The 144,179-nt window shown below is 44.0% G+C and overlaps 3 protein-coding genes and 1 non-coding gene across 8 annotated transcripts; 3 read left to right on the top strand and 1 right to left on the bottom strand.

Moving 5' to 3' along the window:
• Positions 1-24,890: 24,890 nt before the first annotated feature.
• Positions 24,891-72,378, bottom strand: PIG-O (phosphatidylinositol glycan anchor biosynthesis class O). Its single transcript, XM_075670886.1, has 11 exons — positions 71,509-72,378; positions 68,605-68,780; positions 60,158-60,326; positions 58,657-58,839; positions 55,181-55,357; positions 52,378-52,578; positions 51,730-51,854; positions 47,822-48,116; positions 35,837-36,053; positions 32,044-32,339; positions 24,891-25,602 (listed from the first exon to the last, which is right to left on the bottom strand). Exons 1-11 carry the CDS (start codon positions 72,094-72,096, stop codon positions 25,423-25,425), a joined length of 2,607 nt encoding a protein of 868 aa, XP_075527001.1. The 5' UTR covers positions 72,097-72,378; the 3' UTR covers positions 24,891-25,422.
• A 258-nt stretch (positions 72,379-72,636) lies between these two features.
• Positions 72,637-77,854, top strand: LOC142559269 (cyclin-dependent kinase 2-like). 3 transcript variants are annotated; one of them, XM_075670895.1, is made up of 2 exons: positions 72,637-73,685; positions 77,683-77,854. In XM_075670895.1, the coding sequence occupies exon 1, from the start codon at positions 72,719-72,721 to the stop codon at positions 73,631-73,633; it is 915 nt and encodes a 304-aa protein (XP_075527010.1). In that variant the 5' UTR covers positions 72,637-72,718; the 3' UTR covers positions 73,634-73,685; positions 77,683-77,854. The 3 variants fall into 3 exon arrangements, 1 of the variants encoding a protein (XP_075527010.1); XR_012823105.1 differs by lacking the exon at positions 72,637-73,685 and adding an exon at positions 75,968-76,250; XR_012823104.1 differs by lacking the exon at positions 72,637-73,685 and adding an exon at positions 75,968-76,254.
• Positions 77,855-83,658: 5,804 nt separating this feature from the next.
• Positions 83,659-83,842, top strand: LOC142567700 (U2 spliceosomal RNA). The gene has a single exon (XR_012825220.1). It is a non-coding gene; the product is annotated as a U2 spliceosomal RNA (small nuclear RNA).
• Positions 83,843-87,190: 3,348 nt separating this feature from the next.
• LOC142559235 (palmitoyltransferase ZDHHC3) lies at positions 87,191-118,626 on the top strand. Of its 3 annotated transcripts, none has more exons than XM_075670873.1 (6): positions 87,191-87,423; positions 93,365-93,677; positions 96,816-97,037; positions 100,551-100,632; positions 102,069-102,199; positions 110,901-118,626. In XM_075670873.1, the coding sequence occupies exons 1-6, from the start codon at positions 87,404-87,406 to the stop codon at positions 111,057-111,059; spliced, it is 927 nt and encodes a 308-aa protein (XP_075526988.1). In that variant the 5' UTR covers positions 87,191-87,403; the 3' UTR covers positions 111,060-118,626. The 3 variants fall into 3 exon arrangements, with proteins under 3 accessions (XP_075526988.1, XP_075526980.1, XP_075526994.1); XM_075670865.1 differs by having other exon boundaries at positions 102,042-102,199; XM_075670879.1 differs by lacking the exon at positions 110,901-118,626 and adding an exon at positions 104,291-104,489 and having other exon boundaries at positions 102,042-102,199.
• Positions 118,627-144,179: the final 25,553 nt, after the last annotated feature.

The raw sequence follows: 144,179 nt of genomic DNA, 5'->3' as shown, positions 1-144,179 counted from the left end.
AAGCGACCTTAGGCGGTTGATGTTCTCCGGTTACCATTTGTGCCAGTCACTTCCTCCTGTCCACTGTGGATTTGAGCAGTCGTGTTCCGGTCACGTTCTTCTTTTTCTTTTCTTGCGACTGGTGTTAATGTTGGGTTCACAGCTATCGTGGCTATGGAAAAACTGGTAGAAATTATTATTATTATTATTATTATTATTATTATTATTATTATTATTATTATTATTATTATTATTATTATTATTATTAATAAATCATTATTAAGGCGTGGCAGTGACTACCAGGGATTCCCGTTCTAGCTACGTTAATAATTTTACCTCGCAAATTTGCTGTTCGACGTCTGTTCTTCCTTCCGGCAAGCTTGTTTCTCTGCAAAGCTAGAGTGCACTAAGGCGAATCCAAACCCTGCTCAAAATTTATCACGGTTATTACAATACTGGAAAATTCTTTTTTTCAAATGAAGTTTTCAAAAAAATATATTCAGGGAAAAACGAGATTAAGTTGTGTGATCATATCAATGGAGACCACGTCGAAATGATCGAGGCCTAGCAGAAACCGAGCAAGCCCAGGCGCAGAGCACAACAGTCGCACTTTCTGGACGGACCGCGCAGCCGACCGCACGCAACATCTCCCGTCACGGACGCACGAGAGAGCGCGGCACCGATTCGAACTTCCCGTCGTCGCCCAGCGGGACACGGCATATCAGTCGGGCGTTGCGCGCAGACTGTTCCATCCACCACATGGAAAGCATTTCTATACGCGCGGGAGGAACGAGAGACAAAGAGGTGGTAACGACAAAAGTGAAACAAATTTCGGTTATTTTTGATCTAGCTTTGAAACAGCGTGTTTCGCGTATGTACTCACATAGAAAAGTGAGTCGCATGCAGCCTGCTTCGGACGATAAGTTCAGTGACGCCCGAGTTCATATATACTCAAAGAGAATTGCACGAGTAATGGTGGAGATGCGGGTCCGGCAGAGGCGGCAGGCTGTTTTTTCGTCCACTTTCCCTTTTCCTTATAATTTCTATATTTCACTTAACAAGAAATTTCCCCCGTGATTTCCTTGGGTTAATTGTCTCCTGTAGTTATTATGGTTGTCACTAACAAAAGATCGGGGCCCTCGGTTGCCCTTCTTCTCGCTCTTTTTATTCGAAACTCTTTTTTTTCGTGGAGAGAGAGAGAGACTGACACATCTAGGTCCCTGCCATTTTTCCTGATAGGCTACCTGGCTAGACAGACATTGGTGGCACGAAAAATAGCAACGATATTGGCACTAATTAACTACATTATGCTAATAACCTTTCTAATTACTACCTTTAGGGCACATGTAATTGAGAAATTGAAGCCAATGAGCAGTGAAGCCATGCATGCTTAGCAGAAAATCTGTAACCTGCGCCACATTCAAGATATGAGACCTTCGAATTTGCTACGAAACACACGGGCATTCCAATGAACAGTTTCAGAAAAGCTTGCCTCTGGCAATTCCGGACTATCCTAACTGGAAAGCCAAGCCCCCCCTCCCCCCCCCCTCTTTTTTTTAAAGCGGATGTATGTATATTGAATCAGCGGTTATGCCGTTCAAAAGAAGTTCAGTGGGCCGCACTTTCAAACAATGTCTCGTTGTCAATTCTTTTCCGCCTGCTTCATCGGAGAGGTCGAATGCCCGCTGCCATTATCCTCGGAATCGGCCTCTCTCTCTGCGCGAGAAATGAAACAAAAAGAAAGGAAGAATGGAAAACTAAAGGGACTATAAAGATAAAAATACGCCCTAGAAACACGTCATCTTTGCCTTTATCAACGCTTACTTCAGTTTCGATTGACGCTGGAGTTATTTATAGTATTCATTCAAATGCAGATAATTTCTGAATTAAAAAAAAAAAAAGGTTGCGACGTCGGTAAATTTCTGCAAACATATAAATTGCGTGAAACAGTCATACGGACGACTAGAATTGACTGAAGGTGCCACAGGAACCCGTTGGTCTGATCCATTTGCGCAGCGCGAAACTCCGGCATATTTGAGGTCGTGCGCGCTTTGATTTGATTTGGAACAGCCTGCAAACAAACTTCGTCCGCGGCGGGTATCGGCAAATATATTCGCAGAGCTGTTTGCATCGCAAAGGCTGGATAAATACTCTTTTGTTCCATCCTTGCGCTTGAAATATATCGCTGCATATACGTGCAACCAACTCTCCCTGCAGCAAGTTCTTGCTAATACATCCAACCGCGCGAGAAACAGACACACACCAAATTACGGCAAGATGTGCGCAAGCTGTACATGTATCCGCACCGAGGTTTTGTTCGGAATACTTATTCCTTCCGTCTGCGGCATATGCGGTACAGGTGAACAGCTCAAAGCAAGGAGTTTCCTGAAAAAAAAAATGGTAGAGGGGCTTTAGTGCTATAGCGTCTTTAAAAGTTGCCAGCATAGCTGTTCGGCCAGCATGAGGATGACGGTTAGTACGTTGATTTGGCTAAACTTTGTTCTAGCTTCGGACGGCTTAGTCACTTTGCAAGTTGATCATTTCTTGACAAAACTATCGAGTTATAAACGTAACAATTCGCAATGATTGCTGCATATCTGTGCAGAGTCTTACTTTTCGTATTGAGAAAAAACACGACTGCTTCGAAATTTAGCCCAGTGTAAGACAGGTAAATCGTGGTAAACAAAGCCACAATAACGTCTGAAGCCACCAGCACGAATAACAGACAAGTCCACGTACTGACCATCAAACCCGTGGAAGCTCAACGATGGCGGCGCCAACGTTGCCTTTATAAATTTACTAGGGAAACCCCGTGGCTAAAAGTAAGCCCCCGCGAGCACCGGGCGCGCCCGTCGCGGGAGCCGCTCGTGCCTGCGGCTGCGCGCGCATACTACAAGTAGCGCCACGCAATCAATTGGCAGCGCAAGCGTGCTTGGCGGCCGCTGCTTCGTTAGCGCAAAAAAAGGCCCTCTTTTGTCCCCCGGCCGTCGCAATGCACTCGGCGCGCGCGACCACGCAAAGATGCCCCGGCGCCGATAAGCGCACTGCATCTTTTGTTCCATCATAATGCCGCCTGTGTTCGGAGAGACAATCGCGCGCTCCTCCCCACCAGAGAGCGCGTGCCGCGCGACTTCCTCTTCTTTACGCTTTCAGGGAGAGGGCGCTGGCCAAGGTAAGCGCATTTGGGACTGCGTACGAACCTTCGTGGGCTCGCGGCGGAGACGATCGCCTCCTTGCTTATCGTTAGACGGTCGAGGCGGTGCTTCAACTACAAAAAGGCTTTCTTTTTTTCTTTCGCGCGTTCGCAGTTTTCTATAGGTACCTGTTTTACACATCTTCAGAAGGGAAAAAGAAAAAAAAAACAGACAGATAGAAACACAAAACAGCTTTCAACAAACACCAAGAAATTCGCCGCTTTATCGCAAAATATTTTTCGGGTACCTATGCAACGGGTTTTCATACCAGTTTTGTGTGACAGGTTTTCTCTCGTCGTCGCTGCTGCGGCGGCTGCTGCTGTTCGATATCAAAGTTTTATTGTGATACTACTCTTACGGACACTCCAGGCGCGTTTCCGCTGTCTCCGTCGGCGGTGGCGTCGCCGTGATGTTTCGTATAAAGTCTAAGAGCGATGACACTTAGGGTTCTACTCAGGCGGCGGCTGCGTATATGGCGCGGTTGAAAGCGGTGGCGCGAGCCTTATCTTGTAAGCGATCTGCTATGAGTAGAGTCAGCCGCGCGAGTGCTATCTTGAAAGTGACTTGCGAGTCTAGGTGCGCCGAGGGCTCGTAGCTTCGTTTGCGCTGTGTCCTCGCCGCTTGGTTCGCGTTGAAGCGAGAGGCAGCGCGAAGGTCAATTCACTCGCTGCCGCTGCCGCTCTTCCTCCGACCAGCGCTCTGACAGCGAGTGCGTGCACGCTCATCGAGTGAGGTGTGTTTACGTTTGCAAGCGCATGCGTGACACCGTGCTTGTTAATTTAGTTAGTAAGCGAATTCTTACGAGTCTATACAGCCGATCAAACTGCTACGTTACTTCGTCTACTAATTTGCTACCGCAATCGATGCCTCGGCTTTCGGGCGAGACTGCTTTTTTTTTTTCGTAGACGTTAAAATTTCGCGTTCACATTACTGTTCGACGAGTACTGCTATTTGCCACCAAATGCGCCCTTCTATAGAGCTTGCGAGGATTGACTGACGGGCTAGTTGGTTCATTATCACAGAAAGAAGAGCGCTTCAAGACGCGCATTGTGTGTGTGGTAGCTCCTCTGTGTCGCGTCTTGAAGCGCTGTTCTGTCTGCGACCCCTCTACAGGTCTCCTATTCTCGCCGTTCTACTCGTGAGATCTGCAAGGCCAAACGACTATGGTGTCCATGCTTCGCGCATTGGCACAACTATTCAGCGCATGCTTTCGTTAAGGCATGAAAAAATATGTTAACTCAAACAAGGTGAAAAATGCGGGTTATACGCAATTGCGTGACGTTCGTATACTTGTAAAAAGTATAAGAGAAATAAAAAAAGTTCTATGTTTTGATGCTTTTATGCCATATACACAACTCTGTAAATATAAATTCAATTGTCTGCACAAGTTCAAACGCAAAAAAAAATGCCAAACTTCTATTTAAGCAGATGGTTCAAAAATCGATATTGTTCTAATGTGCCTTGTAATACCGAGTATCTCTTCGGAACTTTCAACACATACTTCGCTGGTGATTGCACGCGCAGAAAAGTATATTTAGTCTCTATTACTTACCGTTACCTTTAATTTTTGCGGCAAATTTCGAAAAATTGTAAAATATATATAATGTGGCAGTTATTGATTATAAGGAAACGAAAGAGTATTGGAATTAATAGGACTATTGTCTCTTGGATTAAATTATATCGTAAAATAGAACACAGTATGTAGAAATCAACAGCGCGAAATCAAGCATTCTTAGTGTCTTATCAGGTGTTCCCCAGGGCTCCGTGCTCGGTCCCGTTTTATTCCTGAGTTACATCAATGGTATTGCACACACAGTTTCCTCGGGTGTTAAGGTTCGGTAATTCGCAGACGATTGCCTAATTTACTCCCACATAACATCCAAAGAAAATCAAGTTACGTTAAACACGGCGTTATGTAGCGTTCATAATCGGTGCACAAAGTGGAAAATGAAAATAAATCATAGCAAAACGTCATTTATAAGAATAACAAACAAAATTAAAGATATTCTTCTGTTTGACCACGAAATTGAAGGACATAAACTAAAGAAAGTAAGCCACTTCAAGTATCTAGGCGTAACGACAAGTAAAAAACCTAAATTGGGATAGGCACATTTATAGCTTGTGTAGTGCAGCCGAGATAAAATTGTGGACTTTACGCCGAAAACTAAAACAAGCAACCACTGCAGTGAAACTAACCGCCTGTTTAACACTTGTAAGACCAACCTTGGAATACGGCTGTATCGTGTGGGACCCCTTCACGAAAAAAGCAAATAGTAAGGATTGAAAAACTACAAAGAAGGGCGGCTAGATTTATTCTGTCTAGACCACGGATTCAGCTTCGGGGATGTTATAAGAACTTCCCTTACTTCAACTGCTAGAGCGGAGAAGAGTTGCTATCTCCGTTATCTATTGCGGGGTAAGTTTTTTAGCGTGGATTGGACATAAAGCAGTGCTCGGCCCGAACATTGAGGAACAGTCACAATCAACAACTTACCCCTTTCCAAGCTCGGATCGACACATTCAAATACTCATTCCTCCCACGAAAAATTGAAGAATGGAACTCGCTGCCACAACGCATCACGCAAACAGACAGTCAGTTCATTTGAAGAATCTATACATCTTTGCCTTGACCTACCATATTAACCACGACAGTTCTTTCTCGGCCGCTCGATGCTTTTGCATCGAGCGGCCGTGGTATTTCTGCACTGTAACAAATATTTACCACCCTGTAACGGCCTAAAAATGGGCTAACAGAATTAAATAAACGAAATGAAATAAAATATGAACAAAGAAAAAAATATGGATAATGTAAAAAATAAAAAAAAATATCTTTTCCCCCTCTTTTGACTGTCTGTGTATACGTATGAAGCCCGCATTGCCCGCGATGAAGAAAAAAACGCAGATTGTTGGAATAATGAAAACCGTATAGTGTGCTGACTACCTCGCTTTGGCTAATACGCTAGCGGACTGAAAAACACTTACAGGCAGTGTCTTTTCGCATGCGGGCGTGCCTTGTCAGCTAAGCAGACAAAGAAAGTGAGAACAGTGTCGACAGCCGCTATCGTGAACTTCGGCAGAATGCGCCAAAGTCACGAGGACACGGGGCACACCGCTCGCCGAAGTGCATAGAGACGCTTGCGACAGCCGATCAAGGACAGCATGTTTTTCTTTTTTTTCGTTTTTTTTTTTTACAAAACGTGTTCATTTTTCTCACATGACACCCATAGTTTGCGATAAGTCGCAAGCGGCTCTATTATGGAACGCTTCGTCATACGCATCACCGCTCCTTACCATTACCGCCCCTGTAGGTGTCACCTGCGCATGCGCGGCATGTTCTAAGTGGTGCGGACACAACTCACTCTCGAGTGGCAACGGTATGCGAAACCGTTCCAAGGAGGAGGAGGAGGAGCAATAAACGTTTATTGTGAAAAACAGCGAGAAAGTGTTCTTTCTTCGCCCTAGGTGGGCGGCTCTCTTAGTCCAGAAAGCCGTTGGCTAATGCCGCAGCCCGGGCACGGTCCACCAGACTTCGCTGATCTTCCAGGCTCTGTGCATTTAACACTGCCTCCCACGTTTCTTCGATCGCTTGTAGCGGTTTTGAGACATCATTCTGACTGTTTTTCTCGTGGTGTGGGCACACCAACACCATGTGTTGGAGGGTGTCTGGTACATCACAATATCGTCATAGGCATGAGAATTTAGTGGGGTGCATCCGGTGCATGATAATTCCATGGACATATGTATTCGTTTGTAGTCTGCGGAGGGCGGTGGCTTCTTCCTTGCTTAATTTTGGATGTGGTAGAGGATATGCCCTTCTTTCCAGTCGGCAATATTGCAATATTACGGCGTAGTTGATGGGAATGTCTTCAAACCTCGTCGCTTTCCGCAGACCGTGCGACAGGAAATCCCGGCTCGTATATGCTCTCGGGCGACAGCATGTGCTGCTTCGTTTCCTGCCAGCTGTTCGTGGCCTGAAAAGTGCATGCGACATAGGTTTCGGGTAGTTCTTGGCGTTTTGTTATTTCTTTTAGAATATTCACTGCTGCGGCAGAAATTCGGCCTTTTCGTAGGTTTCTACGTGCCGCTTGCGAGCCGCTCAAGATGATTGCTGTGTCTTTGCATGTGGCGATGCCGAGGACGATGGCTACTTCCTCCGCCGTTTCTGGATTTCTGGCCGGTATTGTGGCAGCGACTAGCTCATTCCCTTGGTTGTTGGTCACGGTAATTGTGTATGCTCTTCTACCTGGGTATTTTGCCGCATCTGTATATCTCGTGTTGGGGTTCTTTGAGTATTTCTTTTTGAGCGCTCTCTACAGCCCACGCGCTTCATTTCCGGGCGTCACCTCTATCCCCCGTCGACGAGGTCCCTCAATTCAAACCGGCAATCACCTTTAAAGAAATCACACAGCTGTATCAGCTTAGTCACGGCCGATACTTCACCCCTTTCAAAGGCATCAAAAAGACGGTGGAGCGCTGTCTTCTCCGTCTCTATACACGAATACTGTACTGTGCCCGGCGGTGCTGAAGCACTTCAACCCGGCATTTTTGGGCGAGTGCCCGCACTGTGGGGAGGTGTTTGCGGACACATACCACATGGTGTGGGCATGCCCCTCCAGCCCTGCGTTCCCCCCTAACCCCTACCCTACCCGAGAGGACTGGGAGGCCGCCCTGCTCGGCTGCCCAACCCTCCAGGACCAAGGTGGCCTGGTGGCCCGAGCCAAAGCCGGTGCAGAAGTCACGGGGGTCCCGGACTAGCCCCCCCCCCCCCTAGACTTTGTAAGGGCTGGGCCCTTAGGGCTCAGCTCACACCTCTTCTGTAAATAGCAGAAATAACGTTTATCACCACCACCAACAACAACTCTTGCTTGTCTTCTGTCTTTGTGGTATGTTGCATGCATGTTGCGAGGTATTGGAGCGACTGAGATAGAGTCACGAAGAAGTGGCAGCCATCGGGCTTTCGCGTCTGAGTGCGCTATGAAGTTTTCGCTGTATGCGAGTTTGCGAAGTACTGCCTGTTTGAGTCAGCTTAAGGCGTTCCAGCTGGCTGGCTCTCTGCGCTTCACTCATTTCTACCCAGGTGTTATGGAGGCCAAGTTTGAGGAGTGTCGTGGTTGAGGTCGTACTGGGAAGTCCTAGTGCGCTCTTGATTGCTTTCCTGATGATGATGTTGAGTTTTTCAATTTCAGTTTTCTTAAGGAGTAGATACGGGGTGCCATATGTGATCCGGCTTATAAGGAGTGCTTGGATTAATTGGACGGTTTCTTGCTCTTTAAGTCCTCTTCTTTGGGTGGTTATACGCCGAATGAGACATGTTACTTCTGTTAGGGTCTTCTGAACATTCGAAAGTGTAGCCTGCGCAAAAAAAAAAAAAGGCGCAAGCGAAAAGAGCGTCTTTGCACTTCGCTACGCGGTGTACGCGGTAAGTGTCGATGATACACGGGATTGTACCAAGACCACAAGTCTCAAGTTCGTTTGTTTATTTATTTATTTATTTATTTATTTATTTATTTATTTATTTATTTAGATATCCAAGGACGCAGAGCAAAATTATATAGAGAAAATTTTGAAGAAAGACATCAAGGAACATTATAAGAAACAACATGTGTGCGAGTACAACCACACAAATTCTAAACTTGGTGCACATAAAAAAACAATGTAAACAAAATACATGCGTACACTCAACAGTGGTCGAACAAAGAATGTCCCAGGCTGCATTCTTCATCGACCACTGTTGATCACTTCCTCCATCCTGTGAACCTGGGTCTTGGACGATTGGACTAAGGTGTTTATCCAGGATCCTGAATTAAAGTAGGGTTGGGGTTAGCTATATACTCTCAGCATACCTTGGTCCGAAGTTCATGCAGAATAATGTCTATAGCTGGCCAATCCATGCAGCGTTTATATTTATTGGTAGCGCACACCTAACTTATCCGGAAATGTATGTGAACGTTGCAAATAATCTCGCTTATTTGTTGCAGCCATAAAACCCAGGGGCGGAATTCACTAAGCCAACGAACAAATTTTGGCACAAAAAAAATCATATGAACAAATTCACAGACGAATACGATACTCCTTAATGCTAAATTTGAGCTTGGCTTTATACGTGTTTTCATTTCGCGATATGTTTGTACCTTTGTTCAATATTCTGGGTCACCTCTGTGTCGTGCGCTAAACAGTTTCGCTGGTCATCCACTTTCACAGAATGGGATGGCTCATGAATTTTTCTTTTTTTTTTGCAAGAATGTAGGCTCCCTAAATATAAACAGTGTGTGAGCTGCCTGCTCTCGTCGAAGAGGCCACGCGCACGCGCACACACACACACACACACACACACACACACACACACACACACACACACACACACACACACACACACACACACACACACACACACACACACACACACACACACACACACACACACACACACACACACACACACACACACACACACACACACACACACACACACACACACACACACACACACACACACACACACACACACACACACACACACACACACACACACACACACACACACACACACACACACACACACACACACACACACACACACACACACACACACACACACACACACACACACACACACACACACACACACACACACACACACACACACACACACACACACACACACACACACACACACACACACACACACACACACACACACACACACACACACACACACACACACACACACACACACACACACACACACACACACACACACACACACACACACACACACACACACACACACACACACACACACACACACACACACACACACACACACACACACACACACACACACACACACACACACACACACACACACACACACACACACACACACACACACACACACACACACACACACACACACACACACACACACACACACACACACACACACACACACACACACACACACACACACACACACACACACACACACACACACACACACACACACACACACACACACACACACACACACACACACACACACACACACACACACACACACACACACACACACACACACACACACACACACACACACACACACACACACACACACACACACACACACACACACACACACACACACACACACACACACACACACACACACACACACACACACACACACACACACACACACACACGCACGCACGCACGCACGCACGCACGCACGCACGCACGCACGCACGCACGCACGCACGCACGCACGCACGCACGCACGCAGACATATATCAGGCACGTACGCAGGATTTTTTTTCGGGGGGGAGCCGAAACCAAGGTAACATTTCTATGCAAATGAGGGGCAGGGTACCTTTACTAGCACAAATGTGAATAATGCCCACCATTCGCCATAAAGACGCGTATACCCGCAAAAGAGAATTGAAATAACGGGTACCTCACAGTATCAATTGTATAACGTGTACACATGTGAGGTACACCTTTCCTTTACTTGGCACACAAAGAACCACATCAAATGGACTCGCGCATGAAAGATGCGCAGGAAGAACCTTGCAAGAACAAGTTAATAAGCGAAAGTGCCAAATAAAGATTTCTAGTAGCGTTTTTCGAATTAGCTCTGGAAGAATTATAAAGAAATGCATATTTACGGAACTAATCACAGTTCTTTTGCATCCCTCGTTTACTGCTCTACCAAGTGCCAAAACCGATTCGTGTTGTTATTTGGGAAGTTGCGTAACGATTCGTGGTCCCATGTCCCGTACAACCGCGTAGAGCGCAGGACGCTGTGGGGTTCTAGACGTACTGAGGCCACCGCGGAAGGTTAGAAAAACACGCCCATTAGCACAGCGGGGAAGTGGATACGTCAAGCGGCTCGATTCATAACTGTAGAAGCGTCCTTCAACACACGGAATTATTCTCAACTTCCGGTGGTGTTTTCTCTACTTCCTTTTTAAATAAAAAGATATAGATCGATAAATATTTTCACGAACAATTTTCGCTTTTCCTCCCTGTTTGGCTGTTGCCGTGGCTTTCTCCCTTAGTAGATCGCTTAATTTTTCATCTCCTTGCGACTTTTGTTTACAGTTGCTAATTTTGCACGAAACGTGCTGTACAATTCGGGAAAAACCAGACGAGGTAACGGGTGGCAGTCATATTGCTTATGAGTTTAGCGGTTATTGCAGGGTCTGATGATGGACGCTGTTTCGCAATACATATCTAATTTTCCACCTTATGTAACCCTTATCACGGATATATGGTTCCGAAGATCTGCCAGCGTCGCGGCGAGCCGTCACTCGAGGAAATAATAAAGCAAAAGGAAAAGTTAAACGCAACTGACAGTTTCTCCGGCAACAACTCGTTCCACGAGCATACAGACCAGCTACGAACCGAGTCCATTTCCTGGCTCCTGGATCAGTCTAAATAAGGAAGGTTGAACTAACGAAGCAACAGCGATGCGCGTCATCGTTGAATAGATGGTCAGATAAAAATTTTGTTAGGCATTATAAAGAAAATAAACTATTATAATTACAACAATAAACTATGCCCTGCCTGCTGCAACAGATGGTGACAACTGAATTCATCTTGAGTTAGTAGCGCGAGCACCTAATCGATGAGAAAACTGGTCTCCACACCCCAGTAGATGCCGATAACTACCGCCATCTAAAAGGAGTGGAAAAATTGACAACCATTCCACTCTGTGAAGATGGAATGGCAGCGAAAGCTGACAACAGTCAAAGCTCTCAAACGAAAAGCAAAGTGTTTTCGGCCTGAAGATAATGCAATATCCGGCCGACCCGCGGCGGAAGTGAAGCAGGCGTTAAGCACCCCGCATAAGTGGGCCGATCCCGAAGATAGTGAAACACCGGGCCGACCCCCGGCGGCGGTGAAGCAGGCATGAAAAACTCCCCATACGTAGGCCATTCCAAAGATATTGCAATACCAGGCCCACACGCGACGGAGGTGAAGCAGGCGTTAAGCGCTCGCCATACGTGGGTCGGTCCCGAAGGTAGTACAATGCCGGGCTCCGGCATTGCACTCCCGAAGATCCCGAAGACTCCGAAGGGTGCGTTGTAGGTTCCCGAGTCCAAAAGGTTATGTGCCATTGATCTTGGACCCTTTCTTCACTATGACCAGGATCGGCCCACATGATTTTTTCAGTTAACGGACGCCGAAAAAAACTACAGAAGTTAATCATACACTGCTTTCGCTGTAAAAGGCGGCAAAATGTTGACCGCCAAGTAGATTGTTTTGTCGGCGCTTTAGGAATGTGTGTGAGGAGTGGTGGCGTGGGTTGATAAGGGCGGGGGGGGGGGTGCCGCTTAATATGGGAGGGCTATATATATATATATATATATATATATATATATATATATATATATATATATATATATATTGACACGTGTACTTATCTTTATCTAGCGACCACGTTTCGCCGCCTAACAAATGTTATCGCACAGCGCAGGACGCGCCTGCATGTAAAAGAAGTTTCTGGAATGTTATCGATGGTTCCGTCCACTGTCTTACACCGCAACTTGTGTAATCTGATTGCATGTAAGCGCGACGCGAATAGTGTAGAACTTTGTGGAAGACACGCGGGTCCCAGCGGTTAATCTGGAACATTCGATGACTGATCTATAAAAGCCGACGCGCTTGACCCGCTGAACAGATTTTCGACGATCGCCGACCGTGTTCGCCGCTATCGTTGTGTTATATTCTTCAACGTCACCACCACGTGACAGTATTATTCGCGGCATTAAGTCCGTGCTAGCGCCGCCGTAGGGCAGATATATATGATCATATCAAAGCCAACAAACAATGATGCCAGCATCGGGGAAAGTAACCACGGTTGAAATTGAAATGTATAAAATAATGAAGAAAACATAACAACACCAGTCGGCTTCCACTGGAGGCATGTTATCTTTCTAATATATATATATATATATATATATATATATATATATATATATATATATATATATATATATATATATATATATATATATATATGTGTGTGTGTGTGTGTGTGTGTGTGTGTGTGTGTGTGTGTGTGTGTTAAGTAGCATTCAAAGATCCCAGACTTATCACGGTTCCCGGCAACCGCAGCGTATGTAGCCTCAACATTTACTGGGAAATTAATGCTGGCAGCGAACGCTATGCACGAAGGCGAATTTTGTGGTAGAAAGGCGGCCTCTCGCGTGGGCCGATCCCGGGGTTGTGCCGATTATATCGTTTTCAGGCTTCTGTTATCGCTACGCACTTTTAATATTTCAGTCTGAGAAGACTTAACATAATAGGCATGCGATGTCGGTGTTTTGGTGTAGCGCGGCAGCAGCAGCGAGCACGGAGCGGCAGCGAGCGAAGTTACCTCCGTGCTGTGTATCGCTTCAATGCAAACTGGGCGGAGGGAACGCAGCACACTCAAAGGTAGGAGCAGCGGTCGCATCTAGACTCCACGCAGATCGCTTTCAAGATCGGGCGTGTGCGGCCGCGCAAGCCGCAGCTGCTGCCAGATTACAATGCACCCTCCCACGACGGAAGACAGCGCGTTTCCTCCCCGCTTTCTTCCCCCCTTGCGCGCTCGAGATTGAGCCGCCGATCGTCGGCTTCCCTCACGCGCTTTCACTCGCCCCTACTGCATGCGGCGCGCGGCGACGGTGTTATCGATAGTTCTTGGACTTTATACGGAACACCGTGGCGACGGCAAAAATGCGTCTAGATCGAGTGTCCATATAATTGCTATCGCAATAAAAAGCAAAAACGAGCCTTTTAATTTCGACGTTTCAAGCGCGGCCCGGCCTTCGTCAACAGTGCGGCTAGCAAGAGACATGTTTCACGATTGCCGACATGTTTGGCGCACCAATGAATAATTTACCTGTCTGTTTTATGCATTTCCTGTGGGCTATATATGGTATATAATATAGGATGTTTAGGGAAAACACGGGAAGGCGGGAGATGGGGGGACATTCAAGACGATGAACAAAATGAGAACAAGGTGAAAGCAGGAGCCAACGTTTCGACAAGTGGACTTGTCTTCTTCAAGGCGACATATGCTTTCCTCGCCGCAGTATTCTTCTAAAGGGGAGAGGGCGTAAGGAGGGTGGGTGCGGCAACGACCGAAGGTGCTGTGCGCAAGGCCAGGGACACGGCCGTTTGTCAATCACGTGTCAACGCCCGAGTGTCAGCCGGCGTGTCAACGACGTGCACAGCAGCCCTCTGTTGCCTGTTTCGCTGGTGGTCGTGGGCTATCGTGTCTCTGGCAGAGATAATAGAAGGAGCGGTAGAAACAGGTGCTCGTGAAAAAAAAAAAGGAAATACTGAAATTGAATAAATAAAGGAAAAAAACGGAAACAAGAAGGAGAAGAAATAAAAAAGGCTAAGAAACCAAACGAAGGGTTGTTCCATGCAATTTGTAGCTTGTAATTTAGCATAGCGAATAGATTCTAAAGCTCCCTTTGAAACATTTATGCCTATTGTTTGCAATGTCTTGAACTTATGGATAAGGTATGATTCTTTGTATTTTCCTTCTCGTTCAGAACGGAAATTCGACTGTAAGATGTAGAGTTTAAGTTCATCAAGGTTATGACCTGGTTGGTTGAAATGCTCGGCGACGGCTTTGGCAAGCTATTTAGCTGTGTCCGCGTGATGTCCGTTTAACCTGACGTTCAATGATTGTCCCGTTTCACCTATATATTGTTTCTTACAGAAGGAACATTCAAGCATATAAACCCCACCCGAACTTGTGCATGAAGCTAGATTTGACTTCGTGTGTGTAACTATTTGCGGTGCTTTGAATTTTAATGTCACCTCGAAGGTGCCTGCAGGTTTTGCGCCTGGGGCGTCAACATGCTCTTATTACAGGAGAATGATGTTGGCTGACTCTGCATGCACTAACATGTCTTTAAAGTTCCTGGGTGATGACTGTCGTAGTCTAAATATTGCTGGCTATCCGTAGGCTCCCGGTAAAGTGTCGTTCTCAGTTTTCCGTTTTCTATGTAGACCGTCGTGTCAAGGAAGTTGATCTGATAGGAGAGTGGTGAGTAGTAAATTAAATACTCGGGTGCATGCGATTGAAATTGCTAATTAAGTCGCTTAACACGCCTGTTCCGTGCTCCCATATTATAAATATATCGTCAATGCAACGAAGATAGGTGTGGGGTTTTAGAAGGTGGGATTTCAACAGGTCTGCTTCAAGCTGTGCCATGAAAACGTTCGCATATGTGGGCGCGAATGGTGTTCCCATGCTAGTGCCGAAAGTTTGCAGGTAGTGAATAGAATAGAATTCGAAATAGTTGAGCATGAGAACTAACCTAAGGAGCGACAGGCAAACTTCAGGAGCGTGCGCTTGGGGATCCATTGCGAGGGATTGCGAGGGCGAGGAAAGCATATATGTCGCCTTGAAGAAGACAAGTCCACTTGTCTAAACATTGGCTCCTGATTTCATCTTGTTCTCGTTTTGCTCATCATATAGGGTGTTTAGGAAAATATGTATCTTTACGCATATTAGAGAGTCTTCTCGCCCTTCACTGCAGTTACGTTGATGCTTATATATTCACTTTGTCATATAATTTTTCGTTCATCTCTTATTTTTCATACACGCATAGACTTTGTATTACAGACAGTTTGCCTGCAAACACAAAACATACTACCGTTGTCTCGCAAAAGCTGCAGTAGTAGTAGTGGTTTAATGTATAGGAAATGATGCTTATTTTTGCAGCCCAATAGGGAGAACGGTACAGCGTGAGGGGAAGGGGAAGTGGAAATAAAGTTGAGAGGAAGGGAAGTAGAAGCCCCAGGACTCTCGTCAAAGAACAGTAGAAACACTGTTCTGGCAGTCGCGACCTCTCACACGCTCAAGCTCTATGCGTGCGTGTGTGCGTGTGTGCGTGGGGGGGGGGGAGTGCCATGACCAGTTTATCCTGATGCATCATTTCTAACCCGCAACAATTTTTTCTGCTTGTGCGCTGCAGGCTGAAGTTGGACCAGGCGCTGTGCGGAAGACTACCTTGGTGCGCATGCTGTACATCACAACGTATACGGCAAAGACGCTCTGAAGATATATAGTGCCTATTAAGGTTTCATCGCGGAGGTAACGACAGCGCACAAAGTGGTTCAGCATGAAACATATACCAACCTTCTTAATAAGCCTGCCGAAGGTTGGTGCTTCAAGCACCTATGCGGGCAACTCTCCGCACACTCTCGAGCTTCGGATCGCCAGCAGTCCTGCTCGATTCACGCCACAGGGCCCAGTGTCAGCTGCTGACGGACGGGTTCTCTCCCTCTATTTCTTTTGCTCCCCTTCACCTACTCCACGCGTAGAGTAGCAAACTGGACAGTCTAGTTACCCTCCATTCCTTCTCTCTCTCTGGTGACAATTAAGGAGTTGGCTCAATAAATAAATAAATGACATAAAAAAGAAAATGCAAAGTAAACATTTATCCAAGTAAACAGGTATCCTTGTCTGCAAGTGATATCGGCCATTTTTTCTATTGTACGCAGTGATCCTGTACAAACTGCATGCTTTGGTAATAACAGTGCACAAAATATGATGGGTAACCAAAGACACAGTGCGGGTGCTAACGTCTTCCGCCGTCCTTTGTGCGCGATATATACAGTTTACCAAAATGCGCCACTCCTCTTCAAATCTGTACGCTGTTTCCATGCACTGAATTGTGCGCCCCTCTGTGCACCTGGTACAGACGCATGGCATTTCGCCCAAGAAAGTTTATTCACACCTGGTTTGGCATTTCATCTATTGACCATTTTTACCGACTAGTTCGTTCACTATAAACGAGATTCCGCTTCTGCCGCGCCTAGCCAGTTTAAGCTGCGCTTAAACCAAAGGTCGGTGGGCCGACTGCACGCTTGTACACATTAAAAGAAGAAAGCAAACAAATAAATTCTAATTCATCATCACCATCAGCCTATTTTGTTTATGTCCACTACAGGACGAAGGCCTCTCCCTGCGATCTCAAATTACCTCTGTCCTGCGCCAACCGATTTGAACTTGTGCCTACAAACTTTCTAACTTCATTAATCCACCTATAGTTTTCTGCCGTCCTCGACTGCGCTTCCCTTTCCTTGGTACCCATTCTGTAACTGTAAGGGTCCACTGGTTATCCATCCTATGCATTACACGGCCTGCCCAGCTCAATTATTTTTTCTCTTAATGTCAATTAAAATATCTACTATCCCCGTTTGCTCTCCGATCCATCCCGCTTTCTTCTTGTCTCTTAACGTTATGCCTACCATTTTTCGTTCCATCGGTTTTTGTGCGGTCCTTAAGTTGTTCTCGAGCTTTTCTGTCAACCTCCAAGTTTCTGCCCCATATGTTAGCACCGGTAAAATGCACTGATTGTACACCTTCCTTTTCAATGATAATGGTAAGCTTCCAGTCGGGATCTGACAATGTCTGCCGTATGCGCTCTAACCCACTTTCATTCTTCTGTAAATTTCCTTCTCATGATCAGAGTCCCCTGTGAGTAACTGACCTATATAAACATACTCGTACACAGACTCTAGACGCTGACTGGCGATCCTGAACTCTTCTTCCCTTGCCAGACTGTTGAACATCATCTTTAGCGTTTGCATATAATTCTTCGACCCCACTCTTACACTTTGTCGGCTAAGGTCCTCAACCATTTACTGTAATTCGTCCACAGTGCTGCTGAACAATTAGTTACTTCATTCAGAAATGTAATTGATTATGGTTACTAATTACTGCCAGACAAAAATAATTAAGGAATTACTCAAAAATAATTGATTACCTTTACGCTACTTTCGTTCGAACCTTTTCACAACATTGCACAGATACGGTAATAAGAACGAGCTGGCCTGGCACATTAAGTGCGTCCTCTGCAGTTCTCCCTACATTGCTTACCTTTACTAAGAATGGCTTTTCAAAATTTTAATGGGTTATCTTCTGTCATTTTTGTCGTGAATACATCAGCAGCGACAATGAAAACTTGCTCGATGTACGATGCGCTGGGGGGTAGGGAGGTGCTGTAGCGTACGGACATCTTGCGATCGAGATTGTTGTTACTCGACCAGCATCTGGGTCCTCTGAAGCGCAGCACTTCGTTGTTTCAATGTTGCTGGGGCTTGAAGAAGACGCCCCTGGTTAGGCCAATGCAAAACTGTACGAATGGTCTGTAGGTGGTTTTGTGGCATTGACGTCCCAAGTGGTCTTTGCTATCGATACATACCAGCCCCGGTTCAATTTGTTGGCCAACATCTGGTAGAGCGTTAACCTGAGGAAACAAATGTTGAGCTCCCGGGTCCGACTGTCTGAACATGCGCATCCGCGAGGCTGCTGCGTGGCACCATCTCAGGCATTCTATTGCAGTAGTTCACCAATATCAGGCTCATAAAGCTGCGTCAACCAGTTACGGCTTGTCTCGTCAGTAAAGTAACTATGTGCAATTGGTTACTCAAAAACAGTAACTGAATTACAGCGAGTATTACCGAGTAAAAATGTAGTCGTTAAGTTACAGAGCTGTCTCAAAGATATCAGATTACAAGTAATTAGTTGCATGTAATTCGTTACGCAGAAGTCTGGCTGACTGGCATTGGGGACTCACAGTAAAACCAGAAATGAGGAAGTGCAAGGTGACTAGGATGGGCCTCTGTTGCAGTAAAAGAAGCGCAGAGCAAAATTAATTTTCGAGAAAGACTCAGGAACACGAATGCAAAGAAATGGGCGGCCAAATTGTGCACCAATCGCTGTATGGGCTCCCTTTGATGGTCAGACGGCGCAGCGATCTGCTCAGCCGTCAGCGCCACTGTGTCAGTTGCGCGAAACACCGAGGTGGCCACTGCTACGCAGGCATGCTTTTGTGGCGCTAGTTTGAAACCTGTCGGTCGTTCCAAATTGCGGTTTTAAGGCAATCGAAAACATCGAGGCCCATTTTGCACCACCGACGCTTGAGAAAGGACATCAAATTTACGACTACAACCATGTATATTGTGTCAAAGAAGTAAACAGCATGTACATCACAGCGAGGTGCTTAAATTAAATTATGGTGTTTCACGTGCCAAAACCACGATCTGATTAGGAGGCACGCCGGGGTGGGGGACTCCGGAATAATTTGGACCACCTGGGGTTCTTTAACGTGGACCTACATCTAATTACACGGGTGTTTTGGTATTTCGACCCCATCGAAATTTAGTTGCCGTGGCCGGGATTTGATCCCTCGACCTCGTGCTTAGCAGCCCAACACCATAGCCGCTAAGCAATCACCGCAGGTCACGAAGTATTTGTCACAACAAAGCAAGCATACTTACGACGTCGAACTCAAAGTGAGTTAACAAATCATTATTTTATGCCACTTAAGTGAGCAAATACGGCCGTGGATGTCTTTCAACTGTCATTTGTCGCTTCATTACTTGGAGCGTGCCTTGCACCTCACAACTGTAGAAATGGAGAAAGAGGTCAAAAAGGTTGGCAACCAAGTACAGGGTAATGTAAAGCGTAAACAGACAAACAGGAGTCATCAGAAAGAAAGTGAAAGAAAGAGAGGCGGTAAATTGGATGCAAGTAATGGAAACAAACAAAAGGTCCATGGAGATCTACAGGATGGAAAATAAATCAGGAAGGAAAATCTGTACGCTAACACAAAGGGCAATGCCTTGCTATTTGTAGCCCGAGCTGGCTTCCCAAGGACAAAAACATACAGCAGCAAATATGCGCCACAGGGTGAGACATTTGTCTGCTGCAGAAAAAGTCAGAGAACGACTCAGCACAACATAATGGAATGGCAAAATATTCACCCAGCAAGACTTATTGTAGGAAATGTCCACCTTCTAGAAGCGCTGTAGGATTTAAAGAGGATATGGAGGCAGTAACCGGTCAGCAGTCGAGATAAGCAAGAGACGTTTAGAGTATTGCGGGGGAATAAAGCAGGCAAAAATGTTGATAGAGTAGAAGCCATTACAGAAATAGAAGTAACTGTACAATACAGAATCAAAAGGAAAAAACAAGAAGGTCAAGGAGAGGGAGGCAAAAGGTAGACTGCAATAGGAGTATATAATACTTGATTAACTCAAGTAGGCTAGGTGACTATTTGTCACCACCCCGTTTTGAAGAAGATGCTAATAGAAATCACCTTCACCAGCCATTTCTTGCCTCAACACGTTGCCTCCGCGACGGCTCGATTCCCGATTGCGACGGCCACGTTCTGACAGGGGTGGAATGCAAAAAGCGCTCTTGTACGAGTTAGGTGCATGTTAATGAACACAAAATGGGCGAAATGAAACTAGAACCCCCATGCTAAAGTCTATTTCACAACACAATCATTCCAATGTACCGTTTTAGAACCCTCCTCAACATCTTTTTTTATGTGCGAAACGTACTGTACGCGTACCTACTTGAGTAAGGCTGCTTTCTGATTTGTTGATTTACAGCAGTGGGATGTTCTTATGCCTTATGGAACATGCTCGCAATATCAGGTATGGGCGAGGGGCAACACTTGCTGATCACATCCTCTCTTGCGAGTCAGAAACGTGCAAGCCGTTCCTTGATAAATGTGTTGTCGTAGGAAAGAGCAAACACAGGGTAACTCGAGAAATCATTGAAGCTGAAAAGATAAACAGTGCAGGACGCGCATGTGTGAGCATACCTTCCATTTTCCTCTGCAATGAAGAGCTAGCATTTCAGATAAATTGATACCGGTTGTATAAGCTGTATGTTCTTCTTCGGGTGTATAAAAGTGATGTATGTGAAAAATAAAATTTGTTGGAAGTTAGCGCTCGTACTGTTCGTGTGTGTCTGAATTTTACTAATATTCTGAATAGTGTAGATATAGAGCAATCTCTGTGCAAAATAATTACGTTTCAAGTATGAGTGGTTGCATCATGAAAATCTAGCAATAAGCATTTGTGACACCTAAACTGAAAATTTATATATATATATATATATATATATATATATATAATAGAACTATATATAAACTAGAAGCTATACAGAAAAAAGCTGTGCGATTTATATGTCATCGTTACGATCGCGACTTTTCGCTCTCTTCAACACTTTCTTCCTTGAACCTAAACACGCTCTCTTCTCGTGGCCATGTCGAATCATTAAAATTCTTGCATTGCATTGTCAATTCTTTAGTTAGGCTCTCAAATGATAATTACATTCACTTCGCGCCGGGATCATCAACGAGAAGACATCATGACCTAAACTTGATACTGTACTACTCATGTACTAACATGTTCAAATTCAGCTTTTTTCCCCGCTCAATCGAAGACTGAAATTCATTACCTGGGTCCATTCGCTCATGCTCATCCGAAATTTTTGCAACCGCCATCCCAGATGCATAATCGTGCTCACCCATGTCTGACAGCATTTGTATAACTTCTTGTTTATTTTTCTTTCATCAGTGCTGTTTAAAAATGTTCACTTGTGTCTACCGCTGTATACACCAATGTATTTTCTGTACCTTTTCTTAACCCACTCCTGCTATAGCGCAACTTGCGCTGCAGTATGTATGTATAAATAAATAAATAAATAAATATATATATATATATATATATATATATATATATATATATATATATATATATATATATATAAACACCACCATGCACTGCCACTCGCTGAAAGTGACGCATGACGCAGAACATGTGGCTTCGCGACATGACCACCGAGACCGGCTGTCTCCTGCACCTGGTATTTAGCAGACAAAGCAAAAAATATACAATAACCAGCCCTGCAGATTTGCCAAAGTATCTTCAACAACATATACTACACAGTTATAACTTATTTAAGCCAAAATGAAATTTCGTTGCAGTTGGCCTTTAGGGGAAAAAACAAATGGAAAGTAATACTGTATCCTTGACTGGCCTTAAAACCAATGAAATTAACCCCTAGCTGAGAAAGCTCATGTACAACATGTAACGGTTTCCTTGTAAGTGCAACTACAGGGCTTTTGAGCTTTCTTGACCTTTCACGGCATTGTGCATACAATCTTACATCCAAAGATAACACCTCAGTATCACAAATGCTAAGAAAAATAATGGTGTTTAAAACACGATGTAAAAAAGAAAGCACAATGCAACAAGAACACTTGTACTTGTGCTGCGGAACTGGTTAAGACTGTACAAAGCATTAGCCAATCTGTGCCGGAAGTTAGGGGTCAGGGGTGTTGCAGGAAGTACCAGTATGTGGACAAGTAGTATATTCTCTTCTTGAAGAAAACGGAGAGAGCCAAAAAGAAAGGAAAGACGAGCGATACACTTACAACTGTTTATTCCAAAAACAGGGCATCCTATATATACAAACATGCACATGTTCAAGTGCATAGAACACACAAAGAACGCCAGTCAGCCGAAGGCATTGTTATTTTTTTAATGCTTAGCAATCTCAATTCTGAATCATAAAGGGGAACAGTTGTTTGACTCACGCAGGCTAGACCAGTGGTTTGGATATGATTGGCCTCTAACAGTTAGCGTGCGGTTTTGTTCTTGCTACTGCCTAGGATTAAAACATTAAAAAACAGTGGTTCACAGTCGCGACAAAACCTGCAGTGCGCAGACAAGTGCACAGTCATAAACTTCTTTAAAATATTTGCGTGCTCTCTCATTTGGTTATTGATGCAGCGCCCAGTTTGCCCAATGTAGCACTTGCCACAGCTGAGAGGAATCAGATAAACCACTCCAGTGGAGCAATTGAAATTGAGATAGCTGAGCATTAATATTTTTAAATTAAAAAAGTGATAACAATGCCTTTGGCTGACTGGCATTCTTTGAGTGTTATATGCATTTGGGCATGTGTATGTTTGTGTATACAGGGTGTTTCAGCTAACTTTAGCCAGTTTAAAAACATGCTGATGCACTCTAAGACAACGCAACCAAATGCATGTTGCTCACTTTTGTATGTAGTGTGTCACGCTATTTTTGTATTCTGCTTAATTAGATAATTAGTCAAGATTATTTAACCTACTTCAAAAGCAACAAAGTTATGAAAAAAATTCCAATTAGAAAGTTGTAGAGCGCTTTCCAAAACATTTGATTAGACAGTTTTGAACTTTCTATCTGTTAAGTATTAGTGTTTTTCGGCTTACTATGGATGCCCGCGAAATACAAAAAAATATGTGACATACCCGCTTGCGCGCCGTGATTGCAGCGCTCCCAAACTGTCTGCGTACCATGTTAAATAAACACCAACTCACCCAAGAAGTCATCCTCTGATAATAATAATGGCCCCACTATCAAGACATTTGCTGGGCGAGCTGGCATTGCATCCTTGATTTAGGCAGTGCGAAATAACAGACGGAGGGAAAGAAAACACAGACACAGCGCAGATTTATTGCTGCACTCGACAAATCTTTCGCAGTGCTTCGTTGTGCAACCACTATCAAAAAAAATTCTGAAATGGCTGGGTGTTCTTTAATTACACTGCATGTGAAAAAGTCAAATTTGTTTCCACATCTGGACTAGCTTTCAGAATTTGTGATCACAGTGAAACTGAATAAAAAATTCGAAGGCTTTCCATCTACTCTGGTGCTGTCTGTTTTTAATAACGCGTAAGATCAAAGAAAGGTGGAAAATCTAAATTTTCAGCAAGTACAATTCATTTTTGTCTGAAGGTGTAAATTACATGTCCAAATGTATGTGCTATACATAAGAAAATAAGAAAAAGAGTAGCACATGCAACTACACATGTGGATGCTAAAAAGGAATACAGTACAAGCATTTTGACATGTAAGAAGATGTATTTGTACAACAAGTAAATGACACCAAATGACCAGCATGAAGTGCAAGAGAAGCGCTGCGCTGCAATGGTTGACTGCACTGTGTGGCAGTATGTCGAGATGCTGCTGCAGTATGGATCATTCAATTCGTTGTAATCGAAATTAACAGGGCACTGGATTGTTATAAGTGGACCGCTCTCCCATAGAGTCCTAGCAAAACATTTTGGCTGTTGAGAAACTTCGCAGTAGCCAAAAGTGTGCTGTAAGTTGGATTGTTATACGTGGGCTTGACTCCATCAGAAAAGAAAAAGCACACATGGCAGTGTAGTATGTTGACATTCCAGTGGAGCCTGACAGTCACTGTATAACAATCGGCAACCATACTTAGATGCTACTAGAAACCAGCTTTACTCTTTTAACATGAAAAAAAAGAAGGTATTCAGAGTTTCAAAAGAACGACAGAGACCTGGGGAGGTATTCTGCAAGAGTCCACCTAGTGGGCATGTCCATTTCGTCTGCTGATAAAGTGCTGATTGGCTGTGGCGCCTCGCTGCCGTGGATGCGCAGCCCAGCCCGGCCAATCAGAGCTTCAACAGCAGACGAAATGGACATTTCCACTAGGTGGACTCTTATAGAATACCTCCCCAGACCTCCAAGATTTCTTTGTGAGATTTAAATACTAATGAACCTGCTTAGACATAACAAGATGAGCCACAGATTTGTGTTTGACAATCAATATTAATTTATGTTTTAAAGGGAAGTAATGAGAGGAGCCTAACGCAACAACATTGTGGCAGGGAGGTTTGCACTACAAGTCAAAAGAAAAATATGAGTAATAAAAGAATAAAACGTAAGTCTGTACAATGTTTCAAGACAAGGCAAAAACAAGCATGTAATGATATTTTACAGCTTAATATTTTAGACTACCTTCAGCAATACTGTGGCTGATCTTCGAAATTCATGTCCACACAGACAGCTTCAGCACTCAACAAAGTGCATATAAATGTCAGTCAACTTCTTTTATAAGCACTAATGTATATTAATAAAAAGTGAACCCTACAAATCACACAATGCCTGATCCGAAACATCATATGTCCAATGCCACAGATGCTGCCTCAAAGGTTTTTGTCCCCAGCAGACCAAAATATTGCTACAATATTGGGCACTCTACACTGACAGTAAACTCCCGCCACTGACTAGTTAGAAGCATGAAGGCAGTGAAGAAAACTGAGCCGAGTAAACGGCCACTAAATACGGGCAGTATTACTACTCTCATCGGAATGTGTACAAGAAGTATTTGTACAGGCAGTGAAGTGTTGCCTCAAAGATGAGGTTTCTCAGAGTGATGTGACCTGGAGAAACCATGCAATCTAAGCAACTCATGCAACTTTCCATTCCTGTCCACAGGCACTGACTTCCCAACACTGTGACACAGATAGCTGATTTTCAATTTTTCAAATCTATGCCTTCTTTGTGAAGACAAGAGTCTACTGTTGAGTTAACCTAGAATATTTTAAGACCTATCAGAGTACTGCTAATGACACAAATCAGTCTATATGAAAAATTTGTGTCCTTGACAATATTCTGCGTGACGTCACCCAACCAATGAAGACTGCCACAATGCTGAAAAATGCTGACAACACTTGAAAAACAAGTCGTGGTGCGAATATAGTCCACACCATTAGGTGACGGCGCAGCAGCAAGCATGACGCCATTGTGCTGCAGACCTGAAATGCAAGCAGAAAACAAGAACTTTATTTGATGCTTCATGCAACTAAAACTAAGTACAATGACCATTTGTTGCAGCAATGAAGAAAACAAACAGGTTCAACAACCTTGGTAATTTTATACATGTGCAGTTCCTTAAAGCTCTTTTCCTCTGTTTGTACTATATCCTATTCAGAGTGGAAAATCTGCATGTAAATACGGTCACAAGGCTTATTTTTCCGAAGCAATTTGCAAATTTGCATGTGGATGTCGACATGATCTCCCCAGAAGCACATGCCCATTAAATATTTTAATTCCCACAGTATAAAAGCAGACTGGGGCCCATGAATTCTGCACAGTCACAAGGCTTTGTGCATGCTCTCGCCAAAGTTGTAGTGGGCTACACTTTTTCATAACAAACAATACAAGTGAAAGACAATCAACTGAAAGCATTCAAAATGTCTTCAAATAGTGCTGAGCGAGAAGTTGACTGCTTTGAAGATTACATGCTATGCGACGCTTGCAGTCGAAAGAACACTCCACATCTACTGCCATGGCAATGATTTGCTATCATTCCTGTAGCAAGGCTGAATAAGTGCAACGACATGCTTATATGTATGAACTGCGCATGACCCACCGTGGCACTACTTTGTATATATATCCCGTTCATTCTTCCAATAAAGTTGTTCATTGCCTGACCCCGACTCACCCACATGGTGGCAGTGATTCACTATCGCTACGTCGGCCCCGTCAACGCTGCTTCGCCCACCGAAACCACTGGACCCATCAGTAGACGCATGGCTTGGATGGAAAACTTGGAAATGTGAGTTCACATTGTTCTAGACGGCTACCCAGTTAAGTAAGTAGCCCAAAGACATCCAAGCAGCAACGTTACTTGTAACAGTTGGAGAGGAGGGCAGGAAAGCTTACAGTGCCTTCAAATTTGAAAATGAAGCGGATAGGAACAACGTCGACATTTTGCTTCAGAAATTTGAAGAATTCTACAAAACAGTGACAAACTTGATGTTTAATGAATTTCATTGTGGGCATCATTAAGGAGTGTGCAATGGAAGTCGGTGGTAACTCCGTTAGGCAGAATACCAGCAAACTATCGCAGGAGACGAAAGATCTGATCAAGAAACGCCAATGTATGAAAGCATCTAACCCTACAGCTAGAATAGAACTGGCAGAACTTTCGAAGTTAATCAACAAGCGTAAGACAGCTGACATAAGGAAGTATAATATGGATAGAATTGAACATGCTCTCAGGAGCGGAGGAAGCCTAAAAACAGTGAAGAAGAAACTAGGAGTTGGCAAGAATCAGATGTATGCGTTAAGAGACAAAGCCGGCAATATCATTACTAATATGGATGAGATAGTTCAAGTGGCTGAGGAGTTCTATAGAGATTTATACAGTACCAGTGGCACCCACGACGATAATGGAAGAGAAAATAGTCTAGAGGAATTCGAAATCCCGAAGGTAACGCCGGAAGAAGTAAAGAAAGCCTTAGGAGATATGCAAAGGGGGAAGGCAGCTGGGGAGGATCAGGTAACAGCAGATTTGTTGAAGGATGGTGGACAGATTGTTCTAGAGAAACTGGCCACCCTGTATACGCAATGCCTCATGACCTTGAGCGTACCAGAATCTTGGAAGAACGCTAACATAATCCTAATCCATAAGAAAGGGGACGCCAAAGACTTGAAAAATTATAGACCGATCAGCTTACTGTCCGTTGCCTACAAAGTATTTACTAAGGTAATTGCAAATAGAATCAGGAACACCTTAGACTTCTGTCAACCAAAGGACCAGGCAGGATTCCGTAAAGGCTACTCAACAATAGACCATATTCACACTATCAATCAAGTGATAGAGAAATGTGCAGAATATAACCAACCCTTATATATAGCTTTCATTGATTACGAGAAAGCGTTTGATTCAGTCGAAACCTCAGCAGTCATGGAGGCATTACGGAATCAGGGTGTAGATGAGCCATATATAAAAATACTGGAAGATATCTATAGCGGCTCCACAGCCACCGTAGTCCTCCATAAAGCAAGCAACAAAATCTCAATAAAGAAAGGCGTCAGGCAGGGAGATACGATATCTCCAATGCTATTCACAACGTGTTTACAGGAGGTATTCAGAGACCTGGATTGGGAAGAATTGGGGATAAAAGTTAATGGAGAATGCCTTAGTAACTTGCGATTCGCTGATGATATTGCCTTGCTTAGTAACTCAGGGGACCAATTGCAATGCATGCTCACTGACCTGGAGAGGCAAAGCAGAAGAGTGGGTCTAAAAATTAATATGCAGAAAACTAAAGTAATGCTTAACAGTCTCGGGAGAGAACAGCAATTTACAATAGGCAGCGAGGCACTGGAAGTCGTAAGGGAATACATCTACTTAGGGCAGGTAGTGACGGCGGATCCGGATCATGAGACGGAAATAATCAGAAGAATAAGAATGGGCTGGAGTGCGTTTGGAAGGCATTCCTAAATCATGAACAGCAGGTTGCCGTTATCCCTCAAGAGAAAAGTATATAATAGCTGTGTCTTACCAGTACTCACCTACGGGGCAGAAACCTGGAGGCTTACGAAAAGGGTTCTACTCAAATTGAGGACGACACAACGAGCTATGGAAAGAAGAATGATAGGTGTAACGTTAAGGGATAAGAAAAGAGCAGATTGGGTGAGGGAACAAACGCGAGTTAATGACATCTTAGTTGAAATCAAGAAAAAGAAATGGGCATGGGCAGGACATGTAATGAGGAGGGAAGATAACCGATGGTCATTAAGGGTTACGGACTGGATCCCAAGGGAAGGGAAGCGTAGCAGGGGGCGGCAGAAAGTTAGGTGGGCGGATGAGATTAAGAAGTTTGCAGGGACGGCATGGCCACAATTAGTACATGACCGGGGTTGTTGGAGAAGTATGGGAGAGGCCTTTGCCCTGCAGTGGGCGTAACCAGGCTGATGATGATGATGATGATGAATTTCATCTCGGATCAAGAGACCAAAAGCAAGGGGAGTGTTTCAATGACTGGCTCACAGACCTCAGGCTTTTAGCAAAGAACTGCGAGTTCGGGGACCTAGAAGACCGTTTGCTCCGTAGCTGAATCATTCTGGGACTGCGAAACAAAAGCTTGCAGGAAAGGCTTATTTCCGAGAACCCATCATACAGTAAGACCATTGAAATTTGCCGGGTCCAGGAACTAGGAAAGAGCAACTTAAAGAAGTAAGTGAAGGTGCAGAAGTAGCACGTGCCACAGTAATTCAAGCAGTCACCACAGAAAGGAAACCGTGTAGTCATTGTGGCTATACCCCTCACCGTGGCGAAATATGCCTGGCTGAAGGAAAAACATCCAAAAAGTATGGTGGGCGTAATCACTTTGCTCAAGCATGTAGATCGTCGGTGCGACGACAAACCAGAGGCGTTAAAAACGTGCTGCGCGAGGTACAAGCAGAAGAAGACGATTTCTTTTTACAAGCCCTGACTGTCAGTGCAGTTGAAGTGGCAGATCATTGGAGTGCAACAGTTGACATTGAAGGCCGCAAGTTCACATGCAAGCTAGACACAGGTGTTAACTGCTGCGTCATTTCAAGCAAGGATGCTAAACTGCTGCCGAACAAGCCCCAGCAAACCTGCCACACCACATTGACTGCTTTTTTCGGTCATAAGACTACTGCGAGAGGAAAAATTTGGCTGCGACTGTCAGCAGACAGCAGAGTGCATGAAGAGTCATTTTTCGTGGTCGAACAAAATGTGCCCATGACTCTAAGTGGATCAGTGGCAGAACACCTCAGGTTTCTTTGTCGCATGCAAAATGTTCACGTCGAAGAGTTATACCCGGCAGCACAACCTTTCGCAGAAGTTTTCAGTGGACTGGAACAGCTGAAAGGCGTGGAGTATACAATGAAGCTAAAGCCAGGAGTGCTTAGTACACATACAAACTTAGTACACATACACAAATACGCAAGGCATTAAATGGGGGGATGGCTGTTGTTGTAGCTCCTGTAGGTAGAGTATCGCGCATATTATGTGGAAGGGTGTGGGTTTGATTCTTATTTGGTGGTGTCGTTTCTTTTTTTTCCACTTTCATTTAACTTTGCCTCATTAATTCCACACCTAAATTTTTAAAAATGCAGTTAGTTCCTCTTATGCTTTCCTTGGCTTTACATTCCAATGGCTTCATCATCTGGCTATCAAATTATGCTGAATTTTACATCAACACAGTACTATGTGCCATACACTGCAAAGGACAAATTATAGCTATCTGCGAAAGTTTCTGCATCAGAAAGTTTTTGTTTGCAAATTAAAAATATCGCTCAATTTTCTTTTAGAATAAAAGCTAGGCTAACTTTAACTCTTCCGTTACCGCACCTATAGAAATTGATAAATTTGAAATAAAACTTCGACTGGAGGTATCGTCGAAACTACTCTCCAGTGCTCCTAGTCAATCAATAAAAAGATGAAAAAATTTGCATTTTGGTTGACTCGGCAACACGATTTTTTTAAATGACAGCAAAAGTGAAGACACTGAAACTTCCCTCAGGTTATCATTTTTCCAATACGACATACAAGCTATTTTAAAAATGTCTCAAGCAACAGTAAATGTTCATGAGTGCTTGGCATTCCGTTCAACTAATATCAAGGACAAGTTCATTCCCCCCCCCCCCCCTTCACAATGGGCTTCTTTTATCAGTCGAAAATTTCACAGGGTGTGTACAAATTATTACGAGCAATCTTTCCCGTCATGTGGGGTTTTCACTCACACAGGAGTGCACAGTCGAGTTCGGACTGATCTTCAACTGAAGCTTGACTAGCTGTCTAATGAATTACACTTTAAACATTGCCTATGAAAGTGCCCTTACTGGTCAAGACGTATTTTTGGGCTAGTTGGTTCATATCCGCAGTAAAACAGCGCCACAGGACACAAGGGACCAGACCAAGAAGAACAACACGTATACAGGGCCCTTATTCATTACTGTACAATATTGTGCAATACTCCGCATAAATGCACAGCATTGTTCAGGAACTGAACAGAGCATGTGGAAGCTCCAGTACCAGATGAACCGACACTAAACTATCTTGCTTCCACAGAAAAGCAGGCTGAACGCAATAATCAAGTATGAGGAGGCTTCTGCATGCTCCCTGACCTGACAACTACTGCTTTGCAAGCCTAATTAATGCAGTAAGAAATTAACCACGTTCCTGCTGTAATGAGTAGAGACAAATGCTCCTTGTATAATAGAACTTACCCATTTTCATATATGCAAAGCTACTGCTTTCACGCATAGCATGGGCATCAATATGGCTAGTATTGACAAACAAATCATAATTTTTTAGTGATCTGATTTGCAAAAGGTGGTAACTACGAATCAGGGGCATATTTTATATAGTTCAGATTTTTTTAACCTTCAGTACATATATTCAAAGCAGCTAATTATTACTTTCACTTGCGTTCCTTCAGGTGTTTCTTTGAAGTTTCCAACAAGAATGCTCAAAAATTTTCTGAGCAATTATTATTGCTAAACATCCATTCAAAACACCAGTGATCAGGCTATAATTTTATGTATAGCAGTATATGTTCTGAAATGTCCTAAAATAAAATGCTAAAACATAAAAGCATTGAAAATGAGCACATTTTTAGTAGTAACGAAAGAGTTATGGGAACCCTGTACAGGCTTTGACATTGCAAGTTTTCAACCTACACTTTCTTTGAGGCAGTAATGGGAAACTGTCTGACTTATTACCCACCAGCATCACGAGGCAGCTAACATTACGTGTGCAAATACTCTCATTGATTTAAGGAACCCTACGCAAGCTGGTGCATGCAACCACTTAGCAAAAGGAAGCACAGAACCCCCAAAAAACTGCTGCTGTAATGTAGGGTTTTTAATACTATGCATCTCCATAAAGACCTGCAGAGGCTAGGTGGGGCAGGTGTTGGTGCTTAGGGAAGTCAGCATGTGAGGGCACACACCATTTCTCTGCCCAGGACTGGGTAACAGAAATGCCAGCCACTCTTCTGAACGCTTGCCTGCTCACCACATGTGGTGCAAGCCTGTTTATGGCACCTTAAAAGGTGTACACCGGTTTCCATGCCCTTTCATGCTCTGAAGATTCGTGCAGATGGGTAGAAAAAAAACCATCCTGGTTTGTGCAGAATGTTATTTCCAGCAGTACGATTTGTGATTACACCATGCACACTGCTGTGCCAAGAAGCCCCTAAAAACATCACCACCATTTTCAGGCGAATGGAATAAAGTTTGCTCCACAGCAGGACATTAAACAAATAACAAAAACAAGGAAATCTTTTTGTTCCCTCTTTGTCATCTGCCTAATATCTCACTTCAGGCACTGTTTGTTTACCGAGTATGCACAAGCTAGCTCAAAATTAGAACTATGTTGGCTTTCAGGTGGTTTACATGACAATATACTACATGAAGAAGGTGCATCTTACCTGCAGCAGAAGCAGTGTACAGTAAGCAACAAATGGCACGACTTGCTTCATGGTAGAAGACATGCCTTGTGTACAAAATGTGCCTCGCATGACGGGAAGGCTGGCACCTGCCACTAATGGGCCAGCAAAGGTGTTCAGCAGCACTTTTACTGCACCCAGAGTCATGGGTGGCTGATCTATGGGTGCACCCACAAATGCCACTTTCCAATGGATTGTCGAGAAGCTCGTCTGATGGCCTGTGCTAAAGAAGCCCAGCTGGCCCATGAGCAACCAGCACAGCAATGGTCCCCACACATCTAAAGAAAAAGAGAAGCGAATGCTCGGTGCTTGCACGCCACATAAAGACTGGCTTCCACAGACTACAAAGTTAAGAGGAAGCTTTAGCTCGAGGCATACTGCGATTTCCCTATTAAAATATATGTAAAATGTATGAATGCTTTTATTGAACAACTACTACACCGATTTTGACTTAGGGCCTGAAATTTCTTACAAAAATTCCCAAAGGCTGAAGGCTGGCAAGTTTAAGAAAAATTGAAGCACTAAGTTTACAAGTCCATAACTCTGCACCAAAAACAGACGTATCACAGTTCTATAAGCTACGTATGCTTGAGCATCTCAAGCAGATAAATTTGGTATATGAATTTACAGCTTATGTAAAACTGTTATAATGTTTACGGGGATTTTGCAAAAGTTCTACTTATAGATTAGTGGTATAAGAGCAGTGTATAATACACAAATTTTGTACACTTTAGGTGTATTATGAGATGTAGCGTACAGAATTGTTATATTGTTTATATTGCTGAGTTAAAGAGCTGTAGATTTGATACATCATTTTTTTTTTTCAATTTAGCAATTTTCAACATATTTTGTAAAAAAAATTGGCCTAACTCAATATTTTGCTTCCTATGGTCACTAGATTTACCAGATATTCCTGTTGAACCAGGAAGAAAATGTAGAAAACATGAAACTTAGTATGTCGATCAATAACACCATTACTGCTTCAGTTTGTGTGCAGCATGAATCAACAAAGAAAAGTCCAGTCTTCAACACGAATTTCATCCAGTAATGATAATCTTTTCCCAGAAAACAAACATGACAGTCACAGAAATCTAATCTACTACACCACTTTTATAGCATGTGTTTCAGGAATGACTTTAAGTGAGTATTAAATGCAATGCAGCAGAGAATAACTTTTTTCTCATTAGAGGAAACGTACTCATTTTCTTTAATGTTTAAATTTAGTTATACTTCTAAAATATACTTCACCACAGGCACCCTTATACAATTAACAAGTTTAATGACTGGTGGCTTGAATGGAAGCCAAGAATTATTAAAAAGCTAAAGGCTATTAAAAATATTAGTGAAACTTCAATGAAGTATACCGAGAAAAAAAAAAGCGTGAACCAAAAGAATATGTAATTTTACTGAAGTCAGCAGTCAAAAAAAGTTTTTTTGAAATGTCAGAAAACCTGAATATACAGTACATTTCCATTAAGATGTACTAGCTAGAACTGTGAATCTGGTAATCTTTTCCAAAGTTTGCCTTAATAAAAGAATGTACTATTCCTGTGCACCCAAATATCTACAACACTAAATAATAAATGAAACAGCACTAAAACCAAAAGGCAGACATAAAAAGTGGCATTTATTGGATTTGCATGATAAAAAGTGTTTCTTTATGCACTCTTAGTTAAGTTATTGAGCACCTAATTGTTGCTTGCTGGCACTGTGCAAATCTTTGCACTGTCACAAAAGCTGACATTTGGCTTACCTTAATTAAAATCTTTTCAGTGCCCTCATGTTGATGAAAAAAAAATGGACCAAATAATTCAGGGCTTTATCAGCTGCAACAAGCATTAACAACATTGGTTCTTGTACCTCCTGGGAAATGTCTTCACCACAAGTGTGAGCCTGCAGACAACTAAGTTAAACCTCGATATAACGAAGTCGGTAAAATCGGCAATTTGCTTCGTTATAAGAAATTTCGTTCTATTGAAATTCGACCTTTCATGCAAATAAGTACAGTCGCCGATCGATTTTTCTTACACGGAACGGAGCCGCAGAATTTCCCGAATTATCGGTCAACCGAAAAAAGCAAATTTTATTGAGAAAACAATTCATTTTGATAAATTTGGAAGTCGGCAACAAATGATACGGTTTCATGCCACGTACGTCGACGCTATCTTCTCGCCGGAACAAATTAAGTGAAGCCAGCCACGCTTTCGTGTGCACCCCGCCCCCGCCGTTGATAGCGTCGCCCGCACTGGGACGACGTCATCAGGAAAAGCGCCGGCAGCGGGGAGCGAACGCTTCGTCTGCCTATCGCTTCAACGGGTCGCCGAAGCTGGACATTACGCAACCTGCAATACTAAACGCGCGGTAATACAGCTTCATGGTGCCACGCCGCCTCGGCTCGCCCACTCTTTGGTATACACTGCAGATTACCCCTAAAGCAAGGTGGGCGGCTGGGTATGCGCTCAGCCGCGCTTACAGCTATGCGTAGCCACGGCCGAGTCGCGCGCCAGAAATCGAGCCGCGCGCCAACTTACCCCCGCGCCCGCTTGACCGCGTTACCGCGGGCTCGCTCCCCCCACCCCCCTCTTTCATTTTGCTCGCGCGGGAAGGCGGCACTCGTGAAGCCACCATCTTTCGTGTTTCACCCTCGCACACTTGCACTCGCACCTAACGCACACAGTGCGCGGGGCGTGTCAGGATATTGTCGCACTTGGATTGTATACGGAACATGATGCGGCTCTACTTCGGCGGATGCTCTTGTCGCACGGCGTGCGATTTGAGAGGTGCCTTTGCAAGCAGCCACTTGTATAAATCAATAATTTGGCCATCTGCGTCCGCGGAAGTTTCCATTTAGTGTCCAGGCATTCCTTTGCGAAGCAGTGAAATTTCGTTATACTGAAATCGCGTACAAACACACTTCGTGTGAGCATGCGGCCATTAGTTCGAGCTTAGCTTATCTGTACACACACCCCTGTGCTATTCCCTTGATTTGAGTAGATTTGAGTGCAGTGTTTCTAGTTAAGATAACAAATGTAGTAGTGGCAAGAGCAAGGTGCCCAGCAAAACCCTGCATTCCATTTCATCTTCATGAATATTGCCTGCAGAGAACACCAAGTCAAATTTTAAAAAATTTTACTTAAAGCAGGTGGGAGGCAGGACAGGTCAAAGGTCAAATGTGCAGAATCCACTCAGTGATGGACTAAAGAAAAACTAAGAATAAAAAGCAAGAGAAGTAATGGCAGTTGGAAGCACAGATTATCTAGATTCTGCAAGGGTGCCGTTGCCCAGAGTAATTTTTTGTGGCACCTCTTTTAAAGATAGTCTGAACAGCAACAATGAAGCAACACTCTGCGGTCTTATGCAAGCACTGATATTACTTGCACCATGAGCAGAAGCATGCTCAACACTGATGAGCGCGAGATCTGCAGGGGTTTTTAAGCAAATATTCAATGTGCAGAAGGAGCTTGACTTTATGCAGCAAAGTGCCGCAATAGTGTTGTTTATATACAGAAGGCCAATGCCAAAGGCACAATTAAATGCATCAGCACACAATGTAACAAGCTATCCTAGGTCGCATATGGTGATTGAAGGTCACGGATTACTCTGGGAAATAAAGTGATGGCAAGTTCCAACATTTCAGAGGAGTGCTCGTCCTGTCTTGTCTTTCTTCTCCTGTTATCCATGCACTGTTTTTTGCCATGAATTGGTACCAATTCCCCAGTTTTACCCCATTTTTGTGCACTCATTGTACCCAAACGCATCTGTAAGCTACATTTACCTGTTGGAGGCAGTGAAGACCACAGGTTTGAAAGTCCCCAAAGGGCAGCAACCATCAGGCAAAGTGGTAGTGCATAGCTTTCACCAGCCAGAGTCAAAAGGAACAGCAAGGCAGATGCAGGCAGCAGGCTCACATTCCCCGTGGGTGAGTGGGGCACAGCCCAGCCAAGCAGTGCCAAAGCTATGCTGATCACCATAGCTGTGTTTGGAAGAAGCTCCTGAGAAAGGAGACAAAAGAGCTTGTGACATTCACTGATATCATTAGAAGTGTTCAAAGACAAAATTTTTCCAATCAAATTGGACACAATATATTTGCAAAAAGATTACCTGTGAATATTGAATATAATAAGAAATATTTTCCTATACCTGCACAATCTAAACAGAAAGGCTACGTGAGGTTCATTTAGTAAAATAAAAATGCTAGTTTGCATTATTTGATACATGTTGCGCCGTTCGTGATATACATGTAATGTAATGCCATAAATGTTTAAGGTGATTCTGAAGCATACAGTGTAATTTCGTTAGGTAGCCCCCCAGCTACAGGCACTACCTGCTGTATATACGTCAACATTTTAGGACTCAGTGAGGAGGATTGGAGGAACCAAAGGGCGCAAGTTTTAGCAACAACTATGCGAAGCCAACAGACAATGAACTCAAGAAAAGCATGAAAGAAGCCAACTCCTCCTTTAATTTTTTATGATTTTTTATGTGCAGAATTATTTATAGATGGAGGTCAAAATTACAAAACCATTGACATTGCTACACGCGTGTGATATTTCATTGTTTGAACGAAGCACATGGGTGCCATCACTCGAGAAAAGAGGAGGAAGAACGAACTGGGCTCGCGCTGTGAATCTAACCGGTCAGCACTGCAACCGCTGTTGTAAATATAACCTGTAAATAGTTGCTCGTCTTACTGACTCATCCATTGCGTAACACTGTGGTGGAGGGTGCCATGCCCCGTCCTCACCACGGAGCTCCGCAGCGGCAGCACTGTCCTGCTTTCCGCCATGGCGCCCGGTGATGACACGTCTCCTTCTACTCCTGCGACCCCGACAACAACGTACGTTATGGTTACCAATCCCCGCGACCCTTGCATATTCTCCGGCCAAGATAATGTCGACGCTGAGGATTGGCTCAATCTGTACGAGTTTGTTAGCCAAAACAACCACTGGGACCCTACCATTATGCTAGCCAATGTCCTATTCTACTTGGGCGGAACTCCTCGTGTCCGGTTCCCGACACACGAGGACGAGATCTCTAGCTGGGATGCTTTCAAGGAGAAGCTCGTCGACCTCTTTGGAAATCCCATCGGTTGGCAGCTGGCTGCTAGAAAAGAGCTTGCTAGCCGAGTACAGTCTTATACTGAATCATATGTCTCGTACATACAAGATTTGCTCGCTCTTTGCCGGAAAGTCAATGAGAACATGGCTGAGGTTGACAAAGTCGGCCACATACTTAAAGGGATCGCGGACGATGCCTTCAACTTGTTGGCCTTCAACAATGTGTCCACCATCAACGTTGTTGTCATGGAATGCCGCTGCTTTGAGCTCGCCAAAAGCCACAGCATCATTCCACAGTTCTCCTGGCTCCCCAACGACGTCGTCTTGCGTTTACCTTACCGCTTCACCACCTTTTAATGAGCACGTCACATGTATTGTTCGCCGCGAACTTGAGGCTACAAGTCCTGCGCCATTCCATTTTCGCCCACTTGAACCCACCATTGACCAACCAGCCCCAGCGATCTCCCTCATTCAGGCAGCTGTACGGCAAGAATTTGCAAACCTAGGTTTTCCTGCTGCCTGCTCCATCTCCCGACCTGGCGCCTGACCGATGCTGACTGCTGCGCCTCACGGCTATCTGTATTCCCATCTCCGATACCGCAACCCTGCCGAGTGGAGAACTCTGGAAGAGACGCCCATTAGCTTCCGTTGCCACCGCATTGGCCACGTCACTCGCCAGTGCCGCCCCTCCTGGATTTCGCCGTATTCGAGCTCCTTTTCCCCAGCTTCTTGCCCATATGCCGACCCGTGCCGTTACTCGCCTCGCCATATGCCTTCTACCTCTGACGTATCCATCGATGTCAGTTGTCCTGCTTGCTTGCCGCCACCTCAGTGCCGTCGGTACCCATCGCCCCAGCCACGCCGCTATTCGTCGCTGACCAATTATGGACCATCCTGGACGGAAAACTAGGCCATGCAGCTCTTGGAGGTAGTGCTGCGTCGCATTCGTCCTGTCCAAATCCTCCATTGACGCTCCTCATCAACACGAACCTAATTGAAGTAGACGCAAATGGTGTTCCAATGAAGGCATGAAGTGATACTGGAGCCCAAGTGTCCATAATGAGTGCTAACCTATGTCGTCACCTCAAAAATGTTCTTACGCCTGCCATTACTCGAGGCGTATGCATCGCCAATGGCGCCACTGTTGCCGTCAGGGGTATGTGCACTGCTCGCCTAGGAATTGCTGGCCGCCAAGTTCCAGTCCTGTCCACCGTGCTGATCAGTTGCCCTCATAACCTAATCTTCGGGCTCGACTTTCTGACGACGCATTCTGTCCTTATCGACTGTTCTATTAGTATGCTGTACCTCGAGCGTCCTCTTCTTTCAGACGTTCGCTCCAAACAACCGAACACCCTCTGCACTACAGCGTTTGTTCGCTTACCTCCAAAAACCCTAACCTTCGTCGAATTGGTATCAACGGCAACTGTGCCTGATGGCAACTATGTCGTCGCACCTATTAGTTATGTCTTCCTGGCGCGTGACATTTCTGCGCCACACTCCGTCATAACCCTTGCCGCTAATCGCATGTGTCTCCCCGTTATCAATTTTGGCTTGACGAAGCAAGTGTTACCTGAAGGCATAGCGGTGGCTTTGCTCCGGTCAGTGACAGCCGACCACGTCAATGCTTTTGCAGCCGACACGTCTCCAGATTCTCCTGATTACCTGCACGATGCCTTGAACCTTGATGGCCCATTACGTCCCATGGTCGCTCCGGACCTCGCACTTCACCAAGCAGCTGCACTATATCACCTTTTGCTTTCCTACTGCGACATCTTTGACACTGACAATCGACCACTTGGTCAGACATTCCTTGTTAAGCATCGGATAAACACTGGTGATGCAGTTCCCATTCACCGCCGACCATACTGCGTGTCCACAGTAGAGCGGCAAGTTATTCAGCAGGAAGTAAACAAGATGCTCGCCAGAGGTATTGTTGAGCCCTCTTCGAGTCCTTGGTCGTCGACGGTCGTGCTCGTCAAAAAGAAAGCTGGCTCATGGCATTTGTGCGTTGATTACCACCACCTCAACTGAATTACTAAAAAGGATGTTTACCCTTTACCACAAATCGACGAAGCTCTTGATTGTCTTCACGGTGCCAAATACTTTTCGACCTTCGATCTCGTTATTGGCAGATTTCCGTTGATGGGCAAGACCAAGAAAAGACTGCTTTCATCACTGCAGATGGCCTCTACCAATTCAAGGTTATGCTGTTCGGTTTATGCAATGCCCCCGCTATGTTCGAACGGATGACGGACTCTCTGCTTCAATGTTTAAAATAGTCAACTTGCCTTTGTTACATCGATGACGTCCTTGTGTTTTCTCATACATCTGAGACGCACCTTGAGCGCGTTGCAGCTATCCTTGATGTCTTTCGCAAGACTGGGCTCCAATTAAACTCATCGCAGTGCTACTTCAGGCGCCGAGAGATTACAGTGCTAGGCCATCTCATTGATGCTTCCGGAGTACAACCCGACCCAGAGAAGGTTCGAGCAGTAACAGCTTTTCCTGTACCTCAGTCTGGCAAAGACGTCCGGAGCTTTATGGGGCTCTGTTCTTATGTCCGACGGTTCGTGAAAGATTTCGCAGCAATCGCTCGACCACTCACTGAACTTCTGAAGAAAGACGTGCCTTTTACGTGGGGTTCCCCTCAGGCTGCCGCATTTTCATGCCTTATCTTGATTCTCACCAATCGACTGGTCTTGGGCCACTTTGACCCATCCGCATCTACAGAGGTCCGAACCGATGCCAGTGGTTATGGGATTGGCGCCGTCTTATTGCAATGCCAACACGGATACGACCGTGTTATAGCCTACACTAGCCGGCTCCCGACAACTGCAGAGTGCAACTATTCGATTACCGAGCGTGAATGTCTTGCTCTCGTCTGGGCTGTTTCAAAGTTCCGCCCATACTTATATGGCAAGCCCTTCTCAGTAATCACAGACCATCATGCGCTTGTTATATTTCGTCACTCAAGGATCCTACTGGACGGCTCGGTTGTTGGGCCCTCCGACTACAAGAATATCCCTACACAGTGACTTACAAGTCGAGACACCAACACCAGGACGCAGATTGTCTCTCTCGCTACCCAGTCGAAGATGCGACCTCTACGTCTGATACTGACACCGACGCCTGTGTTCTCTCTGTTTTTCCATTGCTCCATGTCACTGACGAGCAGTGCCGTGACCCGTCCTTGCGTATCATCATTGACCGCGACAACTACTGCGACAACGTTCATTCCGACGGCCCTGCATTACTCCTTGTGATCCCTAAACACCTTCACTCGGCTGTTCTCCACGAACTTCACGACCACCTCACTGCCGGTCACCTGGGTGTGTCACATACCTACAACTGGATCCGCCGACGCTTCTTTTGGCCAGGGCTTGCTTGCTCAGTTCGAAGATACGTAGCTGCATGTGAGAAATTCCAGCGACGCAAGACACCATCGACGCTCCCTGCTGGGTAGCTTCAACCACTCGACGTTCCCCCGGAACCATTCTTTCAGGTTGGTTTGGACTTACTTGGCCCTTTTCCTCTTTCTACTTCTGGGAACAGGTGGATCGCTGTGGCCATGGATTACGCCATGCGCTATGCTATCACCTGAGCGCTTCCTACAAGCTGCACCATAGATGTCGCCGATTTTGTTGTACGTGACGTGATTTTATTACATGGTGCTCCGAGACAACTTCTCACAGACTGTGGCTGGATATTCCTATCAAAAGTTATGGCGGACATCCTGCAGTCCTGTGCCACGAGGCACAAGCTATCCACGTCATACCGTCCGCAAACAAATGGCCTCACGGAAGGTCTCAATCGCGCTCTCAGAGACATGCTCACGAAATATGTCTCTTCAGACCACTCTGATTGGGACCTCGCTCTACTGTTTGTCACATTTGCTTATAATTCCTCGCACCACGACACCGCCAGTTATTATCCATTGTTCTTTCTGTTTGCCGAGAACCAGCACTGCCCCTCGACACAACCCTCCCTGTTCACGCGGCCCCGACCAGTGAGTATGCACTTGACGCCATCGCTCGCTGTACCCACGCAAGGGAAATTGCCCGTAACCACCTTCTGAAATCCCAAGAGAGTCAAAGGCATTTGTACGACCGGCAACACCGAGACGCACTTCCCACCTGGTTCCTTGGTGCTTCTATGGTCTCTGTCGTGTCAGGTCGGCCTGTCGGAAAAACTGCTGTCTTGTTACACAGGCCCATACCGAGTGCTTCGTGCCGTGACTCCCATCACCTACGAGATCGCCCCTGACGCCCCATCTGCTTCCCAGTTCAGTAATATTGTGCCCGTTACACGACTGAAGCAGTATCACCCTCCCAGTGATTACATTTAGACGCTCCGGGACGTCGCTTCTGCCACAGGGGGGTTATGCTACACGTGTGTGACATTTGATTGTTTGAACGAGGCGCGTGGGCACCATCACTCGAGAAAAGAGGAGGAAGAACGAACCGGGCTTGCGCTGCGAATCTAGCCGGTCAGCGCTGCAACCGCTGTTGTAAATATAACCTGTAAATAGTTGCTTGTCTTACTGACTCGTAGTTTGCGTAACAATATTCTTAGCCATTGTACTCAGCTTACTTCTGTATTGGTTCTGAGTGACCAGTGCCCTCTGGCAGCAGTTAGGACTCGGAAGAAGCAGTGCCTGCCTTGAATGTAGCACTTACAAAAGGCTGGGCAACGCTGCATTCGCCACTGTAATTTCATTCATATATCATATACCATGTTTGCACAATTCTAACACGCACCTTTTTTAAATAAAAAGTGCGTTCAAATAAAGAACGAAACCAATTCTCCCTGAAAAAAGAAAAGCTCAATGCAAGGTAGCTAGCCACAGTGCCATCAGACATTTTTTTTTTTTTCTGTCTTGGTTTGCGGTCGTCATTTTCCAGTTTATTTATTTATTTATTCATACCTCAAATGCCCCATTTGAGGTTTTACATGAGGGATGGGAATATTTAGATCATGTTTTCAATGAATGCCTTGAATGGTGAATGACTGGAGTGGTGCACCGCTTCAGCAGGTAGATGATTCCAGTCTTTCGCTGTTTCAACGAAGAGTTAAGATGAGCGGTGGTGCGAGCTGGAGGGGGATAAACAGCTTTGGAATGGCTATGACGGGATGAAGTGCGATGCGCAGGCATGATGTCAGTCTGGTGAAGCAGCAAGTGATATAATTTGTAAAAGAGGAACAGTCTTGCTGTTTTGCGGTGGTGCTTGAGGGTTGGAAGGTTCAGAGATGACTTAAGTTTTCTAACCCATTTACCAAACCTATTGCAATGAGCATCTTCACCTATTTATTTTACAGTGTGTGTTGCATAGTGCCCTTGATAGCATACTGCACACTTTTAGCAGGCAACAATAATCCAAACGGGCCACCGTTCCCTGCTGCAGGCGACGCGATGAGGGCATCGCGTTTTGCTTTGGCGGCATCCAGCGTCACTCACCAGCTCGAGTTCGTTTCGGTTTCCTGTCACCCTCTTAAAACACCACGCAATAGAAAAACAACAAAACATGTCTCGGGCCACCGGATCACGACCCGCACGAAGCTTCGCATTGTGTAGATGACAAGAGTAGTCGAGTCTGTCAAATTCTTCTGTCACTTCGGATCGTACGTTTCCCCAGTTAGAATGTTTTTCTCTGGGTTTTTTCCAAAACATATGAGCGAGGTTATATTGTATTGAAATTTCCAGCGGTGATGGTAGGCACACATTACTGAGCCCAACAAGGGGCCGCTACATGGTTGCAAGAACACCTACAGAACTGCAAGAACATATAATATAATATACCCAAGGTTGGATAACTACACCAGGTTAAACCTTGCCACCCAGAAATTTGTAAGTGAGAAGAAGCGAAAACTGAAAAAAAGAAAGAGCAGGAGAGAAAGGAAAAGATTGAAGAGGAGGACAGGAAAAGGCAACCGCCAATTTCCTCCAGGTGGGTCAGTCTGGAGGTGTTGTCTATGTGAAGCAGAGGCCGGAGAGTTGAGTTGCCTCCTCTGGGGGGCCTTTAAAGGGCCCCTCACCAGGTCTGGCCATTTAGAGCTGACAAGCACAGAACATGCAATGCGCGCTAGCGATCGTGTTTGCAAAGAATTACATCGCTACGCGCCGAGGAAAGGTCTGACATTTCAATCCCTCACGGCGACCACACTCCAAGCCGGACAGTGACGTACTCGTGTCCACAGTGTGACGTCGCTCGTGGTCACACATTACTTCGAGAATTATTCAAAGCAACATCTGTTATTTGTGTGATCTGTTGCTTGAATTGACGAATTCAAGTTTAGAGAAATAATAAAACATACAAACGGAATGTCTGCGTGTTTTTTGTTTTACTTAGCACCGAAGCAAGAGAGATGTACTTCCACTTCGTCTGCTTGTTCCCACGGTTGTGCAATCACGTGCGCAGGTACTGAAACTATGCCATTTTCTACCATGTTCTAGCGCGTGATCATGCTCTATGATCCGCTTGTTCTGCCTCAGTATTCGTGTAGCACTGAATTATACTACTTGTCATGTGTCCTGATGCACAGCGTGCAAAATCGTGCGCTGCACGAAACCAGACAATCAGAACAGCTCGCACGCATCACCGTCATTGAAAGTGCACAGCACCGGGAAAAACTCAAAAAAGTTGAGGAGAAAAAAAAAACAATGGCGGGGCCTGTGACATATGTGTCATGCGATCGTCAAGGTCCTATATGGGAGAACGCAGGGTAGCAATTTCGCTTGTGGAGGCTAGACGAAGCGAGTGGAGAGTGTCTTGCTTGCCAGTGGAGCTCGCCTCTTGGAATCATGGGTTCGGGGCACTGAGATATTTCTATCTCGGCTATTAATGAGCCGATTTGAAAAATTTTTGCGGCAGAACGCTCTCTAGAGGACACATAGCAACTTCCAGCGTATAACCAAAATTTGCTATGGGGCCTGGTGAGGGACCCTTTAAAAAGGTCCGAACATCCAGCATAGACTCAACCTCCAAGATCCCCCTTTCCCCAGACATGTCTAAGCCACGCATGGCTACACAAAGGAGGGTCCAACGCTCATGTACTTGGGTACGTGGTGTCACAACATACTAAGCACCTGCTGACGCAGATGCCCCTGAGAGAATTAGATGGAACTGAAGATTACTTTCTGTGGTTGGTAGACAGCGAAAAGGAGGTGTCGTTGGACTCGAATAGTGACTAGCCGCTAAGATTCAGCTGTGCGAGTGTCTGTGTGGCTTTGTATGTTTCATAAAATTGCTTCAACATGGTATGCATCGAGTGAGGTTTCGCTACCTGTTGCAACCAGTAGAATCAGCCCTAAGTTATTAAAGCGAAGCTTTCTTTGCCTCTTCCTTTGACTTTCCAACTGCTACTGCTGCTGCTGCTGCTGTGGCTACTTCTGTCTGGCACACTGCATTGAGGGTTGGTTCAGAGCGTGTGTATACATGACAGGAGTGAGGCAGAGAGGACAGGCGATGCTAGAAAGTCATTTGAGCCCCACCGCACTGAATGTGCACAATGCCTTCTGGAGCTCCCTGGGCGTTGCCACATTAGCCTCTTGAGAGCTGTAATTATCTGTGACCCCTCTCAAAAGCACTGCAGAAACTGCAGCACTTCCCGTTCTACTAAGGTGCGAGTCCAGAAGACACGTAGACAGAACTGTAGAAAGGAAGCAAAAGAAGAGAAAGTTCCCACACAAAGGGAGGGGGGGGGGAGGTGACGTGAGAAGGCAAGGAAACCCTACCACTAGAGATGCGACAGCAGTTGCGGCGAAACTTGATACTTATGTTTAAGGTACAAGACAGTACGTTTCTGCTATTTCTGAAAAACAAACACCAAGCAAATATGTCAAGCAGACAAATTACGCAGGGGGTGCTGAAGCAGAGCAGCATTAATTAAAGCGCACTGCAGGGTCCAGGTGACACTATGGAAGCGGGCGCACAATCAATACTTCTGTGCACACTGCGGTAGCTTTGCGGCTATGGCATTGCTCGAGGTAGCGGATTTTATCCCGACTGCGGCAGCTGCATTTCGTTGGAGGCAAAATAGAAAATGCACGTGCACTTACATTGTTGGACACGTTAAAGAACATCACGGGGTCAAAATTAATCCAGAGTCCGCCACTACGGTGTGCCTCATAATCCGATTGTGGTTTTGGCATGTACAGCCCCATAATCCAATTCAAGTTTAACACTTCTGCCCTGATGCGATGTGCCATGAGAGGCAATGACAATGCTCAGCCCTCTCGGAGGTTATGAAGGTTATGAAATATGGTGCAGAACAACGCCTCAAGCAAACACCTCTCCCTGTGTGTTCTGTGTACTATGCAGACAAACAGCAGTGGTGCATGCAAGGTAACATTTAACATCAACTCACTGCTCTCGTGTTAGACTAAACGTTGAAGAAATTAAGTGTTCACTGTCGACATCACCGCTAATTATCGTCAATCAAAGCAACCAGCACAGAAAGCTTCTCTTACATCGATTCCCACAGTGCATGGATTCTGCATAATTTTTTTTATATATTTAGGCAGTAATATTACTGCATGTTACAATCGGGGTCATGGTAAAATCATGCAGATATGGTACATGTAACTCCATCTGTCTGTCTGTTTACATGCACATTATATGCGTCCATTTATTTACTGATTGCTTATTTACTCATTTATATTACTTGTTCCTCCTGTACTTCTTTTAGTATACATAGTTATGTTCCTTACGTTTCCTTTCTTATTTACTCCCTTATGCCCAATTTTCATTGCATCTTTTTTTATTAATTTTAATTTGCAAAACGAAAGTTCATAAAAATATTAACTTTCATTTTTCTCAATTCCTTCACTCTCTATTTCTTCCATGTCAGTGATAGAGCATGGGTGTCCACTGTTCTACAATAGCAGGTTCTCTCTAGCTGCACGTTCATGCTTTTACTCCTTCCACTACTATAGACTGCAAACATCGAGAAGCGATTTTCTATGCTACAGCTGACCAGTCAAAACAAGCACACTTGGATCAGTGATGCCAACTTTGTCAAATACGCATGCGTTTTTAGAACAAGATGTAATGCCTGCTGTAAGACATGGCAGTGCACTTAAATGAATGTGCTTTGGCTTGGCTTATATTCTAACAATTTTTCATTGTTAAATGTGGTTTTGGTATTCCTGATGCTCTTCTGTATGGGCACTATTCTCCTGTATGACATCCAATGCAATAATGCAACAAAATTAAACACCAAATTTCAAATAATTCGAAAGTCAGAAAAATGTGAACTCAAAAACTAAATTTTTGTCAGAAAACGAACACCAAAGAATGTTAGTTGAATGTCAGAAAGCAAACACCAAAAACATGGTACCCTATCTATAGTACTACATGCATGCACATGAGTATGTAACAATGCATGTGCTACATGTCTACATTGTGAAACGATGTGCTGCACACAATTCTGCATGCTAACATGACATGGCATGCTGTGTCATTCATAATAAGTATCGGTCATGAGCAGCCCCACCTTTCTATGCATTTATGTATTACTACAAACAAAAGTAGCTTATAGATATGGAAACACTGACCATGGAACAAGAGAATACAGGAGGAGAGATAAATTTCTTCCTATGATGTTACCAGATATCACAACCAAGGATCACAACCAAGCATCAGAACCAACTACATGCTGGTGTCATCTGAAGGTGGTGGAACCTATTATCTTGTAATAACAGCAATGCGTTTACTGCCACGCTTAAAGGGACACTAAAGGCAGATAGTAAGTCAACGTGGACTGTTAAAGTACCATTCTAGAAATCTCGCAGCGCTCGTTTCGTGCCAATAAAAGCCTTAATTTAGGAGGAAATCGCACCTGAAGGGTCTGCATACATTTAGTGCAATTCAAATCGACCATTCCCGAACAAGGGAGTAGCGACATTCCATACACCATCACCACCCTTTACTGCCATCGGTGAGTAAAACAGTGCCCGACAGACGACGCTACATTTGTTTTTTTGTGCAAAACACAAATGCGCAGCCATGGAGAAACTAAGCCAAGTGGAATTCGGCGCTGCAGCTGCTTTCGGTCAAGTGATGTGGACTGTTCAGACATCGTGCGTCATCCCATGGACATGCAATTCTCTGCTACTTGCAGTTTGTGTGAGTTCCGTGAGCCAGCAAAACCAGTGCAGCACTATGTGATAACAAAACTACTGAAATGTGAAAGCGCGGGCAGCACAGAGTCAAGCAAAAATGAAAACCTTAGGCCACTCGTGTCATTGCTTAAGGTAACGTCAATGAGTTCTTTTTTCTAAGCATCGAATAGAACTGAACAAGTAGCATTTTCTTCTGACTTATAATGCAATCCACTGGATCTTTTTATTACGAAAGGTTGAGTATTAGTGACAGAATTATAATGAAGAGTGCCTACATCATCAGGCCAGTACTTGAAAGTCCGTACGAGTCACAAATCGTGTCCTGCACTTACCTCAACTTCTCCATTACTAAAGCTCTGTTTGCAATAATGTTAATGCCATAGACGTTCGTGAGCATTAATCTATCACATTGGTGTGGCCTAATATTTGCTGCAGGCTTCTAATCAATGCTGCCCCTCTATGCCTCCTCTCTGCACCTCTCTACACATGGCATTAATAGGTTGCCCGTATGTACTGGTGACAATGTAGAGCTTGTCCAACTGTACTGTCCTCCCCGTGGCCATGGTTGAAGAGTGAAGTGTACCTGGTGAGAGCCAAGCACATTCTGGATGGTGGCAGGTGGCTTGAGCTGGACAAACCAGTGTGCCAGTAAGGCACCAGTAGCAGTCATCAGGCCCACCCTTGCCAAGGCACCAGCGAGGCCAGCAGAAGCTCGTGGTGGCCATGAACACCAAGTCAGCAGTATGGTGCCGCCACTTGCCGCCAGCACTCGCTCTAGGCCCCATGACTGAGGCTCCGAGGGGTTCTTCTGCAGAAGGCTCTCTTCACATGGCTGACCTAGGTGCTCTTCCCGACAGCGCCAGAACAGCGCTGACAGCCTGCACACAGAGGTCCATTCAACAAGAGTTGAAAGCTCTGTTCATGCTGCTTTATAGGAAACTCGAGTACCTTCAGTAGAAAAATAAAGACGACAGTAATTGTAGTGCCTTCACTGGATTCTGAGGTTGTTAGGGTTAGTTGTACTCCTATGGAATCACTGCCTACCTGCTTTGATAAAAGGCTCCTCTCCTGATGATTAAAATAATATACACAGCTAAAGAATGTGTGGCACCATTTGTTCTGCCAAAATATGGGTGATGATGATTATTATGATGATATGACAATGTGAGATTTTATGGCGCAAGGGGCCAATACGGCCAAAGAGTGTGAAAGATAGGTGCATTTCCTCTGAAGCAATAACAGAAAAATAAAAGCAGCTACTGCGACTCTGTCATATCCTAAGAAACCATACAACACAGTACAATGGCACACTGCATTGATTTTTTTCGTATCCTCAGCGTAGAATTAGACAAAGTGCTTTTAGCTACAAGTGGCAATTTAGAAACCCTCATAGTGGGAGAATTTGAACATACATATGCAGCTAAGTGATTATTTCTTTTAACCAAATGGTGCTTGACAAATAAGCCAGACTAACTTACAGAATGGTAGTACACGAGATTTTTCAAAAGCCTAGTCATTTGAGTACTGGCTGTCATCAGTAGTGGTAAAAAGCACACTCTTTCTCATTATCTTCAGGCCTCTTACTGCAGTCTACAATGTTTTTGTTTTCATAGCCCAAGAAATTACAGAGGTAGAAATACAAAACCTTAGTGCTTTTGGTGGGGTGCAAACAAGGATTGATGGAGGAGCTGATGTGTTTGATAATTATGATTTTCCATATTATGTGTAGTTTGACCCATTACATTTCAAAAAAAGTATATTAACAAACCGCGACCCTACAGATGATCACCAGGTGATTCAATAATTTCTTAAGTGCTTTTTTTACAGTATACAATGCATCCCCATTAACACAGCCCAAAACTAGGACAGTGGCTATGAAAGCAACAGGTGAGAAAGATAATCTAGCGAGATTAGAAAAGATGGAATATATTAGCATTTGTCTCATGCGAGTTATGAGGATTCAAACAGACAGCCTTGATTTCAGAAAAAAAGGAGCTATTTGGGTTTTTGACAACAGGCCAGAAAGCATAATCTAAAGTCTATTCATGCCAATGCTTTCAAAGCATGAGGAAGGCAAGCCTGCTAGCCAAAAAAGTATTGTGAACCATGAAAAATAATCTTTGAAACCATGAAAAATAATCTTTGAAACCATGAAATGTGAAACTCATAACTTGAAGCTAACTTTACATTGGTGGCACAGTTAAAGAAAAAGGCAGGGCAGGTGGGGGGGGGGGTATTTTTTTGTGCCAGTCAGCTTGAGGAACAATGCCACTTCCTTTCAATTCAAGAATACTGCGGCTTCTATTTCATTCTAGGAGAGGTGCATGGTAACATTGGTTCTGGATCAAAGGAGGCTGCAGCCCATTTGGCCTCATTTTATCCCAAATCCCTCATTTTCAATAACTGTAGAGAATTGTAATGGAACAACCTGCATAATGTGAAAAAAAAAAAAAAAACTGAAGCTATTTCCGCACCATTATCTTCACTTTACACAAACCAAAAGAAGCATTATTTGCAACTTTCTGAATTTGCTTCAGCTTTCCTTTAAACTTTCTCAGTGCTGAGGATAGGCATTACTTGTACAAATAATTTTTTTTTCAGAGAACAGCACACATTCACCATCTGTTGTGGCTGTGCCCAGGAATGAGAGCTACAAAAGATTCTCAGAACTGCCAAGCTATGAACTGACAAGAAAAACAGTTACACATGTTGGCTCATAGACAATAAGTTCTTAATAAAGGGAAAATGAGACATCCACCCAATCGTTGCAACTGCTACAAAGGAAACCCATACAGGTTTCTCGAAAGCAGAACCTCACAGTTGAAGAAAAATTTGTCCTGGTCCGAGACTCTAACCCGGGACTGCCACCTTTCCAGGGCAGCCACTCCACAATCTGAGCTAACCAGGTGGCTAGCAGATGGCAGGGCGAAGTCAAACTTATCAACAACTAAAAGCAAAGACAAGAGTTTGACGTAATACTTCTAAGGAAGCCCTCAAGGTGGAGAGAAGTAATTAATAAAGAGAAAATGAGACATCCACCCAATTGTAGCAATTGCTACAAAGAAAATGGCTGCCCCGGAAAGGCGATGGTTCCAGGTTTGAGTCCCCGACCAGGACGAATTTTTTTTCAACTGCGAGGCTTTTTTTTTCAAGGAACCTGTATGGGTTTCCTTTGTAGCAATTGCTACGATTGGCTGGATGTCTAATTTTCCCTTTATTAATTACTTCTCTCCACCTTGCAGGTTTCTGCAGAACTATTACGTCAAATTCTTGTCTTTGCTTCGAGTTATTGATAAGTTCGATTTCGCCCTGCCATCTGCTAGCCGCCTGGTTAAGCTCAGATGGTAGAGCGGCTGCCCCAGAAGGGCAGTGGTCCCATGTTCAAGTCCCAGACCAGGAAGAATTTTTCTTCAACTGCGAGGTTTTTATTAAGAGGAACCCATATAGTTTTCCTTTGTAGCAATTGCTACGATTGGGATGGATGTCTCATTTTTTCTTTATTAATTAGTTCTCTCCACCTTACGGGTTTCTGCAGAACTATTACGTCAAACAATAAGCTCTATAGGCCACCACTTAAATTCTTACCTGAGGTGGGCCCCCATGCTTTTAAGTACCCACATATGCTTCAGTGCACAATATTTCAATTAAAACAACAGAAAGAGAAAAAGTCAAGGGCATTGTAGGATGGCAATGCGAGGCAGGGGTGTTGAAGCCAGTTAAGCTCTAGGGTCGATAACAATTGCTGCCTCTTGTCTACTCGACCAAGGGTTGTTGGGCAGCTTCCATAAATTTGACACAGCGGAGGACACCTTCAGAATGCAGCGTGGTCATTGCCACCAGGAACTTTAGGGTTACCTGCAATGCATCACTCGTACATTTTTGCATGAATGTGCCCATGAGCACAGAGGTTGCCAGATTGATCAGCGCCTGTTGGCCCTTTGCCTATGGAGCATAATTTCGGGGAATGGCACAGTTTCTCACCTGCCAGTTTTTCGTATGTGGTCGACTAGTTCTTGGTATCTGGCTACAAAACGCCTGTGGCACATGATACATGGAACCTTGTTTTCACTCTCTCTCTGTATCGCTACAATAAAGCTGCGAATTTAGTACAGTGGAACCGTTATATATTGATCACTGATATAAAAAATTATCGCATATAACAAAGTACACCTAAAATGCTTTATATCGATGTACATGAGTAATAACCACATGCTCATAATGAATATAAATGTAATGAAGGTATTTTCATGCCAGATGTAACTTCATTATAATGAGTTTTGACTACGTATATGTCATTTTATTTGGAATCTAAACTATATTCAGGCATTCAATAAAAGTGGCAGTTTCTTAATTTCTTTTTCTTTGTTTTTCTTTCTTTTTCCATTCTGAGTTTTGATAAGCCCTTCAAAGGAGTCAAGAAACAGTACAGTCATGCTGCTAAGAAGATGTTTTATCAAACACTGCAGCTGAACTACAGTGTCCAATGCATACCTTGTAGCTGTTAGTGTGCCCACTAGGCACAAAGTCAAGGCACGGCTCCGACTAGTGCTCAATGTAACAGGGCCCTTGCAGAAGATGGATGCCACAAGCAATGTTTGAAAGAGGTATAGAACCACCTGTAACAAGTATAGTGCATGCTCCGCAATTTGCAGTCAAACAGCTGCATCGTCAATGTTGATTTTCTTTTTTATTCTGCGTTGCCCTCACTGTAGAATTAAAAATGTTTTCTTTCCCTTGCTGAAGAACCCCACTGAAGAAAAAGGATGTGTGGCAGCTAAATCAGCATGAAAGTGACAAAAATAAAAGTGGAACTTTTCAAAACCCCAATACAATAACTTCAGTACATTCCCACAACTGCAGGAATGGTGGCTAAGATGCAGAGTGGAAAGTAGAACATTTTTCACACCTTCTTTCATAACACTATGGTATGTGACCCGTTAGCTTTCCTCTTCTGACATCTAAGGGTGCCACATACATAAAAGTTCAATTCTTTTCACAAATTCTAAGACCACTGGTCTCTCAATCCTGATTTCCTGAGATTGCTCTGTTACATGTCATGCAACTTCATTAACGGCAATACTGCCCCAGAAGTACTAAAACAGCATCGCCTGCATATATGAAGTTTACAAAATCACTAACCTTGTGTTCAGCTACAGCAAAGCTGTTGGAGAAGGGCATCAAGAGCCAACAAACAGCACAAACACTTGTAGGGCTCTTCAGTACATCAGAGGTACTTCCTTCTCCAAGTTGATAACAGCACCAGCGTAGCAGCAACAGTGATCCAAGTACAGCCATTGCTAAGCCGGCATACATACGAGGGATGTCAAATGTAGCCCAGACCTAGAGCATAAAGACAGACTTTTCTTTAGCACATAAAACAGGTAATTATGGCTATGGCAGTTGCACTCCCATGAGAGCAGAGTGAAAAAATATCTTTGCACTGATATTTTGGCAAAGGTTAAAGGTGCCAGGTAGCAAAATTAATTTGGAATGATCCATTACAGCCCCCTAGATAATTCCATAGCACAGCTCAGAACACCAAACATTGACAATTATCTTCTTTGTGCGTGTTCAGACAGACAGTCACAGAGGTGTCTCAACTATTTAGCTGTCCCAAAATGTTTATATGACGTACAAGAATAGCTCCATATATTGGAACAGAGCTTGGTTTTCCAGCAAACCCCTTTGTTTAAGCAAGAAAAATAAATCTTAACTGAGACAAGGTGGAAAACATGGCTTATACCAACTGCATAACATCACAACTCTTAAAAATGTGAAAAAGAAATAAGAATTTTCAACAACTTTGTAAGTTTTATACTGTATGTAAGAACACTGTAAACCGAAATAAATAAAATTTATTGCACAATGTGACAACATGAACAAAAAATAACAAATTTGTTGCTTGAATGAAAAGCCCAAAAATGGCCCTTTTTTGTCAATTTTTGAGTACCCTAAATCCAAAACGTTCATTTGGCATTGTTTCAGAGCATATATTGCTGCCTTGTAAATACATTGCCAAATGCATAACTTTCACTTTTGTAGTGCTGTTTCAAATTTCAGTGGCAAAATTATAGAAACACATAATATTGGAAATTTGGCATTTTTTCAGTAGTAAATAAAGAAAGAAAACAACCACCTTTTATTTCGATGAAATTTTCCCAGGTTCATCTACTGTCATTGCTAATCTGTTTTATACAATACATGCAGCACAATCTTGTTCTGAATAAAAAGGAAGCAATGAAGAGCAATATACAAGCTGCTCTGTTCAGCAATCTGCGCGGCCTCAGTTTTAGCATGTTGGTGTTGAGCAAGCATAACTTCCATGATCCCTGCTACATTTGCCATGAACTATATTTGCCCTTCCCCAATGCTAGTAGAAGGCTAGAATATAGTAGTTCAGGGTGACCACTCAGCTTTTCTCTCACAAATCTCTCTCTTTTTTCACTCTGGCAATAAAGTGAATTTAGTTTATTCCTATTTAAAGATGTCCTACATGTATGGCATAAAAATTACGAAGACAGAACATCACAGCTATTGCATGAGCCATATTTTCCACTTGGTCTAAGCACGGTGTAGTGCACAACGTACATTTCGGAGTCTGAATCAAGCCACAGTTACAAATGTAGGTAAACTTGGAAACACAACAAGGTATATTAGTTGCTTTTGACTTGCCTGCATTTTAATTTATGCTGATGGTACCCACAAGGTAACAATGAATCAGCCTAGACTGCTCACTTATGCTCTTTTGAATTCCTCTGCCTTTTTTTAAGGCAAAAGCCTTAAGTGATTCATGGGTCGAAAAATCCGGTGTCGCCATTATTGCAAAATTGACTGTCCCGCGTTATGGCACCAACATTCAATGGCATCGAAGTTGATGTTGTCACCATTAATGGTTGAACCCACGACAATTCGTGGGAGTCAAACCCATGACCTTTGGTGGTAATTAGGGAGAGGTTAAATAAGGCACAGCTATTTAAGATAAGAGTTCATTAAGACAATCGAGCCCTCGACCTTTGGTGGGAGTCAAACCCACACACAACCTTTGGTGTTAAGGTGAAGTTAATTAAGGTACAATTAATTAATATATGGTTAAACAGGATACTCAGACTCACGACTTTTGGAGTTAATTAGGACAAAGTTAAATAAGGCACCATTAATTAAGGCACTCGAACCCACAACCTTCGCCGAGAAAAAAAAAGTTATAGGAAGTAACAACGCATTCGAATAAGAATGTCAAGTAATTTGGTTAATGTCTCATGAGTGCACAGGCTTTCATCTTCCTCTTTAGCCTATGCTAAAGTGGCTGTCAACTTTTTTTTTAAAGGAACGCAGAAGCAATGCCTTAGCAAAAAAAAAAAATAGAAAACACATAGCAGAAAAAGAATGAAACCTAAATTTCTTCACTTGAATTTTATTCTCAAACTGTATGTAAAATATATTTTTGTATGTTTTCCTGCATTTAATTGCTCCTTGTGCAGAAACAGGCCTAAAGGCTAACAGGATAACATTTCACATATATTTTAATGCAATGTAATTCACTTCGATTGGTGAACAGCTAACTAGTCTAGGTCAAGCATGGCCTCAATCTATATGTCATAGGGAGCTAGTGCAGGAACTTTGAGGTGGTGTCACCACTTTTCACTTTCACATTATTTTATGGCTCACTAAACCACAACTGTCCACAAAGTTCATCAATATGACATGTTTTCAAAGTGAAATCAGCCAACACTGTTTAGCCTATTGTTTTTTTTAGCATTCCTATAAATAATGGTTTAACAACAGGAAAGTTACAATAATGCATATGCACTTAAATTTCACACTAATGAATGCTACAAGTATGTTGACTGCAGGGACTCCTTCTGAAGAATAAATGTGGGATGTCTATATGCATTTACACAATGTACTGCAAAGATTACTTGTGCATGCAAAGTGGAGAACATGCCTCATGGGCGGCATGTCTTGCATCCTGCAGGAATGTCACGGAGGCATTGATGAAATCCCTGGCTGCTGCAGCACTTCCTTGCTCATCAAGGCATCGGTCCCACAGCTGCCGCAGTTTCTGCATCCTCAGTTCTGGATGCAGGGGAGTGTTGGGAACCTTGCCTAAGTAACGCGCCACCTGGGCAGTAAGTTACTTCTTGAAATGACACCACCACTACAACAGTTCACACTACTTGGGCATACATCAGCTTTTGTTTGTTATACAACCTAATCCTTTCCTTGTAATGTTTGCTCATTGGCATCAACTTGGATTAGCCTACGCTTGCAACAGGGTATGGAAATGGGCTAGACGGCAATTCAGGTAAGTGATTCACAGTGTGAAAACCAGAAGGACAAACAAAAGAGAGGGAGAAAGGAACAAAAGCATGACAGACAGAAGTGCCGTGTCCATCCCCTTCTTTATCCCTTGTACAGTTTTCACACTGAATAATTTCCATGGCCTTACAGGCCAAGGCAGGCACCTGGACAGAAGCGTTAGCAGAAAAGGAACTATAAATTAATTTCTGTGATGCGATTGAAGTTCATGTAGTGCATACAGAAGTCAAGATCCAATAAGAAATTTTAATTCTAACCTTAATAAAGTTGCAACTGTCCCTTCTATGAGTGGAACACACAACAGTAAAATGAGAAAACATGGCAGCTCAGGTTTACAGTGCTGGGGCGCAATAACGCAAAGATATTCGAAACTTTTCTATTCCAATTCTGCAATCAGCCCCCCACGATTGGTCAAAAAAATTTCTGACCACTGCCACTTAGCCTGTCTGTCACGTGACATCAGGAAAACAGTGAAAACGCCCCATTTGATATGATATGTGCACACTGATTATGCGTGATTGTACTAAACGAAAGAAACATAATTATTGCTGGTTCAATGCCTTTTTCGCCATTAGCCCTCTGTTATTGGCCAAACTGTTCTTGGGCTGCGCTCACTTCGACTGTCTGTCACACGATGTCATAAAACCGTGAAAACTCACCACATCAAAGTGACGTGTACACATTAACAAAATGTACACATTAATGTGTACATTTAAAACGTACATTAAAATGTGTATATTAAATGTACATTAAAATGTACACATAATGTGTACACATTAAAAAAACTGAATTTTTTTCTAAATTAGCCGGGCAGTGCCCTGTTACAAAAGGAATAGAAGATGACTGCCCGCAGATCGCTTTGACACGGGAAAGCTGGAGCTGCCAGGGAACATGGATTTACCTGTGTGTAATAATAATTTTTGCGTGACAATGTTACATTATCGAGCCCTTTCGGCACATATACAGCATTACTCTGCGAAATCTGCTCTGCTGAAGATCCATTTTAGCGGCATTTTTAACCTTCTGTTGCACGCCACTACAATTTTCGAACAGCCACCACAAGCTAAGAAAGGGAAGACGGACGAATTGCAGATGCCAGCACCACCCTCCTCATCCGGTTATCTGCTTTCACTGTGCTGGCTCGGCCCCATCAAAACCCTCTCCACTCAAGCGAGCTTCTCGCCTCCTGTCAGCCAATTAGTTAAAAAACTACTCTAAGTAGACCAAGCACGCACCCAGGATTCTTTTTCGGGGGGGGGGGGGTGGCAACCCAAGGTAACTTTTCTATGCAAATGAGGGGGGAGGGTGCCTTTACTAGTACAAATGTAAATAACGCCCATTGTTTGCCATAAAGAGGTGTAATCCCACAAAAGAGACATAAAATAAGGTGCATCTTAATAAGGTGTCTTAACTGATACACCTCTCCTTTAATTTAACTGACAAACAAGGAACCACATCAAATGGACTCGCGGAGGAAAGAAATGCAGGAAGAACACTGCCAAGAACAAGTAAACAAGCGAAAGTGTAAAATAAAGATTTCTAGTAGCATTTTTTAAATTAGCTCTGGAAGCATTATAGAGAAATATATAATTGCAGAACAGTCACAGTTCTTTTGGATCCCTCGTTTACTGCTCTACAAAGTGCCAAAACTGACTCATATTTTTATTTGGGAAGTTGTATAACAATGTGTGGCCACCAGTCCCGTACAACAGCACAGAGCGCAGGATGTTGCGGTTCTAGACGTACTGTTCCCACTGTGGAAGGTTAAAAAACACCCACATAAGCACAGCAGAGAAGTGGCTATGTCAGGCGGCTCTACTGATAACTATAGAAGCGTCATTCAAAACACACGGAAGCATTCTCCACTTCTGGCGGCATTTTCTCTACTTCCTTTTTATATAAAAAGATGTTGATCTATAAATATTTTCACAAACAACGGTTAAATTTGTTAATTTTCACTTTTCCTTCCTGTTTGGCTATTGTATCGGCTCTCTCCCTTTGTAGATCGCTTAATTTCTCAACTCCTTGCTACTCTTGTTTCCAGTTGCCAATTTTGCATGAAAAGTGCAGTACAATTAGGGAAAAGCCAGATGAGGTAATGGGTCACGTTCATATTGCTTACGGGTTTAACGGGTATTGCGAGTTTTGATTATGGATGATGTTTCGCATCATTTTATTTTCAACCTTACCTAACCCATATCATGGGTATATGGTTCCAAGGATCTACCAGCGTCGCGGTGAGCCGTCATTCAAGGAAATAATGAAGCAAAAGGAAAAGTTAAACGTAATTGGTGTTTTCTCTGGCTGCATACAGACCAGCTCACTACGAATTGAATCCCTTTCCTGGTCCCTGGATCAGTCTAAACAAAGACGGTTGAACTAACGAAGCAACAGCAATGTGCGTGACCGTTGCAATAGATGGTGACAACTGAATGCACCTCGAGTTAATCGTGCAGGCACCAAATCGATGAGAAAACTGGCCTTCACACTCCAGGAGATGCCGATAGCTACCACCATCCGAAAGGAGTAAAAAAGGCAGCAAAACGTTAACCGCCGATAGCTGTCAAGTCTCAAGATTGATTCGGTGGTGTGAGGAGTGGTGGTGTAGGCAGTGGGGGGGGGGGTGTATGCCGCTTAATTTCGGGGGCCCCCTGGTACCCCCCTGGGTATGTGCCTGATGTAGACAATGCTATTCACTTTGAAAGCAAAACAAGTGTCCTCCTATAAATGATGAATGCGTTTGATTGGGCTTTTCAAACAACACGGTGGGTTACCGCCCGATGCTTGCGTCGGTGGTTATGTAAATTTGATGTCAGGAAATTATGGAATAAAGACAGATTGGAATAGCTTTACGTTATAGTGCTCCTGGATACAGCTAAAATGCATGATTAGGTAGATAAGTAATAAGGTGGTTCTTAAGCCTTAAGAACTGAAAGGTAAGAGTGCAGCACTGTAAACAGATATGGTATACTGCCCCCTCAAACCTTAAAAAGTGCTCTCCAAGTGTCAGCCATAATCATGATACAGATGTAACTAGAATGTAGTTCAAATATTGCAGAACCTAGACAGAAAGTAATGTCTACCCTGAGCTGGTTTATTTACCTGCTGAACATTCAGCCAAAGTGGCAGTAGCTGGCCTGGAACAGCATGCTCCATCTCAATGCCCGGAAAAGCTTGTAGCATCAAAGAGCCAAGGTTAGAATATGGAACGGGCACATCAAAAAGCATTGATAAAGTGGGCACAAGATCCACCTGGGCTATGGAAGGAGGACTGGATATTTCTGTCTGGAATAGAGTAAAGTGAAAGAATCATGTCAATTGCTAATTGCAGTAAGACATGAAGCAGAAAAAAACAAGCGTTGTTGTGCACACTCTACGGTTCACAAGAATCCCCAAGCTGTCAGCACTGTTGCTGGCTATTTGCGCACTGCAAGCATTGCTCATGTGATGTGGAAGCACCACACACAACATCTCTGCTGGCAGGGGGAGAGGCTCCTCTGAGAAGGGCACGCAGGCTTTTGTTTAAATATTCGTTGTTTTCACGGTGTTCATTGGTGTAACTGTTTGTTAACTGGATCATTACCACGTGATCTACAAATCATAACTGTCTCTTTGCAGTGCCTAAACCTGGTCAGAGGCCTTTTAAAACACACACTAATACTATTTTTATTATTTGCTGTGTGGCATTTGCCTACATCTTGTGTGCCTTTACTGGTCAATTATATAGCCATCTTGTAACGGAGAAGAACCGCTGGTCAGCCTGGCGCATCACCAGCGTTTACGTACGGGGCTGGTTCTGGCTGTTTGCAGGGTAAAACCTCCGCAACAAGTTCAATCTTTTACAGTCTTTTGTAATCTATAAATAAACACCTCAGCACTTTCTCTTGGTCTTGTTGTAGTTAGTAGCAGAAATTGGCTGCCTTCCTTCTGTTCTGTGAAAGTAAGTGTGTGTGTGTGTGTGTGTGTGTGTGTGTGCGTGCGTGCGTGCGTGCGTGCGTGCGTGCGTGCGTGCGTGTGTGTGTGTGTGTGTGTGTGTGTGTGTGTGTGTGTGTGTGTGTGTGTGTGTGTGTGCAAATTTTCCCCCCATTTTGCCATTGTAAAATGTTATAACTGGTGTGGATGCCAACTAGCCTTAAGCTAGGGATCCAGATGCATGTTACATCATTTTCTATAGATGCAAGTAAATTTTTGAATAAAGTATTCGATTTTATTAAAACACAAAAAAGATTTATCAAAGAATTTCAGTGGCACCTCAACACCTGTAATCTAACATCTGGGGGAATGTTAGATCACACGTGTGCAGGTGCCACTGGCAAGGCAGCACACTGGCTTGACACTAAAGGTGATGCATTTGACAATATTGGTTATACATGCACAGAACACACGAAAATGGCAAACTAAATATTTGACAGCTTTTAGTATTACAAAACGACTACAAAGTCATTCGACATTCAACAAATGTAGGTGATCTGAAAGGGCATTATGCTTCATGTCCAGCTGTGCCATGAATATTTACATGTGCACAATAAAGTATACTAGTTCTCTAAGCTGCGAGTTGATGGGTTGTCATTAAGCATGCTATGAGTTGGCCACCTAAGCTTACCACAAAACTTGTATTGCTCTGAGGTGACAGAAAAGGTTTCTTGGCATGGAGAAAAAGCACCGCCTCGATTTCATCTTCTGTTTCTCCACCATGGTCACCATCAATCGTCATTCCATGATCACTCATCACCAAGAGTAGGGTGTCCTCAGTAATTTTCGAAACCACTGATCTAGCAAACATCAAAGCAGAGAAGAAGAATGAGGCGATAAAACCCACAAAACAGCCAGCACTAGAATTGGTTTTCTGACAATGAATGGTTTCATTAATTCATTTGTTAATTTTTAACTGTTAACTGCCAATGGCAAGCAATGTCCGTTGAAAATGTATGCTACATTCTTTCAGTAGACGAGGTGATAAAGCACACAAAGCATCTAGCACTAGGATTTGCCTTCCGATAATGAATGGTACAATCACTACTTTTGTTAATTAGCTATAGTTGACTTGTACACGGACAATGGTAGTGTCAGTAAAAAATGTATGCTGTGTCTTTTCAAGTGAGGTAACTTCACCACAAATAAAATATAATAAAAGCTTCTTCATAGACTTACTTTGATGTTGGCAGCATTACACATAATGTCTCGTTGCCAACTGCAACAAAATTCTGTACCATGTAGAAAGCCTAGTTCCAGATAGCGTAGATATAGAGCAACCACAATGCAAAATTTTATGTTTGAAATACCAGTAGATGCATCATGTAATGCTCATAAAAATAATGTTTTAATACTAAAGTTAAGAAAAAGAGCTATAGATGACCTGTGAATATTAAACTGAATGCCAGATATTTTCGCATTTCTTAACAAACATACAAATATGAAGGTTCTTTGTATAGAATGGTTGTTTGTATATAACATTAAGGCCAATTTGGTCAAAAAATAAGCTGGCGTAATTCCAACATTGGGACTGATTGACGGAGATAAACTGTGCACATAGCATCAATGAAGATTGGCAATGTAAGAAAATAGCCCAACGCCTTTAGAAAGTCATTCGCTTTACTAAAGAAATGATGCGCTTGAAGGCATATATTTACTGCAGTGAGAATACTTCGGTAGTGTTTGTTATTTCATTGCATAAATCCGTAGACAACACAGCCAACATATCAGCAGATTCGTTGTATGTGCGTTGTCTCCGCCAGCGCCAGCGTGGAATGCAACTGCCATCTTTCTTTCCTGCAACAGCTGCAGGTAGTGAGAGCGGTGGGAGAAGAAGAGAGCTGTCCTGCCCAAGCATTCCACCACAGCATCTAAACCTTCAGATGCCCCAAAGCTCTCGTGCAACAGCATGTGCATCTGAAAGTGTGACAAAGGAACGCCGCAAGTCGGTTGCACGAAAGCATGAGCCCTTTGCATTGGTGCCTTCATATAGGCGGTTCTGTTTAACCCCCACAAAAGGGAGCAAAAGAGTCAAGGAAAGCTGTTCCCTTTAAAAAGGAAGCCTTATTTACATCATCTGAGAGATGCAATGTCATTTGAGCTGGACAACCAGTCAACGAAGTAGCTTATAAATGAAAAACAAGTGAAAGTGATTGTATCTGCCATACTGCAACAATCACAGTAATTAAACAGAGGAACAGCATGTCAACAGAGACCATCACTAACTCTCTTCCTACAGTTCCCATTGGGCATCATTAGCCCGCTATCAATGGTTTGAAACGCCGCTTTTGAGACATTCCGCACCACTCATGGACGCACTGCACCATCGGACATAAAGGAGGAGAACTCTATGTTTGTTTCTTGAGTAGTTCGCTTTTTCCCACTTGGCAGTGATCTTTTAATGCACTCCAAAGTTCTGCGATCGTCAAAGTAGAAAGCAAAAATAGCCGCCTCCATAAGCGGCATGCGTACGCTTAGAAAGATCACAGATCTCGAGATTCCGCTGCGTCTGCGACTGATTTTATCGATGGATCGAGCAGCAGCAAGTCTGATGATGCTACCTTTTCCTAGGACTTTGACTCTAAGAGCAACGACGAAGCAAACCAGCACAGAACACCAGCGGATGCAGCCAAGTTAGTTTCGCCTCTTGCTTCGGCCCGTCTTTGTTGTCGTTTGGAGTGCTTGAGAGCGCGCCAAGATGGAAACTTATCGAAACTGCAAGAAATGCTACAATGACAGGAAAACCGAGCGGAAAACAAGAGTTTACTGCAAGACATGCAGCGTTCCGCAATGTTTGACACCAAGGAACTGCTTTGCCACAGGGCGCACACAAGTGTAGTGCCTGCAGTTGCATTTTTGTAGTGGAAGACCTGCTCAACGAAAAATTTTGATTTTTTCAGAGACAGTGCCTATTAGACGACGATACATTTTATATATAATTCTTCTTAGATTTTTTTCTTAGCGGATACATGCATGTCTTTACGACCACTGCTCAATTTTATCCCACAATCTTGATTCTGGCAATTTATATCTTTTTTGATGACATACATCTAGCTAATAAAACTTTCATGCATGAAAAGAGCATTCACTCTGCTTTTTGTTTATGTAATACCTAAAATACTGATTGCAGTAGCTTCTTCAGAAAAAAAGAAAAAAATCTGGTGTAACCAACAAGACATACCTATTTCCCTAGGGAAAGAGATAAAGGAATGCAAACATAGCGAGAATGTCCAAATATTATATTGCTTTGCCTAAATCAAGAAAACAAATTCATAGGCTACTTAAAGGCAAGGCATACTAATTGAATGACTGGAAACTATTCAGCAGAAGTTAGCTACTCCGTGTGTTTACAGAACTGGTGCCGCTATACTACAGCCCCGACTCCTCTGCAGCAGACTCACTAGGAAAATTCATCAACTGCATCTGTCTTACTCCCTGTAGACACCTATAAGTGTTGTTATCCATTAAACTTAAATAGAAACAAATATTCAACAACCTTGCATAGCAAATGCTCACGTTTATTACGAATGAAATAAGGAAGGCCTCTCTGATACATATTCGAAATTTGTAATATTAGCATACTTCTATTTTTCACAAGATGTCAGGCAACCAGATATATACCATTCATTACAATTGACACATTTTGAAATCACATAACCTTATAATATGTTTGCTCTATCCCTAGGCAATACCAAAAATACATAGATCTAAGGATAGGTACTAGGTTTTGCAGCAGTGCTCTCAAAGATGTATTCACTGAGAGGTCTACCTAGAGCTGGCAGTACTGTTGCCGCAATAAAGTGGATAATCAGCCGGTGACATGGATGGGAGGGAATGTACAGCCTATTGTAAAAAGCACAAACATCAGTTGGCCGCATTGGACAGCTGGCCTTTACATTTTGGTGATGGGTATACATGGCAGTGCTTAACTGTGAGTGACTTGGGCTGATTTTCTGGCAACGAAACATGCTGAGTACCATGAATTGATAATACACTGTTCTCCAATGTCCCACTTTTACAAGAAAAGTGCATATGTTTGCTATTCAGGGTTCGTACAGGTTTCAGACAAAAATTCAAGGGTATACAAGGCCTTTCAACACCCTGTCAAAGCTTTTTCAAACATTTAGAGCAGCATCTTATGTAGCAATTTTTTACTACAATAATGGTTCCAAAACACTATGGATAGCTTTACTGCACTAGAGATACGGAAATTATATAGGGAATGTCCAGCCTTGACCACTTCAAGTTCCTAGCTAAGCCGAAGAAAGCAGCGTGAACCCAGCAGGAAAACCAGTACGAAGCACCGGTGACTCTTGCCCACTGTGGAGTTGTCCATTTCTGTGCCAGTCGTGTGAAGCGGAATAAATTCGTGCCGGTTTAACATTTTTATTCAGTAAAACCCCTTCTCACATTATTCAAGTGCCAAAAGAAGAGGGGACAAACATTGAAACTTCCTAATTTGAAAGAAGCGCAGTCGACCCCACTTACAGCATTACTGGTTTTAACAATATTCAGGTGTAAACTTGAGCAGCCCTAGCATCCTGAACATTTGTGTGTGTTCTATGGTAAAATAAACTTTTTACTACAATGTTCCCATGCAGCATTATTGGCTACAACAATTACATCTGGCTACTTACTGGGTGTTTGTGCCGAAAAGAGAAGGAAAGTGAAATCCTGAAAAGGAAAATTTTAAAAAATGCAAACCACCGCCACCCGCCTTTATGCCTAACAACCTTCAAGGCATGGATTCGCCGCATCGCCAGCCTTGCGCGCCTCTCTCCCGTTTCCGAAAACAAGTCAACTGCCTCGACAGTGCCAACATTGGAGGAGTGGATGGGAGATGCGCGACACTGTGACGAAGGCGGGTGTGGCACGCAGGCCAGGTGTAGCGCCTCACTTTTTTTTTTCTCCCCCAAGAATTTTGCATTATTTTGCTTTTAGGCGTACACACCCAGTAACCAGGTTTAGTTGTTATAACCAACAACACGGCATGTGATCATTTTAGTAAGTGGTTTATTTTACCATAGAATACACACAAAAAATATATGCTAATACCGGTATTGTTATAAGTGGGCTAGACTGTACCATTCTAGAGTGGGGAGTTTGCCGGCTCCACAGTGATCTGCCATAGAAATCAGACCACGTAACAAATCTTAGACTGTATTACTAATGAAATTCAAAGGTTTTCAAGGGAGGAAAGAAAGGATTCCAGCACTTTCCAAGGACCTTGAAAACATACTTTTCAATTTCAAGGGTTTTCTAGGGTTTCAAGGATCTGTGCAGACCCTGCTATTTTACGCGAAAAGCACATGAAATTTCAGGCAACAGGGGAATTGCACTCAGCCACATAATCTCTGTTTCAGCCCTTGTAGCAGGAAATAATGTTATGTGCAAAGGGCGTGCATTAGCCGTGACCTTTGCAACTTTTTAGACTTTGAAATGGCCTACCCAGTACGCCACACACTTCACCACCAAGTGCCTCCACAGAGAAACAGCAGTCTGGACACAATTCATCTTCTTTCTTCCTTTTTCTTTTTTTAATGCCTTATTTTTCCCCACCTAGTAAGCAGCCTTTGGTCAGTCAATTCACAGTTTTTAGACTCAGTGTTGATTCATTGTGAGTGCCAGCATTGACAAAACCTGCCTTTTTCGTTCTCACTAAACTCACGAGGTTGCAGATGTTATCAATGTAAATGAAGCCAAAAGCTATGCACAGATTTTATGCAGCAAGTTATTATGACAATATTTTAAGTGCAAGGACCAACATTAGCGCACTGCTTTATCAAATATACATATCATGCTAGACTAGATGTGGTGAGCACAGAAACAGCATGACAGAAATGACAAATGATTGGCTTGACGCAACTGAAGCAGCTTTTACTTAGTCGATGATAGAAACAAATGCCACATGTCGTCTTTTTAAGTCAAGCGTTTATTGTGACCTTGTTGAAACATTATACATTTATTTGAGGGTAAGGCTAACTACAACAAACTTCTTGAACACCAAACAATTCTTATCCCATGAAGGAATTCATTGTAAGTGGCCCCAAATGTATAATATCGTCCCCATGAGTCTGCGTGCACATTGACTCTTAGTGCACATTCACTTTAAGTGCATGTTGTCCTGATTTCATTGTGATTTTCAAGCCACACAGGTGCAGTTCCCTTGAGGAAGAAGGCAACGTTGTTAAGCTGGGTGGTGGCGTTCCAACCACTGAACTGACTAGCTTGTTGGTAAATGCTGAGCCATCTGTCCACGCCTTCCTCGACTTTTCCGGCTAAGGTTTGTGGCTCGATGTAGGGTTGTCATTGGACGCAAGAAGACGGTGGCGGGCTGTTGCCGTCGGAAGCCATTTCTGGTGGCAGATCGGCAATTTGGCGACTTTGGCAAAGCTCCATGGACTGCGCCTTTGATGTCAGTTCATCATCATTCTTCAGGGACGCTGTTGTTATACCCTGCACCTCTACCTAAACTGTTACAATGGGGTGCATTTATTTATGATAGCCATGAAAAGAGAAGGTTTGCCACGCTGACACTGAGCCACTCCAAACACCAGCTCACTTTGTCCTCTTCCTCCATCCTTGCTGTCACTTTAGCGTAACAATATTATTGCGTAATGCTTCATATGTGCTTCTTTATCTATACAAGAAATAAGACTGTCCTAAAAACAGGACTGAGAGAGCTTATACAGAGTGTCCCATCTAACTTTAGCCAGAATTTAAAGATATGTGAATGCCGCCTAGCTGGACAGAACAAAGGTGATGTTGTTTGTCATTGGTTGGAGATACTCAGATATATTCTAATTCTACCTAATTACATAATTAGTCTAATTAAATGGATGCTAAAGTGAAAAATGATTTCTTTTGCATCAGTAAATTACCGTTCTACAACACCAGAAACACCACTCTTACAACAATAAGACGTTTGGTAAGCCAGAAAAAGCGCAAGAACAAAATACGAGTGGCGACACCTACTTAAGTTCCCGCACCTGGAGGCTGTGACGTCTTGGATTTTGATGGCATCTTCTAGGGCCTACTAATTATATATAGCGGTACAGATTGACTACATTGTGTTCTAAAGGAACCAAATATTAAACATGGCAAGTTTCGGGAACTTTTACCCAGCCAACGCGGCCCAAATGCGAAAACAAACTTTGGAATTCCTGACGTCATGCTGACGTACCGGCGCTGGGGTTTTGGCGCGAAATTCAAATACTGATACTCGGACCTTCATTTTCTCATCTAATAATCAAACTATTTTTTTTAAATGACTGCCTGCAGGGTTCTCAAACAATGCTTCATTAGTCTAAACTGATTTATTGTTTCGCTTTAGTGTCCCTTTAATTAATGAACTTCTCAAAAATTATAATTAGATAAAGAGTGTCAATGAGAAAATTGTAGAGTAACATGAAAAACTACTGATATAGCTTTCTGTGGCTCAATATGTGCTACATAAAAGTTTTTCCGAGCGTGAAAGAAGCCCGCAAATGCTTGCAAAGTGCCTCGAGTGGCCAGTCACGCGGCAATTTTGTGTGCCTTTGCAGCGTCTTTCATGCTCAGAAAAACACTTTTATGTAGCACGTACTGAGCAGCAGAAAACTGTATCAGGAGTTTTTCTGTCACTCTACAATTTTCTCATTGACACTTTTCATCTAAGTATAATATTTGAGAAGTCGAATAATTAATTAAGACTAATTATGTATTAGGAAGAATGCAAGAAAAAATCATCTGAATATCTCCAAGCGATGACAAATGACATTACCTTGGTTCTGTCCAGTTATGTGGCATTCACACATTTTTAAACTCTGGCTAAAGTTAGCTGGGGCACCCTGTATACACAGTGAGGGTCACCAGCAGGAAAGCGTGTACCATGAGGAGCATAGTTTGGCATAATACTAATGTGTTCTGGCCATGGCTCCAGCATGCTCAGCACGAAGGGTAAGCAGATGTATTTAGAGTGACTAAATTGAGAACACAGTAACCAATGTGTTGTCAGCAATGCTAACAATTCTCTTTTACAATTGACGGTTTTCCCTTTCCTTATGTTCATAAATTTGAAATGTTGGAATTAACTTTCACCGTCCTATGAATTGCTCCTCAGTACTCGGGGCCAAGCTGCCCAGAGAAGAAAGCCTTCACCACTGCCCCAGTAACAACCTGTAAAACCATGCCATTATGTTCCGACATTTGCAATGAAAGAGCTGGCATGGATTAACACCAGCATTAAGCTAGCATAGTCGGCAGCCATACCAGTGTTCTAAAACCGTTCAAGTATCCGCTTCAACACCCAAAGCTCCCAGTTGTGCAGTGCAGGTCTCAAAGACCAAAGCTCAAGTTAACAAATTATCAGGGTAGATAGAGGTGTGATGACCGTTCAAATTAAATAGTGAAATTTGCATGAGAAATTAGGGCATCAAAGAAATAATAGGTTATAAAGGATTTTCAATAAACTGATATTGAATTCTCAAGGTATTACTGTACACAGTCGGCTGGGAACGATGTCACTACCACTTTTGCCAAACATTACTTCTCTCCAGATTATGGGCGAAGTTCAAATGCAAAAATTCACATAAAGGACTGCAGATGCTGTTCAATGGCAACAGTACTCTGTATGATAACACTACGAAAACGATGACATGGCACACCTCATTCATTGTTAGAAACATGGCAGCTGGTTTTAATACACCTTAAGCATAAAGAGCACACATGTGCACACTCATCACTGTGACTCTTCAGAATCAGAAATATTAGAGTCCAGCCTGCGAATGTAACTAATGCAAGTGGCAGCATCCTGCATTCTTCAACGTGGCCAATGAACAGATAAAAACACACCCTGTTGTGTACTGCCAATGTCAAGGTATTTTTCTCCAAATTTATTGCGCACCCATGTCTTAGTGGTTGGGTGGAAAAATCAACCAGCGACATATTGGCATGGTGGCTGGCATTGCTGCCATTGCAATTTTTGCTTGGTCAGTGAAAGACCATAGACAAATGGCCACAGAAGATTTGAGCTCTAGTGCACCATGTACAAATACAAGAAGCATTAAACCAAAGCAAGCCTATTTACTGTCTGCCCACCTTATCACCTGGTCAAGTTGGGTGAGCTTGGCAGCCATGGCTGGGTGATTCCGGCCTAGCCAATGACCGCAGTGGTCCACGCCAAGAAAGTGAGCCACCAGAACATCCCATCCATCTGGATTGTCCAGCTCCGGATAAAGGTGTTCGAGAACACCATTGTCGACTGTGTGTAAATCCTGCAGCATGGCAGGAGAATAATTTTATCTTTATGTAAGATCAGAGCCCATCAAATGTATTCTGTTTTAAATATATTCCACAATATTTTTTTTTTCAGTTTTCTTTTTTTCACATTTTGCTCTGTGTCACAATTTTTTATCTACTCCTGCAATGTCTCTTTTTAGAAACAGCAGTATCTGTAAACAAAAACAAATTTTCTTCATCATAAGTGAATATGGCAATAAGCAATCTATTTGCTTTGAAATATTTTATATTTTTTAAGAAACTGCTTCCCCCCCCCCCCCCCGCCACCCCAAAATAAGAGTTACCGATAAACATGTCTAAGTAAACTAATACAGCTGCCATAAAAAACTTCTACTATTCAAATTCTGTTTTGTTTTATAACTTTTCCTATAACTTTTCTTAAAATTTAGCTTTCTCTGGTGCCCACGACAGTGAAGACATAAATGAAGATAAAGAAAAATACAGAATGTCTTGTGCAGAAGCTGCGGAAAAATCCACCATGTATTTGCAGCTTAGAAAGTGCAATGCAACAAAAAGACGGTTGCCACAAACACCTGAATTTTTTGATGTAGGTACACAATAAAAAAATGAAAAAGCACCACGTGTCACACAATATTTATTGCCATGTTCTCGCGACGTCAAGGCAGCTGTTCCACTTAGGTGTACTTTATTGAACAAATTCTTCCAGAATTCTCAGCAAATCTAAAACACAAGTGTTCACACTTGCCGCATTCATACAAGCATTAGCTGAACCATGCATAAAAATAACATTCCCTTTCTACTTCTTTATGATGTCAAAAGGAAAAGTCATTATACAAGCATAGAAATTTAAAAAAAAATTTCCACTGTTGAAAAAAATGTGGGGGCAAGTTGCTAAATTGATACATGGTATATAACAAAAAAATTTTGACACTATCTAAACACATAACAGCTCTGTTGCATCCCATTTAAGAAATTCTAATATCAAATTCCAGAGGCAAATACAGGTTCTTTCAAACAATTTATAGAGGCGTGTTATCAAAATTCACTCACAGTTACCCTATGTAGGACAGCGTATATTTTGTTTACAAAGCTCTTGAAATATTTTACGTGGTATTAATAAATGAGGTGCTTAGAAATAGTTTACAACAAAGTTCACTTCTATACAGAAAGATGCTTAATTTAAAAAAGTGGGACATATTTGTCCTACTGACACTAAACGATCTTTGAAATAGTAGGATGCACATGTCCCAGTGACCCGCTAGGGTCTCGATACAAAATGTTTTCCGACCACTTCCCTTGTGAACCAAAACTCATGAAATTTTTTGTCATTCAAGTAAATGAGGTGCTTATAAGTCGTTTGAAACTAATTAGTTCTGTACAAGCCACATAGATTTAAAAAGTAGGACGTATTTGTCCCACTGACACTTCATGGCTTTTCAAAACATGGGATTCGTTTGTCCCACTGACCTTCGAGGGTCTCAATAAAATTACACGTAACCACTATCCTTCTAAAATGGACTGAAGCATGACAAACAAAGTGGCATAGCAGAGGCCATAAAGAAAATGTTTCAGCACACTTTTGAGCAGAACATTGAATATCCATGGCATCAGCGCATTTTTGCATCTGCACACTTTTGCACATGCATTCATGACAGTGAGTTTTATGGGCTGGCTATCGCCTCAAGGCACAAAAATGGGTGCTTATTGTGAGCTAAAGATGTAAATTCAAATGCAGGAAAGAGGAACGACTCATGGGGAACTTTGAAAACTTTTTCCTGGCAAACAAATGAGCACCAAATTCAGAAAGTGTTCCAACAATGAAAACTAATTTTTTACATTTTACCCAATGGTAAAAAGAATTGGAGTAATGGTGTAACCAATGGCAAAAGAAACCGTCAGGAAGCTGCGACTGTGAGTCAGCTTGAGCAAATTGTTCTTTTTTTTTTTTTTTTTTGCAGGGACAGGTATTTGATACATGATATCACCGTCCAGTATGTGCACTTACTTCTCATACATATTAAATTGCTTTAATTTCAGAAATTAATCTAATACTTGGTCACTGACACTAATGTCTGTAAATACAGACACAGCACCAGGCCTGACCACAGAAGGTGCAAAGTGAAGTCACTTTGTTCGAAGCAATGTATGTATTGCATGAAGAGCAGTGGGGCCGCCATTTCAGGAGGCACTGGTTTACTGCTCCCATTTTTTAAAGCTGAACTTAAACTTACAGCGTAAACACCTAAGACGGACCACAAAAGGAAGATACGACACACACTGGCGCTGACTAACAACTTTATTTCTTCGTCGTCGATGATTATATAAACCCTAGGCCACACAACCGCGCTTGGTCCGTCTGTGGTGCTTGTGGTCCGTCTTAGGTGTTTGTGCTGTAAGTTTAAGTTCAGAATTATGTTATAGTGCCTAGAATATATGTACAAACTAGGCCCAAATGAAGTTTAATACTGATGCGTTTTACTGACATTTTTTAAAGGACTTCTGTGCATGCATCGATAAACTTGAGTAAGTAAAAGGGCATGTGATTACAGATTAAACATATCACAAATTATTTGTCATTGACACTGCTTCACACGATTACATTTTTTCTGGTGCATAAACTTATAGACTGCGAAAAATATGCACTAAACTGTTCTAACTCGAAACGAAGGTACCTAAAATATGAAATTCGCACACTAAGTTCGCGGCACTAATCGCGGCGGCATAAAACTGCCAATACCTTACCTTTACTACAAACGAGGGGTACGCGTACGCACGGGCGAATTTTCCTGGAAACAGGTTGACCCAAGCGTCGTCGCCCATGAACACAACCTTCTTGCCCATCTTGAACATCTGACTGATCAAATTGTCTTCTCGCACCTCAGTTTGATAAAAATTAGTACCAGCGTCAATAAACGTCGGCAGTCCTCCGGTCATCAATGCCTTCAACCTCTGCACTGTTGTAGTGGGGGCATCCGCCACAAACTTGAGCAAAACGGTGCGCTCAGCGCCGGTACCAGCAGACAACTCCGAGAAAACGGGCATCTTGTTTCGATAATGCTCGCTTTCATCCCACGGGGGTCCATACAGAGCAAACTCCAGCTTCAAGGCGTCGATTAGCAAAATTACCACTTTCTTAAACTTTGCCGGATACCAGCAAATTGGGCTAGGGAGGGCCGTGGACTTCCCAGTAGATCGGTAGAAGACTGTGATGTCAGAGCATTCACTATGTTCTTCGATAGCTTGCCTTTGGAGCAAGAAGCCACAACAAAACAGACAGACACCGCATATAGCAACGCCTAGAGCAACTGTCAATACTGCAGAGCGGTACATTTCTTTAGCAAATACTGGTTGCGATACAAAATGGAAGGGTGCACCAAGGGTATGCCAACGTACGATCGCGGCTGGTGCACGGACAGTCGCAGCAGAAGTCCTGCACTGAAGCGTTTAGCACCTTGATAGAGCAGGTATAACAGCACATTTAGATGTGGCAGTTCTCTTGCTAAGATGTGATGATGGTGCTACAAGTTTCATTTTAGCAACGGGGGTTGCGAAGCATGCGATTAGAAGCCATTCAAATGTGCACTCCCATGTGCACTGCTGATCAGACGGCAATTTTGTGGCCGCTTCTCTGACTTGGCTTGACCTAGGAGTAGACCCTGCCCAACGCTCATAAATTCTCCCTCCCTGACCTAAAGGTTTACAAGAAAGTAAAAAAAAATATTGTTAATCAGTATATGCTGAAATATTGTTGAAGTTACATTATTATAATTTAAGCAGCATTTAACATAAATAATATAATTTGTAAACGTATTTTGACGAATCTTTACTAAAAAAGCAGCAACCTTGAGAAGCAGACTGCAAAGACCGCGAAGACCGCCAGTTTCGCGCGAAAGTCGGCGTTGGTTGCGTGTGCGCTCAGGCCTTGTAATTCTATTCAAGTGATCGAGACTTCATGGAAGACGCGCTCAGTGAAAAGTTTCAGAAAATCGAGAAAATCGGCGAGGGAACCTACGGAGTCGTGTACAAGGCCCGTGACAGGGCCACCGGACGATTTATTGCCTTGAAGAAGATCCGCCTTGAGAGCGAAGCCGAAGGTGTACCGAGCACTGCCATACGAGAAATCGCCCTTCTGAAAGAACTTCGACACCCAAATATTGTGCGCCTTCTCGATGTCGTTCCCCAAGACCAAAAGCTATACCTCGTATTCGAATACATGACGGAGGATCTTAAGAAGCACATGGACAAAGCAGCGTCGAGCAAGACCCCACTTGCCGTGAAGCTGGTGAAGAGCTACCTGTGGCAGCTGTTGCAAGGCATCGCGTACTGCCACTCTCATCGCATCTTGCACCGGGACCTGAAGCCGCAGAACCTTCTAATCGATTTCGAAGGTAACATCAAGTTAGCCGACTTCGGCCTCGCACGGGCCTTCGGGCTGCCACCGCGCACGTACACGCACGAAGTGGTTACGCTCTGGTACCGGGCGCCCGAAATCCTCCTCGGCTCGCGCTTCTACTCGACGTCGGTAGACGTCTGGAGCATTGGCTGCATCTTCGCCGAAATGCTTATGCTAAAGGCACTCTTTGCGGGTGACTCTGAAATAGACCAGCTTTTCCGTATCTTCCGCACTCTGGGTACACCCGATGAGAACTCTTGGCCCGGCGTAACCAACCTTCCCGACTACAAAGCCACTTTCCCGCGCTGGGAGCCACAGTCGCTCGTGAACATCATCAATGGCCTAGACGCCGACGGAGAAGACCTCATCCTGAAGCTACTCATTGCCGACCCTGATGCCCGTATACCAGCGAAGAGAGCGCTCAGTCATCGCTACTTTCGGGATGTCACCATTCAGCGGCCACTGTGCATGTGACACTTGGTCGCGCGCATGGCGCCGTCGCCAGGGCATGCACTCAGGGATACTGGTGCCCGTTTTCTTTTTTCATATATACATATATCTATATTTTTGATAATGCGCGTTTTGTTCATTTTGTTTTTAAACTCTGGTTAGCCTGCTTAGTTATTTTCATATTACCTCTAAGTTGCGAGCCAGAGCGCGCAGTTTTATTATGTATAATGTGCCAGTGAGAGTGATATGCACTGCTATCACTGTTTTCACGTGGTTAGACATGTCCAGGGCGACAGGAGATCGCCGCTGGCGACTTATTTTTCTTATTAATACTGTGTAATGTCCACAACACGATCTCTCTCTCTCTCTCTCTCTCTCTCTCTCTCTCTCTCTCTATATATATATATATATATATATATATATATATATATATATATATATATATATATATATATATGTGTGTGTGTGTGTGTGTGTGTGTGTGTGCATTCCATATTTTTAAAGGGGTGCCTACTACAGCAAAGTGTTCACTGACTTTTGCCACAGACGACGGCTGATATTGCTGTTTAATTATCGATTTTGTGAAGTTCCGCAACTGTGACCACGTTTTTACACGTAGATTGTTTTTCGTTAATTGCCGCCAAAAGTGCACTACAGGCAGTTTGCGTATGACATGTTTCCCTATTCAAGCGCGTGGGGTGTGCTTGTACACAATTACGTAACAGTTTCCGTGAATAAAATGCTGCATTATTAAGCGCCAGGGCTCTTTCGTGAGATCATTTTGCTTTTGCAGAGCTTGGATCATCGGTTGTGGTTCTGTTTGCAAACAGGGGCAAGGCATACGCGCTAAGCTATAGTATACGCAACGTTTTCCTTTCGCGTCTGCTATATGTAGAAGTCGCATGTGCCTGCAAAAGTAAATTACGCCTTTCATCGTTATTTTATTCACTGACCTTGGCCGAGGTTCTCGTGCGCGAGCTATCCGCGTGTTATCATTCTGCGGCATTGTACACTCATTTTGCAGTGGTCGACAGTTGCTCATCCGCGCATTGCTGAGATGCGCCGTTTCAGCTATTACAGTATCATGTTTCTTCGCGCTTTCTTCACAGCTTGAAAAGCTCCCAGGTCGTCCTCGTGCTACACATGGGCGACAGCAATGCGATAGGACTATGCCTTCCTATGTTATGTGCTTATCTCCTAAAGAGTTTGCCGTTGGGCTAGTTTGTGCGTGGTATTCATAACGGAAAATAACGTGATTTGCGCTATTTTCCGTTCTGAATACGTTTATCCATCGGCATCGCTTATTAGGTTGGATTCACACGATGCGACCGATCGCCGGTTCAAGCCGCAGACGAGTGCAGTGGTGGGAATGCTGCTCCAATTGCTCTACTCTGCTACATTCCGTTAAAGCTGCTATGTCCATGCTACAAATGAGAGAAACTGCTCCAAAGCTGCTCCAGGACGCGCCGCGCACTCGAAGTCCACGGCGAAGACATTTGTGGCGAACATCGGGTGGGGGTCGCCCCCACCTTATGCGCACAGTGCCGTCGCATCTCCTGCCATTCATGAAGCTAAATGAGCTTACGGGTCACTGAAGCAATTCAATGCGCGCTCCCGCATGTTCGCAGTCAGCCCGCGGTGTAGCCGTGTTGGGAGCGGTGCACGCGGCAAACTGAAACTTACCCCTATGCATGTTATTAGCTGCTTTGCTGCGTCGCGTTTATGTGTATGTCCTTGCAATGCAATGGGTTTGTTGTTCGGTCATTCTGCTAGCTAGACCGTCCTTAGGCGTACGTAAAATAAAATTGCTCGGATGACGAACCTGCATACTACGGAACTATTGCTGTTTTTTTTTTTGTGTGTGTGTGTCTGTCTGTGTGTGCCTTTGTGTGACTTTTACCGCTAGGGACGCGCGGCATTGGCATCTTCGAGCGTGCTGGTTTATTCAGCGCAGTACTAGTGCCCGGCCGATAACAATTCAGAATCATTTTTGACTGCTACAAAATATGCTCCAAAACGCTCTTGGCCGTTCCCACTGCGAGTGTGTCGTGGACTGAGCTGCAACGAATCGTGCTGAAAGCTCGCCAGCGGCCTCCTTGCGTGGGGCGTGATTTGGCAGCACTGAACCACGTCATGCTCGTCCGCAGACTGAGCCATAGAAAAAATCACCGCCCAAGCACTCAGTACAGGTGGTTAACCAGCGAAGCTGAAACGTGCGGCCCCGGTGTTTATCACTGAGCTAATCCCGATCGACTGTTCATAAATGACAGCTTGGTAGGCTGTCGGATCACTGGTACGCAGCTGCTGCTTGCGCTCGGCCGCGTGATCCAGTTGACTGAACGGGCGAAGCGCCCGGTCGCGTGAATCTAGCGCGCTGCTTCTGTTACGTGCCTCTCTGCGTCACACTACTTCTGCTACTTCTACACCTTTCCCTATCCCTTTCATCTCCCCTCGCCATTGGCTCCGCCGAGGACCCACCCAATACATTACGTGGCCTTTCAATCTGTAAAATGCTATCGCATTAGAAGCATTGCGAGGATTCACCGTGCCCTGGTATCGGAATCGGCTCGCCACCCTCGCCTTTGATTACATTGTCTCCGCCACCGGCCCTCTCTATTTTGCGCCGATACCAAGAACGAAGGTCGGTGAGTGCCCTGTACGACATGCTATCGCATTTATATTGTTTTTGTACATTAGGCGACAGTAGCTTCTTCGGGTTTTGTCTTGGGTGTTCGCCCCTTCCTGTCATGTTTCTGTTGCGACAGTACTCGAGTTGCTATGGCAACATTAAGCCATGCACTACCGATCGGATACCCGTCAGCGCCCTTTTCTTATGGCCATCATACACAAATGTAATTGCTCCTTGAGTTTATTCACCCCTAGATAGCGGTTTCGTAGTTTTCTGCTTTTGGCGTCTATAGCTGAGTTCATGTGACAGAGATACAAGCATAGCCTGCGAAAACGGCATGTTGCTTTCGCCGCTTCTGACGGCCGAATCGTGCTAGAACCTCGTTTGTTGCGCTTCCGGCAAACTGCGTAGCCGTATCCAATGCTGCCCCCGTGGTTTTTGAGCATATCGCACGCGCGATCCGTTTGCGCTGTTTTAAATCTCGAGTAGGCTACGGAACTGGGATTACGTAACTTGCGGCGAAAGCCAGACAGACGCTCTTGTCGCAGTGTGTTTTACCAAAAGTGACCCTGAATGGTTCAGCACTAACCTCGTAGTGTATACGTCACACATACCGTGTTCTAGTTTACTCAACCGGTTTACGTGGGTCGGTGCCCTTGATCCTATGTGGAATATGTTCACCGTGCTCACATAAAACAGAATTGAAGAGCAGGTCAATAACCGCCATTTAATCCGAGCATACATATGAGACATCTGTCAATGACATTACTTCGACTCAATAGTATCCACAACTGCTCCTGCTTGTTTGCAAAGAAAATGTAATCCCAGAATTGGAACTAATTTCCGACCGCCATATAAATGCAGAAAACAATAAGCTACCGTGCAAACGTGCACACCCTCCCCCAATATGGAAGGGGACAGTTCATGTGTGTTGTTCCAACAGCGATTGTTGCAAACGTGCAAGTCAGGACCTCACTCACTTTTATTTGCTATGTTCTCCCGTTGAAGAATCCCTTTCATGGAACTTTTCCTTGTTACAAACACGCACAAGGTAAATTACCGGCTTTGAACGCAAATTCGATGTTTCCTTTCATATTGGCGAAGAGTGTACGTTGCAAGGAGGCCCGAGGCTGTCGACACTTTTACGTTCAGCGCGCTTGCATTGCCACGCAGCCGGTAGACTATAGCGCATGCTACTCGACGGCTAACAATGCAAAAGAATGTCCCTTTAGATTCATGATGACATGTTTGTCAATGCAGTTGCAGTTCTTCGCGAAAAAAAAGTGACTGTGATTGCACATTTTGTTATTTTCTATCATAATTTTATACGGCCGCATTTCTCCAGAAGAGTATAAAGCTGCTACACGCTTAGTTGCACCCGGATGTATGATCAGATAGCAGTATGATAAACGACTTAACCATCACGTTTATTTCTTGATTTCAGAAAGAAAATGAAAATTATGCAGATCCCACGCATTGTGGGAATACGTGAAAGCGAAGCTTTCATGAGTCAGCAAGGCGAAATGGAGCGTTGTGACAAGAGATGCGCTGACGAACGCGTCCCTCAGCCTTGCAGAACAAGTGGAAGTTTTCTTCGGCATTAAAACGTGTTGAATGACAAGACACGACTTGCTCGACCTTGTAGAAATGCTCCGCAGTACGATGAGACGCATGGTGATTTGTTGGTGTCCCCTTTGAAGCGAGACGGCGACAAATCGTCACCTAGCCTGCTTGAGTTACTCAGCTATGCTATCAATGCTTTATCTTCTAACATTCCTGTATACATCTCTTTAATGTCCTCTACCTGCCTTGTAAATGACTGTAATGGATCCGGTCGTATCGGTCTCTTCCCTACATGTTTTCCACCGATACTCTAAACGTCTCTTGCTTATCTAGATTGCTGGTTGATAGTTTTCTGGAAGTTGTACGCTACGTACTGGTCTCGCTGGGTGAATGCCTCGCATTCCATTAGGATGTGCTGCGTGGTCTCCGGATTTTTTCTGCAGTATACACATGCCTAATCTAATTGCGAATCTATGCTCCAGTATGTTTTTGTCCTTATTCAACCAGCTCGATCCTCAAATAGCAAGGCACTCCCCTTCGCGTTATCGTACAAGTTTTCCTAATTTATTCTTTCTCATTCTTGTAAATATGCATGGTCTTTTTCGTTTCCATTCTTTGCATCCAATTCGCTGTCTCTGTTTCTCCCACTTTCTGATTGATTGTCTACACTTTCGATTACCCTATACTTGGTTGCCAATTTTCTTGACCTCTTCCTCCATTCTGTGTCCACGCTTTTGAGGTAAACAGATACTTGTGCACTTTAGTTGCCCGTTTATCTTGATCCATGTTACTGAGTCCTTCTTCAAAACTAATTTTGCTCTGCGCTTCAAACGAGGCCCAACCCATGTCCCCTTGCACTGCCTCACTTGTGATTTTGCAGTGAGCTCACAAAGCCAACCGGCCCACCGATCTTTGGTTAACTTCCAACCCCGGCAATCTATCCGATTTTAGGCACAGAATGGCATTTGCGAACGTCCGCACTGGCACCATGACTCCTTCCCATTTTCCACGCACCACCTCATGGTTATTGTGGCCCCAAAGTGCCCTGTTTCATTATTGCTGCACTCAGCTTCCCTTTCATTTTCAGGTTGTCTTGGTGGGTGGTTGAGTAAGACTTTCCTTCGTTTATGCATGCACCGAGGTATTTATATTGCTTGTATTTATATTCTAGAGATCTTTGAGTGGCGTTCAATAGAGAAAGACATTCAACAAGAGCGGGCACTCCCATAGAGGCCAGCGGCCGAATTGACCGTAGCGCACCAAGCCGTCGGCATTAATACCTGAAGCACACATCGGTTTTGGGCGCGTGCGTTTTGAACGCTAGCTGGCTGCACTGATCGGCGCGGCATTTTTTTTTTTTTTTGCTTCTATATAGTTCTCAACCGCGCGCGCTCAAGGTGCGAAATAGTTGCATTGTTTAGTAAAAATGATTGCGTACCATCTTTACAAGCCTCCATAGAATCTGTGCCACGTGCACTTTCATAAAGTATAGACGCCGTGTAAATGAGGCAATGTTTATTTCGCTCTATATAAATACTCGTTGCGGGCTTTTTGTGCATTCATGCAACGTTGTGGCACCAGGTTAGCAGCAGTAGTTCCCGTAGGAAGCTCCACCGGACGGCATTAGCTGAAAAAAGTAAATTACAAAATTACAAGCACGTGCCATTTTGGTATTTATACCTTATATGAATACTGCGTGTAGAGGCGAAACGTGCGAACGCGAATGGGCGGCATTACAAACAAAAGCAATTCGTTTTCTTTTTTTTTTTGAAGCGCAGTTTTTGTGCACTTCCATTCCCGACATCATGCCACCTAGCCCGAGTTCTATAGAATCTAATGGGGATGCTCCGGAGTAAGCCGCGGTGATTTTGACGTCACCACTTTCTTTACGCCAGCTTGGCATTGAAAATTTCGATCCAAGCAGCATGGCGTCATAAACTAGAGCGCACAGGCCTGCTGTCTAGGAGGCGTTGGTACATCGCACACGAAGCCAACAGTTATGTCGGGTCAACAACCTCTGCACCCGCCGCAGATTACCTCCAAAATAGGGCGCCCGCGCTCAGCCACGCCCATGCGCAGCCGCAGTAAACTCTTAAAGCGATTGCACCCTTTGGGGCTTATCTTATCCCACAAGGATAATCGTAATCTTTCTTGCTTGCGTTTACTTTCTTGAAAGCTCTGCTCACGCTGCTTTCCTGTCGAGAATGCTATGTCACGCTAGTAACGCGCATGCCGTTCGTGACCTGTAAGTATACCGGGCGCGCAGCGGTAAAGAAATGAAAGACGCGCAAAATAGATACCTGACGATTATTGTTGTGCGACAAAATAAGCCACAAAGGGTGCAAACGTTTCTTAGAATATAGATAAGGAGCATAGCCGCTAATCTGCACTCTTAAAAAATCAGCGCCATTCCATGCCATCCTCGGACTTGACCTCACTCAAGCCTTTGATAACATTTCCCATGCAGCTATCCTTGACCAGGTCTCCAACCTCCACCTGGGAGAGCGAGCTTACAATTACATTCGTGACTTTCTCTCCAATCGAACGGCCACCCTCTCGGCCGGGGATTCACGATCAGACCAACTTCCCCTTGGCAGCAAAGGCACCCCGCAAGGTTCAGTTATCTCTCCCATGCTCTTTAACTTAGTCATGATTGGCCTTGCCCAGCAACTACGAGTCGACAATATCAACCATACCATCTACGCCGTCGACATCACCATCTGGTCGTACCGAGGCAGTTATGGTCAAGTGGAGTCAGCTCTCCAAACGGCGATTGACACGGTTGAAGCCTATCTCCAAGGGACCGGACTGCGCTGTTCGCCGGCTAAATCGGGGCTTCTGCTCTACAAGCCCATTCACCTAGGTCGCCCTCCCAAACACCAATCTGATCCCCGACCCTGTGACGCCATCACCCTACGCCTTCAAGATGGCAGTCCTATCCCACACGTCCCTAGTATCCGGCCGGGTCCTCGGTCTCACCATCTCTACCAACGGCTCCAACGCCTTGGCTCTCAACAAGATCTGTGCCCAATCTCTAAACACCCTACGACTTCTTAAACGTATCTCTAACCGACGAGGGGGATTCAAAGAAGAAAGCCTTCTCCGCCTCGTCCAATCCTTTGTCATATGTCACATTACCAACGTTGCTGCGTACCTCAGCTGGTACCGGGCTGAGCAAAACAAGATCGACACCCTTATATGAGGGGTCTACAAGCAAGCACTTGGCCTCCCGCATTGCACCAGCACTGAACTCTTCAACCAACTGGGAGTTCACAACAACCTTTCCGAACTCATTGAAGCCCAACAACGATCTCAGCTTGAACGGCTCACCCTTACTGAAACGGGACGCTTTATTCTATCCACGCTTGGCTTCACCTACCATCAGCGACAGGGTCCCAAACAACCGATCCTGACCGACATCCGTAGCTGGATCTGCATAGACCCCATCCCTAGAAACATGCACCCTGAATATAACAGGGCCCGGCGCCTAGCTCGGGCCGGAGCTATCATAAAAGCCCTTGCTCACGTACCTGGCGTCACATTTGTTGATGCAGCCCAATATTCCCATGGCACACGATTTGTGGCCGTCGCCACGCGCGATGGAGTCCTACACCACGCCTCCAGCGTCACTACCCCCACTGCCGAGACGGCTGAAGAAGTGGTCATCGCCCTGGCCACTTTAGATCCCACCTGTCACACCATCGTATGACTCTCGCTCAGCCGTCACTAACTTCAGCAAAGGCCGTATTTCTCCCCAAACTGTTCGCATCCTCTGCCAGGCACCACACTCTAAAGACAGCATAATCTCCCTAAATTGGATCCCGGCTCATGCGCGCCCTGTCCACCCACACCTCCCCAATCTCAACGAGGTCACCCACTCCATTGCGCGAGGCCTAGTCAACCGCGCCGGAGTCACTGGAGATGAGTTGGGCACCAGGGACACTCTGACAACGATCTCTTTAAGGCCTTTTACCTCAGTCGCCGAACCTTCCCCCCGCCTCACCCCAAGTTCAGCCGGGCGCAGGCTACAACCCTGCGTCTGCTACAAACAGACACGCACCCTTCATCCGCCCGCCTACACCTTATATTTCCAGACGTCTACACTACCCCCAACTGCCGGTGCTGTGGCATTCACCCGGCTACGCTTCCGCATATGCTGTGGGAGTGCCCAGCACAGTACACACAGACTAACACCACGACCCTCTCGTCGAGGTTGCCGGAGGCTTTGCGGAGCTCCGCCCTCGACGACCAAACCTGGGCGACCCAGCACGCCCGCGAGGCGGCGGCGAGGCAAGCCCTCGACGTCCCTTTATGGGAGGCTTAGGCCCGGCCATCATAAAGTGCTGGTTCTACAATAAAAGTTTGTTCCTTCTCCTCCTCCATGCACTGTGAAGGTGTATGACCAGCGAAGCTGTGTATGTGGGCCACTTAATGGCGAGCTGTCCATTGCCGTGCGTCAAACGCCGTATGGACATAAATGAAAGGTGAGGCGCGACTAGTCGCTCCTACACGATGTTGAGCCTCGGAAGATGATGAGGCACCGGGGTCTATACATACTGTTAGGATTGGGGGCTCAATCCCATCGCTCGTGATCCGTTGTCAAGATTGGAGTCCGGCATGAATTAGAAGGTAGCTGGCCCATGCCGTCGTCCAACTTATCCACGCTGAGGACGTTGATGAAGGGAAGGATTGCTTCTAATGGTGAACGAGGAATAAGGGTTTATTTACAGTATTTACATGCAGTTCATCAGTCTAGCATGACTTTGAGAGAAAGTACGTCAGTCTAACACGACTGCTTGAGAGAGTGTCTCAGTCTAACATGACTGCTTAAGAAAGTGTGTCGAGCACCTGCACAACAGCGGTTTATAAACACTCGGTCCCCCCTTGATTCCAAGGGGACGGAAACGTTCGTCCAGTCATTGTAAACATGCCTCCTCTCCCCGGGAGGGCTTACACACACACACACACACACACACACACACACACACACACACACACACACACACACACACACACACACACACACACACACACACAGGTTCACGGTCCGAAACCGACATCACACGAATTTCGTAGAACTCGGAGCTGACCCTCGCAGCGCGGCCGGGTAGCCATTGTCCTGCGTCTTGGTCGACGCGTGGAAAGGGGTCCCCGACGACGTTCCCGCGGCAACTTCCGCGCTCGCGGCCGACCCGTTTGGCGGTGTCGTGTTGCGGCACAAAGCCTTCTTCGTCGAACTCATTCAGTCACAACGGTGACGAGGCTAGAGCGTAAAGGTGGCGTTCCTTGAAAGTTGACGCCGCCGTCGTCGCAACTGGCTGGCGACACTTGCACCTCAGCTGGGCCGTTCTTAACAATATCCATGCATTGTTGCAAAACGCGGCACGACACCGTTTGCTAACGAATCGCGGTACGTAGAACAGACACACACATCACCGCACTACGAGGGCACACACTGCTTCACCGTAGCTAAGGTCACCGTGTGTTGGTCGACGTCCTGCAGTGCAGTAATAGGGAGTTTTAGATTAGGCGACGCAAGCCGCTTGCGTGCATAAGAACTAGGGGCGACATTACTGCGCATGCGCAGACCCCTACGTCTCGGTCTGCGTGTGCGCAGTACCGTGGCCCCTAGTTCTTGCGTACGCAAGCTACTTGCGTCCCCTAATCTAAAACTCTCCAATGGTTGTGCGGTCACTGGAAAACCACAAGCGGTAACACACCACATAGGCCACACAAAATTGGTTGCCCACAAACTCCCTCTGAAACCTGGCAGTGTCTCTGGTGAAACGTTCCAAGTTTGCGCGATCGCAACGAGCGCTTGGAACACAGACAAGGAGAGGGGGGGCGGTGCGAGCGTATAGATATGGCCGACGCGGGTCAAAGTGTGTCTGTTCTTATCAGCTTAATATCTGATACCGGTTGTATTTGGACCTAAGATATTAAACTTATTTTTTACAAGTTGGCGGAGTGCTTAAAGCCTGCTTCACCTCCGCCGCGGGTCGGCACGGTATTTGACTGTCTTCGGGATCGGCCCACGTATGGGGAGACATTCTCAATCTACATTGCTCGATAGACGCACGCACTTTTTGCAGCAAAGCTGTGTACCTCTACCGACCAAGGAAATTTTCGTGTCGTTGTGGTAAGCAAAAAAACTCTCCATACGTTGGCCGATCCCGGAGATAGTGCAATGCCGGGCCGACTCACGGCGGAGGTGAAGCAGGCGCCGGCAGAAATTCGTCGGCGGAAGCTCGTCTGGGCCATGCACGATGCCTTTTTCCGATGCTAATGCTTTTCGCGTACGTGGTATACGCATGTTAGGCGCGTGCGCCCCGTGCCCCTCCCTTGTCTTCTTTCCTTGAGACAGCTAGTGCACCATCTCCGGGAGCAGCCCACTTTCCTCAGTCCTTTCCTCGTAGCACGCTACGCAGAAATTGTGCAACGTTGTACCGTCTTGATCGCCCAAGGTAATCATGCTTTAATATTTCTTTGCTGGAGCACAAATTTAATCGTCGTTTTATATAGACCACATGGCATAGCCTTAGATGCGTATGAGTGCATAACACATCGTCGCTGATGATGTCACAATCTGTATTTCTCTTGTTTAAGCTCCTCCACTACGTATGTAGAAACCAACAACAATTGACATATTGTAAAAGCTCACGTCGAACGGCCGCATAGACCCTTTTAGTGGAGCAGTTTGCTTTAGAGGAACAAGATGGCGCTTTCGGCGGCGCGCCGCACGTTGCCTCCGCGAAAGCGCACGAATGCGCAACCATGCTTCTGTTCTGCTACTGTGCGATCAGCCGTCGAAAATGCGACTGGGTGTTCGCTGACGCACTGTGCTCCATTCATGCTGCAAAAGGTGGGGCGGTAGAGGAAAGACGTGTGCAGTAGGTGGCTGCAAAAATAGACTGGCATATTCAGGAATTAATGGAATCAACCAGAGTAGCCAAGTTTACGGACCGCTGCTACATAAGGAGTGTCTGTGTTGCCGGCCCTACGGGTTTCCTTGAGGATAAAAAAAAAAAAATCACTCACCTGTCAGCGTCGTATCGCTAACCTCCAAGGAAAAGGCTTGAACTACGGAACAACGGTAAGAGTGAGTACCGCTTGTTGCACAGTGACAAAGGGTGTAGCAGTGCTCATACTGACATAGTAAGTTTCTCACAGGTTATCTACACACATCCACGCCAACTCACACACGCAAATTTGCGCCCATTCTATCACCAACCTATCTGGAATGAGTGAATGGGCGCAGTCCAGAATCAATGCGCCGAAGAATGGGCGAAGGACTACACCGACAGCACACGAATGTTCGGAGCTGAACGTTTCGTGACGGTACACAAAGTAAGCGAGTGAATAGCAATAATACGTCTTCGCTACAAGCTATTACACAGCACAGAACATCTACGTTTGAAGCATTTGTGCGCAGCAAGAACAAATCTATCGCAACTGAGTACACTCGTGAGCGATTAGGCAGAGAATAAACAATCCCCTAGTGACTGCACCATTGAACGTGACAAGCCCCTGCTTCAAATGATTCACAAATAAAGGACGAAGACCAAAACACACTGATCGTGATTTAATTCATAAGCGGAAAGTATGGACAGCTTGGAATACATTTATGGCCTCACTTTTAGTACAAGCACAGTATTCGCTACTCGCGCCATTTGGACAAGGCGTAATTATTTCCGAAAGTGCTTACATCGCCTCTGAAGCTGTGGTCAAAGCTTCGTGTCGTCCGCTCAGTCAGCGTCTACGATATCCGCCGAAACAGAGGTTTGCAGAACCGCAGCGGTGCGTCATGCATGCACATCCATTGTAAACACGGAGGCAGCTGAGGCAAGCGATAGACGCGTCACCACGTGACCACCACGAAAAGGGTTATAGAAATCATGCCGTTGCCGCCATACAATCGTCTTCAATGTGATCGCCGTCGTGCTGCTGTCGCCACAGGCACGTACGCTCGCGACGCACACACACAACTACTCAATTTGCACAAACACGTTGGTTCACCTAGTATCACAAGTATCGCTTTGCGGAACCCCGAACAATGCTATATTTCCAGGTACCAGCTGCCCTGCGAGACAGTGCGTGGGATCTGCACAATTTTATTATTACAGCGAAGCCATGACGAAGCTCTTTAGCGGACCCTGTGCCGTCGGTGTCGGATTTCGCTAAAAAGGGTCCACGTGACCTAGCGGTAGAGGAAAAGAAGAGCTCAACAGGGGGAAAGGGGTTGGTGTGACCCCTTTCTCCCTGTGGGAATGCTATCTTATACGCGAAAACTATATGGTTGTCACACGGTGCATTTTCGGCAATCGAGTCATATCGGCATCGAATTTATCGACGATTGATTCCACCCTGCCGCGAAAGAAACAAATGTTATACTGGCGGTTTGCTGCCAACGAACAGTGCCCAGCGATTGAAACGCGATACTAGGAACGCTAGGCTGCAGGCATTTCTTGCACCATAAAGAAGTGCCGGCAGCCACGTCAATCGTCAAACTAATCCAACCAATCTTCAAAACGATTGCAGCGCCCGCGTCTCCAGTGGTGGGCCTTGCGCACAATATACGGAGCTTTGGATGAGTTATAGTGATAGTTGAGTGGTTCCGCACATTCCATCCCAGCTACAATTATGCGAAGACCACGAGTAGTGCGTACCCCTGAGGAAGACCCTGCCTACTTCGAGCGTCAGCGAGAGTTCGCTCGTAAACGGGCTCGTTGTCGTAGGACCTACCTCACTCGCTATAATAAAAAAAGAAAAAAAGCACGAAAGGATGCTTATTACGCGAAGCACGTAAAAGCGAAAATGAGGTGAAAGAATGGTGAAAAAAAAAAAATACAATATAGACTGCTTGCGAAGTTCGACTTGCATGGTCTAACACTCGGTGTAACTAACACAGTTTCGCTGTTCGTCCGATCTTCACGGACTGGAAGTGGCAATGATTTTTATTACTCTGAGGGAGCCATCCCCGGAGGCCAAGGTCAAGATAACGTTTCTAGTGAGAAAGACGGTTCCTACCGACGCAAGGCGAGCTTGGCAAGTTTGATGACTTCGAGTTCGGCGGCAGCGCGTGAGGGCAGCACGACACAAGCAGCAGCGCACACGATGTAGGATGCTGTAGGCGCGTAAGCAGTGTTCGTGGCACGGTGACAAACGGTCTGAAGTGGGTGATCCTGACTTCGTGGCTACGTTGTAGCTGCAAAAAAGCACGAGCCCGCCGACGTCCAACGCACACCTATCGCTTCGCCAAGGCTGTAGAAATGGTTTGCGCGAGTACCGACCTTTGAAAGTTTGAAGACCGCCCGCGCCGGCGCACTGACCAATGAGCTGGCTCCGGCATGTTTGTGACGGTGATAGGAAAAACACCTACACCTATTAGTTTGGACGTATTTGTTCGCACAGATGTACACTTAAATTAGTTCATATTACAGTAGTGCCAAAAGTGTTATTTTTAAGTTACGCATAAATGGAATTACGTGGATCATGGGCGGTTCGGCTGAAACAGGCACTAGCGGCTAGTGAATTCTTGTTTGCGAGCCTGATTTTGGCAATTTTCCTTGACGAACTCTGATTCGAGGACTGTGAATAATGGTATGGCAATGCGAATAGATTGGTACGTATCGGAAGACCTTTTCTTAAGCTTTCAATTACACTTAGCCAAAGTACTTATACGTCAATCTTGTGCGAGAAAAGACAGCGAAGCTAAACTTAAGTTTCTGTTGCATCTAAGATGTTTCTTTTATTTGTATCAGCTGCTGAAAATAACATATCTGCCCAGTTAAGATATATTTAACTACCTGTTTGCGTAGAAGATGTAACCGTTGACATTCTGTTCGTGCCAGTTGACGCGCGAATTTGGTCACGGTCACCTGTAGAAACGTGCTCTTTCCTACGCAGTTTTTTCTAGCTTGTTAAAACGAAAAAAAATATTTGCCTAGTTTCACCAGAAATTACGTCAATAAATAAAGCTATCCTATTTCTGCTGTAAGATGCATTAAATTGTTATAAAATCTGTAAAGCCGCGCGCGGCCAAACAGGTGGTGATAACACTGCATGAAAACCGTAAGCTTCATTACCTGTCGCCTTGTTATGTACTGTCTGGACAGGAGCATTTCCATAGGGAGTGTCATGAGTCGCCTCAATAGTATTGTGAAATAGGTGCATTGTCAATTATACCAATATTGTGTATGTCTTGATATTTTGCCTTGGCTCCCGCTGCGAAAGCTCGTATCCCTGGGACGTTCCGCAAATTGTCAAATAGCTATAGATCATACGATTTGCAGGACATGCCAAGAACTCTGCCGACGATCCTTCTCTTTTCTTTTGTTACTAATATATGAACACTATTTGCATTAAATTACCCCTCTTTCTCTTCATCAGCTGTTTTCTTGCTAGCTAGGTTCGGCTAAATTTGCGTCTTTGCACTTAGTCGACGCTGGACGTATCAAAAAGCCTTGGTATACACCTCCATGTGTTCGCTCTGTCCCCCAGCCTCTGTCGCCTTACCTGGCTGCTTGCAAGACACAAAACAGTCAAAACTTACATCATTGTATGCTTGTTGCGCTGTCGAGGCAGCACTGCTACAAGATTCGCCAACAGTGTCCTCCGTGCCATGTTTCTTGGTTTAGAGTAGTACAAAATCTGAGCCCCTGCTATTGAATCTTTCGAGTCTTGATTGAGCTGTGATGGTGTTTTCGTTGAATTTTGTGCATGGGAAAATTTGTCGCATGCACTGCATGTTGCAGGGTAGGAAAATGCTGTCAAGCACACCTGCGGCACATAGGAAGTCATAGATGCAGTTTCTCCATGCTGCTGGTTTGAGCGTAGCTGAAGTCTCCTGACATCAAACTGTTGCAATGTAGGTCTATTCGAGTTAAGTACACTCAACAGCTCAAGACTGTAGCCCCTGAACATTGACACAGTCAACTGTTAAAGATAATAAATGGGCAGAATCAGTGGCTAACACACCGTGGTGGAGAATCCACATCTCACTGGCTCTGGTGTGTGTTGATGCTGGTGGTTGTTAGACGACGATCTACAGACATACTTCTGGGACAAATATAGAATCCTTGACAGTGATCACTGCGAAATTGTGTGAGACTGAGTATCTGTAACTTGTGTGTTTCCACATTGAAAGAATGCTTCCAATGAGAACATTTTGGTGCATTTGCAGAAAAAAAAAAAGCCTGCAATGGTGCAATTAAAATGATATATAGTATAAAAGAAAAATTGCATATATGAAAACCAACCAAGTGTTTATGGCATATTTGGATGTTCAGCTTATCGGGGGACTACCGTATATTTAACAACAGAGAAAGTAAAATAATAGAGACTGTTGGAATCAGTGTTGGGCAATGTGAATATATAATTTGGGATTGGTGCAGTTTGCTGTGGAGCTGGACACTTTATCGCCAACTCCATTTTATTGTGCTGTTCACATTTTAGATGACGTGATCACTGCTGTGTATAAGCCTTTTCACATAAAGCTTGATGGGTGCTGCCATGTCGAAGATGGTACTGTAGCCAGTTGTAGTGGGGCGATGCTGACTGTACATACCCATCGTAAATGTACTGTGGGTATGGTAATCTTTACCTGACCCTGGCTGCGTTTTTTAAAGCAAAGCCTTCTTTGCCTCTTCCTTCGACTTTTCCACTGCTGCTGCTGTCGGTGCCTTGCATGCTGTGTCAGAAGGTGGTTGAGAACACATGGTAGGAGTGTGGGAGAAGAGATAGGCGATGTCAAAAAACATGCCTTGTTTGGGAGGAGTGAGGCCACAGTGCCCTCTGGAGCTCCCTGGGAGTTGCCACAATCCCCTTTCCCTGTGAAAGCATTGCAGAAGCTGTAGTGCTTGCCTTTGTGCTCATGCATAACAGTCGGGAGAGGCTGTAGAGAGAGTAGGCAGAGACTGGGTAGAACCAGATGCCCTACCTGTTCAGTCACTGATGCAGGTGCAAAATGAGCGAACAACTACGTCACCTCTCTTTGCCCGTGGCAAACATAGCATGGGAGAGGGACAATGCTATATCAGAAAGCATGCAACATTTCGGGTCTAGGGTGCCTAAGATGCCTAACCTTGATGTCCTCCTCGCCCACCGTTTCATGTGCGGTGGGCAAGGAGAATATTGACGCTCCGTAGGAAAGGTGCACGGCAACAGTTGAGGATTAAGTGGATACATCATATTCTTAATTCAAGGTATGGAATGGTACGTTTCTGCTATTTCTGAAAAATAAACATCTTGCAAATTTGTCCTGTGGAGAAGTGATGCAGGGCATGCAGATGTAAAGCTGCAGTAAAGCATCATAGCATCAAGATGACACTATGATAACGGCCGCCCAGCAAATCAACACTTCTGTATCTGATGCGGTATCTTAGTGGCAATGGCATTGCTTGGGGCCATGGGTTTAATCCCGACTTTGGCAGCTGCATTTCAACGGGGGCGAAATGCAAAAATGCTGGTGTACTTAGATTTATTAGGTGCGCGGTAGAGAACCCCAGGTGCTGGAAATATAATTCGGAGTCTTCCACTACGGTGTACCTGATAATTGTGGTTTTTGCAGAAAAGCACCATAATTTAATTAAGGTTTAATACTTCTGCCACAATGCAATGTGCCGTGTGAGGCAATGACTGTGCTAACTTTCTCACATGCTATGTACAGTGGCCCACAACAACACCTTAAGCAAACTCATATTGCAGTGTGTACCACGTAGACTAACACTAGTGATACATGCAAGGGGAACATTGCCTCGCCACTCTCATATTGTGCCAAGCTGTCAATAACTAAAGCATTCACCATCAACATCGCAGCAAATAACCCTCAATTAATGTAAACAGTACAGAAAGCTTCATTTACACTGATTCTAACAATGTGTGAAATCTGCATAGTTTTTTCCCCTTACACATTACTCGTATTAGGCCGAAGAGCCATCTAATAAATGAAATGTTTATGCAAATAATCAATACAGGCATTGCACACATCTTTCTAAAAAGGACTTGACATTTGCTGCCTGTGTCTGCTCTTTCTTAAAAAGCATGCTTGCTTTTTAGGATATGTAGAAGTTCTCAGTACTTCTGTTGTCAACTTCACTTGGACACTGTTTTTTTATGTTAGTATTTATTGTTAAGAGGTTATTGTCAAGATCAACAATAGCTTAGGAATTTTGTCAACTTAAGTAAATTTGCATGAGCTTAGCATTTATTTACACCTTGTTGCAATGCTTGCATGCATGTTTCTTTATTTACTGTTACTTCGTTCACATCTGTGCCATATATGCCTTTTGAGAATGGTGGGACTGGGTACCAGGACTATAAACACCAAATTTTTTGAAATAACATTCAGCCCTTGCTATTTCATTCCTATGGTGGCCAAAATGGGGAGGGTGCTTACATTTGAAGCATGGAAGACATCAATTTCTGGGCAAGAAATACCGGTTTGTTATTTGGAAGCTCAGTGTCAAGCACTGAAATGCATAGAAAGGCTATAGTTAACGTATGAAAAAAATTATGGCTGGCCAGATTAATTGCTGCTCATCCCCATCTCACTCTTTTATGGTCACTCGCCCATGCATTCACTTGACGTCTGGTCCACCTGACTACTTGAGCTGCCGCTCTTGAAACGTTGCTGTCCCATAATTGATTGGCCTTCAGTTCATTCAAGTTCATTCAAGCTCATTAGCATCATAGCAGTTTTTAACCCTGTAATGCCCAACATATCATATTTGCAATTTTAAATTCATAAATATTTATAAATTCTATGAGTAAGACAGCAACTCACTTGGGCACAAAACCTTCTACAGCATTACAGGCATCTTCGGCAATTTTTTTGAGTTCTGTGCATCTCTGTGAAATTTGTCATATCTTCTCTTGAGCTTTTAGTCATCTGTGTGAAATGGTGCAACTGAGAGTTATATAGGTCCACCGCATAAGTCTTAAGCATTTGGGGTGCGCCCAGAATCCGTAGCCTCACACTGTTGTTTCTACTAGTCACATTGTGCTTGATGACATCGTTACTCTGTAGGCACATCAGGGTGTGAAGACTGGGCACTCACAAACTGAGACTCTGTGAGAAGGCTTGCACTGCTTGCAGTGCACTAATTGACTCATTGTGGTGGCTTGCTGACTGTGGCATTCTGCTGTTGGGCATTAAGTCACCGGATCAATTACTGGCCTTGTTTGTAGATTTAGGCACATGTATTTACCCCCAGGTTGTTAAGTAAAAAGTCGGTTATAGTTATTAAAATGCCCTTACTTCATGTTGTATGGTCCTCGGGAAAGGAGGTAAGTTAAAGAAAATTGTGGGCTTTAATATCCTGAAGCTACACATGACGTAGTGGAGGGCTCCGAATTAATTTTAATTACCTGGTGTTCTTTAGTGTGCTCCCAAAGCGCGATAAAAAGCATTTTTTGTATTTCTCCCCCATTGGAACGTGGTGCCATAGCCGAGAATCGAACCCTCTACTTTGTGCTCAGCAGCAGGACACCATTGCAGTGGTTAAGAGTAAAGAACTGGAGTAGTGCTTAAAGTCAACGACCAGCCGTTGTATGGTTCTTAATGGTGAATTTTTGTTCACACAAGGAAATGATGTGGGCAGTTGCTTTTTGATCTTGGTAAGACATGCAAGATTGGTTCATATTATTTGAATGAGACATTTATTTACCAGAAATGTCTTGTGATGCTGTTTTTTGCTTGTACTCCCAAGTTTGCCTTGTACAAAAGATCATGCAAGACCAATTTGCCCCGTATTTATGTGAAGATAACTGTATTGCCTTGCAAAATAATTTTTTGTTTTAACCAGAGTTCATTGCAGCTGCCAAGTAAATTTGTTGTGATTGCTATTATCATCTGCAAGCCCCACCTGTTACAAGGTTCAGGCAAAGCATGATCAGAGTGTTGCTATGGAGTGTAGCTGGTACATATCCTTTATTTAATTGTTGCCTGTAACCGCCCTCACTTTTATGAGCTACAACTAAGGTGGGTATATCATCATGCTCACATAGTGTAAAAGCACACTTCCTGATTAGTGATCGTTGACATTTCCAAAGAGGTGTGTATATGGATAGTGCATTGGTGCAACTGGTGGAATATAAATCAAACTGCTAGTAATCTGCAATCGTTATATTTATTAGCTGTGCTGCATCTCAAATTCGAAATAAGTTTTCCTTTCAGTACTTTCACTGTCAAATGAACATATGTTTTGTTTGTCTCTCTGTTTTTATTCATGTCCTCCTATATTCTTTACATCTCTCATTGCAACCTGCCTCTCCTCTTCTCTGTTCCCTTGCCCTGCATTTTTTGCTCCCCCGGCCGGACAATTGAGGTGTCCAGTGGAAAGTGAGACAGTTAGAATGCCTGCGGCCTTTCCTTTCCTTGCCCCCCCCCCCCCCCCTAATTTTTTTTCCTTCCAAAAAACATAAGTTACTACTACCAATACTACTGCTTTTATAATTGAAATTGACTGTAATAGGGAAAAAAGGGGCTTTGTAGTTTCCACACTTAATATTAGTTTATGTAAACTTTGCATAGTATCAATGTTCTGGCTTTTTCTTTCATGCAGTCCATTGCGACGTAGCCACCGTGTGGCACAGGCAGGACCTGTGCTGCCAATGGCCATGCAGGACCGTGTGTCACCAGCAACAGACGATAGAGTACACTGCTGTGGTCGGCGGTTTTGGTTTGTGCGGGACATCTGTGGCATCATCTGTGCTGTCATGACATGGCTGTTGGTGCTGTATGCCCAGTATGTGGTGGTAGGCGTTATACTCTTGCCATCACTCTACACCTACTATGGTGCCTTTCACTTACTGCTCTTTGAGCTGCTGGCCTTTCTGGCTGTCTTCTCACACGTACGCACCATGGTGACAGACCCAGTAAGTTCTTCCATCTTGTTTTTATGTCCTTGCTGCCCTCATTTTATCATAGTGTTTACCTACAGCTGGCATGAGAGACGGTTAGAATTTATTTCATTTATTCGGCACAATTACTTGTGCCGAATAAATGAAATAAAGAAACGATAAATTAGTGGAAATTAAAGTGGATGAAAAAACTACTTGCCACAGGTGGGAACCGAGCCCACAACCTTCGCATTTCGTGTGCGATGCTCTACCAATTGAGCTACCGCGGCGCTGTTTCCCCATCCACTTTCTTGGGTATTTATGTGTTCTAGTAGAACCCTGGGAGTGTTAGCCAGTGCCACCACTCACAGATTTTGGCGGCGGACGTGGAACGTCCTTCTTGCCGCAGGCGTCACGAGAACATGATCTTTTTTTGGGTGAAGGCAACTGGTCAATAAACCCACATATGCTACCTGAAGGCGTCAATGTAGCCGTATTCGAGACCCTCGTTATGTAATGAACGAGAAGAAAGGGGGTTAACCGAGGGGCCCGATTTTTATTAGTCATATCATAACAAAATATATCATAAATATATCATATCATATAATATATCATAAAAAACAACTTGCCGCAGGTGGGAACCGAACCGACAACCTTCGCATTTCGCGTGCGATTGGTAGAGCAGTGCGCGCGCGCGCGCACACACACACACACGCACGCACGCGCGCACGCAGGGTGTCCCAGCTAACTTTAGCCAGATTAAAAATATGTGAATGCTAAGTAGCTGGACAGGATCAAGGTAATGTTGTTTGCCTTAGTCTTCATTATAGTCCCTTTGGTGAAATGTTTTTGTTTTTTATACTAATTTTACACACTAATTTTATACGCTAATGACATGGCACCACCTCCTCCCCATTGGCTGTGCCGTCACGTGCCCACTGGCGCATGCACTAGGCCACACCTTTAGTCAGCCAGATGGCTGCGGCGTGACATGTGCAATGATGCACGCACTGGACACACTTTTAGTCGGCCAGAACCGGGGAGCCGTCGGGGAAGCGTGCTTGTCTCACACCCCAGAGGCGCGGGCTCAATTCCCACTCAGACCGAAATGCACTTGATTTTGTTTTCAAAGCCATTAATTTAGTTTGCTTGCAGTAACATCCCTGAGAAAATTGGTGTCAATCTGAGCATTTTTTTGGTGTGTTTTTACTCTTTGCGCCATTGGCCATGTTCGGTGCTATCGCTCAGTTATGCCGGCGCTGCCAGATTTTTGTGTAATGGGGCATATAATACTTTGCATTATTACTTGTAGCACTATTTTATGCATTTTGTTTTCCATTCTTTTAACTCTCAGAGCCATGTGCTAGAATAACTGAAATGAGGCCTAATAAGCAGCTATGCTCATTTACTTTATTAGTTTTCATTATTGTGCCAGCCCTCATAGGTCACTGGATTGTGCAAAAGGAGAAAGTTTGCCTTGACAATGCTGCATTAATTGCATTGCGCACACATCGGGAATGAGTTGAAGTGCACTCGCAACTGCGTATGCGGCACTTACTGTAAGCTGCTAATTCAAGGCAGTTAGTTTTGTGCATGCATTGCTAGGTGGTCTGGTTACCAGAACTGATGCTGTTGCACTGCAGTTGGCTTTCACAGCTCTCGGTTATGAACGATTATGTCATTTGGCAAATTATTTACCTGGCCAGGAGGCACTAAGTGCATTGTCTCATTATGTGGCTTGTTGCTTGCGGCAGTGGCTTTCTGCAAAGCATGGCCAGTGATGGCTTGCCACTCCAGCGCTGCTTGCTTGGAAGAATGTTGTCATCCCATTGGCTTCTGGTAGATAGCACAAACACACTGTATGGCACACCATTCCAATGCTGTAGGCAAGTGTGCTGGGGGCTGTACTGACAGCCACACATACTATGCAGACTGGAGCATAACAGGGATAGTATGGCAAAACATTTAGTGAAGTGCTGTGTAACATGGGTAGTAGACTTGACGAAATCATTGTAAGCATCCTTGGAAGCTATCTGTCCACTGACGTTCAGCTGTATGTTATGTATAAGTGGGATTTTTCACCATCTGCTTTGTCCTCTTTGAACTTGCCTTTGATTACCACAAAACGATGAAACAAATAAATGAATCTTCTGCATTCCTCGTTTGCTCACCTTCCCGACTTTTTCTTTTGGCATACCTTATGCTTGCTAGAGTGTATCCTACAATTTGTAACAACCTTAACCTGAAGCCAACCTCTGCAAAGACTAACAACTTTTTTCTTGTGCACTATTGAACACTATAATGTGTTACTTGGTTTTATTCAACAACTGCCATTGCCAGAATTTTTAAGTTCATTTGAATGTTCTTAGGTGCTATGTAACCAAGAATTGTCTGCACTGTAACTTTCAGCTGCAAAACGACGAAATGAATCTTCCGCATTCCACGTATTTGTTACTCAATGTATATGTTACTGAATCTATATTGGATTGATTTCTATATACCTGCTTCTGTGCTGTTCATGTTTTTACTGCAGATCGCATTTCCTTTTGTATCTGCTCCTGCAAAAGCCCTGAAGAAGGCTGCAGTGTTTTCAAATAAAATGAAATGATGCAACAGAGTTTCAAGACAAGAATCTTTTTGTGGAGTATCTTAGGTCACTGGTCATGCCTATGCATCTCATTCTCGAATTCATTTTGTCCCTTGCATAAATTGCCCAATTTTTTGTGCATGCGTGGGAGAAACTTTGTTTTTGCTTGAGTAACGATACATTCTAGCTAAAGTGAGACAGTTGATGACCCTTATTTGCATAGCTTATTTGAACTTCCTTCCTTAGTTTCAGCATTTCTCCTGATTGAGGCTGTCACAGTCAGGGGCCATATATTGTAATGTTTCGCTTAATTTTCCTATTGCCATTGATTTGGGCTCCATCATGTCAGTGTTGTCAGTTGGATTGACCACTCGTTTTGATAGATGATAGGAAAGAACAAAAAATTAAATGGGTTGTTGCAACTATGGCCCCAGGTTTTCTTTTTTTGAATTTTTTTTCCGTTTTTACTTCATGTCATCATATTGCCAAGAGATACATTTTGGGGCATAATAGTGTGTATTTAGCAAGCTTCATTTTTTTTTTTCGCTTATGCTAACTTTGCTCACATGGAGACTGTGGCCATGCAGGGTGCGGTGCCTCGGGGCACAGCCACGCGCGAGGCCGTGGAGCAACTGGGCCTGAGGGAGGGTCGGCTAGTTTACAAGTGTCCCAAGTGCAGCTGCCTCAAGCCCGAGCGGGCTCATCATTGCAGTGTGTGCCAGCGGTGCATCCGCAAGATGGACCATCACTGCCCTTGGGTCAACAACTGCATTGGCGAGAACAACCAGAAGTTCTTCGTCCTCTTCACTGTAAGCCCTTACCTCAGCAGCAAGCTAGTTAGGCCTAATCAGGCAGCCACTCAAGGAATGAACAGTTTTCAGAAGTGCGTAAGTCCTTTCAGAAATGTGTGCTAGCTGGATGAGCATTGAATTTAGCAGGCAGGCAACCTACGGAGAAGAAAAGTACCTGCTACAGAATATTTAATGTTTCATTACATGTTTTATCATTTCATTTGAAAATGTAATATTTTGAGCATGTACTAGATACATAAAATTGCAGCTTAATCATTGGCATTATAAATGGAAGTAAAACAGAAATATTAATTTCTTATAAAGTGTTTGAGAATTCTTATGTGAAACTTCAAAGATGCACATCAAAAAGTGTGAATGAAAACAATAATTTGTAATTTTTTTGAAAGTACTGAGAGTCAAAAGAAAATCTTAAACATAGAATATGTGATGTTGCTTCTGGTTTCCAGCTTATTCAATTTAGACCACAGCAAAAAAGTTATGCACATTTGGTGACATGAATACTACCGATAGTAATACCCATGCTATGCAGGTAAGTCATGACTTTGAATATGTGAAAACGGGTATGCGTCTATTGGTGCAGAGTGCATCGTTTTGACTTCTTGCAACAAGCACGTGGTTTCTTTCTTTGTGCACTCTTTAGGCTCTTGAAGCAATGGTGGTCGGCTTGAGGAACATCCACTAACCTCTTCATACTTGGTCAGCTTCTCTGTGTAAGCACGCTGGCCTAGTCATGTCATCATCATCATCATCATCAGCCTAGTTACGCCCACTGCAGGGCAAAGGCCTCTCCCATACTTCTCCAACTACCCCGGTCATGTACTAATTGTGGCCATGTTGTCCCTGCAAACGTCTTAATGTCATCCGCCCACCTAACTTTCTGCCGCCCCCTGCTACGCATCCCTTCCCTTGGAATCCAGTCCGTAACCCTTAGTGACCATCGGTTATCTTCCCTCCTCATTACATGTCCGGCCCATGCCCATTTCTTTTTCTTGATTTCAACTAAGATGTCGTTTACCCGCGTTTGTTGCCTCACCCAATCTGCTCTTTTCTTATCCCTTAATGTCACACCCATCATTCTTCTTTCCATAGCTCGTTGCGTCGTCCTCAATTTCAGCAGAACCCTTTTCGTAAGTCTCCAGGTTTCTGCCCCATATGTGAGTACTGGTAACACACAGCTGTTATACACTTTCCTTTTGAGGGATAGTGGCATCCTGCTGTTCATGATTTGAGAATGCCTGCCAAACGCACCCCAGCCCATTCTTATTCTTCTGGTTATTTCAGTCTCATGATCCGGATCCGTGGTCACTACCTGCCCTAAGTAGATGTAGTCCCTTACCCCTTCCAGTGCTTCGCTACCTATCGTAAACTGCTGTTCTCTTCCGAGCCTGTTAAACATTACTTTAGTTTTCTGCAGATTAATTTTCAGACCCACCCTTCTGCTTTGCCTCTCCAGGTCAGTGAGCATGCATTGCAATTGGTCTCCTGAGTTACTAAGCAAGGCAATATCATCAGTGAATCGCAAGTTGCTAAGGTATTCTCCATCAACTTTTATCCCCAATTCTTCCCACTCCAGGCCTCTGAATACCTCCTGTAAACATGCTGTGAATAGCATTGGAGATATCGTATCTCCCTGTCTGACGCCTTTCTTTATAGGGATTTTGTTGCTTTCTTTGTGGAGGACTACGGTGGCTGTGGAGCCGCTATAGATATCTTCCAGTATCTTTACATATGGCTCATCTACGCCCTGATTCCGTAATGCCTCCATGACTGCTGAGGTTTCGACTGAATCAAACGCTTTCTCGTAATCAATGAAAGCTATATATAACGGTTGGTTATATTCTGCACATTTCTCTATCACTTGATTGATAGTGTGAATATGGTCTATTGTTGAGTAGCCTTTACGGAATCCTGCCTGGTCCTTTGGTTGACAGAAGTCTAAGGTGTTCCTGATTCTATTTGCGATTACCTTAGTAAATACTTTGTAGGCAACGGACAGTAAGCTGATCGGTCTATAATTTTTCAAGTCTTTGGCGTCCCCTTCCTTATGGATTAGGATTATGTTAGCGTTCTTCCAAGATTCCGGTACGCTCGAGGTTATGAGGCATTGCGTATACAGGGTGGCCAGTTTCTCTAGAACAATCTGACCACCATCCTTCAACAAATCTGCTGTTACCTGATCCTCCCCGGCTGCCTTCCCCCTTTGCATAGCTCCTAAGGCTTTCTTTACTTCTTCTGGCGTTACCTGTGGGATTTCGAATTCCTCTAGGCTATTCTCTCTTCCACTATCGTCGTGGGTGCCACTGGTACTGTATAAATCTCTATAGAACTCCTCACCCACTTGAACTATCTCATCCATATTAGTAACGATATTGCCGGCTGTCTCTTAACGCACACATCTGATTCTTGCCTATTCCTAGTTTCTTCTTCACTGTTTTTAGGCTTCCTCCGTTCCTGAGAGCCTGTTCAATTCTATCCATATTATAGTTCCTGATGTCCGCTGTCTTACGCTTGTTGATTAACTTAGAAAGTTCTGCCAGTTCTATTCTAGCTGTAGGGTTAGAGGCTTTCATACATTGGCGTTTCTTGATCAGATCTTTCGTCTCCTGCGATAGCTTACTGGTTTCCTGTCTAACGGAGTTACCACCGACTTCTATTGCGCACTCCTTAATGGTTCCCATGAGATAGTCGTTCATTGCTTCAACACTAAGGTCCTCTTCCTGAGTTGGCCTAGTCATGTACCTGCGTTAAACTGATGTTGGGGCCTTCGCATGCTTTGTACAGTATTTCTAGCAAATATTAAGGACGTTTGCACAGACCAAGTTCAAACAAGAGATCAGGCTATTAGCCATTCTTCCGCAGAAGGTTGGTCTGAACTTGACTGTGTGCTCTTGTGCGAGGGAAAAACTTCACATGACGAAAAGCATTTCTCATAATACACTGTGGAAACGCTAATGTAAAGGGCAACCTACTGTGGAAAAAAGAAGAAGTTATACTTGATATTAGGCGAATGTAATAATCAAAATGACGCACTCTCTTTAGTATGTTCCCACATTTGAGGCATTGTTAAAGCAGCAGAGACAACCCAGCGGAAGCTCCTCTGTCTTCACTGCTGCCTTCATTTAGAAATTGTGTAGCTGAGTTGACCTAAGCACACATTCTGTTTTATTTAATTTGGGAAGTGTGAGAAGCACTGCAGGCCAGCTTTGACAATACCTTCCTGTCAATTTTATTTTTTAAGAATACCCAGTGTGCTAAATATTGCCAAATCTGTCCAAAATGAAAAGAGCAGTCTTCGTTTTGTACAGTGCATGGTGTTGCTCTTGGAAGAGCCCTGAAGGCAATGATTATCGCATCAAAAAGCAGTAGAGCAAATTGATTGATTTCCTATGACCTGGTAAGGAAAGAGTTAAATGCCTGACACATTTTCTACAAAACTAACATGGCCAAACATTTTTTTATCACCCTTGAAGTATGGTTGATGTATGGAGAATTTGTGCTTTTGTGTTGCAGTTGTACATAGCAGTGATCTCCTGCCATGCATTTTTCCTGGCGGTCAACCATTTTGTTGGGTGCATCAACAGCGAATGGAGCAGTGAGTTATTTTCATGCTTTCTTTTGCAATGAACACGGAAGCCGAGAAGAAACAAATGGGGTTATTAATCAGTAAGTGGAGTAAGGGGGAATAAACTTTCTCTCATGTTGAATGTTTGCATTTCAATTTTTGTTTACATTATTACCATACAGACTTGTTTAATAGCACAATCTTATTCTTAGATATTGTGTAGATAATCAGAGTTTGGCTGTCAGATTAATAAAAGATACTGTGTATTATTTTTTCTTACCAAAAGATTACTTCACAGAAGTTAAACAAAACGAAATGACTCTATAGACATGTATAGGCTATAGTGGATAGTATCAAGTATAGAACACAGTTGCACATGTACGACTAAGCTGGATTAGTTCATTTTTGCAGGAAAATGGCTCTATTTTTTTCTCTCAAAATTTAGCATTGTGGCTAATACATATCAGTTTGAAAATATTTTGAGGATAATTTTTGTCGAAATTTGTGTATGTGGTAATTACAGGAGTCTATATGGTATTTACCATCTCTCACATTATGAAAAGTTTGATGCCTGTTGCGATTGGATTAGGTAGGTTGTAGTTGAAAATCTGAAGTTTTAAGAGTTGGATTGTTCAGGTAGGTATTTCTGATAAATGTTTGAGTGTCAGCTTGTGATGATGCTGTGTTTGCTTTATTGTAGGAAGTTTTTTATTTGTGAGTGTGAAAGCCGACATTCAGCTGTAGAACCTTCTACTTCAACATTTATGACACTTGCTAGTAAACTTAGTGAACTTTAACTTCACAGTAGTAAACTATAATAAAATTTAGCAAAGTAACTTTAATTTATCCTATCAAGGTGCCTTAACAGTGTGCGTCAATTTGTTTGTTGCCATTATTATTATTTCTTTAGTTTTTGCATCTCTCTATTTCTTTTGTTTAAACTTGAGTTCAATGTTTACTTATTTATACTTGTTTGTTTGCTTGTTTATACTGTCAGGCGAATACCTGACTCATGCAGGAGTAGAAAGTAGGGCCAGAATAATGTAACAATTCTATTCCAATTATATTCCTTTTCATGGTTTGTCAGTGGTCTAAGTGGTGCTATGTCTATGGTATAACCTGGATCAACTGGTCTGGGCGTGAGCGGTGGCTGATAAGAAAGGAACGAATTGAGGGAAAGGAATTCTTGCATTGTACTATTCCAGGACTGCAAATGTTGTGTGCAATACACTTGGTTTTGCTGGAAAATTCTGTCTGCTTTGAAAATATTTTGCTGTTTGCTTTTGAGTACACCATTCTGCTGATTTACTAAGTGCAGAATCTAATCTAGTCAGCCTTCGGTGGAGAATGTGCCTGTATGTGAGCTGATATATTGGTAGGCTGCAGTGTGAGGCTTTTGATGATCCCTGGCTAATGCTGTGGGGTACCGGTGTTGGAAGCCCGTGGGGTTCCTCATGCTTCAACAGGATGCTCAGCTGGCTCCCCAGCGGTCACGGTCATCCTGCTCATCTTGCTCATCTTCGAGGCACTGCTGTTTGCCATTTTCACCCTGGTCATGTTTGCCTCCCAGCTGCAAGCCATCTGGAATGATGAGACGGTAAGGGAACCAAGTAGTTAACCTTATCAGAATGGTAATGCATTCTCTCTTGTTATTGTAGGAATGTACTGCATTTGTCAACAGTTTTTAAACCACTGCATTCAAGGGTAGAGCTGCTGCTGGGCCAAGTGTTCTAGCTTTTTTGGCACTTGTTTGTTTACCAGTCTATCCAACTTAGAATGCATTGGGAGATTCACCACATGGTCCAGAGTTAGCTTTGATTAGAAATTTACATGAAGCTAGTGCATAGGAAAAGGCCAAGCATGTGTCAAGAATGTTTCACTAAGCATGTTTCAAGTTGATGTACTATTACTGTACAAGTCTGCTGACTTACTGTGCATCCCTGCTTTCTATAAGCCCCTCATGAAATATTGCAAACGTGGAGTGGCAGTTTGAATTTAAAGTACAAGTCTGCTGACTTACTGTGCATCCCTGCTTTCTATAAGCCCCTCATGAAATATTGCAAACGTGGAGTGGCAGTTTGAATTTAAAGTACAAGTCTGCTGACTTACTGTGCATCCCTGCTTTCTATAAGCCCCTCATGAAATATTGCAAACGTGGAGTGGCAGTTTGAATTTAAAGTTTAAGGCTATGAGTAGAATGTATGTCATGGTGAATAAATACAGCATGAGTATCAGCACATTTAAGCTGTCGCTGCAAAACCGCAGCTCTGTGTGACTTTACCTGTGTGCTCCAACGAAAGAAGAAAATGATGGTGTTGTGAGGTCTCAGACAAGTTCTAGTGACTAGCTGGTCCAACAGGTCCTGCTGGCTTCACTAGATCACCAGGCATGGTGAAAACCACTATAAACCAAAAAAGATGGTGCTACACCAGTTTTTCCGCTGGCTGTCAGTGCCTGGATTGCAATGACAGGTATGACAGGGACTTAATTGGTGTGAAAGCCTTGGACTGATCCACTCCATGTAGTTTGACGTGGCATGCTTTGAACTTTGGAGCTCGTGCGCCCATGTTTTCGCTATAAGTGCCATTGCTAGTCCACAGTAGCTTTTATTTAACATGTGTGTGCACCACATTGCATTGTACATCTTCTCGACCATGCTTTCACTTGACTGTGATCCTTGTTATGTTAGCCACATATGTTTACTGTGCACATTGGCCTACACTAATTGATATATATCTTATTTGACATATTTCTTACTACTTATTGCTATAGGGATCAGCACATAATGGGGAGGAAAGGAGGGAAGTTAGACTGAAGTTCAATATGACATCAGAGGTATATATATACTTATCCAGCAACATCCCATCCCAACCCTGTGCCTACAAAGCAATTTTCAGTAGCACTACTAATCAGCATGAAGCAAGTGCACCAAAAGTTAACCCGGTCACATTGCTTGTTAGACAAATGTTGCCGTGGGGCATTCCGCTTGATATCCTTGTGTCACACAGATAGTATTTTAATGCTTGGGTATTGGGTTAAACAATGAGATATCCCTGAAACAGTCTTTCTTTCTCTTTTTCTTTTTTTCGTCTTGTGGAAAGAAAATTTATTTTTGCAAAGATTGATATTGTATGTGCATGATGTGCAGTATTGTTCACCATTAAAAGGAACACATAAATGGCTATAAAGCAAGTAAGAACGGAACATTTAAAATTTATGTGGAGATACAGGCGATACAAAGCATCACAGACATGTATGTGTTTGAAAAAATAGTCTGCAAGCCTTCATGTCATAATTCAGCCAACAACTGATGGTCAAATGCTAACTAATGGTGGATGTGGCCCAAGATAAAAAAGTTGTAGTTTCGTCCAAAAGGCAAAGCATCAATTCTGATGGCAGATTATAGGCACCTATACAAAGTAAGGATAGTAGTTTTGTCAACTGTATAAATTTGCATACTAACTAAATTAACAAGCTTGGTGTTATGTGCACACAAGCAAACATAAATAAATCTCACTCGAAGATCATAGAAACTCGCTATCAAAATGCTGGAGTGAGGTAGCATGGTAGCAGCAGTGAGTGAATTGAGCTTCGTGCTGCCTTTGCTTCAATGTGAACTAAGTGGCAAGAACACTGCAAACACGAAGCTATCAGCCCTCGTTGCACCTAGACTCTGTCCTCATCGCAGGTCGTCTTCAAGATAGGGCCCATGCTGCCGCCGGAGTAGAACACTCCCTCCCCTCCCCCCGGTGCCTTGCACGCGACGAAAGATGTTGCACTTCCTCCCTTGTGCGCAGGAGATTGAGCCGCCATCGTCAGCTCACCCTTGCGTGCTTTCACTCACTCATACAACGTAGGCGTGTGGTGACAGTGTTATCGCTGTTGCACTTGATGGTTATGGCTACGACATGGCTATGACATGGCTATGTCATGGCTATGACAAACATGGCTATGACAAACATGGCTATGACAAAAGTGCGCCTGGAGTAATTGCTATCACAGTAATAAACTTTGAAACCATTCATTCGATTTCGGTGAAAACTGGGCAGCTTGTTTACTGCAATGATATAAGGCTGTGTGCTTGATATCACTGTTCTTGCTTAATTTTCAAAGGAGTTATTTTTACCGTATGTAAAGGACTCATGTTTAACAAAACCTATTGTATCAGAATTATAAGGCAGTTTGTCATCCTTGCATATTAGTATATTGCCTTAAAAGGGCCGAAGTTATACAACTTTTATTTTGTATGTTCCCGAGTTTATTACTTAAAAAAAATTACACATATATGATTGCTACATTTGTGCTTGTACCTTGAATGTAAAAATTCAATTTTGCAGTAAGAAGAAATGCAAGATTTAGTAATACGACTTCATAGTTGCATTCTGCGTAAAATTTAACTCCAAAAAGTCTCTAGAACTAAGCTTGTCCAATGTAAAGCAGAAGTGATAGGTTTTGTAGATTCATCATCATCAGCCTGTTTTATGTCCACTGCAGGGCGAAGGCCTCTCCCTGCGATCTCCAATTACCCCTGTCCTATGCCAGCCGATTCCAAGTTTCCTAATTTCATCGCTCCACCTTGTCTTCTGCTCTCCTTGACTGCGTTTCCTTTCTTCCAATGGTTATCTAACCGGCACATTACATGACCTGTCCAGTTCCATTTTTTTCTCTTAATGTCAGTTAGAATATAGTTCTATACCCGTTTGCTCTCTGATCCAAACCGCTCTCTTTCTGTCTCTTAAAGTTATGCTTAGCATTCGTCTTTCCATCGCTCTTTGCGCGCTTCCTTAACTTGTTCTCAAGCTTCTTTGTCAGTCTCCAAGTCTCTGCCCCATATGTCAGCACCGGTAAAATGCACCGATTGTATACTTCCTTTTCATTGATAACGGTAAGCTCACAGTCAGGAGTTCACGATGTCTGCCTTATGCGATGCAACCCATTTTTATTTTTCTGTGAATTTCTCTCTCATGGTCAGGATTCCCTGTGATTAATTGACCTAGGTAAACATACTCCTTCACAGACTTTAGAGGCCGACTGGCGATCTTGAACTCTTGTTTCCTTGCCCGGCTATTCATTATTGTCTTCGTGTTCTGCATATTAATCTTCAACTCCACTCTCACACGCTCTCTGTTAGGGTCCTCAATCATTTGTTGTAATTCGTCTGCATTGTTGCTGAATGGAACAGTGTTGTCGGTAAACCGAAGGTTGGTGAGATATTCGCCGTTGATCCTTACTCCTAGGCCTTCCCAGATTAATAAGTTGACAACTTCTTCCAAGCACGCATTGAATAGCATTGGAGAGATTGTGTCTCCCTGTCTGACCCCTTTTTTTATAGGTATCGTCCTGCTTTTCTTGTGTAGAATTAAGGTAACTGTAGAACCTCTGTAGATATTCTCCAAGGTATTTACGTAAGCAGTCTGTACTCCTTGATTACGTAATGCCTCTATGACTGCTGGTATCTCTACTGAATCAAATGCCTTTTCGTAATCTAGGAAAGCCATGTAGAGAGGCTTATTGTACTGTGTGGGTTTCATGATAACCTGATTAATGCCATGGATGTGAGCCATTGTAGAGTATCCCTTGCTGAAGCCAGCCTGTTCCCTTGGTTTACTAAAGTCCAGTGTTGCCCTTATTCTATTGGAGAATATTTTGGTAAATATTTTATATAATACTGGGAGTAAGCTAAATGGGCCTATAATTTTTCAATTCTTTAACCTCTCCCTTTTTGTGGATTACTATAATGTTTGCATTCTTCCAGTTTTCTGGGACCCTTGCAGTAGGTAGACACTTCGTATGAAGAGCCGCCAGTTTTCCAAGCATTATGTCTCCTCCATTGTTGATTAAATCGACTGTTATTCCATCTTCTCCTGCTGCTCTTCCTCGTTTCATGTCTTGCAAGGCTCTTCTGTCCACATTGCATGTTATAGGAGGAGTTTCTGTATCCTGTTCATTACTGTTTCTAATTGATGTATTCTGACTCCTCTGGGTACTGTAGAGGTCAGTATAGAATTCTTCCGCTGCTTTTACTATATCTTTGAGATTGCTGATGATATTATCCTGCTTATCTTTCAGTGCTTACATCTTCGTTTGTCCTATGCTAAGTTTCCTTCTCACCGATTTCAGGCTGTGTCCATTTTTTACAGCTTCTTCAGTCTTTCTAATGGTATAATTTCGAATATCGTTTATTTTCGCCTTGTTGATCAGTTTTGACAGTTCCGTGAATTCTGTCTTATCTTTTGAGTTGAACACTTTCATTCTTTGTCGTTTCTTTATTAGGTCCATAGTTACTTGGGAGAGCTTGCCTATGGTTGCCTTGGTGCCTTGCCTCCCACTTCATTTGCTGCCTCTTAAGCCAGCCTAGTTACGGTTTCATTCATTACCTCTATGTCATCATCATCATCTCTTTGGCCCTCAGTCCCCAGCAACTGCTGGGGACTGAGGGCCATGGCTTAATTGTAGCAATCATTCTGGAGGTAGTGGCCGAACACTGGTGAGGCCAATTCTTGTTCTGGTGAGGGAGTGTCTTTGTTGAAGCTTAGTGGGCCTTCCTAATTTGGTTGTTCCTAGATTAGTAGGTATAGCCCCACTCGCTCTCCGCATCTTTTACCGGCGTCAGGCATCACTCCAAGCCTGCAGATGTGCATTGGAGGAACTGAATTTCAAGCTCGCCATCGTCAAATTAAAAAAAAGGAAAAAAAAAACCTTATAGAAGGATTCGAACTTCCGAGTGTGGCAATCGAGCATTCGACATAGCTCAATTAGATAATCCCGTAGGTGGCGAGGCTACCTTATCGCCGACAAGTACAGCCCAGAGGGCCCTACGTGCCTAAAAACTTCTTTGATTTATCCGCAATGGATACAGCGTAAGCCTCTGCGATCAGTTGGGCATTTTTTTTTCACTTCGCGCAGGAAACCTATTGATGTCTCTTTTGCTGCCGCACTTGCAATACATGCAATTTAGCAGTTGTTAAATACATGCTCGTGATCTACAAGAGTACAAACGGAAACCCGTGAAAATGAATATAAGTGCAAATGTAGAAGAAATAAATGTACGCAAAGTACCCTACTACCTTTTCTTTTTTTACTTGAAAATCTGTATTTGAATGTTGCAACTGTTGTCGTTACATCATTTTTTTTTCTTTTTTTCTTATTGTTTGAGGGCTACTGCAAACCTTCTCATCACTTTTTTCTCTTCCGTTAGCACTACAATTTTTTTTTGGCGGGGGTCTCTCACTGCTCACTAGAAAGTCAGCGTGAGGCATGTCGGTAGAGTCAGTTTAAGTCAATTTAGTATATCTCAAATGCCTGAAAACATGCCTAAATTATCTGTGTTACACGGGTTTCGCTGATCGCGGCAGGTGGCACGGCATAGTATTTGTCACTGGTTCTAACATGTCTCTCGTACGCAAGTGGCCATAAATGTGGCTAGATACACGATATATTTTCGGCGAATTTGAACAGCACTTAAAGGTTGTGTGGAAAAAAAGAAAATAAGAAAATGAAAAAAGAAAGCTTTCAGCGCTTACCGCGAATTCACTAGTCGCGTATGGAGGGAGGTACACCAAACAGTTCACGGTCTCGGCTGCCTGTCTCATGCATCGGAGAAGTCTTTCCGAATGAGACGGAACTGGTACTGATGCACTGCGAAAGGCTGATACGTCGGATGTGAGGAGGGTGCATTGACAAAGACTTTCACTTAAAGGCAAATCCTCAGTGGCAAGACAGGCTGCCAAACAATAGGCCTGAGCAGCATGTAAAATAGGCGGCCTTGGAAGCGGCCTTGCTCTATGGTTGGAAAGCGCTTATATGATGCCTCCTTTAAGCTACAGCTTAAGCATCTGCGATCAGTTAGGCATTGTTTGTACACTTCGTGCGGGAAACCTATGGACATCTCTTTTGTTGCCGCACTTGCAATACATTCAATTTAGCAGTTGCGAATACATGCTTGTGATCTACAGGAGTATAAATAGAAACCCTCGAAAATGAGTATACGTACATATATATATATATATATATATATATATATATATATATATATATATATATATATATATATATATATATATATATATATATATATATATACGTGGAATCTTTTGCTCCTGAACGAATCGGAAGACTCCGCCACCGAGTTCTCTACAACACAGAGCTCATACCGCTACTCACGCTTAAAATGATAATAACATAGAGTTTCTCACTACATTACCTAGAGGGAAATCTGGCGCTGCTGCGCTGTGGTATGCATGGGAATGCCGGTATATTGTGGATTCGGATTGGCATCGTTCTCGTAGAGACAGGACACCTTGAAGACGCGCTTGGCAAGTACCGTTCCGTCTGTCACAATGATTCATTTTCTACTAGAACAGCATGTGAAAAGCTGTTTTAGCTTTATTATTACGCGAAAACATGTTTTGTTTAACTATGAGAACTTGTTATTGTGTGTACGACTACATGTTACGTAAAAAGTATCAGCGGGCCGCTAAAGTTGGAGGACAGACTACAAGGTTCGCGCTCGCTTTGAAACAGTTGGTCGTCTGCTCTTGCTTTTCTTCGCTTGGTCATGCATCGTGGGTGAGTAAAGATGTAATATACATGAATGGAAACATATTATGAAGATTTTACTTTGAGAATGCGTTATTTGCGTAGCCATATCCACGTTTTAGATGAAGCCTCTTACAACACCAGCCAATACGAGCCTCGCAGACACATATACAGTCATTTCCATGACGGCACGGTGCCCTCTTAAGAAACTCCCATAGACGGTGGCGCCAGATTACCCTCTAGGTGTTATAGTGAGAAACTCTATGGGTAATAATGTGTACGATGCGCTCGCTTTGATAACAAAAGGGGGGCATCTCAGTAGGCACATATTGGCAGTGCGCTTTGGAAATTTCTGCAACCCATTTCGTAAATCTTACGTGCCTAAAAACTACTTTGAATTATCCACGATAGATGCGTTTTCCTAATTGCAATGGGTAACTCAATATAGAATGAATTCTTAACGGTTCTGGCCTTGTAGTTCTGGAATCTGACGTGTGCAGGCGCTCGTGAACTCAGCTAGGCAAAATGTGAAATGAAAAAAAAAAATGACTTCAAAGATTTAGAAGTGTTCTATTTTATTTGTGTTTCATATGTGTTCCCTAAATCAACCTGGAACATATGTGGGACCTTCTTGTATCCTGCATTCTTCTATTGCAATGGCTTCAAGCTTCCACTTGCTTTTTTTGGCAGGATTTGAACTCTGCTACATTTACTCTTGTCGTGGACAACACACTCTTTGAAAATCTTTTCTGAGTGATATGCCTTGTGCACGCCACAAATAATGCTAGACTTTTCAGGCACTCTCACAATCCCTTTTGGGCCAACATTGCATCCTCTAACTGCCAGGGCTGTGGTCATTTCAGCAGCCTTCAGTGACCCGAACTTAGTGTTAGGGAACCTTTCCCACGCCAGTCCATTGAAGAATTTGTTGGCATGTTATGTTTGCATCCATGAGCACCGCTTGTGAAGGTCATATTGCTTTGTCCCTGTTAAATGCATGGCGGTGTCATTGCTCTTGAGCCATGAATGTAGTTTCAAAATGGCACTTTCAAAATGGCGGTCAAGGGCCCTCTGTTTTTCCAAGGCGCCACAAGCACAAGTAAAAATGTGAATTTCTACTTCTTTATTGTGTAGATGTAGCTACAATTTTGCTCACACCATACCCTGAATCATTGAGGAACCTGAAACTGCAAGAAACTTGAAAGCATTTTTCTTTTCACCGAAAGTTGCAATTTCTTGCATCGTGTCCCCCTTCAACTGTGGACCATACTGTGCATAGACTTCATTGAATTAAAGCTATGGTGGTAAATTTGTCTTGGTTATATATCAGGCAAAAGTATACAAGGCCATCTGTGAGAGTTTTATGCAAAGACAAAACTTTTGTTGCATCATAATTTTTTTAAAACTGCGTTTGTTACATTTATGTTTAGCTATAGCTTGAAGTTGCACAGATTAAAGGAATTGATCAGGAACAGTAGGCAGTGGTAAATGAGGCTATAACTGGAGCGACATGACACAAATCTTACAGGCACATATGTGTATAGAATGCAGGGTCTGTTTTCTAGTACTAGGCTACCCAAACCCACATCATAATCTACATACTTGTCAGTGTTGAGGCCTATGCGTGATGTGCCCAGCTTTATGCAGCATGAAGGAAAATTGAAGGTTGTTGCTGGTGTGCATTTGTTGTTTTGCAAGCAGTATGTATACACACACACATTGTGCACATGATGTAACACAGCTTTTATCTCTTTGGACAGGGCATAGAGCAGCTGAAGAAGGAAGTGGCCAGATGGCAGAAACGCTCTCCATGGCGGAGCATGCGGGCTGTCTTTGGGCGCTTCTCTCTCTCCTGGTTCTCTCCCTTCACATCTGCTGGAGACGCACCTCTGCTCCCAGGTTACCTGTATGCTGTATAGCACCATTTCCAGAAGTGACGTGAATGCAAACGTGGTGAACATTGCACACCTTCCTTATGAACCCAGTGCTGCTATTCAAGATTAGGTCCTACCTGGTGTCTTGCAAGACATGCATCTAAGTCTTTTTGTGGAAGAAACTTGATGCAGGACAACCATCCATTCCTTGTGAAAGCACTTTAATCCACTGAGAAACAAAAATGTGCAGGGACATACTGGGAGCCACACCAGGTGCCACTCATAGGAGGCATTTTTACAGTGGCACACCATAATGAGTTGGCTTGCCTTTTTGCTTGCCTGAGTGGTTGAAATACTTGTGGTTATGTGGAAGCTGAAGGAAGCCGGAATACAAGTGTGCATTTTAAGGTGAATGAGAAGTGACAGAAATGGTGTTTATGTGCCCCCAACTAATGTTGTACACTATTGGAGGTTTGTGTATGTGTAGAATTGTACATGAACTGCTAGACTTGTAAGCTGTGAAACAGTAACACACTTGATGTCAGTCGATGTTAGTCTTTTTACTACAAGATGTTTTATGATACCATCTGATTGTCTGCTTCTTCGTTTAAGCCTGGGGCGGTATTCTCAGAGACCACTTTCGGGGACACTGTCACTTTCATGAGGTGTTGCACTGGACTCCAAGAATGCTGTTGTCTTTATACACTGGCACACCTGGCGGTAGTCGCACAAAATCTTATGAAAGTGAAAGCATCTCCACAAATGATCTCTGAGAATACCGCCCCTGAACGGCTTAGATTTTTAAGCGGCAGGTCTTAAAGTAAACTAAAAGCTGCAGTAGAAATCTTATGAGATTTGAGAACAAATTTTGTGGCAGTTTGATAGTACTCACAGTGTTGACTTAAGATTGCCTTTTTGAAAACTGAGCTGCTACTAAATAGAAGAGGTTTTTTTCATATGCTTTGTGTTCCACGTTTCAAAAAGTCAGAATTCTTCATGAAGTTCATTTACAGAAGCCTGCTTTATAAAAAGCAGAAATCATTTAGAGTGATTTGAAATATTCATGGTGATATATTTGTGGTATAAAAATGAAGTGAATACAAGGAGCATACCTGAATGTGGCTTGGGAACTTGATGTTTTAAACTTGTTTATAGACAACCATTTATATCTGTTCGCTTGCTCGTGTTACCTTGTGCTGTGTTGAATGTCTGTATGATATTGTTTATATGGACTAATGCCACGATGGAGCACTTTTGCCAGGCTAAAGTAATAGCAGCATAAAAACGCACAAAGTGTCTTTGGAGGTCTGCTTTTTAACTTGATAAAAGTGCAAATTATTGAAAGCTATTTTATGTGAATGCAAAGAAATGTATATGACTCAAGAATTCTTAACGTAGTAGAACCTAGATATTGCAAACCTGTGCATATGTAATGATGCTCTGTATTTGCATATTGGCACAGTGTCAGAATGCATGAAATCACAAATGAAATAGCATGCTTTCCATGCCACTTGTACAGCAAAATTGATAGTTTGCCATAGGTACGATGTTACCATTTGAATGTTGTGTAATGTGTGTACTTGCTCTGCACCTTTACTGCGAAAATATTTTCAGCATCATTGTACTTGAACACACTGTCTGTGCATGTTGTTTGAAAAGTGCATTATTTATTGTTCAAAATCTGGTCATCACATACATATGCAATATATCAGGGCGCTAAACACTCTTGGCTCTCAAGCTGAAAATGTTTTTTTTTTTGCTTGTGTAGGCATCAGAAGACACATGCCGACATTCTGTGATGGCATTTGCATGCACTTTTTCAACGACCTGTTAAACATGCTTGCAAATGTTTCCTTAAAAGCAATTTACAAATTGGCTTAAGTTGTGTGGAACATTTCTGTGCATGCTTGGAAAAAAAAATGCCGCTTAGGTAGGGATAAATGTCTGATCCAAACCCTAACCATAGTGCTTTGTTGTATTGACATGTTGCTAGCATATCTAGCCCCTGTTGGGAGTTATATTCTTATTAAATATACAAGACTGTGCTAGCTGCTGAAGACCAACAGAGTGGACAAACTTGAGAATAGGTATTTTTTGTTTTTTGTTTGCTGAGAAGCATTTCCATGTCACTGCTTGACATTGTTAGCTTGCTTGTATGTTTTTTTTATTCTTGTAGCCATTTTTGCTCCTTTCGCATCCTTTAGACTTGTGATCCTCTGATTGGTCTTGAATGGCCACTGTACTTTTATAAATTGTTTTGGGTACATGATTACAGTCTCTAAGGCACTTTGTTTTTGTTGCGATAGCAATTATATAGACGCTCCAGGCACATTTCTGCCATTGGCGTCACCATACAGGTGATAAAATTGTCGCTGCACACCATATGCTGCATGTGTGAGTGAAACCGTGCGTGGGTGAGCCTGCAATCGTGGCTCAATCTGGTGTGCGCGCAGGAAGAAAGCGGGGAACAAACGTGCCGTCTTCCGTTGCGCAGAAGATCGTGGGGGATGGGAGGGGTGTGGCGGCGTTGTGCTTCGGCAGCAACTGTGCATTTCGCAACCGGGTGCAAGGGGAACTGACGATCGCAGCTGAATCTCGTGCGCCATATATGGAGGAAAGCGGGGAGGCAGCATGGGAAAGAAGCGAGCGGCTTCAACTCCACCAACAAATGCGTACTTTGCACGACCACACTTGCTCTATCTTGAATCTTGAAAGTCGTGCGTGCCGTATCATGAAAGGGATCTGCAGGTGGCACACACCTTTGCACATGCTGTTTTCTCACTGCTCTTGCACTGAAGGGATAGACTGCATGAAGTTCACTTCGCTCGCTGCTGCTGCCGTGCTTGCTCGCACCAGCGTTTTAACAGCGAGTGTGCATGCTCATCGAGCATGATGTGTTCATGTTTGCTTCTGCGCGCTGACACCATATTTGTTAATTTAGTTAGTAAGTGAATGTTTCGAAGTTTATACGGCTGATAAAACTATTATCCTTACTTCGTACAGCTGTCTATACTAACTTGCTATCGCAATCGTTGCTTTGCTTTTCTGACGAAACTGCTAATATTTTATTGGAAGAGTGTCATGACTTTATTGGGTGTCTTTTCAGTTGGCAGGAAGCCATTGCTTGAAACTGGTATGTGCTGTTTACATGCTCTTAGCTAATTTAACTGCACTGCATACCTTCTGATCTTTGGTTGTAATCCCATATACTAATGAGCTACCTTCCCCTCTCATATGAATTTCTATGTGGCCTGAAAGTGCTGTTGTTTTTGTTGCTTATGGTGGTGCTGTTCCTGACGCCCTAAAAACAAACAGATGTGCTTTTGTTTGTAAAAATGAAATTCAAAACTCTAGGATAGAGACAGGGGGTTCGCTTCCTTTTGAATATACATGCACTTACTGCTTCTGGGCCATGGTCACATAATCCTGATGCGACATGACTAAAGCTAACATGACAAAAGATAATGGATGGCACCCGAGTGCTTCTTTGAACGCTTTCCACCAGTTTTTAGAAGCCCTGTGCGTAGATCATGCAGTGACATGTCTGCAAAATATGACACCTATGTACACCATGAAAACAGTTGAGGATTCAAACGGAAGCTTGTATGCCCTTATTCTCGTAGTAGCCGGTCTCCTAGGCAGTAAGAGTTGATCATCAGATCAACTGCCTTGTCTACTAAGACGCAGAATCCTGCCTGCCTGTAGCACCACATAGTTAGCAGCAATGCAATACTCTAGCCACTGTGGCGAAATCAGTACTGGAAATGCACCACTTAACCCTCCCCCCCCCCCCCCCAAAATAGAAGAAAAAGAAAAAACACCAGTGTAATTGAAAAAAATAAAAATAAAAGGAGGTGAGCCTTGGTCACACATAATGTGGGCTTTCAGTTCCGTCGTAGGAGAATGCAAGGGAAGACTATTGGTTGTGGATGCAGCTCAAGGCAATGGGAGAGAGCCTGTACTGTAGGTAGGGTAGTTTACTTCCTCGCACCATCACATCACAAGATTTCTTTTGCTTCTGTCTCCACTACTACTAAAGCCTTTTTTTAAAAATTCTTGCAGTAGAACGTTTTTATGGGGCAGGTTTGTAGAAGTTTCAATGTGCAAGCACCATTTCTGATGGGGCCTTGTGAGGGGCCATTTAAGGGTAAATGCACCTCGAAACGTTTTTTTATTACTTGTGCTAGAGATTTAAAAATTCAACCAATTACAGAATTTTTCATGCAGATTTCAAATACGTCATTACTTTTTGTGTAGCTGTTAAAGTTTTTCAGTTATGGTGATGCGCAATGACAAAATATAGTAGTCTTTGTGGGCACATTCCTACGTACTAAATTTTCACAAAAAGCATCATGCTACAGCTTGTTTAGCTCTTTGTAGATCACAAAGTGCCAGTATCTAGCCAAACAACATGTACAATTACTGGAACTATGCAAAAATATTAGAGCATTTAAACTATTCTTTTTTCTCAATTCCCTGAAATATAACCTTGTACTTTTGCAGCTACTGCTGGGAGATATTGCAATTTCAATTAGCTATCAGCACTGTGCATATCTTCAAGAGTATGTATGCCAAATTTTGTAGTATAAGACAATTATAGATGTGCAAGGTTATTTTCATGTGATCGGGAAAAAAATTAGTTGAAGTGTCCTAATTTTTGTTTTTCATAGTTGCAGTATTTGTAGATGCTGTTTGAATAGATAGTGGCACTTAGCAGTCTACGAAGAGCTAAATAAGCTACAGCACAAAGCTTTTTGTGAAAATTTATTACACAATAATGTGCCCACAATATCGCTCTATTTTGCCATTGTATAGGACATAACTCAAGAACTATAGTGGCTACATAGAAACTAATGACATATTTGAAATTTGCTTGTAATGCTTTATAAGTGCGTGGATTTTCAAATCTCTAGTACAAATATTTAAAAAATATTTTTCTTGACCTCCCCTTTAATTAGTACTCTGTGTGAAGTGTCCTGCCTAAGTAACAAAGTCTGAAATCTTATGATTTATAAATGGGAGACTTCACTACTCTTCATGGTCATTTTTTGAAAGTTTATGTTAAACTTTCATTTTATATTTTATTCAGGTAACTGACTTTTGGTATCTTTTGTTGCTGCTGAAGTATTGAAAACAAACATTTTCAGTGAGAAAGATGCAGAATTTTAAATCAAACACATCATGGAGCTTTCTGTAGAGGAGCTGTTATTCAAAATGAATTTTCCCAGAGCTTGAGGACAGTTTGCAAAATGTGAGAATAGACAGAGCTGACTGGATCTTACAACTGCAATTTAGGTAAAAAGCAAATGCGAACCACCACACAAGTGAAACTGTTGAATGTTTTTAGTATCACAAACGCAAGACAAATGGCAACATAAGTGCAGTTATCAAGTACCATTGCTTTCGCAAATGAAAGTAAATGCAGTTGATTGAACTCCTTGTGTTGTTTGGGTCATATTTTATGATAGTAATTGTTACTAGAAGTACAGTTTCAGGATGCGGTACCCATAAGTAGCCATGTTATTTGACTGTTAAAACTAAGGGCACCATAACAACAACCTGTAGATGTGCCACCAGAAATGGCATGTTTAAATGGAATGTTAAAGTGAACATTTATGCTGAAGAATGTGCAAATGATGTACCTGCTCTTTTTTTTTTGCTTGCGAAAAAAGTTAATTTGGAGGCAGATTCATGAGGGGTTCATAATTATAATTTATTTGTAAAAAAAAATGCTCTTAAGCCCGGAAGCCTAGCATTCTTGCAAAATGCTAGACATTGTTTTGTTATGCAGCACTGCTGCATGCTTGCATCTGGCTATGTCCTGTTGCATTATGCAATAAATTATACATCAATATTGTGTTTCTTTAGAGCAGCAGTTCAAAGCTTGGCTCTACTTAGTTGGAGTGCTCTTTATCTACATACTTAGCATTTCCAAAATGTACAGGTTGGGGGAGAAATCAGGAGGAGGATGCGACACTGTTCAGGACCACAGGAAATGTCATGGCAGGTAAAATTCTGCATTTGAATACACTGAACCAAAGCACAGCAGGTGTATGGTTTCTCGTGTCAGACTGTTTGTCAAGTGCACAAAAAAATATAAGTATTTTTCAGATGGCAGCCTTCATTGTGCATGTCTGCTGTGGAGGCCTTTTCTCTTTTTTTCTGTCGTTTCTGTTGATGCATGAGACAAACTGTGTCAAGTTGGAGACATCTTGTTGAGATTTGTGTTGTCCTAAAATATTGATGACTGTTCTTGACTTGGGAGACTGTGATTTATTTGGTGGTTTGTTAACATTGTGATGTTCATATTTGTCCCTGTGTTGAAAGTGTTATTGAACTGTGTGAATTTTGTGCTGCAACACTGACCAAGGTGGGCAGGATAATGGCAGTGACCTAAGTAAAAAAAAAAAACGTTGATGACAAACAAGAATTGCTTTATTGTGTTTTTGCCCCTCTGCTTGAAGATATTGCCATGGCAATATGTGCAGAGGTCTGTCATGTCATCGTCTACCGTATGTGCCATATATTATTTAAAGCAACTAGAAGTTTTTTTAGGAATCACAACTCAACCTGATGTCGGTTGAGTTGTCTGTACATTTATTTTATTTGATAGAATCCACTTCTGAAAATTCACCATTCGGCACCCACTAGACTATAGATCCTTCATTAATGTGATTTTGCTGCCTTAACAGTCAATTTATATTGACTGTCAGATATGGGACATATCGAACTTATCTGTGAACACCTGTGAGCTGACCATGAATGTTTGTTTGGTGCTCCCAGTACTTATTGCATATTTGTCGTGATGGTGCTGCTTTGGCCAGCCTATCTTGCCAGACATGATGCATCACACTTGCCAACATGCTTTTTCACCTTCATGAAGCTGATGCTGTATGTTGACCAGCATTATATAGCAGATTCTACTTTTGTTGCTGATTTCAAGCACGAGAAACAGATTGGGGTACTGTAATATCGTGGTAAAGACTTGTACACTCCTAACCTTCATCACTCACATTGGCACAGTGACCGTTATAAGACATACAAAATTGTGTATTGATGAGGGCTTAGCAACGGAATTGTGAAACTGAAACCTGTATCCCAAGGAAAGTGAAAAATTATGGTGGTTGATAACAGCAAAGGCACTTATTAAGGTTGCGATTCTAAATGAATATTGCAGGAGGAAAAAAAATCACATGGAGTGTTCTGTAGGGCTGTGAAAACAATGTAGATGTACGTGTTAGTCCATTTTTGTCACAACAAAAAAATTAAGTAAGACACTTCTAATGGCAGATAGCTTTCTCAACCTGTCTTGGTTGCAGTGGAGTACTATACCCATGCACTGTGGCAACCAATGCACATCTGTAAATTGGGCCACAGGACAGTATAATGTACCAAGCATGGATGCTGAAGCATGGTAAAACTTGTGGTTCTTCAAGCCACCATGGCTGCATGGGGGGCAATGGTCACTTTTTTCTTGTTCAAGTTTGCTTTGATCCATTTACGTTTGAAAGAAGGTCCAAGAAAATTTCGAGAAATAGTGTACATTCTCTCACAAGGATGTGCACTGCCAAATCCTGATTTTCTTTATAATAAAGCCGCGTGTACGAAACTTAATGCGACAAGAGTTTTGTTTGTTCTTTCAAAACCTGTTTGTGTAGTATACAACATTTTGTATGCATTTTTGTGTGTTAAAGATTGCAGTCTCACAAAAAGATAATCATGAGACACCCCCAGCGGGGGATCTTTTTCATTAAACCAAATGCACACTTGGACTTTGAATCAGGGGTAGAATACTCGATATACGAATAAAATAGTGAATCTTCAAGTAATTCGACATGCAAATTGAATATTCGGTATACCCAGCTGTGGTCTGGGACGATAGGTTCTTTCATGTATTTGCCCGATCCAAAAAGTCTTTCGAGAGAAACCGGGGGACTTGAATAACTTCTCAAATTTGCCTTTGCCTAGGTACTAAGCATGACTACATACCTTGCTTGCCTTTAACCGCCGCTTAAACTTCTGCCTAAATGGAATCACAGCAGCCTATAGAGTCTGTAATGACGCGGCAGTGTTATTCATCAGCGGTTGACCCTGTTGCGACCGGGGGTCCGAAGATTTGTGGTATCCATTAAGCGTGGACTAGTAAGGGAATGCGGGGCTAGGCCTAATATCCAAGATGTTTAAACACACACGTTTATATTGAATTATGTACAAGAGCTTTGCAAGAAATACAAAAAAATAAGCTCATGATCAAGTTCTAGCAGCCCCTGCGTTGTCATTGCCCAGTCTCTGTTCCCCCAATCTGGTGTCAGGAAACAAGTGACATCATGTCTCGCCAATCTGGAGGTTGGTAGCGTTTTCCCTCTGAAGAAAGCTATGCACATCACTGTGCATGAACAGGAGATGGGTGGGGGCAACACACTGACCCCTTCTCCGGCGCGGACGTGGCAGTTTGGGCGGATGACGGGTGATGTCAAGGAATGTTCTCTCCTGGAAGAGTCACCCCTGGTTGAACCTATCTTGGTAGATCCTCTCATCACAGAACCCTACTGGTGGCCATTAATCATCACAGTTGAAGATGGCTTTTATGAGGTCATCGGCCCATTCACCACTATCGCGTTTTCCGTGACTAACTGTTGTCGTGGGGTAAACGGCTGAACACAACAGCCCACATCAGTGTGGTGCACATAACAAGGTGCAAGTTAGGTGCACCTTGTTAGGTGCACCATGTTGCAGTGCACGCATTAGAGTGTGCACTGCAGCATGGCCTCATAGTTTTCAAATGGTCACGTGATGCCGCTGCGCTCAAGCCCGAAAAAGAAAGAAAAGAGAGCAGATGTTGAAAAGAGTTTGCTGTGTACCATATGGCATGTCATCGCGGTGGGAAGACATCATTTCGTCATTTCCCGTAAGTAGCAGAGTGTGCAGTGGAGAGTGACACGGATAAGAAACTTGCGCAGTGGGAAAAAGATACTGACACAATGGTGGTTTGTTTGAAACACTTCATTCGGAACATTTTTATTCCTGGCGAGTAGGCCATTACTTTCTTTATATATATATATATGTTGCTGGTGTTTCAAATTGCAGAGTGTACTTTGTTTAGGCAGGCACTTTAATAAATTAGTGATGTATGCTTAAGCTTCATTTGGGTTGGTTAATTTAGTTTTCTACCCCAGCATTACTGTCATTAATGCCTTAAGCAGCAGGAATATTCTTGCTAATGTACTTTCGTCCGCAGGCACCGGTCTGAAGTTGATCATGACACATGTTATACCGCAAGGCGACATTATTTTGATAGCATGCATTAGTTTAGCAGTGTAAGCAGATGTTTTCTTATTCAACGTGGTGAGTTGTGAGTTTATATTTTCTCGCAAGGAATTTAGAAGCAACTGCAAGCAGCACTCGTTCTTACAGATTTGGAGCATTCGGCTTCGCCACAGCACCGCTAGTTTGCTTTCTGACACTGTGCACGCAGCTGAATTTCATTGCAACTGCTTTGATTCGTTTACAAGTTATGCATTTACACTAATACAAGTTACATTGCTAAAAAAATCCTTCGCAAAATTTCGGAAACTTATTGAAGGGAACGCAACTTGGTGCGATTGGTTGTCATTCTCAAGTTTCACCGGAGTTTGAGCATTCCTACGGGCGGCGCCTGTCTACTGTGTTCCCAAGCCTGGACCCTACCTCGAACACTGCGCAACTGTGAGCACCAACAAGTGCCAGCCATAAGACGCATTGATGCAGACAACATTATCACACGGATCAGCTAACTGCAAAGAGAAAGGTGCACCCCAACTCACAAACGGAACTCATTGGTTTTTATTCCAGTACACACTGACCAGGTAAATTGAAAGCTCCAATCCTCGTCTTATCAGTGCACAATGTCCGTATTTACCTTCGGAAAGCGCGACATACGTTGCTGCCTATATACTGTTACGGAAGGTTGAAACAAGAGCAAGGAAGAAGATCGTGGAGACGCTGGCTGCTGCGTGTTGTTGGTGGTCAGCCATCTTAACTACTCTGACTCATCTTGTATATATATTGTAAATACAGTCTTTCTATACTCCCGACATCCCCATAACATATTGGTGGAGGTGCGGGGTACCACGGCTGGAAACAGAGCTCCGCTGTGGACGTTGCATCACCGTCCGCTCCATGAATGATGGTGAGCATGCGGGATCAACGTCGTTGCCGCCTCCTAAATCACCGTCGCCAGCTACATCGCTGTCATCTTCGGTTGTGGTTGTGCAACCCAAGGATCCTGGAACTTTCTAAGGGACCGATGGCGCCGATGTTGAAGAGTGAGTGGCTATGTACGAATGCGTCAGTGGAATCACAGATGAGACCCTACGTTATGCTAGCAAACCTGTTCTACCTAAGAGGCACGGCAAAGGTGTGGTACGAAAACCACGAAGAGGAGCTAACCAGCTGGGACTAATGCAAAGTTGACAGAGTTGTTTGGCAAACAAGCAAGAACTGGCCTCCCGTGCCCAAGCCCCCACGGAGTCCTACATCTCGTACATCCAGGACGTGCTGGCACTCTGTTGGAAAGCCGATCACGACATGACAGAACCTGAGAAGGTCGGGCACGTGCTTAAGGCATTGCTGACGACGCTTTTAATCTGCTCATGTGTAAAAGCTGCTCTACAGTTGATGCTATCATTAAAGAGTGCTGACAATTCGAGCAGGCCAAAAGCGGACGCGTCTTGCAACCATTCGCCAGACTTTCCAATATTGCCGCAACGTTGACGTGTGAAGATCAACCTGCACGGCAGCATGCGTCGCCATCAGAGGACGTGATGCGAATCGTTCGACGTGAACTGGATGCGATGGCGCCCGCAGCTTTCTGTTCGCGTAGCCCTGATGCTACCACTTTTTCAGTTCCCTGCGTACAAGCCATTGTTCGCCAGGAACTTGAAAACATTGGTTTACACTCTGTGCTGTCGCCAATCTGAGAGCTAACGAACGCCCTTCTACGATTTTCGGTCCACCCCGACGCTTCTCTCCGCGTTATCGCAACCCGACTGAGTGGAGAACTGCGGACGACCAGCCGATATGTTTCACCTGTCGCCGCATTGGTCATGTCGCCCGATACTGTCGCAACTCGTGGCCCTCAACACCTCTCACGTCGACCAACCTCAGCCGTTTTGATGGAAATGCCCGCAATGTTTCGCTCACCGCCGAGTCCAACAGCGCCGACAACTCTGCTAGGAACACGTGGTAAAGTCGCTCGATCACCATCGCCGCGCGGACACCAGTCTCGTTCACCGCAAACGCGTCGTCCATCTTGCCGTTCACCGCAGTCACGTCGACTTTCGTCCCCTGTGGCTTTTGGCCGCACTCTTTCGGAAAACTAAGAAATCTCTCGGAGGTTGTGCTGCATTGCCTACAATACTGCAGCAAATCCTCTGTCTGTGCCCACAAGAAGTGTAATTGACGTTAAAATAGACGGCGTACCTGTCCATAGCACTCGACAACACTGGAGCCCACGTATCTGTGATGAGTGCTAGCCTACGTAGACGTTTAAACAAGGTCATCAACCCAGCAACTGCCCGAGTGCTTCGTGTGGCCGACGGCGGCTTGCTGGTTGTTCTTGGAATGTGTACTGCGGGTTTAAGTATAGCCGGCCGCCCTACTTCTGTTCTCTTTGCTGTGATCGACAACTGTCCTCACGACGTTATCCATGGATTGGACTTTTTATCCATTCATTCTGCTCTCATTGACTGCGCGACCGGTGTTCTTCAGTTAGAACTGCCTCAACTCGCCGATGCACCGAGCACCGCCCCACTGCACTTGTGCTCGCTTCACGATGTGCGTCTGTCACTCGAGGCAGTTACGTCACTTTGACCGCCCAGCCACAGGTTCCTGACGGTGAATATGTGCTTCACCCCATCATCTATGTGCTTTTGGACCGGAATGTTGCTGTTCCGCATGCGCTGGTCACGGTTACTAATAACGACGTCGTTCTACCGTTTCTGAATTTCAGCCTGTGCCCTCAAGTGATTCCGGCCGGCATGTTCTTGGCCAGGGTTTCTAGTGGTTCCGAATTTGACATCGAGAGTCGGAATGCCGAGAGTGGTTTATTGGCCCCAATGGCGGCCTCACAGCTATGGTTCCTGAACGGATGCCTTCGCGAAAATGATTGCACCTGACCTCACCTCTGCGAAGGCCACGGGCATACGTCTCCTGCTTAAATCGTACAGTGACATCTTTGATTTCGGCGACAGGCCTTTGGGCCAAACGTATCTGTTAATTGTTCACCACCGTATAAACACTGGAGACACGAATCCAAGTCGTCGGCGTCACTATCGTGTGTCGCATGCTGAACGTCGAGTCATCCAATCAGAAGTGGACGAAATGCTCCGCAAAGGGGTCATCGAGTCACCAGCCAGCTCTGGGGCTTCGCCTGTCGTCCTTGTGAAAAATGAAGATAGTACCTCGCGTTTTTGCGTCGATTATCACCACTTAAACAAGATTACGCGAAAAGACGTCTATTCACTACCACGAATCGATGACGCCTTGGACTGCTTGCACGGAGCTAAATACTACTCGTCCATCAATCTTCGATCCGGCAACTGGCAGATTTCAGTTGATGAAATGGACCGCGAGAAGACGGCCATCATCACACCAGATGGTCGAAGGGGAGGAGGAGACCCTGGGCATGGTGCTAAGGTTTACGTCTTTGTATTACGCGGTAGTGAGCCATGCTAAAGGAGCGTCGGCGGGCGTTATTTTATTTATTAGGAAACTGCGCGGTCTATCTACTGAAAATTATTATTCGTGCCCTTCAGGCAGATTAGTGTATGCTGACTTTACTGTTGGTGATGATTCGTGGCGTGTTTTGTGTAGATATGCACCCAATGTTTGTGAACAGCGCACTATTTTTTTTAAACCCTTATAAAGACTCGCATCTGCCTGAATAGAAAAATTATTCTGGGCGATTTTTATTGTGTACTAACAGATCAAGATAGAACAGGTCGGAGAACAAATGACAAAAGCTGTCATGTCCTTACAGAATTAATAGCCGAGTGCGACTTAGATTATTAGGTATTAGGTATTATTAGATGGGTATTATTAGATGACGTGGCAGACGACCTGGTTGGAACACGCGAGGTGCAATATACGCACTACCATGTCAATAGTCACGCTCGTCTAGACAGAATGTACAGGCGCCCAAATCTTTAACTGGCGTGCTCGAGCGGCGTCTTTTACGCGGGTCAGCGCCGTATGACGGGGCGCGGCTGCAAAGAGTCTGAGGCTAAGCGCATGCGGACAAAGCGCGCTCAGCTGGGCCCATCGTCTGCTAAGCTGTTTCCAGCCTCGCCCCGTCATACGGCGCTGACGCACGGAAAAGTCGCCGCTCGCGCACGCCAGTTAAAGATTTGGGCGCCTGTACGTGTCGCCAGCAGCAGTACTTGAGATAGCTATTCCGGCGGCTAGCTTCCCACGCTATGCGTGGCGCCCCCGCACCTGTTTAAGCTTTTTCCTAGACGCTAGAGCTACACAATATCCGCGCAACCTTGAGCGATCGGAAAGCGCGTTTTCCACCCTGGGCCGACGGAGAGGGGAGATTTCGTTCCGGCCGCGAAGCTCTCTACATCTCAGTAAGGTGCCTCGCGGTGGTCTCGTGCCGAAGATGCCCTCTCGGTGAGCGCATATTTCCCCCCTCATCTTTTAAGAGATTCAATACATACAAGCATTTGTCTCGCAAACCAGATTTATTTCAAGGGAATTTCCCACGTCTCAATAATTTCTCTCGTCGTATACGTATACGAGTGCTGATTGCCGTGTTATAGTTTGTTAACGAAGCTTCCCCTCAAGTCTAAATATTTTAAGGCAGTTTTCCTAGTGTATAAAGCCGCTCGAGTTCACGCTGCTCCTCTGGCGGCCATTTTTCAAAGAAATTATGCCTTCCAACCACTCAGAATGCCGGTGACAACTTCACGTTTGATCAATTCTGGATATTGTAAATAGTAAACAGCTACTTTTGCTTACATGATCGGCCATGACATTGAAATGGCTGATACAGCGGAAAGCATTGCACCGGATGCACATATATAGAACTGTGTATGTTGAGCGAGATAAGAGCTGCACTATAGGCATCGCAGGCAGTTTTAACTGGAGGAAAACTTGGCAAGTGCGCCTCGAATGATAAATTGTTTTGTCTAAACCGAAACAGCGCGAGTTGGTAGGCTGCATGAAAGAGACATTCTTATTGAATGACAGGAAGTTATTCGGCATATATCTGTCGATCACTCAGGAAATGGTTGTTGTGGAACGACGAGTCGGTTCTGATGTACTTCGCTATAAAAACGCGCGAGATAGTGTCGAGCAGCCTATATTGGCTTTTGTGTGTGTATATATATATCAATTCTAAATACTGTAAGGCAGTTTGTCGTGTGCGTATCATGGACACGCATGCTTATATCGCCTTCCGTTTCCCTACCACGGTTGCGCTTTAAAACCAACAGCGCGCGCATGCGATCCCATAGATGAGATGAATACATATATATAGAAAAGTATCAGTCATAGCTCTCGTAGTATAGCCTTCTGAGCCGTTTCCCTTTTCTTTTTCTTCTCTTTGTTTTTTCTTTGAAAGAAGTCCTATTAGGGTTATTATAATTACACGAAGGTATTTCGCCCTCGCCAGCAGCAGTACTTGAGATAGCTATTCCGGCGGCTAGCTTCCCACGCTATGCGTGGCGCCCCCGCACCTGTTTAAGCTTTTTCCTAGACGCTAGAGCTACACAATATCCGCGCAACCTTGAGCGATCGGAAAGCGCGTTTTCCACCCTGGGCCGACGGAGAGGGGAGATTTCGTTCCGGCCGCGAAGCTCTCTACATCTCAGTAAGGTGCCTCGCGGTGGTCTCGTGCCGAAGATGCCCTCTCGGTGAGCGCATATTTCCCCCCTCATCTTTTAAGAGATTCAATACATACAAGCATTTGTCTCGCAAACCAGATTTATTTCAAGGGAATTTCCCACGTCTCAATAATTTCTCTCGTCGTATACGTATACGAGTGCTGATTGCCGTGTTATAGTTTGTTAACGAAGCTTCCCCTCAAGTCTAAATATTTTAAGGCAGTTTTCCTAGTGTATAAAGCCGCTCGAGTTCACGCTGCTCCTCTGGCGGCCATTTTTCAAAGAAATTATGCCTTCCAACCACTCAGAATGCCGGTGACAACTTCACGTTTGATCAATTCTGGATATTGTAAATAGTAAACAGCTACTTTTGCTTACATGATCGGCCATGACATTGAAATGGCTGATACAGCGGAAAGCATTGCACCGGATGCACATATATAGAACTGTGTATGTTGAGCGAGATAAGAGCTGCACTATAGGCATCGCAGGCAGTTTTAACTGGAGGAAAACTTGGCAAGTGCGCCTCGAATGATAAATTGTTTTGTCTAAACCGAAACAGCGCGAGTTGGTAGGCTGCATGAAAGAGACATTCTTATTGAATGACAGGAAGTTATTCGGCATATATCTGTCGATCACTCAGGAAATGGTTGTTGTGGAACGACGAGTCGGTTCTGATGTACTTCGCTATAAAAACGCGCGAGATAGTGTCGAGCAGCCTATATTGGCTTTTGTGTGTGTATATATATATCAATTCTAAATACTGTAAGGCAGTTTGTCGTGTGCGTATCATGGACACGCATGCTTATATCGCCTTCCGTTTCCCTACCACGGTTGCGCTTTAAAACCAACAGCGCGCGCATGCGATCCCATAGATGAGATGAATACATATATATAGAAAAGTATCAGTCATAGCTCTCGTAGTATAGCCTTCTGAGCCGTTTCCCTTTTCTTTTTCTTCTCTTTGTTTTTTCTTTGAAAGAAGTCCTATTAGGGTTATTATAATTACACGAAGGTATTTCGCCCTCGCCAGCAGCAGTACTTGAGATAGCTATTCCGGCGGCTAGCTTCCCACGCTATGCGTGGCGCCCCCGCACCTGTTTAAGCTTTTTCCTAGACGCTAGAGCTACACAATATCCGCGCAACCTTGAGCGATCGGAAAGCGCGTTTTCCACCCTGGGCCGACGGAGAGGGGAGATTTCGTTCCGGCCGCGAAGCTCTCTACATCTCAGTAAGGTGCCTCGCGGTGGTCTCGTGCCGAAGATGCCCTCTCGGTGAGCGCATATTTCCCCCCTCATCTTTTAAGAGATTCAATACATACAAGCATTTGTCTCGCAAACCAGATTTATTTCAAGGGAATTTCCCACGTCTCAATAATTTCTCTCGTCGTATACGTATACGAGTGCTGATTGCCGTGTTATAGTTTGTTAACGAAGCTTCCCCTCAAGTCTAAATATTTTAAGGCAGTTTTCCTAGTGTATAAAGCCGCTCGAGTTCACGCTGCTCCTCTGGCGGCCATTTTTCAAAGAAATTATGCCTTCCAACCACTCAGAATGCCGGTGACAACTTCACGTTTGATCAATTCTGGATATTGTAAATAGTAAACAGCTACTTTTGCTTACATGATCGGCCATGACATTGAAATGGCTGATACAGCGGAAAGCATTGCACCGGATGCACATATATAGAACTGTGTATGTTGAGCGAGATAAGAGCTGCACTATAGGCATCGCAGGCAGTTTTAACTGGAGGAAAACTTGGCAAGTGCGCCTCGAATGATAAATTGTTTTGTCTAAACCGAAACAGCGCGAGTTGGTAGGCTGCATGAAAGAGACATTCTTATTGAATGACAGGAAGTTATTCGGCATATATCTGTCGATCACTCAGGAAATGGTTGTTGTGGAACGACGAGTCGGTTCTGATGTACTTCGCTATAAAAACGCGCGAGATAGTGTCGAGCAGCCTATATTGGCTTTTGTGTGTGTATATATATATCAATTCTAAATACTGTAAGGCGGTTTGTCGTGTGCGTATCATGGACACGCATGCTTATATCGCCTTCCGTTTCCCTACCACGGTTGCGCTTTAAAACCAACAGCGCGCGCATGCGATCCCATAGATGAGATGAATACATATATATAGAAAAGTATCAGTCATAGCTCTCGTAGTATAGCCTTCTGAGCCGTTTCCCTTTTCTTTTTCTTCTCTTTGTTTTTTCTTTGAAAGAAGTCCTATTAGGGTTATTATAATTACACGAAGGTATTTCGCCCTCGCCAGCAGCAGTACTTGAGATAGCTATTCCGGCGGCTAGCTTCCCACGCTATGCGTGGCGCCCCCGCACCTGTTTAAGCTTTTTCCTAGACGCTAGAGCTACACAATATCCGCGCAACCTTGAGCGATCGGAAAGCGCGTTTTCCACCCTGGGCCGACGGAGAGGGGAGATTTCGTTCCGGCCGCGAAGCTCTCTACATCTCAGTAAGGTGCCTCGCGGTGGTCTCGTGCCGAAGATGCCCTCTCGGTGAGCGCATATTTCCCCCCTCATCTTTTAAGAGATTCAATACATACAAGCATTTGTCTCGCAAACCAGATTTATTTCAAGGGAATTTCCCACGTCTCAATAATTTCTCTCGTCGTATACGTATACGAGTGCTGATTGCCGTGTTATAGTTTGTTAACGAAGCTTCCCCTCAAGTCTAAATATTTTAAGGCAGTTTTCCTAGTGTATAAAGCCGCTCGAGTTCACGCTGCTCCTCTGGCGGCCATTTTTCAAAGAAATTATGCCTTCCAACCACTCAGAATGCCGGTGACAACTTCACGTTTGATCAATTCTGGATATTGTAAATAGTAAACAGCTACTTTTGCTTACATGATCGGCCATGACATTGAAATGGCTGATACAGCGGAAAGCATTGCACCGGATGCACATATATAGAACTGTGTATGTTGAGCGAGATAAGAGCTGCACTATAGGCATCGCAGGCAGTTTTAACTGGAGGAAAACTTGGCAAGTGCGCCTCGAATGATAAATTGTTTTGTCTAAACCGAAACAGCGCGAGTTGGTAGGCTGCATGAAAGAGACATTCTTATTGAATGACAGGAAGTTATTCGGCATATATCTGTCGATCACTCAGGAAATGGTTGTTGTGGAACGACGAGTCGGTTCTGATGTACTTCGCTATAAAAACGCGCGAGATAGTGTCGAGCAGCCTATATTGGCTTTTGTGTGTGTATATATATATCAATTCTAAATACTGTAAGGCGGTTTGTCGTGTGCGTATCATGGACACGCATGCTTATATCGCCTTCCGTTTCCCTACCACGGTTGCGCTTTAAAACCAACAGCGCGCGCATGCGATCCCATAGATGAGATGAATACATATATATAGAAAAGTATCAGTCATAGCTCTCGTAGTATAGCCTTCTGAGCCGTTTCCCTTTTCTTTTTCTTCTCTTTGTTTTTTCTTTGAAAGAAGTCCTATTAGGGTTATTATAATTACACGAAGGTATTTCGCCCTCGCCAGCAGCAGTACTTGAGATAGCTATTCCGGCGGCTAGCTTCCCACGCTATGCGTGGCGCCCCCGCACCTGTTTAAGCTTTTTCCTAGACGCTAGAGCTACACAATATCCGCGCAACCTTGAGCGATCGGAAAGCGCGTTTTCCACCCTGGGCCGACGGAGAGGGGAGATTTCGTTCCGGCCGCGAAGCTCTCTACATCTCAGTAAGGTGCCTCGCGGTGGTCTCGTGCCGAAGATGCCCTCTCGGTGAGCGCATATTTCCCCCCTCATCTTTTAAGAGATTCAATACATACAAGCATTTGTCTCGCAAACCAGATTTATTTCAAGGGAATTTCCCACGTCTCAATAATTTCTCTCGTCGTATACGTATACGAGTGCTGATTGCCGTGTTATAGTTTGTTAACGAAGCTTCCCCTCAAGTCTAAATATTTTAAGGCAGTTTTCCTAGTGTATAAAGCCGCTCGAGTTCACGCTGCTCCTCTGGCGGCCATTTTTCAAAGAAATTATGCCTTCCAACCACTCAGAATGCCGGTGACAACTTCACGTTTGATCAATTCTGGATATTGTAAATAGTAAACAGCTACTTTTGCTTACATGATCGGCCATGACATTGAAATGGCTGATACAGCGGAAAGCATTGCACCGGATGCACATATATAGAACTGTGTATGTTGAGCGAGATAAGAGCTGCACTATAGGCATCGCAGGCAGTTTTAACTGGAGGAAAACTTGGCAAGTGCGCCTCGAATGATAAATTGTTTTGTCTAAACCGAAACAGCGCGAGTTGGTAGGCTGCATGAAAGAGACATTCTTATTGAATGACAGGAAGTTATTCGGCATATATCTGTCGATCACTCAGGAAATGGTTGTTGTGGAACGACGAGTCGGTTCTGATGTACTTCGCTATAAAAACGCGCGAGATAGTGTCGAGCAGCCTATATTGGCTTTTGTGTGTGTATATATATATCAATTCTAAATACTGTAAGGCGGTTTGTCGTGTGCGTATCATGGACACGCATGCTTATATCGCCTTCCGTTTCCCTACCACGGTTGCGCTTTAAAACCAACAGCGCGCGCATGCGATCCCATAGATGAGATGAATACATATATATAGAAAAGTATCAGTCATAGCTCTCGTAGTATAGCCTTCTGAGCCGTTTCCCTTTTCTTTTTCTTCTCTTTGTTTTTTCTTTGAAAGAAGTCCTATTAGGGTTATTATAATTACACGAAGGTATTTCGCCCTCGCCAGCAGCAGTACTTGAGATAGCTATTCCGGCGGCTAGCTTCCCACGCTATGCGTGGCGCCCCCGCACCTGTTTAAGCTTTTTCCTAGACGCTAGAGCTACACAATATCCGCGCAACCTTGAGCGATCGGAAAGCGCGTTTTCCACCCTGGGCCGACGGAGAGGGGAGATTTCGTTCCGGCCGCGAAGCTCTCTACATCTCAGTAAGGTGCCTCGCGGTGGTCTCGTGCCGAAGATGCCCTCTCGGTGAGCGCATATTTCCCCCCTCATCTTTTAAGAGATTCAATACATACAAGCATTTGTCTCGCAAACCAGATTTATTTCAAGGGAATTTCCCACGTCTCAATAATTTCTCTCGTCGTATACGTATACGAGTGCTGATTGCCGTGTTATAGTTTGTTAACGAAGCTTCCCCTCAAGTCTAAATATTTTAAGGCAGTTTTCCTAGTGTATAAAGCCGCTCGAGTTCACGCTGCTCCTCTGGCGGCCATTTTTCAAAGAAATTATGCCTTCCAACCACTCAGAATGCCGGTGACAACTTCACGTTTGATCAATTCTGGATATTGTAAATAGTAAACAGCTACTTTTGCTTACATGATCGGCCATGACATTGAAATGGCTGATACAGCGGAAAGCATTGCACCGGATGCACATATATAGAACTGTGTATGTTGAGCGAGATAAGAGCTGCACTATAGGCATCGCAGGCAGTTTTAACTGGAGGAAAACTTGGCAAGTGCGCCTCGAATGATAAATTGTTTTGTCTAAACCGAAACAGCGCGAGTTGGTAGGCTGCATGAAAGAGACATTCTTATTGAATGACAGGAAGTTATTCGGCATATATCTGTCGATCACTCAGGAAATGGTTGTTGTGGAACGACGAGTCGGTTCTGATGTACTTCGCTATAAAAACGCGCGAGATAGTGTCGAGCAGCCTATATTGGCTTTTGTGTGTGTATATATATATCAATTCTAAATACTGTAAGGCAGTTTGTCGTGTGCGTATCATGGACACGCATGCTTATATCGCCTTCCGTTTCCCTACCACGGTTGCGCTTTAAAACCAACAGCGCGCGCATGCGATCCCATAGATGAGATGAATACATATATATAGAAAAGTATCAGTCATAGCTCTCGTAGTATAGCCTTCTGAGCCGTTTCCCTTTTCTTTTTCTTCTCTTTGTTTTTTCTTTGAAAGAAGTCCTATTAGGGTTATTATAATTACACGAAGGTATTTCGCCCTCGCCAGCAGCAGTACTTGAGATAGCTATTCCGGCGGCTAGCTTCCCACGCTATGCGTGGCGCCCCCGCACCTGTTTAAGCTTTTTCCTAGACGCTAGAGCTACACAATATCCGCGCAACCTTGAGCGATCGGAAAGCGCGTTTTCCACCCTGGGCCGACGGAGAGGGGAGATTTCGTTCCGGCCGCGAAGCTCTCTACATCTCAGTAAGGTGCCTCGCGGTGGTCTCGTGCCGAAGATGCCCTCTCGGTGAGCGCATATTTCCCCCCTCATCTTTTAAGAGATTCAATACATACAAGCATTTGTCTCGCAAACCAGATTTATTTCAAGGGAATTTCCCACGTCTCAATAATTTCTCTCGTCGTATACGTATACGAGTGCTGATTGCCGTGTTATAGTTTGTTAACGAAGCTTCCCCTCAAGTCTAAATATTTTAAGGCAGTTTTCCTAGTGTATAAAGCCGCTCGAGTTCACGCTGCTCCTCTGGCGGCCATTTTTCAAAGAAATTATGCCTTCCAACCACTCAGAATGCCGGTGACAACTTCACGTTTGATCAATTCTGGATATTGTAAATAGTAAACAGCTACTTTTGCTTACATGATCGGCCATGACATTGAAATGGCTGATACAGCGGAAAGCATTGCACCGGATGCACATATATAGAACTGTGTATGTTGAGCGAGATAAGAGCTGCACTATAGGCATCGCAGGCAGTTTTAACTGGAGGAAAACTTGGCAAGTGCGCCTCGAATGATAAATTGTTTTGTCTAAACCGAAACAGCGCGAGTTGGTAGGCTGCATGAAAGAGACATTCTTATTGAATGACAGGAAGTTATTCGGCATATATCTGTCGATCACTCAGGAAATGGTTGTTGTGGAACGACGAGTCGGTTCTGATGTACTTCGCTATAAAAACGCGCGAGATAGTGTCGAGCAGCCTATATTGGCTTTTGTGTGTGTATATATATATCAATTCTAAATACTGTAAGGCAGTTTGTCGTGTGCGTATCATGGACACGCATGCTTATATCGCCTTCCGTTTCCCTACCACGGTTGCGCTTTAAAACCAACAGCGCGCGCATGCGATCCCATAGATGAGATGAATACATATATATAGAAAAGTATCAGTCATAGCTCTCGTAGTATAGCCTTCTGAGCCGTTTCCCTTTTCTTTTTCTTCTCTTTGTTTTTTCTTTGAAAGAAGTCCTATTAGGGTTATTATAATTACACGAAGGTATTTCGCCCTCGCCAGCAGCAGTACTTGAGATAGCTATTCCGGCGGCTAGCTTCCCACGCTATGCGTGGCGCCCCCGCACCTGTTTAAGCTTTTTCCTAGACGCTAGAGCTACACAATATCCGCGCAACCTTGAGCGATCGGAAAGCGCGTTTTCCACCCTGGGCCGACGGAGAGGGGAGATTTCGTTCCGGCCGCGAAGCTCTCTACATCTCAGTAAGGTGCCTCGCGGTGGTCTCGTGCCGAAGATGCCCTCTCGGTGAGCGCATATTTCCCCCCTCATCTTTTAAGAGATTCAATACATACAAGCATTTGTCTCGCAAACCAGATTTATTTCAAGGGAATTTCCCACGTCTCAATAATTTCTCTCGTCGTATACGTATACGAGTGCTGATTGCCGTGTTATAGTTTGTTAACGAAGCTTCCCCTCAAGTCTAAATATTTTAAGGCAGTTTTCCTAGTGTATAAAGCCGCTCGAGTTCACGCTGCTCCTCTGGCGGCCATTTTTCAAAGAAATTATGCCTTCCAACCACTCAGAATGCCGGTGACAACTTCACGTTTGATCAATTCTGGATATTGTAAATAGTAAACAGCTACTTTTGCTTACATGATCGGCCATGACATTGAAATGGCTGATACAGCGGAAAGCATTGCACCGGATGCACATATATAGAACTGTGTATGTTGAGCGAGATAAGAGCTGCACTATAGGCATCGCAGGCAGTTTTAACTGGAGGAAAACTTGGCAAGTGCGCCTCGAATGATAAATTGTTTTGTCTAAACCGAAACAGCGCGAGTTGGTAGGCTGCATGAAAGAGACATTCTTATTGAATGACAGGAAGTTATTCGGCATATATCTGTCGATCACTCAGGAAATGGTTGTTGTGGAACGACGAGTCGGTTCTGATGTACTTCGCTATAAAAACGCGCGAGATAGTGTCGAGCAGCCTATATTGGCTTTTGTGTGTGTATATATATATCAATTCTAAATACTGTAAGGCGGTTTGTCGTGTGCGTATCATGGACACGCATGCTTATATCGCCTTCCGTTTCCCTACCACGGTTGCGCTTTAAAACCAACAGCGCGCGCATGCGATCCCATAGATGAGATGAATACATATATATAGAAAAGTATCAGTCATAGCTCTCGTAGTATAGCCTTCTGAGCCGTTTCCCTTTTCTTTTTCTTCTCTTTGTTTTTTCTTTGAAAGAAGTCCTATTAGGGTTATTATAATTACACGAAGGTATTTCGCCCTCGCCAGCAGCAGTACTTGAGATAGCTATTCCGGCGGCTAGCTTCCCACGCTATGCGTGGCGCCCCCGCACCTGTTTAAGCTTTTTCCTAGACGCTAGAGCTACACAATATCCGCGCAACCTTGAGCGATCGGAAAGCGCGTTTTCCACCCTGGGCCGACGGAGAGGGGAGATTTCGTTCCGGCCGCGAAGCTCTCTACATCTCAGTAAGGTGCCTCGCGGTGGTCTCGTGCCGAAGATGCCCTCTCGGTGAGCGCATATTTCCCCCCTCATCTTTTAAGAGATTCAATACATACAAGCATTTGTCTCGCAAACCAGATTTATTTCAAGGGAATTTCCCACGTCTCAATAATTTCTCTCGTCGTATACGTATACGAGTGCTGATTGCCGTGTTATAGTTTGTTAACGAAGCTTCCCCTCAAGTCTAAATATTTTAAGGCAGTTTTCCTAGTGTATAAAGCCGCTCGAGTTCACGCTGCTCCTCTGGCGGCCATTTTTCAAAGAAATTATGCCTTCCAACCACTCAGAATGCCGGTGACAACTTCACGTTTGATCAATTCTGGATATTGTAAATAGTAAACAGCTACTTTTGCTTACATGATCGGCCATGACATTGAAATGGCTGATACAGCGGAAAGCATTGCACCGGATGCACATATATAGAACTGTGTATGTTGAGCGAGATAAGAGCTGCACTATAGGCATCGCAGGCAGTTTTAACTGGAGGAAAACTTGGCAAGTGCGCCTCGAATGATAAATTGTTTTGTCTAAACCGAAACAGCGCGAGTTGGTAGGCTGCATGAAAGAGACATTCTTATTGAATGACAGGAAGTTATTCGGCATATATCTGTCGATCACTCAGGAAATGGTTGTTGTGGAACGACGAGTCGGTTCTGATGTACTTCGCTATAAAAACGCGCGAGATAGTGTCGAGCAGCCTATATTGGCTTTTGTGTGTGTATATATATATCAATTCTAAATACTGTAAGGCGGTTTGTCGTGTGCGTATCATGGACACGCATGCTTATATCGCCTTCCGTTTCCCTACCACGGTTGCGCTTTAAAACCAACAGCGCGCGCATGCGATCCCATAGATGAGATGAATACATATATATAGAAAAGTATCAGTCATAGCTCTCGTAGTATAGCCTTCTGAGCCGTTTCCCTTTTCTTTTTCTTCTCTTTGTTTTTTCTTTGAAAGAAGTCCTATTAGGGTTATTATAATTACACGAAGGTATTTCGCCCTCGCCAGCAGCAGTACTTGAGATAGCTATTCCGGCGGCTAGCTTCCCACGCTATGCGTGGCGCCCCCGCACCTGTTTAAGCTTTTTCCTAGACGCTAGAGCTACACAATATCCGCGCAACCTTGAGCGATCGGAAAGCGCGTTTTCCACCCTGGGCCGACGGAGAGGGGAGATTTCGTTCCGGCCGCGAAGCTCTCTACATCTCAGTAAGGTGCCTCGCGGTGGTCTCGTGCCGAAGATGCCCTCTCGGTGAGCGCATATTTCCCCCCTCATCTTTTAAGAGATTCAATACATACAAGCATTTGTCTCGCAAACCAGATTTATTTCAAGGGAATTTCCCACGTCTCAATAATTTCTCTCGTCGTATACGTATACGAGTGCTGATTGCCGTGTTATAGTTTGTTAACGAAGCTTCCCCTCAAGTCTAAATATTTTAAGGCAGTTTTCCTAGTGTATAAAGCCGCTCGAGTTCACGCTGCTCCTCTGGCGGCCATTTTTCAAAGAAATTATGCCTTCCAACCACTCAGAATGCCGGTGACAACTTCACGTTTGATCAATTCTGGATATTGTAAATAGTAAACAGCTACTTTTGCTTACATGATCGGCCATGACATTGAAATGGCTGATACAGCGGAAAGCATTGCACCGGATGCACATATATAGAACTGTGTATGTTGAGCGAGATAAGAGCTGCACTATAGGCATCGCAGGCAGTTTTAACTGGAGGAAAACTTGGCAAGTGCGCCTCGAATGATAAATTGTTTTGTCTAAACCGAAACAGCGCGAGTTGGTAGGCTGCATGAAAGAGACATTCTTATTGAATGACAGGAAGTTATTCGGCATATATCTGTCGATCACTCAGGAAATGGTTGTTGTGGAACGACGAGTCGGTTCTGATGTACTTCGCTATAAAAACGCGCGAGATAGTGTCGAGCAGCCTATATTGGCTTTTGTGTGTGTATATATATATCAATTCTAAATACTGTAAGGCAGTTTGTCGTGTGCGTATCATGGACACGCATGCTTATATCGCCTTCCGTTTCCCTACCACGGTTGCGCTTTAAAACCAACAGCGCGCGCATGCGATCCCATAGATGAGATGAATACATATATATAGAAAAGTATCAGTCATAGCTCTCGTAGTATAGCCTTCTGAGCCGTTTCCCTTTTCTTTTTCTTCTCTTTGTTTTTTCTTTGAAAGAAGTCCTATTAGGGTTATTATAATTACACGAAGGTATTTCGCCCTCGCCAGCAGCAGTACTTGAGATAGCTATTCCGGCGGCTAGCTTCCCACGCTATGCGTGGCGCCCCCGCACCTGTTTAAGCTTTTTCCTAGACGCTAGAGCTACACAATATCCGCGCAACCTTGAGCGATCGGAAAGCGCGTTTTCCACCCTGGGCCGACGGAGAGGGGAGATTTCGTTCCGGCCGCGAAGCTCTCTACATCTCAGTAAGGTGCCTCGCGGTGGTCTCGTGCCGAAGATGCCCTCTCGGTGAGCGCATATTTCCCCCCTCATCTTTTAAGAGATTCAATACATACAAGCATTTGTCTCGCAAACCAGATTTATTTCAAGGGAATTTCCCACGTCTCAATAATTTCTCTCGTCGTATACGTATACGAGTGCTGATTGCCGTGTTATAGTTTGTTAACGAAGCTTCCCCTCAAGTCTAAATATTTTAAGGCAGTTTTCCTAGTGTATAAAGCCGCTCGAGTTCACGCTGCTCCTCTGGCGGCCATTTTTCAAAGAAATTATGCCTTCCAACCACTCAGAATGCCGGTGACAACTTCACGTTTGATCAATTCTGGATATTGTAAATAGTAAACAGCTACTTTTGCTTACATGATCGGCCATGACATTGAAATGGCTGATACAGCGGAAAGCATTGCACCGGATGCACATATATAGAACTGTGTATGTTGAGCGAGATAAGAGCTGCACTATAGGCATCGCAGGCAGTTTTAACTGGAGGAAAACTTGGCAAGTGCGCCTCGAATGATAAATTGTTTTGTCTAAACCGAAACAGCGCGAGTTGGTAGGCTGCATGAAAGAGACATTCTTATTGAATGACAGGAAGTTATTCGGCATATATCTGTCGATCACTCAGGAAATGGTTGTTGTGGAACGACGAGTCGGTTCTGATGTACTTCGCTATAAAAACGCGCGAGATAGTGTCGAGCAGCCTATATTGGCTTTTGTGTGTGTATATATATATCAATTCTAAATACTGTAAGGCGGTTTGTCGTGTGCGTATCATGGACACGCATGCTTATATCGCCTTCCGTTTCCCTACCACGGTTGCGCTTTAAAACCAACAGCGCGCGCATGCGATCCCATAGATGAGATGAATACATATATATAGAAAAGTATCAGTCATAGCTCTCGTAGTATAGCCTTCTGAGCCGTTTCCCTTTTCTTTTTCTTCTCTTTGTTTTTTCTTTGAAAGAAGTCCTATTAGGGTTATTATAATTACACGAAGGTATTTCGCCCTCGCCAGCAGCAGTACTTGAGATAGCTATTCCGGCGGCTAGCTTCCCACGCTATGCGTGGCGCCCCCGCACCTGTTTAAGCTTTTTCCTAGACGCTAGAGCTACACAATATCCGCGCAACCTTGAGCGATCGGAAAGCGCGTTTTCCACCCTGGGCCGACGGAGAGGGGAGATTTCGTTCCGGCCGCGAAGCTCTCTACATCTCAGTAAGGTGCCTCGCGGTGGTCTCGTGCCGAAGATGCCCTCTCGGTGAGCGCATATTTCCCCCCTCATCTTTTAAGAGATTCAATACATACAAGCATTTGTCTCGCAAACCAGATTTATTTCAAGGGAATTTCCCACGTCTCAATAATTTCTCTCGTCGTATACGTATACGAGTGCTGATTGCCGTGTTATAGTTTGTTAACGAAGCTTCCCCTCAAGTCTAAATATTTTAAGGCAGTTTTCCTAGTGTATAAAGCCGCTCGAGTTCACGCTGCTCCTCTGGCGGCCATTTTTCAAAGAAATTATGCCTTCCAACCACTCAGAATGCCGGTGACAACTTCACGTTTGATCAATTCTGGATATTGTAAATAGTAAACAGCTACTTTTGCTTACATGATCGGCCATGACATTGAAATGGCTGATACAGCGGAAAGCATTGCACCGGATGCACATATATAGAACTGTGTATGTTGAGCGAGATAAGAGCTGCACTATAGGCATCGCAGGCAGTTTTAACTGGAGGAAAACTTGGCAAGTGCGCCTCGAATGATAAATTGTTTTGTCTAAACCGAAACAGCGCGAGTTGGTAGGCTGCATGAAAGAGACATTCTTATTGAATGACAGGAAGTTATTCGGCATATATCTGTCGATCACTCAGGAAATGGTTGTTGTGGAACGACGAGTCGGTTCTGATGTACTTCGCTATAAAAACGCGCGAGATAGTGTCGAGCAGCCTATATTGGCTTTTGTGTGTGTATATATATATCAATTCTAAATACTGTAAGGCGGTTTGTCGTGTGCGTATCATGGACACGCATGCTTATATCGCCTTCCGTTTCCCTACCACGGTTGCGCTTTAAAACCAACAGCGCGCGCATGCGATCCCATAGATGAGATGAATACATATATATAGAAAAGTATCAGTCATAGCTCTCGTAGTATAGCCTTCTGAGCCGTTTCCCTTTTCTTTTTCTTCTCTTTGTTTTTTCTTTGAAAGAAGTCCTATTAGGGTTATTATAATTACACGAAGGTATTTCGCCCTCGCCAGCAGCAGTACTTGAGATAGCTATTCCGGCGGCTAGCTTCCCACGCTATGCGTGGCGCCCCCGCACCTGTTTAAGCTTTTTCCTAGACGCTAGAGCTACACAATATCCGCGCAACCTTGAGCGATCGGAAAGCGCGTTTTCCACCCTGGGCCGACGGAGAGGGGAGATTTCGTTCCGGCCGCGAAGCTCTCTACATCTCAGTAAGGTGCCTCGCGGTGGTCTCGTGCCGAAGATGCCCTCTCGGTGAGCGCATATTTCCCCCCTCATCTTTTAAGAGATTCAATACATACAAGCATTTGTCTCGCAAACCAGATTTATTTCAAGGGAATTTCCCACGTCTCAATAATTTCTCTCGTCGTATACGTATACGAGTGCTGATTGCCGTGTTATAGTTTGTTAACGAAGCTTCCCCTCAAGTCTAAATATTTTAAGGCAGTTTTCCTAGTGTATAAAGCCGCTCGAGTTCACGCTGCTCCTCTGGCGGCCATTTTTCAAAGAAATTATGCCTTCCAACCACTCAGAATGCCGGTGACAACTTCACGTTTGATCAATTCTGGATATTGTAAATAGTAAACAGCTACTTTTGCTTACATGATCGGCCATGACATTGAAATGGCTGATACAGCGGAAAGCATTGCACCGGATGCACATATATAGAACTGTGTATGTTGAGCGAGATAAGAGCTGCACTATAGGCATCGCAGGCAGTTTTAACTGGAGGAAAACTTGGCAAGTGCGCCTCGAATGATAAATTGTTTTGTCTAAACCGAAACAGCGCGAGTTGGTAGGCTGCATGAAAGAGACATTCTTATTGAATGACAGGAAGTTATTCGGCATATATCTGTCGATCACTCAGGAAATGGTTGTTGTGGAACGACGAGTCGGTTCTGATGTACTTCGCTATAAAAACGCGCGAGATAGTGTCGAGCAGCCTATATTGGCTTTTGTGTGTGTATATATATATCAATTCTAAATACTGTAAGGCAGTTTGTCGTGTGCGTATCATGGACACGCATGCTTATATCGCCTTCCGTTTCCCTACCACGGTTGCGCTTTAAAACCAACAGCGCGCGCATGCGATCCCATAGATGAGATGAATACATATATATAGAAAAGTATCAGTCATAGCTCTCGTAGTATAGCCTTCTGAGCCGTTTCCCTTTTCTTTTTCTTCTCTTTGTTTTTTCTTTGAAAGAAGTCCTATTAGGGTTATTATAATTACACGAAGGTATTTCGCCCTCGCCAGCAGCAGTACTTGAGATAGCTATTCCGGCGGCTAGCTTCCCACGCTATGCGTGGCGCCCCCGCACCTGTTTAAGCTTTTTCCTAGACGCTAGAGCTACACAATATCCGCGCAACCTTGAGCGATCGGAAAGCGCGTTTTCCACCCTGGGCCGACGGAGAGGGGAGATTTCGTTCCGGCCGCGAAGCTCTCTACATCTCAGTAAGGTGCCTCGCGGTGGTCTCGTGCCGAAGATGCCCTCTCGGTGAGCGCATATTTCCCCCCTCATCTTTTAAGAGATTCAATACATACAAGCATTTGTCTCGCAAACCAGATTTATTTCAAGGGAATTTCCCACGTCTCAATAATTTCTCTCGTCGTATACGTATACGAGTGCTGATTGCCGTGTTATAGTTTGTTAACGAAGCTTCCCCTCAAGTCTAAATATTTTAAGGCAGTTTTCCTAGTGTATAAAGCCGCTCGAGTTCACGCTGCTCCTCTGGCGGCCATTTTTCAAAGAAATTATGCCTTCCAACCACTCAGAATCAGCAAAAATCGACTGCCGCGGACATCATCAGTCCCTTTCCACATAAGTATGAGGCTCGGAGCAGGAGCTTTGGCGCTTGAAAGTAACCGTTGGCTTGACGAACCAACCGACTGAGCTACCTTTCCGGGCAACATTGAAGGATCACGAGTTCAAATCACATGTTATGTTCCTTTTTTCTTCCTTTTTTTTTCTTTTTCTTTTAATGTATTTTCCTTCCTTTTATCACTGTACGGAAACCCTCCTAAAAAAAAATATATATATCCTCAATTATGTGTGGCCACACATGTGCAGGTCATAAATACCAGGTTCTCTAGCCGAGTGCCATCGATGCGGTATAACCGAGCTCAGATTGGTCCACCTTGACGGATCAAATAGGGCACCACTGTAGGTTAAATGAGGCGTACAACTCCTGCGGGACCCGCCGTGGTTGCTCAGTGGTCATGGTGTTAGACTGCTGAGCACGAGGTCGCGGGATCGGACCCCGGCCACGGCGGCCGCATTTCGATGGGGGCGAAATGCGAAAACACCCGTGTACTTAGAATTAGGTGCACGTTAAAGAACCCCAGGTGGTCGAAATTTTCGGAGTCCTCCACTACGGCGTGCATAATCAGAAAGTGGTTTTGTCACGCAAAACACCATAATTCAATTTTTAATTTAACTCCTGCGGGGACGGTAGAGTATCCGTCTCCAGTGCAAGAGGACCGTGATTCAAATCCCGGTGCCGCGCAATTCTCCACCGGGAAATACAAAAAAAAAAAAACCGTGTGTTGAGAAAATTGCACAAACAGGCCTGGAGTGCGGCCTGATCCCGGTGACCAGAACCGGTAACGCACTCTCTCACCAGAGCAGGATTGGCCACCCTGGTGCAGTACTTGGCCACAACCTCCTATATGAATACAACAATCAAACCCCGGCCCTCAGTCCCCAGCAGCCGCGAAGCAACTGACCACGGCGGCGGTCAGATCTGTAACGCTGCAGAGGGTGCTAAGAATACCTGGCTCCGGACAGGCCGCCATTGGAATCTGAACCTGGCAACGTTTAACGTTAGAACGCTATCTAGTGAGGCGAGTCTAGCAGTGTTATTGGAGGAATTAGAGGGTAGTAAATGGGATATAATAGGGCTCAGTGAGGTTAGGAGGACAAAAGAAGCATATACAGTGCTAAAAAGCGGGCACGTACTGTGTTACAGGGGCTTAGCGGAGAGACGAGAACTAGGAGTCGGATTCCTGATTAATAAGGAAATAGCTGGGAACATACAGGAATTCTATAGCATTAACGAGAGGGTGGCAGGTCTTGTTGTGAAACTTAATAAGAGGTACAAATTGAAGGTGGTACAAGTCTATGCCCCTACATGCAGTCATGATGACCAGGAAGTCGAAAGCTTTTATGAAGACGTGGAATCGGCGATGGGTAAAGTCAAAACAAAAATACACTATACTGATGGGCGACTTCAATGCCAGGGTAGGCAAGAAGCAGGCTGGAGACAAGTCAGTGGGGGAATATGGCATAGGCTCTAGGAATAGCAGAGGAGAATTATTAGTAGAGTTTGCAGAACAGAATAATATGCGGATAATGAACACCTTTTTCCGCAAGCGGGTTAGCCGAAAGTGGACGTGGAGGAGCCCGAATGGTGAGACTAGAAATGAAATCGACTTCATACTCTGCGCGAACCCTGGCATCATACAAGATGTAGACGTACTCGGCAAGGTACGCTGCAGTGACCATAGGATGGTAAGAACTCGAATTAGCCTAGACTTGAGGAGGGAACGGAAGAAACTGGTACACAAGAAGCCAATCAATGAGTTAGCGGTAAGAGGGAAACTAGAGGAATTCCGGATCAAGCTACAGAACAGGTATTCGGCTTTAACTCAGGAAGAGGACCTTAGTGTTGAAGCAATGAACGACTATCTCATGGGAACCATTAAGGAGTGCGCAATAGAAGTCGGTGGTAACTCCGTTAGACAGGAAACCAGTAAGCTATCGCAGGAGACGAAAGATCTGATCAAGAAACGCCAATGTATGAAAGCCTCTAACCCTACAGCTAGAATAGAACTGGCAGAACTTTCTAAGTTAATCAACAAGCGTAAGACAGCGGACATCAGGAACTATAATATGGATAGAATTGAACAGGCTCTCAGGAACGGAGGAAGCCTAAAAACAGTGAAGAAGAAACTAGGAATAGGCAAGAATCAGATGTGTGCGTTAAGAGACAAAGCCGGCAATATCGTTACTAATATGGATGAGATAGTTCAAGTGGCTGAGGAGTTCTATAGAGATTTATATAGTACCAGTGGCACCCACGACGATAGTGGAAGAGAGAATAGCCTAGAGGAATTCGAAATCCCACAGGTAACGCCAGAAGAAGTAAAGAAAGCCTTAGGAGCTATGCAAAGGGGGAAGGCAGCTGGGGAGGATCAGGTAACAGCAGATTTGTTGAAGGATGGTGGTCAGATTGTTCTAGAGAAACTGGCCACCCTGTATACGCAATGCCTCATAACCTCGAGCGTACCGGAATCTTGGAAGAACGCTAACATAATCCTAATCCATAAGAAAGGCGACGCCAAAGACTTGAAAAATTATAGACCGATCAGCTTACTGTCCGTTGCCTACAAAGTATTTACTAAGGTAATCGCAAATAGAATCAGGAACACCTTAGACTTCTGTCAACCAAAGGACCAGGCAGGATTCCGTAAAGGCTACTCAACAATAGACCATATTCACACTATCAATCAAGTGATAGAGAAATGTGCAGAATATAACCAACCGTTATATATAGCTTTCATTGATTACGAGAAAGCGTTTGATTCAGTCGAAACCTCAGCAGTCATGGAGGCATTACGGAATCAGGGTGTAGATGAGCCATATGTAAAGATACTGGAAGATATCTATAGCGGCTCCACAGCCACCGTAGTCCTCCACAAAGAAAGCAACAAAATCCCTATAAAGAAAGGCGTCAGACAGGGAGATACGATATCTCCAATGCTATTCACAGCATGTTTACAGGAGGTATTCAGAGGCCTGGAGTGGGAAGAATTGGGGATAAAAGTTGATGGAGAATACC

The sequence above is a fragment of the Dermacentor variabilis genome, chromosome 1, assembly GCF_050947875.1.
Source record: "Dermacentor variabilis isolate Ectoservices chromosome 1, ASM5094787v1, whole genome shotgun sequence".
In the NCBI taxonomy this organism is placed as follows: Eukaryota; Metazoa; Arthropoda; class Arachnida; order Ixodida; family Ixodidae; genus Dermacentor; species Dermacentor variabilis.
This window is presented reverse-complemented; position numbering and strand designations above follow the sequence as displayed.

Excerpts from the sequence above, each read along its gene's own strand:
- PIG-O (XM_075670886.1), bottom strand. The coding sequence starts at position 72,096 with ATGTACCGCTCTGCAGTATTGACAGTTGCTCTAGGCGTTGCTATATGC. Across the intron at positions 51,855-52,377 it reads TTGCTGTAGCTGAACACAAG|GTGGTTCTATACCTCTTTCA; the intron begins GTTAGTGATTTT and ends TACTTGTTACAG. Across the intron at positions 32,340-35,836 it reads GTCTTCACTGCCTCCAACAG|ATGTGTGGGGACCATTGCTG; the intron begins GTAAATGTAGCT and ends CTTTTTCTTTAG.
- LOC142559269 (XM_075670895.1), top strand. The coding sequence starts at position 72,719 with ATGGAAGACGCGCTCAGTGAAAAGTTTCAGAAAATCGAGAAAATCGGC.
- LOC142559235 (XM_075670865.1), top strand. The coding sequence starts at position 87,404 with ATGGCAATGCGAATAGATTG. Across the intron at positions 93,678-96,815 it reads GCACCATGGTGACAGACCCA|GGTGCGGTGCCTCGGGGCAC; the intron begins GTAAGTTCTTCC and ends GTGGCCATGCAG. Across the intron at positions 97,038-100,550 it reads AGTTCTTCGTCCTCTTCACT|TTGTACATAGCAGTGATCTC; the intron begins GTAAGCCCTTAC and ends TTTGTGTTGCAG.